The sequence below is a fragment of the Hippopotamus amphibius genome, chromosome 2 (assembly GCF_030028045.1).
Source record: "Hippopotamus amphibius kiboko isolate mHipAmp2 chromosome 2, mHipAmp2.hap2, whole genome shotgun sequence".
NCBI classification, from domain to species: Eukaryota; Metazoa; Chordata; class Mammalia; order Artiodactyla; family Hippopotamidae; genus Hippopotamus; species Hippopotamus amphibius.
In genome coordinates this window covers 33,944,485-34,079,836 of record NC_080187.1, presented here as the reverse complement: position 1 = coordinate 34,079,836, position 135,352 = coordinate 33,944,485, and the positions used below count along the sequence as shown (strand labels likewise).

The 135,352-nt window shown below is 40.4% G+C and overlaps 1 protein-coding gene across 5 annotated transcripts; it reads left to right on the top strand.

Annotated features, from left to right (window-relative positions):
* The first annotated feature begins 21,554 nt into the window (after window positions 1-21,554).
* TGFBR1 (transforming growth factor beta receptor 1) lies at window positions 21,555-83,667 on the top strand. Of its 5 annotated transcripts, none has more exons than XM_057720366.1 (9): window positions 21,555-21,622; window positions 50,438-50,683; window positions 55,232-55,474; window positions 60,179-60,409; window positions 64,392-64,559; window positions 66,250-66,406; window positions 75,193-75,317; window positions 76,322-76,452; window positions 79,383-83,667. In XM_057720366.1, exons 2-9 carry the CDS (start codon window positions 50,548-50,550, stop codon window positions 79,506-79,508), a joined length of 1,317 nt encoding a protein of 438 aa, XP_057576349.1. In that variant the 5' UTR covers window positions 21,555-21,622; window positions 50,438-50,547; the 3' UTR covers window positions 79,509-83,667. The 5 variants fall into 5 exon arrangements, with proteins under 5 accessions (XP_057576349.1, XP_057576350.1, XP_057576347.1 ...); XM_057720367.1 differs by lacking the exon at window positions 21,555-21,622 and adding an exon at window positions 23,016-23,033; XM_057720364.1 differs by lacking the exon at window positions 21,555-21,622 and adding an exon at window positions 23,480-23,681.
* The last annotated feature ends 51,685 nt before the right edge of the window (window positions 83,668-135,352 follow it).

The following is a 135,352-nucleotide window of genomic DNA, read 5'->3' as shown; positions in this document are numbered from 1 at the left end:
CTTTATCATATAGACCCTTAAGAACCTTGGGGGAAGTATATGAGTTAAGGTCCATCCAAAAGACAAAAAGCACTCTCAGTACTTGAAAAGGAATCTGATGCAGACAATTAGTTACATGAGTGATGGGAAAGATGAGAAAGTAAACAGGACACAGTAAGACTATCCAGATACTATCAAAAGAGGGGCAAATGGAGTGTGTGTTACCAGAGCTTAGCGATGAGCATCAAACAGCAGAAGTTGGACTGCACTGAGCCTGGAGTCATAAAGGGAGAAGAGCCCAGAGCCAGAAATTGCACTAGAGGTAAACAAGGTGGAAGAAAAATGCCTTGACTCATTCCTTCCTCCTGCTTTCCAATCCGTCACCTACCAAAGGTAGCCTGAAGCCACCTGAGCCAGTAGCTTGAGCGGCACGGCCAGCAGGGATCCGGCCCCCACCCCCAGCATGGGGCAGAGTTGGGAAAGAGTGAGAAACACACCTTGAGGGCAAACAGGCCCGGGACAGACACAGGAAGAGTCCACAACTTCCTGGTTATTAAAAGTCTACTTTAAGACGTCCGTCACAAACTCTGTTTCAGTCTCTTCTCCCTTTCCCCTGCTCTCATGCAGAGCATTCTGGAGCAGAGATCCTGACCTCTAGGAGTGAAGACGGGGAAGGAGTGTGATCAGGTTCTGAGGTACCTTCTCCCCTTCCTTCTCCAAGGCTCAGCCCTTCAGGCGTGTGTGGAGCGGGAGGAAGGAGAGGAAACAGGATGAGAGTTTCTTTACTCACCCGGCCTGGGCTGTTGTCCTTTCCAGGTGGGCTGTTCCTACTTCTCTGGCTTACCGCGGCCACGGACCCCTCTCTGTGGCAGGCACTCAAACGCTGCTGACGCCTCCGCAGGACCTTCCTACAGGAGGTAGGACCAACGACCTTCTTCAACGTCCACTCGGCCCAAATGGGACTCTCACGAGGGCAAGTGGAGAGGGTGGATAGCTCCCCTTCTGCCCAAAGTCCCATCTCGAAACAAGGTCAGCCTCCCTCTACCTTACTCAGCTACGTCCGAGGGCAAGTTAGAAAATGATAACCAACGTGGGAACAGCATGCCGACTCCCCTGCTCTCAGGGCCCCGCGCTGTGGTGGATGCTTTGCAGCCTCCCCAGTATTTGGCTTCGGGGGAGCGTCACCTCTCACCACAAACACTGCACCCCCCAAGGCGGATGATTCTGACTCGAACTCCCTTCCTCGTCTCCTTCCCATCATCTCATGGAGATTAGAAAGGAAGGGTGGGGGGTAGGGGCTGTCGGGCAGCGTTCTGTGAGCCCTCGGAAAGGAACCAGGTGTGGTGCTGGGCTGCTGTTTTGAGAAAGGGCTGTGCTCTGGTCCTCATCTCTGGGCTTTAGCTGGAATTCCCGGACGACAGGGAAAGTCCCAGGGAACATCCTGTTACCTTTAAACAATGGAAGGGAGCCAGGCTTGCAAAGACCTGCGAGAAGTGTCCCAGGAAGGAGGAACAGCAAATTTTGTAAAAGCCTTGAGATGCAAACTCGCTTGGTGTGTCTCAGGGACAGAAAGAACCTGGAAGGAGCTGGAGAGAGAGTAAATGGGAGAGAAGACAGAGCAAGACACGGGAGGCTGGGGAGGCAGCTGCAGACCACCTAGGCTCTCATAGACTAAGGTAAACGGTTTGGCTTTTATGCCTGGTTGTTCTGAGAAGCTACTGGAGGATTTTAAGTGAGAGAAGGATATGAACTGGTTTTATTTTTATTTTTTGAGGCAGTAGTATCATCATGACATTTATCCACTATCAGAAAATATAAAACCAGCACTGACTCTTTAGATACACAAGGAGAGTGTCACACACATACCTCCTGCAGCTAGCATTCATTTTATTATTGAGATAGATACAACCATCTAGATTTTTGCTGTCAACAGATCTGTTGGGTTTAAAAGTGTAAGAACCGATTTTTGTTTTGGGAGGATCATGGCAACCTGTATATGCTGAATGGACTGTGGGGGCAAAGGGATGAGGTAATAAACTGTTGCCTTGATTTAGCTGATTGGTGGTGATGTCCTGGGTTAGGGCTGAAGCAGTGGAGATGGCGAGAAGTGGGCAGACTGGGGATGAATTTAGGAGGAGTCTTGCTGGAAGGGCTCAGTATGACAGCATGACTCCTGGGATTTGAGCCTGGCCCATTGCCCGGATGGTGGCACTATTCCTGGCGTGGGGCGGAAGACAAGGGCAAGATTTGGTTTGGGTGGTTTGTTTTCTTCATTACCTTCGTTACCCACCCCAGGGTCTAGAAGAGTACCTGCCACTTAGGAGGGCCTCGGTAAATATGTGTTGAATAATCGAAAAAGCAATAGTTTGATCAAGTTCTATCAATAATTGAGAAGCCAATTGGCCATACTCATGCTCTTGCCACCTGTGATTAAATGGTACGTTGAACCACTCCATGTATGTTTGCACAATTCTATTTAAAAGAGAGAAGGGGAAACAATTCTAGTTAGTTGTCATTTGCTGAGTACCTACCTCCCATCCTTCTGCACAGGGGCAGCAGGAACTCATTTCTCTGGAAGAGGAGCAAATTCCTTCTGTCCTCCTATTGGTCCTACCTCTTGGGGGACTGGACTCCAGAGTGGAGAGAACTCTGCTTTTCATCACAGGCCTAGAAGAGGGTCCATTTTTCTGGGGACTCAGCCTCCTGGCCTGAGCTGACTTGAAGCTCCAAGTGATGACGAAGGTCCCCACAGGCCCTGGGCTGTGTTCCAGTCACTGCGGCTTCAGGATGAGATTCTCCTCTAACTCTAGCTCCCCCAGCGTGTCCCTCTTCCCAGCCACAGATTTCTGCTGTTGAAATACTTTAAGGAAAAAGATCATCAAGCTCTCTGCACCCTGGGAATCTTACTGCAAGGAGAAGGACCCCTCTTTTATCTGCCTGCTGTTCCCTTCTGCTTTCAAACAGCCCTGCTTCCATGGAAGCATCCTTTAGGGTAGCACATAGGCAACCCACTCTGACATCCTGACATCTTTTGACCTAGACGTCTCCTGACAGCTGGCAAAGATTTGCCAGGCTGCTTACCAGCACGTGGCCAGGAAGGCCAGCCTCTCCCCATCCTCCTGGCTCCTCTCCACCTTGCTTTGGCCAGTTCCACATTTTAGGGTCTATTACCTTATTACTTACAAGTCCCCCTTTGCAGGTACCAACTTCTGTATTATTCAGTCTTCTTTGGTTAAGAGTCAGAAATCAAAGTAAACCTAGCTTAATTAAAAAAGGAAGAGTTATTGGCTCTTGTAAAAGGTGGGCCTGGCACTGGGATCACTGTTGTTTTATCCAAATAAACAAATAATATTGTCAAGTCCTCTCCCTCCTACTCCCATCCTTTTGTCTCCATCATTCATCTTGACTTTTATCTGCATCTGGGCCTCATTTTCTCTTACTTGGGTTGGCTTCATCCTGACAAGGACAGGGCACAGGAGGCGCGACCACTGGAAGTTCCTAACATATTATTTAGCTCAGCTCCCCTCCCCCTACTTTACTGGCTGTAAGTCCCAGCTGACTGTCCCAGCTTTTATCAGTCTCCTCAATCAGTCCCGGAGGCTGGGGGGGTGGGGTTCTGTGATTGGTCAGGCTCAGGTTGCGTCATCATCTTTGTGGCCAGGGGTCAAGAATCAGTGATTGGCAGCCTCAGTAAAATTCTACTGCCTGGCTGCAGCAGGGGAAGAGCGGATCTCTAAAGGAGGAAGGTGAGTGTGCTGTCTCTTAAGAAAGGAGCAGGTAGACAGGGAAACACAACAAATCCCTCTTACAGGAAGTCAGATTTAATGCCAGGAACCAAAGAAAGAGTACACATTCAGATGCTGGTTTTGTTTTCTAAGTGAAATGAGAGAAATGACCTTTGTGGGCAGGAATTGTAATGAGGAAGTGAGCACAGGGGTCTTCCTCTGTGCAGAAATGTACTAAGGGGGAAGTTGTGAGAGGAGGCCTACCCTGCAGCCTGGCCTGCAGGAGGCTTGTGGAGGTGGAAGACATCGCAGGTGATGACTCAGTGCGGTGCATCACGCCTTCCTCAGTTCTGCTCTGCCCAATTCTCCAAAGCCAAATAAATAGGAAGTGTGGCAGACTGGATTCTTTTTAGCAGCAGTACACTCGGGTTTGTTTTCATTGGCATGAGGCCACTGGAAAGCAATTATTTTCTCTTGCCTCTTTGCTGCATCAGAGAAATGGAGCAATTTTAAAGAGATTTCAAAGAAACAATTTTGTAACTTACAAAATGGAATCACTTAGTAACCGCCCAAGTTGGCTGTGCTGATATATCATGACTGGTTCTCCTTTTTTTAAAAAAAAAAAGTTGTATGTATTTTAAAAGTACATGTTTTGATGTACATATACATAGTGAAATGATTACTACAGTCAGGCTAGTTCACATATCCATCTTTCCACGTAGTTACCACTTGCATGTATGTGTGTGTGATGAGGGCACCTGAGACTACTGTCTCAGCAAGTTTCCAGTATACAATACAGCATTATTAACTGTAGTCATCATGCTGCACTTTCGATTTCTAGAACATATTTATTATGTATAACTGAGACTTTGACCAACATTCCCCACCTCCTCACCCCTGGTAACCACATTCTACTCTCTGCTTCTATGAATTTGACGTTTTGGATTCCACATATGAGTGAGATCATTCAGTATTTGTCTTTCTGTGTCTGGCTTATCTCAGCCTAATGTCACCCAAGTCCATCTATGTTGTTGCGCATGGCAGATCTCCTACTTTTAAAGACGGAATTTTTATATGTATATAATTTCTTTATCCATTCATCCGTTGAAAGACACTGAGGATGATTCCACATCTTGGCTATTGTGAATCATGCTGCAATGAACACAGAAATGTAGACATCTCTTCAAGGTACTGATTTCATTTCCTTCACATATATACCCATAAGAGGGATTGCTAAATCATATGGGAGTTCTATTTTTTAATTTTTTGAGGACTCTCCATACTCTTTTCCATAATGACTGCACCACTTTGCATTCCCACCAGCGGTATATAGGGTTCCATTTTCTTTACACTCTCTCCAGTACTAGTTATCTCTTGTCTTTTTGGTAATAGCCGTTCCAACAGGTGTGAGGTTAGACTTCTCACTATTTTCTTCTCATAACTCTTTTTTTTTTCCACTATGGTTTTGATTTGCATTTCTCTGATGATTAGTGATGCTGAACATCTTTTCATGTACCTGTTGGCCATCTGTATATCTTCTTTGGAAAAATTTCTATTCAGGTCCTTTGCCCATTTTAAAAATTGTTTTTTGTTGTTGTTGTTGTTTTGTTTTTGTTTTTTGCTGTTGAGTTGTATGAGTTCCTTTTATATTGTGGATAGCAACCCCTTACCAGATAGACAGTTTGCAAATATTTTCTCCTATTGCATAGGTTGCCTTTTCATTTTGTTGATTGTTTCCTTTGCTGTGCAGAAGCTTTTTAGTTTGATGTTGTCCTACTTGGTTTTTTTTTGCTCGTGTTGCCTGAGCTTTTAGTTTCCTATCAAAAAAAAAAAAAAAAATTACTGCCAAGACCAATGTGTTAAGACTTGTTTTGATTGTATAGTTTCTATTAAAATCTTAGCATGCCAGAATCAGAAGGGATCTTAGAGATCATAGCCAGCCCTCTCACGTTACAGAGAAGGAAACTGAGGCCCAGAGAGGGGAAGGGAGTGATTTAAAGGACCCAATAAGTTAGAGGCAGAGTGAAGTGTAACACTGAGATCTTCTGAATCGTTGCACAAAGATCTTTCCATTAAGTTACTCAAGGATGCTTATAGAGGAGTGTCTGCTACAAATTTGCTTCTAAATGTCCTTGAAAGCAGTTGATGGGAAATTTCAGCCTGCTGCCTCAGATGAAATTGTTAAATGAATTCAATTCTTGCATGCCAAAAATATCTCTGCAAAGATGTGATTTTGTCCTGGTTTAAAAAACACAGGACACTTGAATTCAGCCATCAAGGATGTGCCCTCACCTCCCAATGGCCTTTTTGCCTCTGAATTCCTGTGGTCTGAAGGGAGTCTTCCCAAATCGACTGCTTGACCGTGCTTTTGTCATCTGGTATCCTCTGGGTTCCCCCATCTTGACTGTTGGGCTCTGCTGCTCAAGACTGGCCCCCGTCGAGCTGCGCCCCACTTTCACAGTGAGGCTGTGTGAGCCAATTGCTCCTCCAGACCCACTTTGCTCTGTGTCCTGCAACCTGATCCATCTGGAATACAGCAGTGGGTTCTCTTGCCCTTTGGTGTCCAGTTAGGTTAGGCCAGTTGGCTCGAGGTGGGAGGGAGGGAGGAGAGTGAGCTCGGGTAATTATTTGCCAGGTTCCCTGTTTATGGGATCTCCAGGTCTGGCTGCATCCCCCCATTGAAAAGCTCAGCTCCCGTCAAGCAGCTCCCTGCACAGGACTCTCTCTCCAGGGACCAATAGCTCTTCCTCCCCTTTTCAGGCCTGGGCCGGCAATAGCACCTTCTGTTACCCATGCCTCCATGAGCCCTGGGGGTTCTGCATTCTCCCTTGTGGTTTCTCCATACCCTTCCATCCCTTTGAAAATAATCCTTTTATTAAACCCCCCTCAAATGGCCCCATTTGAGTGTGCCAGCTGTCTAGCTGGGACTCTGAATGATAAACTACCTGATTCTAACCTAGGGTCTCAGTCTCTCCCAAGCTCTGGGACATGAGAGAGAATCTTTGGCGCTCTCAGTTCAGGTGTCAGTTTATCTGTAGGGTTCCTTGAACCTGAACTCCTAAGTCTTAATAACAAATTCTAACCTTATTCTGGAGAAGAAGCCTCCAGAACCTGAAGGTAGAAAGGAGATGGCAAGGAGCCAGAAGTTAGGCTGCAGAGCTGGGCTGGGCGTCTGGCTGGTGTTAGGTGTGTCATATAATAGAGGACAGGGTCTAGCAATCCTGAAAGAGTGCGTACTCTGGCAGCATCAGAAGCCCAAGTGTTCCTGTGCTTTCTGAGACTGAGAAGAGCTGGGGGGAGGGATTGGTGTCCATGTTCAGGCCAGAGCACTGGGGAGAAGCAGGGCCCAGTGTGATCATGGCGGCGGGGGTCTGCTGACTGGACCAAAAGAGCCCCCAGGGAAGGTGAAGCACAGCACTCTCCTCTCAGCTCTGACCCCTGCCCACCCCCACCCAACAGCCCACTAGTCCAAGTCCTGGGCCCTGGTGGAGCGCTTAAGCTCCTAGTCTCTGTTCTGACAATCACGAGCTATGCAGTGGTAGCCAATGTCATCTTTATTTGCAATTTTATTGTGCTAGACACAGAATATGTTAGATTGAGAATAATTTACAGTTACTTACAACCTGTTTCCTTTAGACTGCCACTTGAGCACAAAACTGTGTGGGGTAGCGCTTTCACAGAAGAAATAGACAGTTGCAAATATGCCCAAAGTGATAATATTCTCTCACATTTTTTACAGTGTTTCACAGTTTGTCAAAGATTTTCTCATGCATCACGTATCAATTGATTCTCACAATAAACCTATTTTATATGTGTATATGTATATATCTATCTGTCATCTGCCTACTATCTATCTATCTATCATCTATCTATCTTTCTGGCATCCATCTATCTATAAAATGTATCTGAAAAGCCTGAAGCTTCAAGAAATAAAATAACTTACCCAAGGTCATATGTCTAGCCAGAATGAATTGCTTTTTTATATTTCTCATGATCTCATTGTGGAATATATTCCTTGTAATTATGGCAGTCTGTGAGCTCATTCAGCATAGAGTTCATGGCTTATTATATTTTTTGTCATACATACCAATAGGTGTGTGTATGTGTATACACACAATGTGTCTACATGGTTAATGTTTAATAAATAATAAAACACCCAGCCATGTATCTACCACTTAGATTAGGAAATAAACTGTTGCCATAACTGTTGAAAGACCCTCTATGTCCCTTCCCTGTATCTTTCTCTCTCAATCTCAACCACTATTCTGAATTTTGTCTTTATCATATGAATGTATCCTGAAAAATATATTATTTACTTGTGTATGTCATTTAACTTTATATAAATGGGTACATGGCCTGTTTATCATCACTCCTCCCACACATCCTCCACGTACACAGACACTGCCCTGCGCACAGTAGGTGCTCAGGCTAGCCTGGCCCTAGCATGACCAGAAAGCATCTGTCTGCTCACTATGCTCTCCAAAGGATTTGAGAAGTCTGGTCAGAGGTTGGAGTTGGGTTCTGGGTGAGAAAAATAAGAGAACAAAACATCTCAGGGCACCCAGCTGTGTTGCATGCCCGTACTGCCACTCCAGGGGAGACCTTTGTAGTCCCAAATCTGATCTATTCAGAGGGGTAGTCCCAGTGGACTGTCTCACTACTTGAAGCTGGAGTCCCACTTTGGAGCTCAAAAGCATCTTCTCTCAAGGCTTTTTTCTGAGTCACAAGTGGCAAGCACCATCCCTATCCACTTCATGACCTTGCACCCTCTATCAACCCAACTTCCACCTCCTTACACATTTCCCTCTTAAATTCCTGGGGAATTTATGACACACTTTAATAACCATTTAAACAATGCAAGCAGTTTCTGCAAACCTTAAGAGTGGCATTTTTCAAAATGTGGGCCATGAACCATTAGTGAGTTGTGAAGTCAGTCTACTGGGCTCAGGCCAGAATTTTTAAAAATTGAAATAGAATTGAGAATTACCTGGTCAAGAAGCTAGGATTACAACATATCAGCATGTGTTTCCAGTAGCAAGGGGTTAATATTATCTTGTGAAAATCCGCAGTGGGATCACCTCGTGGTTTGGATGAGCTCTATGCGTTTAAGTGTCCATGACTGACCTTAACAATTACCACAATCCCAGTCAGTTGCCTCTATGATTGGTTCAGGAATGGGCAGTAATCCTGGGCCTTGACCAATTAGGATGTGTCACTCCCTGGCCACAAAGCGGGGACACATGTACCAGTTAATCCAAGGATCTGTCTCTTAGGGAATCCAACCAGATCCTTTGATGGGCCTGAAAATTTCACAAATAAATACTTTGGAGATGCCCAATCTGGTCTGAAACACAAAAGGGCTATTCACTGTCCACCCCACCCCCATCCCAGGCCAAAATTTGCTGGGGAGGGAGGAGAGACCAAGAGCAAATAAATAAGACACAGGGTAATTTCCAAGTTACATCATCAGTAACCTACTTATAAAAGTCATGGTTTTGCTGCCCTGAAGAGAGCTTTGTAGGCGACCACAGGTCTGTCTCAAGCTCTAGGTTGCCCTAAGGAGTAGTTTACATACTGGAAGGATCTGGGCACTTAGGAGACTGAATTCCTGGGAAAACAGGTTTGGGAATCAGCTGCATGTCCATGCCAGGGGTGGGAAGCAGGCAGGTGAGCATTTGAGGTTGTCCAGGAAGAGCTGTAAGTTGAGTCAAAGTGAGAAGGCGTGGGACAGACCCTGGGGGGCAGCAATAGTGATTGGGGATGGACAGAGAGAAGAGTGGTAAGAGAGAAGGCTGCCACCACCACACATGTACTGTTGCATTGTGGTGACACAAAGAGGAGCAAACTGTCCCTCCTGTTGTCTCTGGCAGCCTGCCAAGGCCTGGTCCACATTTGCCCACCAGATTCCCAAGGCTTTTGGGAGAGAGATCTAGGTAGTGGGAGAAGTGGAAGGAGGAGGCTACAGGATATATGTTAGAATGGATAGAGGACCTCTCAGAAGGAAGGAAAAGGATGGCGTGGTACAGGCCACATTGTGAGATTTCAATGGAATCCTTTTGGCACCATTAACATTTTTCTTTTCAGTAAAAACTTATATGACTTTTTTGTGTTTGGGGGAGGTCAGACTATTGTTTCTTTTGATGAAACATTGTGATGAGGGGACTAAGAGGTGGCCCAGCTCTATTGGAGCTATGACACTACGATAGGTATTAATTATGTGTAGCCATGTATACAATCATGTATACTATGCGCTCCTATGAAGGAAAAAAGATCTAGGCTAAGAGGAGGGGACCTACCTATGTTTGAGAAAGTAAAGAACAGTTGAGGGGAAAGATCTTATGCTGAAGTCCTGCCCCTCCAGGGGTACATGCCCTTCCTCCACTCAACTCTGCCCATGGGAACCAGGAGAGGGAAAGCAGTGCATCTAGGGGGCCTGACCCCCACACTGGCTTTTGGTTGAAATTGGGAGGAAGAAACCCACCTCTGAAATACTATGGAGTCATGCATAAAAGGAACTCTCCGAGTGTGGAGCAGAACCTTTCAGAAGCTGAGACACACAGAGTCTATAAATTTGGTGGATTTAGGGCATTTTCTTCTTTCATTTCCTTTAGCTTCACAGTTACATTCTTTTGGAAAGTACCATGCTGTCTCAACTATCTTACTGGAAATGAGGAAGGAGTTTGAGTTACATTCTGGAGTCTGAAAAGAGTCAAGGACTGTCCTCCGGAGGACTGGGTGTGAGAGCCCGAGGACACAGTTAGTGATGTTGGCATGGTCTGCCCACACCTGAGCAGTGCTCAGCCAATGCTCAGCTCCGAAATAACTCCTAAAAATGTGTCCTAGCCTTTGCTTCTGACTCACGTGAGATGCTTCCCAGAGCCTGGCTCCCGCAGCTATGTGCCTCGACCCTCAGCTCAGCTGTGGAGCCATGAAGACACTGGGGCCTCTCAAGAAGCAGCCTCTCCTTCCCTCTTTCGCAGAACTCCGAAGATGGCCAGAACCCTGGGAATGCCACATGGCCTGGTTCTGATGGGCTCACGCAAGAGAAATTGCACTTCTCTGGTGTGATTAGTCCACAGAATCTTCCTCCTAGCTCTTGTTTGGTCCAGCAAGTTTGATTCAGCTGACTGTTGGTGCTGACTGGGCACACAGCCTTGACATCTTGGGGCCAAAGTCCAGAGAGCATGTGGAGGAGTTAAAAACACAAGCGACCAGGAGAGCCTCCAAGCCAGGTGAAGTGGAACTGGTTTTGAGCTGGAGTCCTGAGATGTAGGATGTGGAGTGGCTGAGACTGGAGACTGGTGGGTGGGAGGAGGCTGCTAACTCTTCCTCTCGGGAGCACTCACATTTCCCCAAAAGCTGGGGGCAGAGGCCTGCAATCAATAGCTGTGGGGCTTTGCAGGGCATCCCTTCTGGTAATAGGAACAAGGTGATAATTCCTTCTGGAAATGACTCCTCCCCAACCACTGGTGCCTTATGGGTCTGGCAGGGTTGCCAAACCTAGTGGTGCATCCATCCTGATCTCCACCACAGGAGAGGGCAGGTGGCGGGGGCTGAGCCAGTTGCAATGCCCTGAGACCCTGGCTTCAGCGACTGGCACAAGGCAATGGTTCTCTACATAAGGCGGTACTGCACCCCACAGCCCTGGCCTTGGAGACGAAGGGGGGTGCAGTTTGGTTTTTCTTGTCACAATGGCTGGGGAGCACGTCTGGCATTTAGTGGCCAGGGATCCCAAACATCAGGAATGCCCGGGACAGTGCTCCATAACAAAGAATTGTCCTACTCAAAAAGCCAGCAGCTCCTCTGTTGAGAAACCCTGACCCAAACGATGCACACCTGACCCCAGCTGAGCCAATCAGAGTCTATCCCTGGGATTTTGTTTCAGAATGTCTGGCAGGAGAAGACAGTGGTCATCCCCTCTACCCCAATACATACAAGAGTATGTCTGAAGGAGAGAATGAAGACTAGACAGAGAAAACGCTGAGATGAGAGATGGAGAAAGTAAGAGCTTGAGGGCTAAGGACATCATCTGCCCTTGTCCTTTTCTGGTATGACAGCCGATTTTTTCTTTTTTTCTTTTTTGCTTAATGCTTTTGAGTTGGCTTTATCTCATAACCCAAAGAATCTCCACTACCAGAGGTTTTAGAAGGCAATGTTGCTCCTCCCTAGGCAAAGATGTAGGGGATCCAGATTTTAGAAAACAGCTTTAACTGTCTCTCTCATCTTCCCAAACATCCCTCCATACTTTCCATAAATAAGGAGACAGGTCCAGAGAAGGGTCACACAGCGAATGAGTGACAGGGACCAGACAATACGTCAAGTCCCCTGCCTCAGAGCTCGGAACAGAACAGCCTACTCTTGTTTAATGAGATCAAATCTAAGCTCCTACCGTTGGGGTGGGGGTGCGATAATGTTTTGAATGTGCCATTTGGCACTCAGGGGAATGCTGAGAGACGCCAAGGGGAGGTTCAGGTCCTCTGGGAACTTTCAGCCTGGTTGGGGCCACCATGGCTGCCTGGATCCCCTTGGTTTGGCTTAAAAAGTGGGATATTCAGATGGAACTGGAAACACAGGGCACCCAAACTAAAGGGCAGAGAATTTCAAGGTCCTAAGGCTCACCTTCCTTCATCCTAGTTTTTCCAGTTTGGATAACAGCTCTGTAGGTTCTGCCATTTCCTTTGCAAAAGACTTCAGGAGACAGTCGGCATCTCTCTTAGGCCTGGAGAATTTTTAGATGTTGCTTGTGGCCAGGACACTATAATTAGATGAATGGGATCCTTTGCCCTTCCCCTGTAGGTAGGAAGGAGTTCTGTAAAGCTGGTGCCTGCTGGCTTAGGTGGGTGGAGGCTGCCCTGGGGGCTGTGGGGCACCTGCTTGCCTGTAAGTGCAAACTTTGATCCCGACCTGTTGGGAGACCTGATCCTCTGGAATGTCCACTCTCTCCTCTGTCCCCCACCTTCCCACTCCCCGCCTCCCCACCCACTGCACAAGCTTAAAAGTCACTGTCAGATTTTTTTGGCACTAAAATAGTCTTCATTCTTATGGGTATTGAAGGGAATTCAAACAAAAGCTATTGGCAATACAGTACAAGAGAAATTCAGCTTCTGGCGTTATCTCCCCCCTCCAACTGCGAGAACATGCTCGCAGGCTGTCGCTCCTCCTCCCTCTTTCAAGCTGGTCTCCAAATGCTTGGGTTACTTTAGGAAATTTTTGTAAGTGTTTTTGAATATTTTGTTTTCACTTAAACTTTTGTTACAAATGCCCAACTTTAAACACACCAGAGACACAAAGATTTATCCTCTACTGCTTCTGCTCTGGAGGACTTTGTTGAGGAATTTCTTAATGTATGATTGGTTTTGTAAATGTCCCATCAATACTGAAAAACAGAAGTACTCTGCATTTTGCGCAAGTGAGCGTGCATGTGTGCGCATGTGCGTGTGTGTGTGTGTGTGAGAGTGAGAGAGAGCGAGTGCACGCGAACGTGAATGTATACTTAGCCTTGGTGGGTATGTTATCCTTGCTTGTTTTTTGACTGCTTGATCTGCCAAATAGAGTTGTATTAAGCTCTCCCCAGCACTGCTGTGTTTCTGTTGAATTCTCTCATGACATGCGGGTACTGTTTTTTGTTGTATACTTCTAAATGTGCAAGTGAATGTGTGTGTGTGTGTGTGTGTAAAATTAAACTTGTGCAGATCTACAAACAGGTCGCATGGCCACGTGCTCCATGTCTTCTGGCTTTTTTTTTTCTCTTTGTACTTTTTAAGAACACGTGATTAAAGGGAAATTTGATCCAAGGGTAGGGGTAGTGGCAACCTATTGAAAACTCTCAATTTGTTTTGACCACAGGGAATCTTCCTGGCTGATAAGGGGGAAAAGCTGGGCCCTCCCTGAGACAATGCAACTGGATAGGGCAGACCAACCTGGAGGAAGGGTATGCGACCTTAGTGAGTCACTGAGTTTAGTTAGGGCAGGCGGCAACCAAGGGAAGAGTGACACAGGACCGCGTGCAGGCAGTCAGCTCCAGAGATGCTAACAGGAGCAAGATATTTCCACAAAGAGAGAGCAGCAACGGGTACTTGAAAAGCAGAGGCAACCACATCAGGAGGTCCGCCTGCATGGAGCAAACACTCATCCACTGAGCTCGGTTTTGGCCAGAGATTCCAGTCTTGCAAAGGGGATGATAAAAAGGAGTCTGGGCCAGACAGAGGATGTGGACAACACAGGGGACGAGTGCAGCAGCCTAGACTTGGGAACAAGGCCAAACCTAGTTATCAGCCTGCTGGAGGCCAAGTCCCAGAGAGGGAGGCTGGGACTGCTTAATGTCCAGCCGTCTGAGGGCAGGACTGGTGGAAAAAGAGCCACAGTCTGCAGCTCGGGACTGAGAGAAGATAGCTCCAGCCTGCTAGCGCCCAGCCCTAACTCACAGGGGCCAGGAAATTGGCATCACTTTTTGGTTCTCTGATGAGGTAAGGAGGGTAGTCAAGACCAGAAATTGTATCTCTGGGGAAAGAGGGAAAGCAGTAAGGAGAGCTTAATGCACCTCTACCTGTCTTTGCAGATCAAGCAGTCAAAGATAAGCAAAGGTTAACTACTAGGATTACATATACACACACGCACACACTCACAAATTCACGTGAGCAAAAAAGAGTCCACTTCTGTTTCCAGTATCTGTGGAACAATTATTGAATTAGTCCAAATAAATAAATAAATTCTTCAAAGTAGAGAAAGTTTCCATAGGGCAATTTTTTGTGGGTAGTGTGTTTAAAATTAGACTTTCATAACAAAAGTCCAAGTGAAAACAAAACAATACAAAACAGAAAACACAACATTTTCTTAGAAGTAACCCAAGCATTTGGGGAAACCAGCTTGACAGAGGCAAGTAAGGAGAGACAGCCTGTGAGCATATTTTTAATGTTTGAGAAGCGGTAGAGACACTGCCAGAAACTGGGTTTTTCATGTACTGTATTGCAAAACAGCTTTTGTCTGAACCCGTTTGAGACCTATAACTGTTACGACTGTACTCCGTTCTAACAGGTAGCTGGATACCGATTTTTAAGATGTCTGCAGGATGTTGGGTAGTAGGAGTTCCATTCCTGGTAACTGGAGGATTGACCCTCCCAAGGAAAAAAATTTGAATGCAGAGGAAATATATCTTCCTAAATGCATGTATGAGCTGGCAAAAAAATAAGAGAGTCTCAGGCCAAAACCCTAAGTGAATACTAAGTGAAAGAAGGACCTCAGCTGGAACACTGCACTGGCTGTGGCTCTGAGGGCACTGAGTGAACCAGGTAGACTTGAGCTTCTGTTGTCAGGCCTCACAGAGGACAGGGAATCATTGTAGTACAGAGATCAGGGCCATCCAAGACCCCTGGATGCCTTGCCTGTATAGCTGAGACCCACAAATGCCCACATTCCCAGTTTGTGTAAACCCCACCAACCACCAGGGAGTTGCAAGATCCTAGGTGCTGAGTGAAAAAAGGAAGATTAATATCATTACTGAGCATCTGGGACCACAATCGGCCCCTCACGTAGTTTGAGGCCCAAGTTCATATTACCTGTGTGTTCTAAACTGTAAACAACAAACAAATCCCCCCAAAACTCAAGCCAATAATTTATAAGGTTATTGGTAGTGGTACAGGTGGCAAGAACTAGTGCAAACCCTCAATAGAGGAACCTACCTTTATCTCAGACCTTAAAGAATTTCCACAAATAAAATCTCAAGGAAATGCACAGCTTTCAATAAAAAGGAACGATCCTTACACAGAGGCACTGTAAATAAGAAACAACAGGCAGAAGAAATAGACCCACAAGAATTCAAATACTGGAAATAGCATACACAAAGAAAACCAGGAAATAACTATGATTGCTATATTGTTTTTTTAAAAAGAGCAAATTGAAAAACATATGTTGGAAACAAGGAACTATGAGGAAAGATCAAGCAGATTTGGAAAAAGCCCAAATATGACTTTTACAAATGAAAAATAAAATAATTAAAATGAAAACTTAATGGAAATGAACAATTAGAAAATGAAATTCAGAAATTAATTACAGGGGATTCCCTAGCAGTCCAGTGGTTAGGACTCCGTGCTTGCCCTGCTGAGGGCCTGGGTTCAATCCCTGGTCAGGGAAATAAGATCACACAAGCCGAGCGGCATGGCCCCCCGCCAAAATTAATTCCAGTTACAATAATGTAAAAATTTACCTAGAAATAAATATAACAAATGTTACAAAAGGCTCCTACCAATAAAAACTACAAAACATTGTTGAGAGAAATTAAAGACTTGAATAGATGAAGAAATATACCATGCTCACCAATTAGAATAATCAATATTATATAGATGTACCTTCTCCCAAAACTGATTTATAGATCTAATGCAATTCCAATAAAAACTCTAGCAGGCTTTTTTTGTAGATATTGACAAACCATCATTAAATTTACTCGGTACTGTAAAGGTCTTAGAATGGCAAAATAACATTGAAGAAGAGCAAAGTTGGAGGGCTAACTCTACATGATGTTAAGACTCACCATAAATTATAGGGATCAAAACAGTGATATTGGCATTAAGACAGACAAATAAACCAATATAAAAGAAAAGAGGGTCCAGAAACAAACCCACAATCAAGTGATTTTTGACAAAGTTACCAGGGTAGTTTTATGAGGAAAGAAAATTTTTTCAACAAGTCATGCATCAACTGAATGTCAGTATGGAAAATATGGAACCTTGATTCATATCTCACATCTTATACAAGATTTAATTCAAGATGGCTCAAAGACTTATATGTAAAAGCTAAAACTGTAAAGCATCTAGAAGAACATATAGGAGAATATCTTTGTGATTGAATGTAAGCAAATATTTTCTGGGCAGAACACAAAAAGAGCTAACTATAAAAGAAAAAAAATTTAAAACTACTGCTCTTTGAAGATAACATTAATAAAATAACAGTCAGAGCAAAACTATTTACCAAACACACATCTGACAAAGGACTCATATCCAGATTTTATAGATAAGTCCTATAAATTATTAATAAAAGACTTGGGCGAAAGACATGGACAGACATGTCACAAAAGATGATGTGCAAGTGAGTAACAAACACTGATACTCAACATTTCTTCTGAATCAAGGAGATAGAGAGTAGTGCTCTGAGAGCCTGCAGCTGCTAGAATTTGCAAGGCAGAGTTCAGGAGAGGAAGGAGCTATGTAAAATGTTTAGAAATCTGCATAGGGGTCTGTTTGAGTCTTTGAATATTCATCTATGCACACAGGGAATGAAACCCCAGAAAGTCAGCAATAACAACTTTGGAGGAAAGAAAAATTACTGAGAAGCTATAATGTTCTTAGATAATTCTGAGTTCAGACCAGGCCAGGAATCATTTGAATTCTCTCCAGCCAGAGTAAAGATACTTTATTGAATATATGGAACATGAAAAAGAGATCCCAGAAATGCTGTACCTTACAAGTGGGCAAAATTAGTCTTAGAATAATGGCTACTTTGGACTTGTCCTAAAGGAGTTTTAAAATAAGCCTCAAAAGGATCAAACTAATCTGCAAGTAACCTAGCTCACTGTCAGAAAAAATTCAAGATTCTTTAAAGGAATACAGCAAAATCAAGCATTCCACACCCTAAAATTTACAATGTCTGGCATCCAATTAAAAAACACACTAGAAATATGAAGCAGAAGGAAAATGTGAGCCCCAAATAGCAGTAAACAGAAACAGACCCAGAAACAACAGAGATCATGGAGTTATCTGACAAGTATGTACATTAAAACAGCTGGTATACCTATGCTTCATATGCTTAAGGATGTAAAGAAATATGTGGACATAATGAGAGGAGAAATAGAAGATTTTTAAAAGGGCCAAATGAAGCTTCTAGAGATGAAAAATTCAATAAAATAAAACATCCAGATATGGAGCAATAGGACTCTCGTCCATTGCTAGTGAGGATGCAGAATGATATAGCCACTTTGGAAGATAGTTTGGCAACTGCTTACAAAAGTAAACATACTTTTTATCATATGATCCAACAATCATGTTCCTTGGTATTTACCCAGAAAACATGTCCACACAAAACTGCACACAGGTGTTCATAGTAGTTTTATCCATAATTGCCAATACTTGGAAGTAACCAAGATGTCCTTCAGTAGGTGAAGGCATAAATAAGCTGTAGTAAATTTATACAATGGAATATTCTTCAGTGCCAGAAAGAAACTAACTATCAAGCTATGAAAAGATATCGAGGAAACTTAAATGCATATTACTAAGTGGAGGAAGCAGATATTAAAAGACTACACACTGTATGATTCTGACTACATGACCTTCTGGAAAAGGCAAAACTATGGAGACAGTAAAAAATCAGTAGTTTCCAAGTGATAGAGGGAGGGAGGATGAGTAGGCCAAGTACAGAGGATTTTTAGGTTAGTGAAACTACTCCATATGATACTATAATGGTGAATACATGTCATTATACACTTGTCAAAACATAAAATGCACAATACCAAGAGTGAATTCTAGTGTAAGCTATGGACTCTGGGTGATAATGATGTGTCAGTGTAGGTTCATTGATTGTAACTACTGTACCCCTCTGATGGGGGGTATTAATAGTGAGGGAGGTTGTGCATGGAGAGGGCAGGAAATATATGGGAACTCTATGTAATTTTTGCTCAGCTTTTCTGTGAACCTAAAAAATAAGTATTTTTTTTTCCATTGTCAGATTTTATTGGGCTAACGTAAGCTAACAAAGCAGAATAAAATTATACAGTTAATATTATATTTAAACCATCAAGTTATTACATGTAAGGCTATACCAAGAAAAAACACTGGCCTTCGGTGTCAACCAAACAAAATTAATCACACAGATGTTTAATATCTGATCATTTTTCCCTAAGAGTAAGTTTCTTTGTTTGGACCACATTTAACAAGATTCATCCTCTCAAACATAATGAGAATTTTAACAGCAGCTGAAAATCATCTTACATCCTTTTGTCAGTTCCCTGTAGTAGGTGTATGTAAATTCACCAAACTACTTCCAAAGAAAAACTGTATGTCTTCTGTGTTGGGGGAGATGCAACTTTCTCCCCCACTCCCTGCTCCTTGGGCTTTGAACTGCAGAGTCATACAGACTTGAGGTCAAACCACCATCCCCAGCACTTGTAACTGTATGAGTTGGGCCAAACTGCCTAAGGTTTTTTTTTTTTTTTCACTTTCACATGAGCTGTTACTTTATTTTTTTAACATACAATAAACTGCATATATTTAGAGTGTACAATTTGGTATCCCAATCTCCCAATTCATTCCCCCCAACCCTCCAAAAATAAGTATTCTTATTTATAATTTTTATTTCTTTATTAAATATAAAGTTTATTTAAAAAGCAGAGAGAAAAGAGAGATTACCTACAAAGGAGAAATCAGCTAATATCTGATTTCATAAAAACAACAATGGAAGCCAGAGACAGTGGGATGATGTCTTCAATTGCTGAGAGAAAACAATTATCACCCTAGACTTCTATATCCAGTGAAAACACTGTTGCATAATAAAGATTAAGTATAGACATTTCAATCAAACAAAAACTAAAATTGTTTGCCACTAGTCAACTCTCACTAAAGGGAATTCAAAAGAATATACTACAGGCAGAATGAAAGTGATTTGAGATGGAAAGTCTAGAGGTAAAAAGGATGAAGATCAGAAAAAGTGGTAAAAAGTGTTTTCAAAAATGACCACACTTATTCCTCTCTTGGTCTCCATACCCTTTGCAATGTGATTTTGCAGCTCCTTTTATCAAGAGATGGAGTCTATTTCCCCACCCTTTGAATCTGGGCTTGGCCCAATTCATGCCCAAACCAATGGGATGTGGCAGAAATTATGTTGTGCCAGTTGTAAACTTCTATTCACTATTTTGAACCCCTGAACTGTCATGTTAACAAGGTCCAACTAGCCTGCTAGGATGAAAAAACACACAAAAAAAGCCGATTGAGACTATTATAGATCTGTTCAGCACCAAGTTGATCTTCCACCTGACAGCAGATTCATATGTGAACTCAGCTGAGATCAGCTTAAATTGGCCTAGATCAGAAAAACTGTCCAACCTACCCACAGTCTTGTGAGAAATAATACATGGTTACTATTCTAAGCCACTAAGTTTTGAGGTGATTTGTTATTCATTTAGGAGTACAAAGAGCTAACAATAGATAATAATGGTATAAATCGATAATGTGGATTAAAAATTAAGACAGAAATAAAATACACAGCAATAGATAGATAGCATATGACTAGTGTTGAAGTGTTCCAGGGTTTAAAAAGAAGATGTTTATTTTTCTCATGTGATAAAAACTCCAGGGGTAAGCATTTCAGAGCTGGTGCAGTTACTTAAGGAATTTATCAAGGACCCAGACTGTCTCCATTTTTCTATTATTCCTAGTTATGGCAATCTTATGTTCATAAGATGACTGCTGTGCCTCCAGGCATTGCAACTGTGTTCCAGGCAGAAAGAGGGTGAGAATGTGATACGTCTGTCTCTTCTTTATGAGGAAAACAGTATCTTTCCCAGAAGCTCTACCTGGTAGACTTCTGATTATATATAATTGGCCAGAATTCTCTCACATGGCCATATCTAGGTGCCAGGAGCCTGGAAAATTTTTAGTTAGGTGAACTGCTTTGCCAAAGGAAATGAGGATTCTACGTTGCAAAGTGAATGTAGGAATGGATGTAGATTAGGCATCTAGCAGTCTCTGTTCTCTTCTTGAGAGGAAACATCTTACATGAGGGAATAATCCAAAATGAAAAGCAAAGCAAACAAAGTACTCAGCATAGAGATGGAGAGGTAGCATTGTGCAGGGGACAAGGCACTAGGGTGAGAGTCTCCTAGTCCTGGCTCTGAAGCTGACTTGCTGGAGGACTGGTCCTCATTTTCTTCCCCTTCACATCATGACATTGGAGTAAATACACTGTATACCTTTTTGAGAGCCTATAGAGACTGTGAAGGGAATTAACATTTATGACAGATTCTTCATGCGCAAGAGCACATTTAGACCTTACAAGAAATATACGAGTCAGTGTCATTATCTCATTTTACACCGCGGAATGTGAAACCTCAGAGAGAACAAGTAGGGTGCACAGATCTTAGTAAATGGCAGAGACAGAATTCCAACTAGTGCCTGCCGACCTGCAAAGCCAGAGGCTCCCTTCCATTGCTCACCCTTTTTCAAAACGTGAAATAAGCACATGCATTTTTATGTATTGAATTTTAAAGTCACACTTCCTAAACCAAGTGTCTTTTAAAGCGTGACCTGGTGACACCTGCAGCTGAAACCCTTGGGGTGTTTATTACACATGCAGAGTCCTGGACCTCCTTCAGATGAACTAGAGCAGAATCTCTAGGGCTGACACCAGGAATCTGCATTTTAAAAATCTCCTCTGGTAATTTGGAGACATTTTAAATTTGAGAACCATGATTATAAACTTGTATTGTTCCATTCTAATGTAGTTTATTTATGGATCTGTGGCTCATGGAAATTTCCTTCAAATATCAGGAAATAAAATTTAAAAATAGTCTGTTTCTCCTTCCTATTCCTCAGGAACTGGAAAATGTGAAGGACCTGGAAGTGTGTCATAGAAGATATTCCAACACTGATTAATTGAGGCTCTGTAAGGCAAAAGCATGGATTACTGTGAAAATGAATGCTGATTAGAATCAGCTGGAAGGGGATGGGCAAAGGAAATGATATTACTAAATATTTACTATGTTCCAGACACTGTTCAGACACATTACGTCATTCCGGGGGCCTAAGACATGTGATTCGATCCCTTTTATTTATAACTGAGGCAGGTACTGTTATATTTCTATTTTAGAGATGAAGAACTTGATGAGAGAAAAATCACTTGTCTGAGGTGAATCATTTGTTCATTAATTCATTCACACAGTATCTCTTGAGCGCTTTTCTTAAGCAAGATACTGAGAATGGAGCAGCAAAAAAGCAGTCTAGAGACCTCAGGTGTCACCAGGCCCTGACTTACCCAAGTCTCCACTGAAGAAACCGGAACTGAGAAAGCAGACTGGGGCTGGAAACTGGCAGAGACAGCTCTCTGGGCTTGGCCTGCCTGCTGCAGGGAGCAAAAAGAAAGCTTCCTGTTGGTGGTCTCAGGCGGCCTCGGAGAACAGGCTGTGATCTTGGTTCCAGCCGTCGCTGCCACCCTGGTTAGAGGTGCAGTGGGTGTATACCAGTCCCTTGCTTGCCACGAGGAGAGGAGGTGAGGGGCGAGGAGTCGGGAGAGAGGGCCCGGAAGCAGAGTTTGAAAGGGAAGAAGGGGAGCCTCCAAATCTTAACATATCCTCTCACTAACCTTTGGAGTCAGATATTATTTCCATTTTATAGGTGAAGAAATGGAGGCTCAGAAAGGTTAACTGACTTGCTCAAGTAAGTGTTCAAGCCAGCAGGCGAATAGTGCCGTCTGGGATCTCAGCTCCAACCCCCCCACCCTGCCCCTTTGCGGCTCCGGAGGGAAGTCTTCACAGGGTTGTAAAATGCTCACCAAGCAGCGCTAAAGTAATTTGCAAATCGATGCTAGAGGCTGGTTCTGATGCCTGCTACCAAGGTTTATTTAATTCCAAGATCAAATCACACAGAAAAGAAAATGTTCTCTCTAAAAGGTTCTGTGGAAGAATGTTCTCTGTTCTATGTAGCAGCCCCCGCGGCTGTGTTTGTGTCTGAAGAGAGGACTCGTCTGACGGGAAGAATTATAAATCTGGAGCTCATTTTGGCGTCCCAGAGGAAAGGTGGGTGGAGCGTCTCACAGTAAATTAGGAATTCAGAATGAAAACGTAGCCGAGTTTATTTGGGTTTCTAGTGACGCCTCGGAATTATTGTGCGGGCGTGTCAGAGGCAGCTCGGGGTGATGACGGCTCCTCCTCCGCCCCCGGGGTGCTGCGTGCTGAGAAGGAGGAATCTCTCTCCTTTGGGGATGGGGGTGAGAGCCTTCCCGTTCCCACCTGGATCGGGAAGGGAGAAGGGACAAGGAGTGTGGTTTGGAGTCCAACCTGGCTCAGCTCTAAGCTCCGGAGAGGGGAGGGAGGCGATTCGGGGGTGTGTCTGAGCTCGGAATCTGAGGTCTGAGGCTGGAATCCGAGGCCAAGGATTTGGAGACTTTCTTTAGAATTTTCTTTGGGAGGGGGTGTCTAGGTTTGGGGGTGGACGCTGACAGTGGGAGGAAACAGGAGACTGGGTTGTATCTGAAAGGCGCGGAGGTAGGCTCTTGTGGGAGGGGGTGCTGAAAGTTGAGGCGTGGAACTGGGGAAGGGAAGTTGAAGCCTGCCTGACAGTACTAAGGATCTGGGTGAGTGTGTGAGGGATTGAGGGTGCAGGGCTGTGAATGGGGGTCAGGTGCAGTACCAGAACTTAGGTGAGAAGAATAGGGGCTAGAAGAAAAGAGCGTCGAGCAGCCACAGCCTTTTTCCGAAAGCAACTCACAGTCAGACACACCCACCGTCCAGCCACCGACCCTCTGTGGCGGGAGGCAAGGCTGTGCCTGGGCTAGCGAGACCCTGCCCCCACCCGGCCTTCTCCGAGCTCCCAGCGGCTTCGACCAGGGCAGGGGTCTGATGGCCCGGCCCCCGGGGAGTCTGGGGGCGTGGCCAGGGGCCAGGAGCCCACAGCTCCGGATTGGCTGCCAAGAGGGTCCGTAGGCGGGGCTCCGAGTTGGGCCCCGCTCGGCCGTTCGCGGACGGCGGGGAGGCGGGGCCGGCGGGAGCCCGGCAGCCAATGGACGCGCAGCCCCGGAGCAGTTACAAAGGGCCGAAGCGAGGCCGCAGCGGCGGCGGGGAGGTGGGGCGAGGTAAGGCTTGCTGAGGCGAGGCGGCGGCCGGGCCTGGCCGGGCCACAGGCAGTGGCGGCGGGACCATGGAGGCGGCGGCCGCTGCTCCGCGTCCCCGGCTGCTCCTCTTTGTGCTGGCGGCGACGGCAGCGCTGCTCCCGGAGGCGACGGGTGAGCGGCGGCGCGGCGGGGCTGGCGGAAGGCTTTGGGGCGCGCGGGCCGGGCCCGGCCTCTGGCTCGCTCCTTCTCTTTCTCAAACATGGCGCGGGGCCGGGGGCGCAGGTGGCGGCGCCCGGGCCGGGGCCGGGCTTTCCTGGCCGGGCCGCCGCCACGCGAGCCGCGGGCCGGGAGCCGAGGCGAGGCGGGGGCGTGGGTCCGAGCGCGGGTGAATGTGCCCTGCAGCCCGTGGCCGCTCCGGCTGCCGGCTCTCCCGGGGGAGGTGGCGTCGGGCGAAGCCGTCTAGGGTCCGGGGCTGCCCTCTGAGGAGCAAGTGGGCGCCGGCCGACGGCCGGAGGGTGTGAGGCTGGCCAGGGCAGGCAGAGCTGGTACTGCTCCCCGGTCCCCGCGGGGCGCTGTGTGGCGTTGTCCCGGGCACCGCACCCGAGCGAGTAGGTGCTCCAGGCTGCGGGGGCCGGGGCGGGGTTGGGGGAGGCTTCCAGCGCGCGGTGTGAGCCTCCAGGGCCTCCCCGAGCAGTGAGGGGGGAGGGATGTGTGGCAGAGACCCCCGGGTCAGTAGGGCCGCCCTGGCCTTTGGCGCTGCTGGCCTGACCCCGCCGAGTGGGGCAGCTTCTCCAGCCAAGGGTGGCTTTGGAAGGGGAGCTGGTGCAGAGCTTTGTGTGAGGACAAGGAGGCACTAGGATGTGCGGAAGGTTTCTTTCGTGCATCTGGGGAAGTGTTGAAGTGAATCCACTAACCAGAAGATCGTTTTCGTAGTAGAAACTTGAACGTTTGCTCACCCTGCGGGGTTTGGAATGTTTGAATGGAAATGACTCTGAATTGATCAAACGCTTTTATTTCCTCGAAGGAACATCGCTAGAGATGTTCCATTCTTGAGTGACAGTAGTTTGAATCAGTCATCTGTGTAGCTGGTTTTCGAGGGAGTGTTTGCTACGTTTTCCAAAATATTAAATCAGGATGAGGTATGTGGTCATCACCTACCCCGTGGAAGGAGGAGTGAAAAACTTTGTTAGCATCCAAACTGTAGTACTAGAAACTGAAATATAGAGCCTTAGTGTAAGCAACTAAAATAAAGTGAAAGTACGTTTCTATTTTTGTAATTGAACACCAAATGTCTTAAAAACAAAAAACTCAAGACTTAGGGTGCCAGTTATTATTAATAGCTACTGTCTTTTAAGAGCTTACTATGATGTAGATGCGTAAAGTACACCAAAGTACATTATGTAATCCTCACAGCTAAACTCTTAGGGCCAGTGGCATTAGCCCCATTTTATAGGTGAAAAACTGAGGTGTGGAGAGGGTAGGTACTCAATTACTAAGAGTTAGAGTTAGGGTTTGCACTCTGGGTTCACTGTTCCCAAAACCTAAACACCTTAATATATACACCTAGCTGTCTAGTGTAGCCCATTTTTCTTTTTTAGTCCTCTAATGAGTAATTGATCTTTATTATTCACTTTAGATTTTTGTCCTCACAATTAGAAAGAAAGGTTGGCTTCTTTCTGACTCCTAGTACATTCTTTTTTTTTTTTTCCAGCCGTGCCATAAGCCATGCAGTATCTAAGTTCCCCAGCCAGAACTCATGCCCCCTGCAGTGGACACGCGGAGCCCTAACCACTCCTAGTACATTCTTGGAGTCCCTTCATACTGGGCCTACATTAGAGGAAACAATGGATTTTTGACATTGGCCTGAGAAGGGGGGCAAGATAAATGTGTGGACAGGTGGGAGAGTGAATATAGTTATGCGTCAAGCATAAGTAACATTTCCACACCACTATCAACTCAAATAGCATAGTTCACTCTTTTCCACATAGCTTAACACGCAAAGTGCTCATGTATTCAAGTTAACAGTATTATACTTAATACACGTACAGAGCATTGCTCAGTCCGTGCCCTAGAGGAGCTTACAGACAACACTGGTATGCATACAATACAAAGCCGATCCAGGAGCTGTTATCCTTAAGTCTAGACTACTTCAACTGGTCTGCCAGCTCTCCTTAGTTATGTTGATGTTTCCATTCATCCTTTCATACATTCTGAAGAGCTGCAAATGCTTTTTAAAATTTATAATTTGACTTACTTTTTAAGAGTTTGCAGTTATTCCTTATTGTCTGGGTATCAGTTTTGTATTTCTCTGCCCAGCTTCTGCTCTCTCCAACCTAGATTTCTCTAGGGAAATTGGTTCCTTGTCCTTGGTGCACAGTGTGGTACCATTTTGTCTACATATATATCCCGTGTGAGAATTCTGTTGCTTCCTTTTTGCCACTTTGTAACTTCTTCTTTGAAAACATGCCTAAAACTCGGTTCTTTACATTAATGCCTCTTGAATGTTTTGTCCTTTCTTCTTATGCAGCAATCAGTTTAGTCCTGCCTGTTATTGCTCAAATCCATTTGCTTTCCAGAGTTTCTCTCACCTAGGCTTTTCTGTAGGCTGCTGCAAGCTAATCTTCCTCGGCCATCCCCACAGAGGGTTTACAAGATTTCCCATTTGTATTCAGTGCTTAGAGCAGTACTGAGGCTTATAACTAGGGCCATCTCTGTGTATCCAACCAGGGGTCATGCATCCCACTACTGCAAACCCTTGATAGCAGCGTTTTCTGTTTTTCTACCCACGCCTGACTTTTCAGCCTTTTCCCTACGTATTTAACTTTGCTCCTTTTGGGAGTGTGAGAAGAGAAGTTCTCAGTCCTGACTTCCTATTCTGGTTTAGTTTGTAAACTCTTTATCTCCCTGAACTGTATAGAACTTACACTTTGTGTTGTCTATTTCTACCATCTTGCACTGTTGCTTAAAATACTCTTGAACATGTTACAAGTACCCAGAGGGCAAGGGTCATGCCATTTATTTTTTTTTTATGGTCTCAGAACCTAGCATTGTTTTATATTTTGTTCCACTTAAATGCTTGTTGTTTAAATGAATTCTGTTTGACTTGAGTATTCCTTTAGTGTTTATACTGTTATATGTAAGTACAGTTTATACAATATTGAGAGTTCTGTGTATAATCAGGAAAAGTCATGTGATGTGGTGAAAGAAGCAGTTGGTTATTAGATTTGGTTATTAGTCCCAACTTGTAGTTATTGCAGAAAATGGGGATGATACCTACTTTGCCTAGTTTATGAGATTGTGAAGATCAAATGAGAAAATTGTATTGGAGTTTGAGGTTGCTATTTCATATTGTTATTAATAGGAGGGCTGATGTTCAGTCAGCAATTCCAACTGGGCCAGGTGTGTTTTCATTGGTCAGACATCCTTTTTGATTGGTTGGTACCACAATGGTGCTAGCTGTTAATACTTTTAATATCATCCCTGCAGGGAGGCATCAGTATTCAAAGAGGGAAGTGAGTATTCTAGGCTTCCCAGACACTTTAGGACTTAAACTGACTTTGAAGGGTGGCTAGAATTCAGTTGGGTAGAGAGGGGAATTTGATGTGTTAATCTCTATTTGTAAGCTGTGTCCCCCAACTCCCCTAGCTCAGGAAGCAGAAACTTTTATTGTCTGGCTGGCAAGTTACTCTTTATAGAGTTAATTTCTTTATTCTGAAATGTGGGGTTTGGATTTATTAACCGCTATCATTTTTTCCCCAATTCTGAAAGCCCTCTAATATGTGACTGGAAACAGGTAGTCTAAGTGGGTTGAGTAAGGGAGAGTAATATAATGGGATGCCCACCAGGGCTGGGCATTCAAATGTTGAAAGTCATAAATCACTCAGTTTACAGATGGAAAAACATGACTTGAGAGGTTAGGTGAATTTCTCAGGGTTGGGCAGAACCAGAACAGGAACTCTGATTTTTCTGATTCTGGATCTTGTGTCCTGTATGGCACTTTAAAATGTGAAGGACTTAGAGGGGGGAGTAACAGAGTTAATGGAGTGACTTAACCTAAGTGAAGTTACCTTGAATTTCACAGAGCTTAAGAAAAGTGAGTTCTGAAAGTGGGAGATGGGGAATAATTATAGAGAGGGTCAGAGAAGACCTGAAGAGAAGGCCAGTATCTTTTTTATACTGCTGAAAAAAGGACTTGGTGTAGTGCTTATTGATTGAGAAAAGTAGGCTTATAGTAGTTTGGAAGAAATTTTGGTTTAATTGAAGTGGGATGTAATTGAAAGGCCTTGTAGCACATGGTTAGGTTTAGAATTTTATATGATCTACTTTGTTTTTGAAATTAAATGGAGAACTGACATGTTCAGAATAATCAAGAGGGAGAAAAATCTTGTTCCTGTGGGGAAGGCTGCTCCTGTGAAGACTTGCTGAAAGCTTCTCCTAGGCCTAATTGAAACAGTTGCCTGAACTCAATATTATTCTTGTAGTACCTGTTGTATTGTATCAGATATGTTCATGTCTAATGCAGTGGGTTTTGAAAATGCCAGTATCCTATGGATGGCCCTTTTGATGTGAGAACATGTCTTTTCAAACCACAGAATCCCCCGCACATGTCGAAAAACCTCATGCCTTTTGCTGTTTTTCTTGGTTGTAGCTTGCCTAATGCAGCTTTCTCTGAACAGATGGACTGTGGTTTGATATCATGTGATTGGGTCACATATTCGCATCCTGATTCTGGAATTTGATGGCAGATGCTGGCGTGTTTCTCAGAGGTTTTCATGCCTTGTCCCATACAACTGGCTCAAGAAAACTTTTGGAATCTTCTCAAAATTTATAGTCTGTCTTGACCCAGCCTAACTGGGATAATATTTAATGCCTTTCTTAATGTAATTTTCTCAATATCAAATCCAAGCAGTTTCCATTAAACATTAAGATTTGCTGCTACTCTGAATTACATCCAGGTTTAGCTGTACAGTTTTAGTCCAGATACTGCAAGTAGGTTTCTTATGGATACCCTTTTTTGATATGAACTTATGATTGACTGACTTGTAGGCTTTTTGCCTTAGACACTTTCTCAAACACTAGTGGAATAAGTCGGATTGGTCTTATGGGTCCAATTTTATAGATCAGATCTGGCCTTTTGTAAAGCTGCTCCCTCATTTTGGCAATCTGAGAGCAATATACATTATTGAGAATGATTTATAACTTAAAAAAAATTATGACTTGCAGGATATACACACAGGTTGCTTTGACATTTCTTGAGGGTCCTTGCATCATTTTATCAGTGTGAAAGGAATATATTTTAAGAATGTGCCAGGAATTCTACCTGCCTTGTCTCATTTAATTTGCATAATCAACCTTGGATGATAGTTGTGTAATAGTACAAAAGCTTCTTACTTTTGTACCAGTTAATTTCCAAAAGACTCTTTTTAAGTTCATTTGTTCCCAGGTCCAGTGACCAGTGCTCAGGAGATAACTGTAGATTTTGATGACATTGGTTTTAACTCAGGATTCTTTTCAGCTCTCTTAAACATTATCCAAAGATCTTAATATTTTGTCATTTATATATATAAATTTAATAAACCTATTTATTTGTTTATTTTATTGGCTGTGTTGGGTCTTGTTTGCTGCACATGGGCTCTCTCTAGTTGCAGCGAACGGGGGCTACTTTTCGTTTTGGTGCACAAGCTCCTCTCTTGTTGCAGAGCATGGGCTCTGGGTGCGTGGGCTTCAGTAGTTGTGGCACATGGGCTCAACAGTTGTGGCTTACGGCCTCTAGAGCACAGGCTCAATAGTTGTGACACACGGGCTTAGTTGCTCCGCAGCATGTGGTATCTTCCTGGGGCAGGGATCGAACCTGTGTCCCCTGCATTGGCAGGCAGATTCTTAACCATTGCGTCACCTAGGAAGTCCTTGTCATTTATATTTTAATCATAAATACATTTGTAAAAGGAAGACACCGCTTCAGATGGAACAGATAGTGACTAACAGTAGTCCAACCATGGAGACTCAAATGATTGTGCATTACCATTAACTCCATCTGCCTGGGCAGGCAGAGTTGTCAGAATTTTGCTCAGATTGGAACTTAGTTTGTATCTGTGAAGTTTGTAAATAGAAGAACTTCTGTGTTTCCATTTTACAGATCAGGAAACAGAGGTCATGATGTTAATGAATGGTGGAGCCTGTGTTTGAGCTTTCCAGAGTGTGTACTCTCCTGTATGTCATGCTGCTTTCATACACAGTAAATATCTTATAATGGTCACTTCGTTGGGAAGGTTTTCTCCTCCCTCCCTCCCTCCCTACCTTCCTTTCCCATAAGAATTTGCTTCAGCTTGTCTTTATTACAGTTTGCCTCTTTGTAACTGCAGGTTACTTAGATGCTTGCAGTCTTTCTTTGACATTATATTTTTAGGTAATTTGAATCTCTCCAATGAGTCTAATGATAGTTGATCACTCACTATTTGTGTTGATTTATTTATATTCATGGCAAACTCTTTGCTTCTCAAATTAACATAGGCACAGACCTGAAAATTTGAATCAGAGGAAAGAAAAAAGCTGTCATTGTCCAATGCTAACATTTTGGCTCATTCTACCCAGTATGCATTTTTTGTTTGTATAATATAATCATTCTTTAATCATTCTGTCTCTTTCAGTAGTTTATCAAAGTTAATAAATATGGTTTTAAGATGGCAGGGCTTTTGCTTGTAGAAGAAATAGCTCATTTAATCTTAGCAAATATTTAGTAATGGTCAACTCAGTGGGAAGTATAGAAAAAGAGGCAAGCTTGCTTTCAAGGAGTATGATACTGGGGAAATGTGATAAATACAGATTCAGTAATAGCAACCACAGGGACTACTTTGTAGAGTTGATAGGACTTGATCTTGTGCCTTGCAGGGTAGGTAGGGTTTAGAGAGGATGAGGGGCAGAGGGAAAGCACTCTTAGATAGGGGAGGATGATGTGAGTGAAGAAGGAGCATGCTAAGTTTCAAGAATTTTAAGGGGAGGAATGGAAGTTCATGATGTAAAAGGTGGGCTTAGAGAGTTATGAGCCTTGAGAATCAGGAAAAAGAATGTCTAACTGCACGACAGAGGAAATGGGGCAGGGTGGCTACCTAGGAGTTTTTAGAGTAGGTATGATGGATGGCCTTGGGAATGGAGTGAAAGGGTGGCTCTGTGACGTCTCAAAGAAATAGGAGGAGCTGGTAGTAGAGACTTTGCATGGCTGTTCTCTTGTCTGCAGGCTCTTCCCCCACGTATCTGCCTGGCTTCCTCCCTCACCTTTTCTTTGTCTTTGCTCACATGTCAACTTTTTCTCAAAGTGGCTTACCCTGACCCCCCTTTTTGTAATTGCCATTATCTTGCTTTGCTTTTTTAAAAAAAAAAAAACAAAAACACTACCTTCTGAAATACTGTATTTACTTACCATATTTTACTTATTTACTATGTTATTGTTTCCTTCTAACTACTAGGATATAAGCTTCATGAAAGTGGATATCTTTGTTTTGTTCATCAGTGTGTCTCGAGTGCAAAGAAAGTGCCTGGTGCATCGTAGGCACTCAGTAAATACTTGTTGAATGGCAGTAGCTCTTAACTGTAAGAAGGTGGAGTACAAAAATTAAGAAGGAGTCCATGAAATTAAAACAAGAATGACTACGTATTTTATATATAGATAATGCCTTTAACTAGTAAGGAATTTGGTGAGAGAAAGATTGAAGGGAGATGAATTCTGATTTGAGCATGTTGAGTTTGAGGTGAAAATAGGATAGACAAGTGAAATGGTTCAGTAGGCAGCAACAATATAAGACTGGAACATAGTTGGAATGGCAGGGGACCTTAGGCAGAGAAATGATTATTAGCATCTGCCTTCCATCTCATTCTTTTAGATTCTTGTGCCTCTCAAACCACCTTAAGTGGAGTATTTATTTTGACCCTGAATTCCTAGTTTGGATCTGGAGCCTTGCTCAGTTCACCATTATATTCTTCCCTCCTGGGTTGCAGATTCATGTTTTGTTACCCCCCCCACCTCCCCCTCCCCAAGCCACAGAAGTATATATTCAGAATTATTTGTGATCTTCTGGGTCTACTGAAATTCGCCTTCAGGCTAGGCTGTGCTGCTTTCTTTGTAGTAATATGATTGACTTCCTGGGAATCTGCCCTGGTTCCTGGCTGAGGTAAAAGAGTGGGCGTTTCTTGTTTGGGGCCTGCATTTATTCCACTGGCTTCAGGTCACTGTTGTGATGTTATAGGTGTTACCTTTACTGTCTCTTGGAGCTTCCTGCCGGCAATATTGTTAAATGCTTTTCATGCTGCTGTTTTTCTCCATGCACCAAACACTGGTGCAGTTGTACATATCTCTAGACCATCTTTATTTTTCTCTTTGGATTGATCTAACTTATTTGTTTTCCTTCCAATTTTGAAGTCATTTAAATCATGTGACTTGGTTGTGAGAAATTTAATAAAATTATGAGAGTAGGTATAAGAGCCCCCCCACATATTTGTCTGGAATTAGGTTCTAATCAGTGTATCTCTCTGGGACTCACTTTTCAAAGGAGGATAACACCTAAGTTAAATGATGATTGTGAAGATAATGTGTAGTAGTGTTTATAGAGTACCTAGCACACAGTCTGATACTGATAAATATTCAATAAATGAGACTTATTATACATAAGTGAAGGAATGTCTTTTGGAAGAGGAAATACATGTTTGTGTAATGAATAACTATGATTAATTGGTAGACTGAGAGGCAGATTTCACTTAGTATAAGAAGGGACTTTCTATCAATGGGAGCTGTCATAAAGTGGAACATTATAAGGTACTATGTTCCCGGTCACTGGAAATATTCAGGCAGAGGTGGGAGGCAGAGATAACCTCCTGTCCAAGAAGTTGTAGAAGACACTCCTTGCATTAGGTGAGAGGCTGGAATTAATTATCTCCAGGCTCTTTTTGTACCCCAGAATTCTGTATTTACAGGTGTAGTCCAGGCTTCCTTGCTCACTGTTTTTAACCAGTATACGAGCTCTCAACTTCCCTAGCATTCCATGGCTTCAAGATGAACACTGTTTTATAACTTTATCTTATTGTATGGGAAAAATTTATTCAGTGCTTGGCTTGTCCTCTGGCCATTTTCCATAAAAGGATTTAGGAAGCTTGAAATAAAAATATATGCAGTAAGACCAAAACTAGTAATCAGAAGGATAAGAACCAATAAGTAAAAGGGTGAAAGAAAGAGAAAAATTAGCCATAACTTTTACTTGAGAAAAGCTTTAGTAGTTGAGCACAATAACTAGCTTTCAGTTTTCTAGCAGTGAGGGCAATAAGGGAACCTGAGAGTGTTGTTGAGAACACATGAGGAAGCTGCCACCTTCCTTAATAAAATGAAGCCCCCTAACATGAAGATTGCAATGCAGGGAGAATCTCCAAGTGTTAAGAGTTCCTGGGCTTGGCAGCCCTAATTCTTGTTCTCAGCCTTCCTCTTTAACATGTTCCAGGATTCAGCTTAGTGCTGCTACTACCATTTTTCTTCTTAACTCTAAGGACATACTAGTTTTACCTTGATGCCAATGGAACAGCTGATGTAAGGCTGGAATGTTTAAATCAAGCTTTCCTAAAAGCTAGAGGATAATGGATAGAAAGCAACATAAAACTATTCATCCTGGTTTACAAAGACTTTGTCTTCAGGTCCTTATCTTTTGGCCTCTCTCCATTTGGCAGACAGAGTCTGAGTACTGCCACCAACTGAACAGAGCTAGGCATTTACCTCTTTTCCCACAGGCCCAAGACAGCAAGGTCCAGAGAGTGTCTTTGCTTGTGTTTCTTGTTTGATGAGCTGCCTCCTTTCTGGGTGATGAATTATGGGAATGATGACTTACTTTAGGAGAGACTGCACTTACCCAGAGAGTATGGCCCTATATCTCTTGGTTGTGTAGTATCCCCAATATTCATATAAATGATACCTATGTATATTACCACAAAGGACATTCTTTAGTTAGAGACATGCTTATTTCACTGGGGAAAACAAATTTCTCCCAGCTCTTGAGCAGAATTTATTATAGAAGTCTTTGTATAAGGGGTATTGGGGAAAAAGTGAAGAATTTGGGTTTATCACTCTCCATGACTTGAGTGGATTCACTTTCCTTGCTTATTCTGCAGTTGCTGAGTTACCTTAGGCTTGTTCCAGTGTTTCCCTTTTCTAACCAACAGGGCTGAACCTCCTTATTTTTGTTCACTTGCTTCAGGATAACCATCCACCTAGATTTCCTAGGTGTGAACCTCACTGATTACAAAATAGTGTATATTTATAGTTCTAGGACACCTTGTGCAGGCATCCTGTTACATTTCTACAATATAAGATCTTTATGCATGGAAATACAAATAGCTCCCATGGAAAAAAGCAAAAACAATTTTTTTTTTTACTGGAAATGAGGACTGACGTATATTTGGGAGCAATAAACATGGAGGAGATAGTTAAACCTGAAGAGAAATATAGAGATAAAAGCAGTAATGGTGGCTTTTCATTTATATAGTGTACACACACACACACACACACACACACACACAATATGTGTATGGGGCTTTTTTTTTTCCTGATGTATTCATTCCCAAACCAAACCATAATGTGCTCTAATTGAGTCTCTTTGTTTAGCACATGGCTGTTGATTTGAGTACTTTCTCCAATTGAAAAACTGACGTTTTAATTTTGTTATTCAGTGTACAACAGATTTAAATAAAAACACCAAGATTGTGTATTGTAGATTTCCTTCAACAATAATTATATGTAATTATTTTACCAAAATAAACAAGTTAAAGTAGTTTTAGCTATTTTATCTCATTTCACATTTGGAGAAAAATTACAGACCAGGGGCTAGAGTTTGCTCATTGTTTCTCAATGAGGAAAGCTAATTTCTGATTGCTAGTCCCAGCTGGTTCCACCAGAGCAGTGTACAGTTGATGCTAGTAAAGAGCACTGAGCATTTGGAGAGGAAGTGCAACTGGAAATAGGTCAGGCTGGCTGTGTGCTGCTAAAACAGGTGACAGTTTTCATAAGTGTGGTATCTCAGAAATTTTAAGGAACCTGTGAAGATTAAATGAGTTTGTGCTCCTAAACTTGGAGCATACTTGCTGGCACCTAGGAAACATGAAGTAAATGATGGTTATTAAGAAAATTGTTTTTCATAAAATCATAGAATGTTTAGACTAGAAAGGACCATGAAACCATGATTATCATTTTGTCTAACTTTATTTTATAAGTGAGGAAACTGGAGTTCAGACATTATGTGGTATTTCAGGATAAGCAGGATAATTCAGCTAATGACTGAACAGAAATCCAACCCCTCCTCACTTGCAGTTTTATTTAGCATCCCTTTTCTGACTCAAGCCTCCCTTAGGAAGAATGCTTTTTTAAAAATCGCCTAACTTTGTGGAAGATTTCTTTGAATACTATCAAATCAGACCCTTACAGGTGGATGCACAGATGGATAAATATTGATAAAATCAATATAGCAAAATAGTAGCAGTTATGAAATTTAAATGGTGGGTATAGTGGTGTTCACATTTCTGTCAGTTTTTCTGAATGTTTGAAAATGTTCATAATATAATGTTGGGGGGGAACTAAAAAAAATCTGTACTATCTCCTCACCCCAGATATGATTCTATTATTAATTTCTCTGAACACAGACAAACCAGCAGTACTTGCTACAGCCAAAGGAAATAAAACAACTGGGGGTCCAGAGCCCTCTGGCATGCACATTCTAGGCCTTTTCCTTGACATTCTCCAGGGATTGAGAACCACAGGTCTATTTCAAGTTTTTCTGTCCTTTTCTTTCTTTTTCTTTTCTCTATCTTTTTTTTTAATTGCAAATGATAGCTGTGCATTGCATATTTGAAATTTCCTACTCACCAACAAACAAACCAATTAACACAATTAGCACTATAGATGACTTTCCTGTAAACAAATGCTCTATTTTTTTTCTTTCTATTGTTTTGCTTTTAACCTTTCCATGGTGAATTTTACTTTTGTTCTTTTCCTTCTTATTTTTAATGCATTTATAATCTTGAGTATTTCTGTTCTTATATAATCTTTCTCCCCAAGGTCACAACTGTTTCTTACACCTTAGACCTTAAAAAAATACCAAAAACATGGCCACATAAATATTCTTTTAGCTTGGGGCCTTTCCACCCTTTCTCATATATCACTTAAGTTTTGTCAGATCCAGCCTACTCTTGCCTTATGGTGGGAGAAGGGAAAGGAGGGAGTTTCAATAAATTGGGTTTTAGGAGTCAGGCAGAAACCTTAGGGAATACTCTTCAGGGGTCAACAGACTCAGAATTAGCTGTGCATTGCAAACAGATGGTGTGCCCTAAGGAGATAGCTGCTCTAAGCAGTTGGGTCCTTGCATCTAATTTAGCTTAGAGATCCTGGAATTGGGAAAAAAGTCTCATGGAGCAAATGGGTATAATTGCCAATGAACCATTCTAAACCATAGCTAGGGCCTTGTAATTGTTGACTTATGAACAGACATCATAATTCTGTGCTGCCATATACATATGCTGTGTAATTCTGTACGACATAATTCTCTGCTGTATCTTCCATTCTCCAAAGGATAAGTAACCTCAAGCCTTAGCAGACTTTTATCTTTTAATAACCAACCCCCTACCAGAGGCCTTCCTCAGTAACCTGAATGCTGCTAGCAATCTGAAACCTATATTCCGAATGCTAAGTCTTGGGACGTCTAGATTTTGAGGCCTGAAAACTTTATTAGGTTGATTACAGTGCGTCGCCAGCTCCAGTTTTTATATGCACATAGTTTAGTCTTAAAAGGGTAAGCATTCCTATTGGAAGGAGTTCAGACAATACTAGCTGCTTGTGTCCTCATGCCCCAACGAAGGCCATGGATTCAAAGGTTAGAAATATTATAGCAATATAAATATTATAAAAGCTTCTCCATTTTGACTGGGCTTTTTTGTCCTTGCTTGTTTTAGTTCAGCTGTGTTTCTCTAGGAGACTGTAACTAGAATTGAACTGCTTTCTTTGACATTTTATTTAACAAGGGAGATGAACAGTTCAAACTAGGGAAGGCAAGAAAGTTATAGCCTGTGTAAGTTGTGGTTCACCAAGCCTCAGATTTCTGACAGTATCTATCATCCCTCTTTTGGCTAAATTCTGTTACTTTTTCCTTTGTTTTGCAAAGGGTAGGAATGACATAAAGCTAAATACCAAGAGACTCGATTAAGAGTAGAAAATGTGATTGCTTCTGTGGAGCAGAAAATAGGAAGGGTTGAGTATTGGAGAGTTACCTTTTTTTTTTTTTTTTTGTAACAGCCTTGTAGAACCATTTGACACCTTAAACTCTGTACATACACAACTTTGATCAAAATAAAATATAAGTTAAAAAATTAATGGTAAATATATGGAGTTGTAAGTCATGAATGCTTAGTAAATATGAACGATTGAATTCCTCTGTTAAAAAGACAGATTTTTAAATCGGATGAATACAAACACAGAGGCCTGCAATTTAGTAAAGTTTTTCAAGAGACACTTAAACATCGAAAGTTGAAATAGTGGAATAGAAAAAGGCAAATCTGACCAAAAAAAAGTAGATATGGTAAGATTAGTACCTGACAAAATTCAAGCTACAAAAGCATTAAAGGGAAGAAAGAGATGTATTTTATTTTGATAAGAGGTATCATCTCTCAAGACGTCATGAATCTTTATGCAACTAATAAAATATTATCAAATTATATAAGGCCAGAATTGTTAAAAATACAAGAAGACATTGATAAATTTACTGTTTGTAGATTAAGAAAGCAGTGTTTGAATAACATAATAATAATGTATTCAATTTTGTAATCATGAATAATATTCTTGCAAAGTAATTCTGCAGTTTTCCAGGAAATTGATGATTTGGAAGTCTACAAAGAAAACTCAAATTGAAAATTAACAACCAAAAAAAAAAACAAAACCCCAAAATAAATCATGTATCTACTTGGAAATGTAAAATTATTCTTCTAAATAATCCCCAGGTAAAGAAGAAGTTACAATTGTAAATTACAAGCCATTTACAAATGAACAAGAAATCAAACCTAGTGGGAGTTTTGCTAAAGTAGTACCCAAAGGAAAATTTGAAAGTAAGAAGACTGAACATCAAGCTAGAGACTAAGTAAATACAAAGAAAATAAGAATTTAGGAAAAAATTAAGAAAAATAGATTTGATACAGAAAACCCCAAATTGGTTCTTTGTAAACATTATTAAAATAAACAAATATTTGGTAAATCTAAAAAGGAAAAAGATATGAATAGAAAAATGGCAAAGGAGAATGATGTCTTTTTGTTGAACTGTAATGTATTTTAATGTAGCCCAGCTTCAGTTTTTTTTCCTCTTTAAGTTTAGTGCATTTTGAATCCTATTTGATTAATATTTCTGGATTCAATGTCTTGAAAATGTTTTTTCTGTGTTTTCATCTAAAAGGCTTCTTGTTTTACCTTTCACATTGAGGTGCCCCGTCCATTAGGAGTTGATTTCTGATTATGGTATGATATTTTTTTTTTCATTTAAAAAATATGTATGCCCAGTTGACCCAGCAGTATTTATTGGTAATGCCTTCCTTTTCCTAGTGCACTGTGTTGTCACCTTTACTATAAATCACGTAGTTATATATGTGAGGGTCTGTTTCTGGAATCTCTATTCTATTTCAGTGGTCTATTTGCCATTGTGCCAGTACCACACTGTCTTAGTATTATAATGTTACAGTGAGTCTTGATATCTAGTAGTGTAGGTCTTCCAAAAGCCTTGTTTTTCAAGATTGCTTTGGCTGTTCTTAGGATGTTTTTCCACATAAAGTTTAGAATCAGCTTGTCATTTCACACACACACACACACACGTACACACACAGAGCCCAATTTATAGGATTTTGATTTGATTTTGTTGAATGTACAGATTACTCTGCAGAATATTGACATTTTTACAGTATTGAACTATCCAATGAGAAGGCTGGCATGTTCCTCCATTTATAAATAAATGTTTTATATTTTTCATAATTTCTATCAAGTATTGTTTTGAAGCTTTCACTGTAAAGGTCTTACGTGTTTGTTAGATTTATTCCTAGATATGTGATTTTTGGGGATGCTTTTGTGAATGATATATTTTAGAATTTCTGTTTTCTATTTGTTGCTGGTTTTAAAAAAAGGTGATAACTTCTTTGTATAGTGACTTTTTTGTTTTATCTTGAATGGGTATTCAGTTTTATCCTTTTTTTGTTTTGTTTGTATGATCTATTTACATTTTCCTAAACTGCCTAACTCTTATTCCTGAGTCTACGTACAGTATCTTTGTATATCACCTCCCTGGAATGACCTCCTTTCCTTCTTTAGTCTTCCATAAGCCTAACTTGAGATGTCCTCTTTGAGACAAGTCTCCATTTTCTGTGCTTCCTCTGCATGTTGTCTACATTACCCTTTATCAGTTGCATGCTTGTTCTCCACATTACATTGTGAGCTCCTCGAGAGTAGGAGTCTCATCCTAAGCATCTCTGTCCTCCTAGAAGTGTGTTCTTTCTTCCTACACAGATGACATACAGTGTTCTTTTCTGGTAAAAGGTGTTCAGGCCTTATTCTCTGTTTCTAAAATTACTAACTACACAGGCCTTCACCTCATACCTTCAACTGTGGCTCCAGTAGTTCTTTTGGTGTTTGCTGGCCCAGATGTAACTCTTCTCTGCCCTTAATTCAAAGTCAAATTACCACTTCCTTATCTTACCACAGTTCTGTTTCATACTTCATTCCCCTGGCTCAGAATGATCTGCTACCTTCATTTAGGTTCATCACAATACCTTGGTATCTATGCAGCTAACTCACAATGTCTCCTACAGCCACTCTTGCTTTCCAAGGGAAAGGGTTGAATCCTTTGTCTTGTCCTATTTGGGTAAGATCACCCTAATTATCTAATAAGCTTTTTTTTTTTTCTTTTCTCTTTGTGCTTTTAGAATAAATCTAGATTATACTGATATAACTCTTAGGGCACGCCTGTTTCCTTATCTATAAAATAAAGGGTTAGGATTAGGTAATTATCAGTTGCCTTCCAGCATGAACATTTTACGGTTAATGGGTTATGATTCTTTATCATTTGGGGGTATTACATATAAATGTGTATACTGGATATGTCCTAACACTTTGTTAATTTGGGTTGGAACTGAAAACATACTTCCCTGTAGGTGCCTCTCACATGCTATGAGAGTGGAGTTCTTGGTTAATCCCATTAAAGCAGTCACATTGCTGAAAAACTCTGTATGGATATATGTGAATGGAGAAAGAAATAGCTACCATGAATGCTCAGTGCTGTATGTGCACATGTTCACATTATATTGTTAGTGTTGCCTCCTAGAGCTGTATAAAGGTTTGTTCTGATTCTCTGTCCAGCATCTAGAACAGGAACTGGCACATTGTAGGTGTTAAAAATACTTGTTGAATGAGTGTATAAATGAATTTTGAGCATTTTATTATGTGCCAAGCACTATACTAAATATTCTGTTATCTTATTTAACCCTCAAACCTTCTGAGATTGCTATTGTTATACATTTAGGAAACAGGCTCCAAAAGTTAAGCAACTTCCTCAGAGTTACTTAGAGGCTGATTGGCAGATATAGGATTCGAACTTGGGGTTTGTTTTTTGTTTTGTTTTTTTTTGTCTCTGAATTTCATGAAATTAACTACCATACTCTTGTAATACCCACTAGTCAACATAAAATCCAATAAGAAACTGTATAAAACTGTGTTTAGATTGGGGAAAATAAGAAATTCATTTTTTTTTTTTAGCATTTACCATCATAAATACAAGTTTGTCCATTTTTTTCAGGGGCTAGGGTGAGGTAGACTGTACACATCTGTTTTGTATATTAACATACCCCTCAACTTAGTGAAGTGGAACAAAACCAGGAAGATCACTTGATAGGAACGGAATTGTAACCACTTTGTATACAGCTTTAACAGTATGATCATTCCCCCGTCCTTAAACATGTCTATAAAGTATCAGCTTTAATGGCTATATAGTATTCCACTTACAACCCTATCATAATTTATTCTGTCGTTGCCCTGCTGTCACTCATATAAGATTGTTTTCAACCATAAAATGCTTTAACAAACATCTGTGTGCTTATATCTTTGCATCATCTACTGTTTCCTTAGACTAAATTCTAGGAAGTAGAATTAATTAATTAAAAGATACAGACTTTTTAAAGGCTCTTACTATATCTTTGCAAATTATTTTCCAGAAAGAACAGTTTGAAATTGGCATGAAGAGACTGTATTCCTTAGGGTTAAATATCCTGAGTTGGAGTTTTGAAGACATGATAGGGAAAAGGGCTGGAGCCCAGAGGGGCATATTAAACATTTTTTATAACTTTGAATAAATATAATACATTCACATTTTTCACAATTCAAAAAGCACAATGGGTTTATAGTGAAAAGTCTCCTTCTGCTCCTATCTTCTGGGTACCCAGTTCCCTTCCTTGGAAGTCAGTGTTACCTGTTTCTTTTATATCCTTCTAGGGAAATACTTTGCAATATTTACAAGCCAATATATGTATGCATTTTCCTCCCTCCCTTCCTTCTTCTTTCCTCCCTTTTTCTAGCACAAATGTTACTATATCAAATACACTGTTGTGCACTGTGAGGATTTTCACTTAACACATCTTCAGGGTCAGTCTACATTAGTACATAGAAAACATCATGTATTTTTTGCATGTGTGGCTGTATAATCTTCCATTTTATAGTGGTACCATTATTTTACCAGTTCTATTGATAGATGCATAGGAAAGATTACAAACAGTCTAGAATAAGTGATTAGGAAATTAATAACCTATTGTGTAAGTGTATGTAAGCCACTTTACACATGTACTAGTTTATCTATAGGCTATATTCCTTCTGGGTCAGAGGGTATATTCATTAGTAATTTTGAAAGTGTCAGATTGTCCTCTGTTTACATGATGAGAGAAGTTATTCCTGGCAATGGGATATTTTACATCAAGTGGACTTGAGAAGTACCCACATGGGCATTTTGGACATTTGAAAGGACAGCACTGAGAATTGGGGAAAGGACTTCAAAAATGAAGGTAGTAAGGGGTAAAAGAGAATATTTGCTTGCTTGGCCATTTTATTGAGGACCCTGCCAGCAGCAACCAGCCACATACTGAAGAGATATTCCTTGGATGGTTATTTAAGAAACAAGTACTGCATCTCTCTTGTGTGCCAGGATCTAGGGATGCAGAGGTGCTTAAAGCATTAAACTAGTCCCTGACCTGAAGAAATTCGTAGTTTAATGGAGGAAAAAGAATAAACAATTCTAAAATGAGGTGCACTGCTGTATATTGTACCTTGAAGATGTTAAGTTGAACTAGGTCAAAAAATGAAAAACATGGATATCTAATATTTGATTAACTTATAAGATGATAGAATCTTACTATTTAAAGGATTGTAGAGTTTTACACCAACTTTTCATTTAGTACAGAAGATCTCTACTTCACAAACTCTGACTATTGGTCATTAAGTCTCTGCTTAAATATCTACTGACAAGGAAGTCATAACCTTCTGAGCGGCCAATTCCATTGTAGAGAGAAGCTATAGTTAGGAAATGATTCTTTATGAAACCACATCCTGACCTCATGATTTGATTTAGTATTGGAGTAAGAGAAGTTGCTACGTCTGTGAAATGAGGTTGTCTTCACAGCTGTGGTATCTTTCAGATCAAACTTTGTTGAATTAATTCTTTGATTCTCTGACTCATTTACATGGCAGATTGATATTCAAGTAACGCTTACTGATTACTTGTTGTATTGGACATTTGTGGGATTTTGTGCCCAGTTCTCCCTTTGTCGCCCCCATCACCATGGCTACACTTAACAGTAAATGCTGTTGACTCTTTTTAAATCTGTTCTTAAACAGATTCCCCAAATCTGCTAAGCAATTATCCTGTACTTCTGTAGTTTATTTTGAACCTAAATGAAGGCCTTTGTAGTGATTGCCCCTATTAACCTCATCTTGCCATTTAGGAAGCCTTTCTTAGTGTGCTTTTCTCTGATATCAGTTAACATTATATCAGCTAATTCCATGGAGCTTTGGAGACTAGAAAATAGAGGTACTGTGGAAAACCAAGTGATTAAGAATTTCAAAGTGCCCCCATTCGTGTGTTGAATTATATAAATGATGCTTCTTAAGTGCTTTAATGGTAGCAGAAGTAAATGGAATTTATCTGAAGAAATGTTTGGAAAAATCAGATTTTTGTTTTGAAGCCCAGTGTTTAGGAGTGAAATATTATCCCATGCTAAAGGAGAACTTACTTTCACAAAGTATGGTGCTGTTATTTTGACAAGCTCACTTTGACATTATTGCTGCAGAGCAACCCAGAGGACGTGGAAGAACCAGAGTCCTCTGAGGAACAAAGCCCTTGGCAGTAGGCTAGGGGGAGTTGTGGACTGGGTTTTATTTAGCCTTGTTTATAGAGATACGCAACATATTTTAAAAAGGAGAACCTGTGTGCTTCCCTAGACTTGGAAGAGGAAGAAGAGGAGAGGATAGTCCTCTTTGAGATGGGAGTGGAGAGAAGAGAGGAAGGTGGGTTACTCAGAGAAGCTTGAGTAGAACAGTAGACTAGATGGAAATGTGTTGACAATAGTACTGGAAAGGATTTAACTTTGAACTTTTGCCTTCTTTGTCAGCAGTGGTGTGATCTTCTGCTTTTCGTCTAGCTAAGCAGACTGAACAAAAGGCATTGTGCGTGTTAGTTCCTTTACCTGCCTATTGGTGTGTATTTGTTATATTTGGAAATACTCTGTGCTGTAATTGAATAATTGTGCTATAATAAGGTAAGAGAAAGAAGGGTCATTATTACCAGCAATGTCAGAGTGATGAAAAGATTAGAACCTAGTATCTGGTGAGAGCAGTCTTCATCCCCCTTTTCCTTTTTAGCTGCTGATCTGTCTTATGTCTCAGCAAGGAAAAAAACCTCTGAATCCTTCCAGGGGCCTTTTTATCACAGATACCACTCTTGGAGGAATAATGCTGTTTTTGGTTTTGAATGTACTGACTTTGCACCAACAGATAAGTCAAGCAGAGTATGCCCTGGAAGGCAGTTAGAAAAGGAGTTTGGAGCACAAGTGCAAGGACGGGGAGTTTAGAGATAGATGTGAGCTGCAGCAAAGGGCTGAGTGTGCTGGTGGGTGCAGTGTCATGTGACTAAGACAGAAGGGGTTGTCAGTGTGTCTCATGTCCTAAAATATTTAGAAAAGAACAAACTCAATCAAAAGGGTATCATGGGCTTCCTAGGTGGCACGGTGGTTAAGAATCCGCCTGCCAACGCAGGCAACACGGGTTTGATCCCTGCTCCAGGAAGATCCCACATGCCGCAGAGCAACTAAGCCCGTGTGCCACAACTACTGAGCCTGTGCTCTAGAGCCCATGAGCCACAACTGTGGAGCCCATGTGCTGCAACTACTGAGGCCCACATGCCTAGAGCCCGTGCTCTGTAACAAGAGAAGCCACCACAATGAGAAGCCTGTGCACCACAACGAAGAGTAGCCCCCACTCCCCACAACTAGAGAAAGCCCGTGTGCAGCAACGACAACCCAACACAGCCAATAAATAAATAATAAATAAATCTATTAAAAAAAAAGGGGCATCACTAGTGAATTTCAAAATGTTTCAGTCTAGTTCTTGATGGGAGAAGATGGGTGATAGAAGGATAGAGAGACCAAATAACAAGGGTTGAAAAAGGAGAGAGTGTTAAAGGGTACGCCTAAAAAGAAGGGTAAGTTGTACAGACACCGTCACTCTAGGCCTGGGAAGACAAAGTTTCTGGTACTAATTTTTATTTCATCAACAAGGCTCATAGAAATGCCTGTTCCATAAACTATTCACAGGCTGTCTATCTCTCCATTGGCAGATAAAAGGGCTTGTGAATCAACCCTTGGTAGCCCTGGTATTAGGTAGAAGTAACAGTGCCTTGATGTGTGAACTCTGCAATGAAGCAATCATGGAAATTTCCTTTATAGATGGGCCCAAGAGCCAGAATCTCAACTTGGAATTTATCCCTCTAATATTAGAATATAGTGAAAATAACCCCACGGTTCCACTTTTTACTCATGCCATTTCCCTTGACAGCTAGATGTCTGGTGTCTGACATTCCTTCACATCACACCAACATCTTCAAATTCAATAATTTTATGATTTATTTTGCAATATTTGGACATTTCTACTGCTAGTAATTGTATTCCTAGCCTGGGACTGACAGTTTTCTGTGAACACTGTAAATTTTCATTGCAGTGCTGAATCACAGAGAAATCTTTGTGAAGACATTTTAATAGTGATCAAGCTTAAGTTAAATTTTAGTTGCAGGAGAGCTACCAGTGCAGATAGTTAAAGTGCTGATTAACTGAGTAATACTTTCCATGTATAGCCAAGTTTGCACATGCATAGGTGGTAACAAACTACATCATGTCTTACCTTTCTGTCTGGAGGCTGGAGTTTTGTGGTTTTTCGACCTTTGTTGTGACACGTGTGCAAATTTCCAAAACATTAAAGTGTGGGACAATGTGCATCTTAGAGTTGAGGAAGCTGTGGCTGCTAGTAGAGACTGAGGCACAGAAGCAAAAGGTGGCTGAGTTAGGAGAAAGGCATTAAACAGGGAGTTTAGTTCTCACCTTTGCAATCAAGCAGAAAAGTCTACAGGAAGGTGTACTATTGAAAGGTTTGAGTTACTTCACTTCATGGATACACTTCATGGATACCAGTATAGAAAAGAACCACATATACTTACTCATGTTCATGATAATTTACTGGGAATTCACATCCACCTAGGCTGGGTAGTATATTTTGTTATGTCATTTTGTACTCTTAATTTTGGTTTCTTCATTAATAAAATGATAGAACTGCATTAGAACTAGATAATCTTCAAGGTTTCATGTATTTCTCTCAGTCCAGGATTCCACAGTGGAATTTAGGCACTGCATTTGGGAAGAGGTATTTCTTTGGTGGCCTACAGATAAAAATCATGTTTGGAACAATGCTATATATTGTATGTAATAATTCTGTATGTTCACATAATAATTTATATTAGTTTCAGAATACATTAATGTGTAATATCTTATTTGACAGTCTCAATGAGATGATGAAATAGGTCAGGAAGGTATTATATTCATTTTGCTGGTGAAGTGAAACCATGTGGTTAGCATGTTGAATAGTTATTTAAATTTGATGATCATATTAACACTTGAGATACTAGATACCAGGATGAAATCTCGCCACTGAGGAAGAAAACCCTGTCAGAACAGCTGTCCCGCCTTCATCTATCTGGCAAATTTATATATTCTCCAGTTCTGACTTGAATATCCTGCAAAGCTTTTCTTTATATCTCTTATACCTCAGCATAGTTGAAGCACTTTGATCAGTCTGCTCAGGACTCTGGATTTGAATGAGCTGTTTAATGCCTTATTCATTCACCCTAGTGAACTGCTTAATTCCAGATACCTTACACCCCATAGCCTACATAGTACCTGGCATAGATACTAGAGATGCTCATTGCAGAATGCAATGAAAGAGTCCAGTCGATGGGCTGGTATTAAAAGGGTGCTGTGGAGGAGGGAGTGAAAGTTGGGCTCTGGGGTGGGAAGAAGATATCTTGAATACCTTTTTTTAGATAGAAATTTTGTCCTGTACATGCATGTAAAAATTAAAAAACAAAACGACACAATAACCGAGCTTAATAAAAGGGAAGTAGCTAGAGGTCGGATCTATTAATGAAATAAATTTGGATTTTTAAATAATGGGAATTAAAGCTCATGAATTCGTGGGAATTTTTAAATTTCTATTTTATTCTTTCTCTGAACTATATTGCTATATCATACACATTTAATAGCAATTTTATATTTAATTAAGACTGATTTAGAGTACCGCAGTAGAATTTTTAAATTCCCTCAAGAAATAAACCCTTACCTGGTTAAGCATTGTGTTATGTTTATATTTGTCTAGAGACCTGTTCTTATTGAAAGACTCTTGTTAAGAAAAGCCCTTTTTTAGCATTGACTTTCTCAAACTTGCCATGATGTAATGACCCCTTTTAGAAGAAAAATGCAAATGTATTTTTCATAGTCTTAGGCGACTTGTGTAGACATGAAAGTAGATAGAAAATCTTTGTTCTTGGCTCATTGATGGCTATAAATCAAGTCTGCAAATTAAAAATAAAGACAACTACCAACAAAATTCAAATTAATAGTTATTCAGTGTGACAGATGACATTTAGGGTTCACAGTAGAAAAAAATAGCCTTCTGATTCCATTTTAAATCTGTTTCTATATTTTAACTTCACTGATACTAAAAGCTGCAAGTGCTGATTCTCGTAAGTAATGATGTGCAAGGTGGTATTAATTTCTTCAAGGCTTTGTAATTTCAGGTTTATCAGACCTCACACCTAACCAAATACTTGCCAACTCACATTCCTCAAATACCAATTTTAATGAGATGTCAACTGTCATGTTCACTTGCAGATGAGGTTAACATTATGACATTATTGAAATCTTTGTTAAATAGCTCTCTAAAACAATTAATGCTGGAGGTAAGAATAGGAAAATGTCATGCATACTTACAGCCACTAATGCTAGTGAACTTTTGCAGATTGTACTACAAAGGCCCCATGTAGTGTGTATTGGCTTTTGAAAATACCATGAATATACCATGCCTGTATTACCATATGCTCTGATGATTCAAACTCCCTGTACTTTTCACTCTTTCAATTACAATTACTATGAAACCCTTGCTTGTAGAGTGTGCCATAAGGACATTTGGCCTGAAGGAGATCTTAACCCAGCTGAAGAAGCAGCAGTGAAAGCCTGCTTGACAGTACTTTAGACAGTGGTTACTCATGATCCAGAATGTTTTATCATCCATCTTAGATTATCTTTTAAATAAAAATATTTAAAAATTTTTTGTATACAATTTTAGACTCCCCTTCCTCTCCCAACATATTTGTGACCTCCTGTTTGGGAAACACTGCTTTGGGGAAAAAATTTTTTTTTCTTGACCGCATTGTGCAGCATGTGGGATCTTAGTTCCCTGACCAGGGATTGAACCCGTACCCCTCTCTGCAGTGGAAAGCTCCGAATCTTAACCACTGGCCTGCCAGGGAAGTCCCTGGCAAATATTTTTCTGATCACTGCCTAGGCGTCCAGGATTCAAAGATGGGAAAATAAAACAAATTTTAAAAATTTGGCCCTTCTTAATGTAATGAGAGCCACTTTAACAGCAAACTGTAAATAACTGATTTGTGCTAACCTAAAGGTATGCAAAGAGGGCTATGGGAAAAAATTGAAAGGAGTCACCCAGTTGTCTTATGGGTAGGGGGGAGGTTCAGAGCACATCATGGAAAAGATCTTGTTTGAATAGGGTCTTAAAAGATGAGATGGTGGGTTTCAACTAGGCAGAGAGATAGTATGTGTAAAGACCAAGGTCATGAAAGACTTGATTATCATAATGATGAGAAGTGTGTGGCCCTGGGTAGCATTTGTAATGTGAGCAGTAAGTTGGAACCCTAAAGTAGAAGTTTTAATTGTTAGACCCACTGTCTGCACTTATTTCATATACTCTAAGGGAGCCATGAAAATCTTAGAACAGGGAGAATATTCATAGCAGTATTTTTATATATAGCAATTACCACACTGTATTGTAATGTTCTTCTTCACTGGTCATTGGAGCTCTTCAAGGGCTATGACCATGAGTTATTAATCTTTGTATACTAAACTTTTGGTAGAGTAACTGATAAATGCTTAGAAAACATTGGTTGAATGACTAATCATGAGTAAAGAGGATTCAGGAGAGAATAATGACAATCTTCTGTGGTGGTGGTTTTAATTTTTGTGGGTGATAGACCACTTTGTGGTTCTGTTGAAAGCTATAAAGCTTTTCCTTGATAATGTAAATACATACAACATTTGGCCTACAGTTTCATGGGATTTGTGTATCCCTGAAGCCAGTCCATAGATTCCTGGTTCAGAATCCCACCTTAGGAAATTATACCCAGGGAACCTACAATCACCACCAAACCTCACCATGAATAAACTACTGTCTCTTTGAACAGTCTTTAAATGTTAGACTATGATTGTATCTCTTTCTTATACTTTTCTTGAATTCTCTTCATGCTTGGGAGGATTTAATTCAAAGAACTGAACTATGTATGGAGAAAGAAAAGAATTTTTATAATGATAAAGGTAAAACTTTGCTGGTCTATAAAGATAATAGACAAGCGTGCTAATTAAGCCAGCAACCAAGAAGCAGCTATTTGAGGTGATGCTGATGTTCCTTGAGTTTGGGTTTAGCAAGTGAGTTAGGGGTCCTCAAGACCATCCTCAGGTTTGATGATTTGCTGGAACTAATGGGACTCAGAAAAGCTGTTATACTCATGGTTTTTATTTATTACAGAGGAAAGATACATATATTAAAATCATTGGAAGGAAAAGGGAAGGCACACGGGGTGAAGCCTAGAAGAAACCAAGTACAAGCTCTCCCAGTGCAGTAGCACAGGTGCACTCCATAGCTTAGCAATGATATATGACAGCGCGTGAGAAGTGTTGCCAACCAGGGAAGCTCACTAGAGCCTTGGTGTCCAGGGTTTTCATTGGGGCTCAGTCACAAAGGCTTTTCAGCATTCTTATCAGGGAGAATATTTCAGGGTGTCTGAGGAACAGGAACTGGCCAAGGCCAGTCCTGAAAACAGGCCTTTCTTGGGGATGTGGAAGGTTTGAGCAACTTGGGCCTGCTGAGTGAACCCTTTCCTGCATACCAAGTTAGCTATTCAGAGTTACCTAGCTTTCTTCTGGCCTGCCTGTCTGCCTAGCCACTCTTTTTCTAGTTACAGTAGACCTCCCTGGTCTCATCACAGATGGCCATTCTGCAAACCTTGCCAACATGTAATTGGAAAGTTTGATTGGACTCAAGGACATATCTGTGCTTTGTGGTTTCATGAGATCATAGTGATCTGTCATTCATTCAGCATGTTTTGAATTTTGCTATGTACCAGGCTTAGTTCTAGATGTGGATTTACAGAAATCTGCACTCAAGGACCTTAGAATTTCATGAGGGAGAGGAAAAAATAACAATTCTTGTAAGCAGTGTATGCTTTGGGGAACACTTAACCTTGTTGGAGAGCTTAGTGAAGGGTTGTGTGTATATATGGGAAGGTGTTGGTAATAATTAGGAGAAGACTTCCCTTAAGGGAAGTCCCCTTATGGCTTATTCCTCAAGTTGAGCCATAAAGATCAGCTAGATAAAAGTGAGCATGGAGCTAGTGTTCCTCCAGTCATTTCTGTAGCCAGTTGCATGTGTGATTGGAGCATGTATGTATTGTTACCTGGCTCATGAGAAAGTACCTTAATTCTAGTTAGAAGATACATGTCCTATTTGGGGTTTGCACAGGAGAAAGGAATGTCTGGCTCAATATAAATCTATTTCCATTACTCCATTACCATAAACTTACCTTGACATTTCCAACCTACAGTGGTAGTATTTTTACACCTTGTTCCCCAGTGGGAGGAATATATGAATGCCTAGTTTTGGACTGATGAGAATAACTTTTATAAATTTCAGTGTACTTTGAAATGGGAGGACAAATGCTTGCCTTACATTGATGAAACTGCACATAACAGTTTTCTATACTTGGAAGCCAAAATGTTTTAGGAGAAAATGTGGGTCCAAATTTCAACATGTTTGGCTCCTATACATGTGTGCGTCTTAACAGAAGTTGGAACTTCTCAGACTAACAAAGAGTTTTGTTTTTTGAATAGTGCAAATAAATTGTATAATTATAATAGAATCAGGAATGTATTAGTACAGAGAATATGGGATAATTTAAAATTGTTAACCTTGAGAATTTTTTCTGATAGGATTCTTTTTTTTCCCCCAGCATTACAGTGTTTTTGCCACCTTTGTACAAAAGACAATTTTACTTGTGTCACAGATGGGCTCTGCTTTGTCTCTGTCACAGAGACCACAGACAAAGTTATACACAATAGCATGTGTATAGCTGAAATCGACCTAATTCCACGAGACAGGCCATTTGTATGTGCACCATCTTCAAAAACTGGGTCTGTTACAACAACGTATTGCTGTAATCAGGACCACTGCAATAAAATAGAACTCCCAACTGTTGGTAAGTTGTATAAGATTTTTTTTCTTGATACTACAAGAAAAGCTCTTAGACTATGATTTTAGAGCCGGAAGGGATCTTAGAAATTGTCTACTCCAGTTTATTCAGTTTAGAGGCAAAAAGTAACTTGTCTGTGGTAGTAGAGTTATAAGGGTAGTCAGGATTCTGACTTTTGGGTGTGTGTTGTTTGAAAAGGTAGTTCCAAGATAGACTTTTTCTGAGGTCTGCTATGCCTAAAAGCCTCTTTTAGAGAATCCTGATAAAGCCCACCACAGCATTATGTCCTCACAGTATCCCTACTTTGTCCTCAGAGTGAACTTTTTTCCTTGTATAATCTCCAGCCTTTTTAAACAATCATTAATGGGTGGGAATTGAGAGCAGCACTAAACAGTCCAGATGCCTTCATTTTGTAATTTCACCTTGCCTTATGATCGTTATGTATAAATTATTACATATGATTTCTAAATTTTTGGTCCTTCACCATAGTTTACACTTTAAAATGTCCTGGAAGAGCCAGGAATTTTAAAGCTTCACAAAGGCTTAGGATTAGATTAATTTTAAGGTTCTGGTTTAAGATGTCAGTCTGAGCTCGTGTATTTAACTCTTCTGTCACTTTCCCCAAATCCCAAATACCTACTATAATAATCAAAGGAATACAAACATGAGGGAAACCTATATTAATGGTAGGAGAATTAATGGAAGAAATGCCATCCACATGGCTATACTTGTGAGGAACTCTGCAGTTTATAGTGCAGATGATAACAGACTAGTGAAGAATTGACTAACTACAGGAAAAGAAGTAGGTGAAAGACCCTCTTGCAAAGTCCCACCAATACTGTAAGCATGAGGGGCTGGCGTGAGGCTAGACTACAGGGGCAAACTCTCAATTCTCCTTTAGGAAGTACCTGCTTTCAGTGCTCGGAGGGGCAGACCACAGTGCTCATTTTCCACTCAGAGCTGGTCTAGGCTAATTAGAGTAGGAAGTGCTGCAGTAGCCCAGGAGAAAAGGGCCAGTCCTGCCAGTTGTAGAAGGAAGGCAGTCCTCCACTTAGCTCAGGTGATAATAGCAAAGTAAAACCAAATCTTCAGCATGATAGAGAAAGTCCTTGTGGCAGAGTTCTGTTTCTAACTTTTATATAGGCATTTGCAATTCAAATATGACAAGGAGAATGATAGTTTCAGAATTTCCCATTTCCATTGTTTGAAATGGCTTGAAATATCAGAATGGAGACTCACAAAATCTTATGAAGAACTCACTTTATTTCTAATGCGAAAATACACAATTCCCTCATTCCCAGGTCCCTGATAATCAGACAGCAAAGAAATTTACCAAATGGAAATATTCCATGGTTCAAAAGAAGTGAACTGAACTGGATAAATGAGAGTAGATGTCATCCTATGAAACAGACTTACCGCATTGATAGGGAAGAACTTTCAGACAGTCCAAGGTCTGTTTGCAGTTGTTCACAATGAAATGAGAACATTTCACAGTTGTTAAAGATCACTTTCAGATGAAAAGCTCAGATGATGAATTATTTTTTAAAAATGCAGTATTGAAAGTGAACAGCAGACTGGATACTGTAACTTCATAGTCAAGTGTGAGACAAGCTTAGGGGAAGACAAATTTGTGAAATTTTGTTACAATTAGGAGAAAAAGACAGTTGGTGAGCAAATTAAGAGATATAGAGGACAGATCTAGGTGATCCAATATGCTTAGTATAAAACCAGAAAAAAGCAAAAGAGACAGAAGAGAGAAGAATACTATGTAAAATTAATGAAAAATATTTAACCAAATATATATAATAAAAAACTATGAATTTTCAAGAATAAAGAAAAATTGTGTATACATTAGCACAAGTGAACACTGGTTACCTATAAAAGGAAAAAAAAGTTCAGATTTTTTGCTTTTTTTTTTTTAAATACTGGAAGGCAGTGGAATATCATATATTGCTTGTCACCCAGAATTTTTTAGATGAGCAAGATTTTTCATATATAAAGGTAACAGCCATCTTTAGATAATTAAATATTCAGTGTATAAGGACCCATATACTCTTTCTGAAAGAAATTACTAGAATTAGGATTCGTTATAAGAAATCATTCCAAATAAAGATCTCAAGAATGATAAAGATGTGATGTGAAAGAAATGGTGGTGAGCCATGAACCAGCAAGTGTCAGAATGAATGCCAAAATAGTTGTAATTAATGTGTTTCTGAAACAATGCAAATTGCTAATTGTTAAGAGATTATGAAAAAGGATCTTGAATTAAAAGTCTAAGTGATTTAAGAACCAGAACAAGAAATTTTACAATTTATTTGGAAACGCAAAAGACCCTGAACAGCCAAAAGCAATCTTGAGAAGGAAAGATGGAGCTGGAGGAATCAGGCTCTCTGACTTCAAACTATACTACAAGGCTACAGTGATCAAGACAGTATAGTACTGGCACGAAAACAAAAATATAGATCAATGGAAAGAATAGAGAGCCCAGAGATAAACCCACACACATATGGGCACCTTATCTTTGACAAAGGAGGCAAGAATATGCAATGGAGAAAAGAGACAGCCTCTTCAATAAGTGATGCTGGGAAAATTGGACAGCTACATGTAAAAGCATGAAAGTAGAACACTTCCTAACACCATACACAAAAATAAACTCAAAATGGATTAAAGAGCTAAAAGTAAGGCCAGACACTATAGAACTCTTAGAGGAAAACATAGGCAGAACACTCTATGACATACATCAAAGCAAGATCTTTTTTGACCCACCTCCTAGAATAATGGAAATAAAATAAAAAACAAATGGGATCTAATGAAACTTAAAAGCTTTTGCACAGCAAAAAGAAACCATAAATAAGAAGACAGCCTTCATAATGGAAGAAAATATTTGCCAATGAAGCAACTGATAAAGGATTAATCTCTAAAATATACAAGCAACTCATGCAGCTCAATATCAAAAAAACAAATGACCCAATCCAAAAATGGGCAGCAGACCTAAATAGACATTTCTCCAAAGAAGACATGCGGATGGCCAACAAACACATGAAAACACATCGTTAATCATCAGAGAAATGCAAGTCAAAGCCACAATGAGGTTATCACCTCACACCAGTCAGAATGGTCATCATCAAAAAATCTAGAAACAACAAATGTTGGAGAGGGTATGGAGAAAAGGGAACTCTCCTGCACTGTTGGTGGGAATGCAAAGTGGTACATCCACTATGGAAAACAGTATGGAGTTTCCTTAAAAAACTGAAAATAGAACTACCATATGACCCAACAATCCCACTCCTGGGCATATACCCTGAGAAAAGCATAATCCAAAAAGAAACATGTACCAGAATGTTCACTGCAGCACTATTTACAATAGCCAGGACATGGAAGCAACCTAAATGCCCATCAACAGATGAATGGATAAAAGATGTGGCACATATAAACAATGGAATATTACTCAGCCATAAAAAGGAATGAAATCGAGTTATTTGTAGTGAGGTGGATGGACCTAGAGTCTGTCATACAGAGCAAAGTAAGCCAGAAAGAGAAAAACAAATACTGTATGCTAACTCATATATATGGAATCTAAAAAAATGGTACTCATGAACCCAGTGACAGGGCAAGAATAAAGATGCAGTTGTAGAGAACGGACTTGAGGACACGGGGTTGGGGTGAAGGGGAAGCTGGGACGAAGTGAGAGAATAGTATTGACATATATACACTACCAAATGTAAAACAGATAGTTAGGAAACTGCTGCATAAAACAGGGAGATCAGCTAGATGATGGGTGATGACTTAGAGGGGTGGGAGTCGCGGGAGGGAGGAGATATGGGGATATATGTATAAATACAGATGATTCACTTTGTTGTACAGCAAAGACTGGCACAACAATGTAAAGCAATTATATTCCAATAAAGAGCTTTAAAATGAAAAAAAAAAGTCTAAGTGATTTAAAATAAACTAGAAACATGCAAACTCTACTTTAAAAAAACCAGAGGATATATTCTTGCATGAAAAAGAATTGGTGGAGATACACACACACACATAACACGAAAAGGTGAGTGTGGGGGGGATGGTGAGGCTGTAGATAATTTTCTTTTAACTTTTGCTCATCTGTATTTATACTTTTTAATTTTTTTTCCTGCTATGAGCATATACTGGCCTTGGAATAAGAAAAGCCAAACTACTTTTTAAAAAAAAGGAAAAAGAAAACGATGACTTAAGAAATATTTTACGGGGAGTTGTTTCAGATTATTGGTTATTAGTGATCTGAGAGCAATAAGCTGAGAGGGTTGGTCCTACAGTGTTTGTGGTAGCTGGCCTTGTTATTTAGGGGATGGCTCAAGACTACAGGAAGACTAAGTGGATGTTGACAGAGCTGGTGATCATAAAAAGAGAGCCAATGGGAGAAGATTAAGTGCTTCACTTATCATGGGTTTGAGCTCTATGAGCTGCTGTAATGAGGCTGATGGTGGTAGTGGCCAACTGCAGGAAATGTGGAGGAATAGGAAATTGTGGATGCCGCCTACAGTGTTATTGTTGTTGATATTTATTTCACTTGAGGCCCTTTTCCAGGAAAGCCATCATCTGGCCTTGGTCCTGTTGAACTGGCAGCTGTCATTGCCGGACCAGTCTGCTTCGTCTGCATCTCACTCATGTTGATGGTGTATATCTGCCATAACCGCACTGTCATTCACCATCGAGTGCCAAATGAAGAGGATCCTTCATTAGATCGCCCTTTTATTTCAGAGGGCACTACGTTAAAAGATTTAATTTATGATATGACAACATCGGGTTCTGGATCAGGTAATGTGTTTGTTTTTTTCTTTTTCCTAAGATGTCTTTTTAAAATTAACTGTATTGTTTACTAGTAGGCTAAGCCAGTTGGCTCAGTATGTTAAAACTTGGGGTAGTGTGAATACTATTGCAGCTTTGAACCTAATAAAGGCCTTTAAGCTAGGTCTATATCTGACATTGCTGATTTAGTAAGGACAGATTAGAATTGACTGACTAATTTCAGCAGTAAAAGTAAGTCACCTTCACATTTGTGTAACTTTCAAAGGATTCTCACCTTCTCATGACTCCATGAGATGAAAAGAATAAAGACAGATATTCCCCTGTAGCTGAGGCTGAAGTTCAAAGAGGTTCAAATAATCTACAGTTACCCACTCTCTTCAGGATTGTTTAGCAGCTTTATTTTTTGTATTTGAAAGCTGGCATGACAAGACACAGTATGTTTGGAATTGTGAAGGTTATTTGCTTTTTTAACATGAAATTGCTGTTTTTGGCTCAGGCCTGGTTTTTTTGGTGTTGTCTTTTTATTAAACTAATGAATTTTTAGTCGTTTTCTCACTTTAGAAAAAAGTCTGATCACATTGTTACTTAATATAGCTTTAGGGATCCATGGCCCTTCTGGGATTTGCTTTTCTCAGTTCTGTTTGTTGATTTTTGTGGGATCAGAAATAAATTACTTCATTGCCTGAAGCAGATTTTGGCATAGAGATCAGTGCTCCATGTTTAAATCAAAAAGGGATTCATTTTTTACTGTTTCTTGCACGTGCTTTGGAAGGATACTAAGAGAAGACTCCTATCCTTTATAATACTGTAATTTGACACTTGGCTAGGAATTAAGAGATCTAGATTCCAGTGCAAGCTTAGTCATTGATTGGCTCTCTGATCTTGGTTAAACCATGTTGTCTCCTTGGGCTTCTGTTTCCTTATCAGACATATGGAACAGATACTATTGATAATAATACTTAAAATGGTTTCTTAGGACTTTTAAATGAGATGTACTATCCTTTAAAAAGTGTAAATTAACTTCAAATCAGGGCTTGATTCATGGTTAAAAAGATTTTAAAAATATATATAATGAAAATTTCATGAATTTTATAATCAAGTGATTTAAAGGAACTTTAATGCAGTAATTGTGACTGGGGGAAAAATATGACTGAAGCACAAAATCACATCTGATGATACAGAAAGTTCACATAATGATAGATGTCTTTATTTGAAGGGAATGAAGATATGTATATGTATATATGTTCATTCACATAAGTATGAAGAAACTGATTCCATGACCTAGTTTTCTTCTGTAGAATTTAGCCGTACGTATTCAGTAAGTGAGTTCTGTCCATGACTGCTAGGATACTACAGGCTTACACTGGAGCCCAGGTCTCCTAAGGCAGCCTTTAGGGATTCCTGAGACTGTTGTGAGGAGGGAAACAATGAGAGGTTGGATTAAGATGGAGCTGCCCTAGTACTGAAGATGTGACAATCTTTGGGCAGGTGTGGTGGAGGAGATTAAGGGCTTCTCTGGGGTTCCCCTTTGATTCTGAGTTAGTTCAGAGGGTTTCCAAAGAATATCTGGCTCATTCTAGAAGCTATCCTGGACCAAAAAATATAAGCAAGGGCCAGAGTCACAGAAAATTAGGGTGGCTTTAGATCATTTGGATTTAATCCCTTGGACCTGCTCTCTTGTTGCCAAACTTACACCCAGAGAAATCAAAGCAGCTCATGCCACTTGGCACAGTGGTATGTATCAGGCCTCAAGGGGAGCAAGCCCACCTAAAGGATTAAAATAAATTGCTGTCTAGACGGCAGTTGATTTCTAAATAAGAATATATTTACTTACCTTTTAAGATACAGACATGAAATAAAGAATGGAATTGTAGTAAAGAATGGAATTGTTCTTTTTCCATTTTATCTATATTTCTAGATCTGTCAGGCACCCAGCTCTATTGTCTGAAAGCTTCTCTTCCTCCTCTTATGCCTCCTTTTACCCTGCAAAAACTTGTCTGCATTGTTTGCCAGCTCTGTGGCTTTGGGTAGTTTAGCTGATGTCTCATGCCTATTTCATCTTTAAAATGAAAGTAATAAACCCTGCCCTGTGTACATCACTGGATTGTTGTGAGATTCAAATGAAATGAGATGTTTGTGTGAAAACACTTAAGCGCTTGGTAGATTGTAAAGGTAGATTGTAAAGTTATATCCAAATGACAGGTGTTACTCTTATTGAAAAGATATTTGGAAAAAAGAATCTGCCATACAGTATAGATTTGCTGCATTGTACAAAAAAGCTTAGTTTAAGGCCTTCTTCCCTGTCATAGTTTATTCTATGCTGAATGGATTCCAGATTTATCCAGACAGAAGCTGTCTTCTGTTGAATGATAGCAGAAGATGCCATCACTTTTCCTTCTATTTATTATAAAGCCCAAATGCCATTTCATGAATGGGACTCATGCCTCTGAGTAAGTCAGATGTCTAATATCCTTTTTAGTTCTTTCACTCATTAAGGAAAAGATAAAACTAAACATTTTATGTTATGAATTCAGATGTTTATTACTCAGTACTATGACCATAATTGAGGAAAGGCCTTATCTCTCTCTTTCAAAGACTGTACTTTTAACTTAGGAATTGAGGGGAGACAGTGGAGAGCTGGGTTCTGACACCTAGTTCTAAAGTTAAAGCTAACGTTATCCCTTTGCATTAATTTGAATCACAGGTTGTGCATGTGCCCGTATTTAAGCTGTCATTAGATTGCAAAGTGTATGTGAACATGCACTTGTGAAGATTTTTGAGCGTGTGAGGCTCTCAGGCCAGTGTTCATTATGTCTTGATCATGCTTATGACCTCTTTAATGTATGCATGTTGTTCAGGTCTTATTTCTATCATTCACTGCATGTGAGGGTGCTTGGACCCTGTTTTCCTGTTGAAGTTTTCTCTCAAGCAGTTCTAAAAGGTATAGAAGTAAAGCAGAGAATATAGATATCTAAATTAGCCCTATTTATTTTTGTCTTTGGAAGAAAACTATTTTTTAAAAAATGCTCAGATACTCATGTGGGTTATGGTAACCAAATACAGATAATATGATAAATCTAGATTTGATTTTTAATCCTAGTTCTGCATCTAGAATCCAGTGGTGAAGGGAAAGACAAAGACTTTCTTGACCTTACTATTTACATGAGTCCTGAGATGTGTCAGGCATTTTCAGACTTCCCATCTGCTAGTCCCCTTACTTCTTTATTCCCTGCCTTTCTAACTTCCAGATGAGCCTCCTGAAATGAAGTCTTAAACATACTTTGAATCTTTAAGTACATGGTGTGGCCCCGTTCAAAGGCTTTAAGAGAATTTAGTAAATTAGTATCTACTGTAAACAACATAATTAAGAATTGGTTATTCATAAAACAAAAGAGCTCCTTGATTTAAATAAGAATTTTTCACAGATTTATTTTTAACCAGCAGTCTCCTTATAAAAACACTTGTTTACAATTAGACTGCTAACTACTTTGTAGGAAGTGAGGTGGATGGATAGAGCAAGAGGAAGGAAAGCTCTATTTGAGAAACTTATGAAAAGAGACAACTTAAAGATTTAACATTCGGATTTATAAGCATTTCATACCAGAGAACCACAGAGAGTAATTTCATTTACTTCCATTGGTTTAATTTGATCTAGCAGGCAACTCAATATAGATTATAAGTGACACAAAGTTATGTGTATTAGACTGTATAAATAAAATACTGTAGAACATGATGTACACTGACATTTTAATTGTGTCAGTATAATTTAAGGTGACAGTTCTTAGTGCATGGGGATATGATAGTCCCAAATATAGTGTTACTTAAATTTTGTAGGTAGTTAGTAAATACTTTTATGTAAATGAAATAAATGTGGTAATATTTAAAACTATGTATTTTATAGTAAGGGAAGTTCAGTTGGTGAGAAAACTGCCAGTCTCATTACCAAAGTAAGTTATTTGGTATCATTCTTTAAGATATGAGTGTTGCCTAGGCAACCAGTTCCTAGCATATAAATTGGTAAACTGCTTGTCTTGAAATGGTTTTTGTGGTAATTTTTACTGTTTATTAAAAGTTAGGCCAGAATTTACTTCTGCGTTTCTTATGTTTACACACTTTTCTCCTCCCATTTGCAAAACTGTTACCAGACTCATCTTTCTGAAGTAAGATTTTAAAATTATTTCTTTCCATTCATGGCCCCTTTTTAGAAACGTTGAATAGTTCCTCTTTCATCCACAGCTCTCATTGGTCATCTTGAGCCTGGCATTCAATACTCTTCACATTCTGGTGCAGCTTCCCTTCTCCTCTGATGTCTTACTACATACATCCTTTGTCTGCTTATCTAAGCTGGTTCCCTAAACTTGTGTCATCCATTTCTTTCTTCTGCGTTTGCTTGCATGCTCCTCCTACTTAAACATCTTACCTCATTCTCCTCTTCTTTGGTCCTATCCGTTCTGTAAAGGACAGTCTAAATTCAGCTTCTTTTACAGCCTACCTTGACTCTAGGCAGGAGTTTCTGGATTCTTTTATTATTTTCCTTTTATCATGAATTATTGTTTTTGCAAATTTACTCTATTTCCTCAGTGAGATCATAAGTTTCTTAAAGGTAGAGCTTAAAGAGTTAAACCTTTCTGAGTCATACAACACCTATCGTGGTATTAGAAACACATACCAATATTGATGTTTGTGTTGAATACTATTTATTTTTATCTTTAGGTTTACCATTGCTTGTTCAGAGAACAATTGCAAGAACTATTGTGTTACAAGAAAGTATTGGCAAAGGTCGTTTTGGAGAAGTTTGGCGAGGAAAATGGAGAGGAGAAGAAGTTGCTGTTAAAATATTCTCCTCTAGAGAAGAACGTTCATGGTTCCGTGAGGCAGAGATTTATCAGACCGTCATGTTACGTCATGAAAACATCTTGGGATTTATAGCAGCAGACAATAAAGGTCAGTAACATTTGCTTCTCCTTTTAGTATAATAAAATATATTTATCCCTTTTCACAAATAAGACAACTAAGCATTATCATATTTGATGAGAAATAGATGTTTGTCATATAGATTAGACCCATTAAGTAAAACAGAATATATTAGAAGCCTTTAGAAACAAACTTCTTAAAGATTTTCTTGACTCTTGACATGTTCCTAAACCTCTATTGCTTTATAAAATGTAAAGAGCTATTAAAAAAAAAAAAAGCTATGTGCTTTTGTTAGTTTGGTTCTGGGAAGTTAGTTATTGAGTAGAGTTATAACAGAAAAAAAATTTATAAACTGGTTGCCCAGAGTTTTGAGATAGGCTAGAGCTCAGATGTGTTTTCTTTTAATCTCTTCCTAACTATTAGGGCATTCTAATATTTCCTAATGACCTTATTTACAGGGAGAGTACAAATAACTTCTCAGTGTATTCTGTGTTTAAACTGCTGAAGGCTAAATAGATTAATCTTTTAAGTAAACTCAGAGAAATGGTTTCTCCAAAACCACCTTGCCCTTGGTAACCATGTGGACCCTTCCTTGCCTGTGGTACACAGGTACTTGAGGCCAGGGGTCAGATCAGATACTGAAGCACGTGGGGAAGCCATGGCAGTGGACAGTCAGGATGAGAGGCGACTGTGAAAAAGTGACTTCAGACTGTACTTCATTTTGTTTCAGTTATTATAGTAGTGCCCACAATCCCTACCTTTATAGCTTTTGTCAGCGACTTGTATTACAACTCAACTCTCATCATACCTACCCTGAATCAAGTGTATTTCCCAGCATCCCTATTTTTAAAAAAAAAAATGCTATCATTATCTTTTTTAAAGGCCATAACCATAGTCATCTTTTTACTTCTCTCCCTTCACATTTTCTTCAGTAATATTTATTTCTTCAGAATATTAACAGTGTTTAATCTCAGTTGCTGTTCATGGGTGATTTTGATTTTCTTTTTGCTTGTATTTTCAAATTTATTTACAACAAACACTTATTACTTGTTTTTTAAACTTTGATTTATAGAAAATTTCCAGTATATAGAAAAGTAAGAGGATAGTATAATGAACCCCCATCACCCAGCTTCAACAATTATTAGCTCACTGCCAATCATATTTGAGCTGATTCCACCTACTCTGCCCCCTCTGAATTATTTGAAGCTAATCCCAGAAAACAGATCTTTCATCCATAAATATTTCAGATTATACCTTTAGATTATAGGGAATCTTTTATGAAACATAACCACACTACCATTGTCAATTCTAAAAATGCCTTCAAATATCTAGTCAGTTTCACATTTCTGCAGTTGTCTTTTTTTTTTTTTTTTTAACAGTTGGATATTCACTTTAGGATTCATTGCATTTGGTTGATATTTATCTTAAATCCCTTAAAATCACTAGGGTTTCCCTTTCTCTTCTTTTTTTTTTCTTGCAGTTTGCTGAAGAAACTGGATTGTTTGTCCTATAGTGCTTAACATATTCTAGATTTGAAAATTGAATTCTTAAAGTATCTCTGAACTTGCTCCTTGTATAATTTGAAAACTGGTAGTTAAAAGTAGAGACTGAATCTGATTATTTTATTGGTTTCCTGAAAATATTATATACTTTCTACATATTATATTCTTTCTGTTGCATCACATCAGGAGGCATATAAGTGTTATTATCAGCTTTTTGTGACTTAGGGGCGGTGATGGACATAAGCAGTGATTATCAATAGATACTACCAATTCAGTATTGATTTTAAAACAAAACAAACAAAAGCAGTGATCACAGTCTGACCAAGTCCTTAGTTTTCATTTTCTTCTGTCTTTGATACCATTTAGCCTCTCCCTCAACCCTTAAAACAATTTTTATTATATTCTGTGACTCTGGACTTTTTAATAGGTGTTTTTGTTTTCTGAAACTATTCTTAATAATTTATATGAAACCTCGAATTCTACAAATAGTAATTTCTCCCTCAGAGAACTTACTCTCATTTTTGATTTCAAACTCAGTGGTGGTGGTGACTTTCAAATCTGCATTTTGAGGTTCATTGAACCCTTAACCAGGCCCAGCATGTTCTAGGCTTGTTCCAAGTTGTAAACATGCTAACTGACACAAAATGCTCCCGCTGCTGTGCCCTGAATTATTCCCTTTAGCTCAAGCAGTAGCTAAGCTGGTGCTGTCATCTGGTGGTCACCATGGGAACTGGCAACCCTGTGGGCTCTTCCCTACCCCTCCTTTCTTCTTTGTCAGGGATTAATGAACTTTGCCTAGAACCTAGCTGCTCCACCCCCTATTTCCTTTCCTTTCTCTTTCCCCTACTGATTTAGTTAATTCCACCTCAGAAACCCTTTATGTGGGCATAGCCTCTAATACATCCTTCTTCCTTCCATCTCTTTTGTCCATTACCTCAGAAAATCTCCCATTCTTCCATCTTGCTGTGTGTTCCTTTTTTATTTCTTGTATTTGTGAGCTTTTCAGAATTCAGGTATGGTTAATAAGCATGCAGATAAATCTAGTGATGTACCTGTATCAAGAAAAGGAAAGGTACAAGTTTGAACAGAATCAGTTTATAAAGTTTATAAAGAAACAAGTTTATAAAGAACTAGTATCCATGAATATCTAAATCCTTTTGAAAACACACAGAAGTCCCCTCCAGAATCTTCTGAAAACATTTCATTCCTTAACCTCTTCTTTGCTTTCTTTCAAGTAACAACCTTCAAAATATAGAAGCTGTTTTATGTCAATTTTTTCTTTTGTTTTACAATTAATAGGGAAGTTCTTATGTGCCATGCGTTGTACTAAACACTTTTTAAAAAATCTATTGTCCTATTTTTAAAATCTTCTTAGTAGTCTTGCTAAGTAAGGTATTCTTGTTGTATAAAAGAAGAAACAAAGGCTCATTGGTTAAGAAACTTGTCTGAGGTCATGTAGTCAGTAAGAGCCAGGGCCTGGATTCCAACCCAGGTCAGAATGACTCCAAGTGTGCATCTTTTACTGAATTGTCCTGCCTCCTAGTATTGTTGTAATACTTTTTTTTTTTTTTTTTTTGCTTTCATAATATTGTGAAATATATGGTTTTCCAGCTACTTCTAGGTTAAAATAGGCTTTTGTGGGCCAGCCTAACCTAGAAGCCCAGCCAGACCTTTACCATGATTACCATGGGAAAATACATTTCCAGTCCACGTATCAGCTTACAAATGAACTTTTGAAAGAATACACATTCCTAACTGTTGAGGTTAAAAATCACCTTGTGTAAAACTGGATTCAGTCCCAGCCTTTTCTCCTCTTGACATTTTTAGTTCCTGTCTCAGCTTCCTCATGTGTTAGGGGATACCACTATTTTTATATTTTTCTAAGCTGGAAACCTTGGAATTATAATCATCTTATCTGGCTTCTTTATGAACTGTATACAGTCTGTCTGTCATTAAAGATTGCATTTCTCATTTAAGCTCACTTTCAGTTTGTCCAGTAATATTCCATTACCACTGTGGCCACATTAGGTTCCAGGTACTACTTGTCTTCTTCCCTCCCTCCTCCCTCATTGTTTCCCTCCCTCTGCCCTCGTTTCCCTCCCCCACTTCCAGAAACAGTCACTGAGCACCTAACCTGAACCAGGCATTCTTCTAGGCATTAAAGAGTTCCAGCCCTGCTACCATCTGCGTGGACTCAAGATCACCATCTTTGAACTGTGATTCCTTATCTCTGGAATGGGATTAGTTATCCTTGCCTTATCTCAAGAATAGGGGGCTTACTTTAAGGATATAAAGGATATATACATAAAAGTATAAGAAAATTGAAAATACAAGAAAGGTATAAGAAAACTGAAAATATAAGGAAATATGAAAGAAATATATACAAATATAAGGTGCCAACATATTACAGTTGTGTGATTCAGGATTGAGAGTAAAAAGGGATAACTTTTGAGTAAGTAAATCATAAATGTTCTACAGCCCATTTGAAATATTGTTATTCTACTTGGCAGACAATGGTACATGGACTCAGCTCTGGTTGGTGTCAGATTATCATGAGCATGGATCCCTTTTTGACTATTTGAACAGATACACAGTTACTGTGGAAGGAATGATAAAACTTGCTCTGTCCACAGCAAGTGGACTCGCCCATCTTCACATGGAGATAGTTGGTACACAAGGTAAATCAAAGCAGTCCTGTTATTTAAGCTTTAAACTCCCATGGATCTAAATGTCTGTTCAGAAAATTTTTGTAAGAACTCAGCCTAATTGCAGATGTATAAAATGAGTTTTTAGATGAGAATATTTTACCTTTCTGTTGAAAAGCTAAGGTGGAGTTAGGAATCTGGGAATTTTTTTTTAGAGATTCTTTAGTCATTGTAACAATGATGTTTTTTTAAGTTCTTAATAGTAGCATTTAGTTTTTCTTGTGATTTTTTGAGGATCTTGATTTTGAAATTTAATTTGTATAGTGTCAAATGAAATGTGAAAATGCTTTGTAAACATTAACATGCCTCATAAATGTTATCTGACTAATAATTATATTTGACCCTAGGATAAGGAGACTGCATGAGATAGTTTTACAGTTCAAAAACTGGATACTAAGTTTAGTTAGGAAATTTTTTATGCTATTATTTTTGTGCCATGTAAGATGCCAGTATATTCTCTGCTCTAATGATTATCCACTTGCTACCTGATGGCTCCCTGACTCCCAACTTTACTATACACATCACACATGCTGTTTTACTATCTCAGCCAGACCCATCTTTGTAAATTTTATTATTGTTGATTATAATGGCTTGAATTATAATTCACATACCATACAATTACTTATATGGTGTACAATTCAGTGGTTTTAGTATATTCACAGAGTTGTATAGGTATCACCACAGTCCATTTTAGAACATTTTTATCACCTGAAAAGAACCCTGTAGTTCTTAGTCACTCCTCACTTCCCCCCAAACTCTTTAGCCCTTAGGCAGCCTCTAATGTACTTTCTATCTCTGTAGATTTGTTTATTCTGGACATAGCATATAAATGGAATCATACAATATGTGGTATTTTGTGATTGGCTTCTTTATCTTAGTGTATTTTCAAGGTTCATCCGTGTTGCAGTATTTATCAGGAATTCATTCCTTTTTATGGCTGAGTAATATTTCATTGTATGGATATACCACATTTTGGGTATCCATTCATTGGTGATGGACATTTGGGAATTGTTTCTACTTTGGGCTATTATGAATAATGCTGCTGTGAACATTGGTGTACATGTCTTTGTGTGGACATATTTTTAGTTCTCTTGGATGTATACCTGGGAGTGGAGTTATTGGATCAGATAGGAAGTCTAATGATTTGTGAAACTGCCAGACTTTTATTTTTCCAAGTGCCTGTACTATTTTACATTCCCATCAGCAGCCTCTGAGGGTTCCAAGTTTTCCACATTCTAATTATTATTTTTTAATAGTACTTTTTCTAGTGGTTAGTATTAAGGTATTATACATTTAATGAGTATATTCCAGTTGATAGGCAAAGGAAGTGATCTAGATTCTTGGTTCTTGGATTGGAATATCAGTGACTAGGATTCCTATAAAAATTCATAGTGTGTCAACAAACAAATGTCTTTACCCCCAGAATCTTTGAGTGTTAGATGATGCTCAAAAAATATGTCTATTTTCTTTGAAGAAATGTAATTTCAGGAACGTTTTGTGTAATGTTTCACTTAAGGTGGTTTAGTAATGGCCCATGTATTGTGGTGATGGGGGTTGAAATGCTTTGACACTGGGATGGGAAGGAGAGGCTTTTGAACCTAAAGGTGAGATTTGTGATTGGTATTACCCTTTAAGCAACCATGTTTAATTTTTTTTTCTTTAGGAAAACCAGCCATTGCTCATAGAGATTTGAAATCAAAGAATATCTTGGTAAAGAAGAATGGAACTTGCTGTATTGCAGACTTGGGATTGGCAGTAAGACATGATTCGGCCACAGATACAATCGATATTGCTCCAAACCACAGAGTGGGAACAAAAAGGTATACTTACGGCTACACAGGGATTAATATGTTCTGAAATCGACTTCTTTTCCTTCCTCAACCTTGTACTTTATTAGATCGCTCACAGGTAGAAGATCTCAGTCTTGCCTGCTGTGAAACCAAGGTTACCTGACTTAAATAGGTAACTTCTGATGAAAGGTAGCCTTTCCAGAAAATATTACCATTAGTTACGATAGTTATCATAACAGTAGCTAATGTTTATGGGGTACTTACTATGTGCCAATCATTTTAATGGGTCTTTCATATATATTATATCATTTAATGCTCTTGTGCTATAGTTAGCCCAACTGTTTTCATATTTTTATTTCCTGAAAACATGGCTTTCTCTCTTCAAACTTTTGCATGTGCTGTATCCTAGGGCATACTTTCCCCTCCTATTTCCCTAACTTGTCCTCAGTCTTCCTTTCTCATAGAAATCCTTTTCTGGACTGTTAGATGTCCTTGCCAAAGGCCCTCATGGCATGCCAAACTTGGACCACTGAGGCACTTATTAGCACATTATAACTGTCCATTTATTTGTCTGTATATTGCATTGAATCATAAGCTGCTTGAGAGCAGCCTTGTATTCCTAACATCCATCACAGTGCCTAATACATAATAGGTCCTCAATAAATGTTTATTGAATCTATGAATACTCAAAGAACCTAAGTAGGTAGGTATCACTATCCTCAATTCACAGATGAGAAAATCGCCTTGTGGAGGTTAAATAATGTGGCTGACCAACCTCATGGATGGTAATCTAAAGAGCTTGGATTTGAACCTGGGCCTTCCTGACCCAAAAGGCTTTGCTCTGTGTATCACAGCATTTGCCACCACATATCTTCAAACTGCTACCTTAGACTTGAATAGAGCCAAGCTTTATTCTGTCTCAGTTGTATTTATGTATTCAACAGGGACTCTCAGTTCTCTTGACTCAGGGTTCCAGGCAGTGGTTGCCACAGGTCTCTATGAGTCCTATTCTGTAACCTTAGTGGGATTTTTGAAACCTCAGTAACATGCAATACGGGATCAATAGGAGGACTGGCATTCATTGTTATCTATTATTTTGTTCCCTAGAGTATGTCCTTGTCTTTTCTTTTATCCTGTTTTAGTGAGACTTCTAGATTAAAATATTTAGTCCCTGCATAGTACATAGCAAAGTAGGTGGTGTACATTAGGACACCTAGGATAGTCAGATGTTACATGTGGGTCACTGGAAACAAAGATCATAAGGCAGATAGCATAAAATTGTTCTTCCAACTTTTCATGGGATTTGCCTGACGTCATTAATTTGCAAACCAGTAGGGATATTTAACATTTTTCTTGAGTCTAATGTGATCTCAATTATGTGTGGAAGCTCAGGCTTCAGAGATCAGACTGGGGGAGAGGATGGGGGTGGGCTGTGTAGAAACAGTCTGAAGGAGCTGGAGTCTGGTGCAGCTGCACCTGAGGGTATACACAGAGAAAGCCTGGGTTGCCTTAGAGGTCAGGTGCCATTGTGTGGGTGGTGTGTGAGGGGAGGGTTGGGACCTACCATTATACCTTTTTTCCCTGAGTGAGCTCTCAGGCAGCAGGACACACCTACACAAACTCTTGGAGCAGTCACAACCTCCCCCCGCCCCCCAAGCTCCAGGAGCCATCTTGAGACACCAACTCTGCCCTCCCGGGCTCCTGGAGTGGTTGTGAGCTGCCTCTGCTCCCATAGCGTGCTCTGGGAGCACACGTGAGGCACCACCACTGCCAAGAACCCCAGGACCAGGCATCAGCCACCACATCTGCATACCCTCTATCAAGGGGATAACAGCTAGCACATGCTGAGGAAAGAGGCAACAGGTATCCATACTAAGAACAGCCCTCACACCAAAAATATTAAATCCACACAGACTACACAGGGACTCCCCCACATATAAATAGCCTTCTAAGATCACCGTAGATAATTGTTTCTCCTAAACTCACAGAATAAGAGAAATAAGTAAAATGAAGAAGCAGAGAAACAACTCCCAGCTAAAAGACCAAGAGAATTTCCCTGAAAGAGCAAACAATGAAACACCTCTTCAGTCTAGGAGACAATGATTTCAATAAGGAGATAGTGAAAATACTGAAGGAATTAAGAAAGGCTATTGACAAATGCAGAGTAAGCTGTAAAAAGGAACCAAGAAAAATTAGGAAAGTTACTTCCTGAGACAAAAACTGAAGTAAAGGCAACGAATAGCAAAATAAATAATTGAGAAGAATGAATAAATGACCTGGAGGATAGAATATGGAAATCACCCAATCAGGGTGGCAGACAGGAAGCCAGATGATAAAAAGAGACCTATGGGATAATATGCAGCATGCCAATCTACATATAATAGGGATCCCAGAAGGGGAAGAAAGAGAAAAGGGGATCAAAAATGTATTTGAAGAAATTATGGCTGAAAAGTTCCCAGATCTAAAGAAGGAAACAGATATCCAGGTACAGGAAGCACCGACAGTCCCAAACAAGGTAAACCAAAAGAGATGTACACCAAGACAGATGGCAAAAGTTAAAGAGAAGATTCTAAGGGCAGCAAGAGAAAAAACAGTTAATTATAAGGGATCCCCCATAAGGCTGTCAGCTGATTTCTCTACAGAAATGTTGCAGGCCAAAAGGGAGTGGCAAGATATATTCAAAGTCCTAAAAGGGAAAAATCTGCAACTTAGGATACTCTACCCAGAAAGATTATCATTTAGAATAGAAGGAGAGGTAAAGTATTTCTCGGACATGCAGAAAAGTATTATACAATACTAAACCTATCCTAAAGGAAATATTGAAAGGTCTTCTCTAAATAGAAAAGGAGTAAGAATCTATAAGGAAGAGAAAATCACAATTGGAAAGCAAAATACCTAAATAAGCCAGTACGCAGATTTAAAAAAAAAAAAAATTTCTGTGACTACAATGAACAGCAAAAGGGTGAACATGAAGCTGTAAAGGAGGATGTCAAATCATGAAATGTGGGGAAGGGGAGTAAAGAAAAGTGTAGATTTTTTTTTTCTTCATTTCCTAGATGTGTTTGAGCCTGTATGACAACCAGTCTAATTAAGGCAGGTAGATATAGTATGGGGTTAACATATTTGAAAAACAGGGCAACCACAAATCAAAAACGCAATAGGTTCACAGAAACCAAAAAGTAGAGAATATGAGTGTAATACAAAAGAAAATCATCAAAGCACAAAAGGAAAAACAAAAAGAAAGGGACAAAGAAGAAATAGAAAATCAATGGGAAAACAAGATTAAAATGGCAATAAATACATATTAATAATTATCTTAAATGTCAATGGACTAAATGCTCCAGTCAAAAGACACAGAGTTGCAAGCTTTTGCACAGTGAAGGAAACCATAAACAAAATGAAAAGACAACCACGGGATGGGAGAAAATATTTGCAAACTATGTGATGGACAAGGGATTAGTCTCCAAAATTTACAAACAGCTCATGTGGCTGAATATCAAAAAAATGCAGCAACCCAGTCAAAAAATAGGCAGAAGACCCAAGCAGACATTTCTCCAAAGAAGACACACAGATAGCCAAGAGGCACGTGGAAAGATGTTCAACATCACTAATTATTAGAGAAATGCAAATTAAAACTGCAATGAGGTATCACCTCACACCAGTCAAAATGGCCATTATCCAAAAAAATCTACAATAAATGCTAGAGAGGGTGTGAAGAAAAGGGAACCCTCCTACACTGTTGGTAGGAATGTGGTACAACCACTAAGGAAAACAGTATGAAGGTTCCTTAAATAATTAAAAATAGAACTACCATGTTATCCAGCAATGCCACTCCTGGGCATGTATCTGGAGAAAACCATAATTCGAAAAGATACATGCACCCCAATCTTCATTGCAGCACTATTTACAATAGCCAAGACATGGAAGCAATCTAAATGTCCATTGACAGATGAATGGATAAAGAAGATGTGGTGTATATATATACAATGAACATTACTACAGCCATTAAAAGGAATGAAATAATGCCATTTGCAGCAACATAGATGGACCTAGAGATTATCATACTAAGGGAAGTAAGTCAGAGAAAGACAATTATCATATGATATCACTTATATGTGCAATCTAAAAAATGATACAAATGAACTTATTTATAAAACAGAAACAGACTCACAGACTTAGATAACAAACTTATGGTTACCAAAGGGGAAAAGGTGGAGGGAGTGATAAATTAGGAGGTTGGGGTTAACAAATACACAATACTATATTTAAAATAATCAACAAGAACCTACTGTATAGCACAAGGAACTCTACTCAATACTCTGTGATAACCTATATGAGAAAAGAATCTGAAAAAGAATGGGTATATGTATATATTTGTAACTGAACCACTTTGCTGTACACCTGAAACTAACAACATTGTAAATCAACTATACAAGTATAAAATAGAAAATTAAATTAAAAAATAAAAATATACTAAAAAAAAAAGATCTCTCAATATCCTGTGGTAAACCACAATGGAAAAGGATATGAACAAGTATATATATATGTATGTATGTATGTGTAACTGAATCACTTTGCTGTACAGTAACACAACATTGTAAACCAACAATACTTCAATAAATTTTTTAAAATAGAAAAAAAAGAGTGGCAGGTTGGATTAAAAAAAACCAGAGCCTACGATATGCTGCCTACAAGAGACCCACTTTAGGGTAAAGGGCACACACAGATTGAAAGTGAGGGAGTGGAAAAAGATATTTTATGCAAAAGGAAATGAAAAGAAAGCAGTGTTTGCAGTACTCACATCAGACAAAACAGACTTTCAAACAAAGGCCATAAAGAAAGATAAAGAAGGACACTATATAATGATAAAAGGATAGATACAGGGAGAGGATTTTACACTCATCAACATATATGCACCTAATATAGGAGCACCTAAATACATAAAACAAATACTAACAGACATAAAGGGAGAAACTGATGGGAATACAATAATAGAAGACTTTAACACCCCACTGATATCAATGGACATATCTTCTAGACAGAAAATCAGTAAGGCAACAGAGATCCTAAATGATGCAATAGAACAGTTAGGCTTAACTGATATTTTCAGGACATTACATTAAAAACAAACAAAAAAACCCCCAGGATACACATTCTTTTCAAATGCACATGGAACATTCTCTGGGATTGACCACATACATACTAGGACATAAAACAAGCCTCAACAAATTTAAGAGAATAGAAATTATCTCAAACATCTTTTCTGACAGCAGCATGAAACTAGAACCACAGAAAAAGAAATGAGGAAAGAAAAGAAAGAGTACATGGATACGTAACAACATACTACTACGAAAACCAATGGATCAATGATTAAATCAGAGGAAATTAAAGAGTACCTTGAGACAAATGGCAGTGAAAACACAACCATACAAAATCCATGGGATGCATGAAAAACAAGAAAAATCTCAATAAACATCCTAACCTGCCACTTAAAAGAATTAGAAAAAGAAGAACAAACAAAACCTGAAGTCAGCAGAAGGAAGGAAATAATAAAGATCAGAGAGGAAATAAATAAAATAGAGAATTTTAAAAAAAACAATAGAAAGAATCAATATAACCAAGAGCTGGTTCTTTGAAAGGGTAAACAAAATTGACAAACCTCTGGCCAGGGTCACCAAGAAGAAAAGAGCGAGAACCCAAATAAGAAATGAGAAAGGAGACTTTACAACCGATACTGTAGAATACAAAGAACCATAAGGGAATGCTATGAACAATTACATGCCAACAAAATTCAACAACCTAGAAGAAATGGACAAGTTTCTAGAAACGTACAACCCACCAAAACTGAATCGAGAAGAAATAGATAATTTGAAAAGACCGATTACTAGAGGTGAAGTAGAATCTAATTTAAAAACTCCCTACAAACAAAAGTCCAGGACCAGATGGCTCCATAGGTGACTTCTACCAAACATACAAAGAAGAACTTTTATCAGTCCTTCTCAAACTCTTCCAAAAATACCAAAGGAAAAAAAAAAAAAAAAAAAAAACCAAAGAAGAGGGAACGCTCCCAAAGACATTCTGTGAAACCACCATCACCCTGATACCAAAACCAAAGACACCACCAAAAAAGAAAATTACAAGCCAATATCTTTGCTGAATATAGATGCAAAAATTCTCAACAAAATATTAGCAAACTGATTCCAACAACACACAAAAAAGATCATATACCACGACCAAGTGAGATTCATTGCAAGTTCACAAGGATGGTTCAGCATACACAAATCAGTGTGCTACACCACATAAACAAAAGACAAAAACCACATGATCATCTCAGTAGATGCAGAAAAAGCATTTGACAAAACTCAACATCAGTTCATGATTAAAAACTCTTAACAAAGTGGGTATAGAGGGAACATATCTCAACTTAATAAAAGCTATTTATGACAAACCCACAGCCAATATAATACTCAACAGTAAAAAGCTGAGAAGCCTTCCCACTAAAATCTGGAAGAAGACAAGGATGTCCACTCTTACCTCCTCTCTTCAACACAGTATTGGAAGTCCTAGCCACAGCAATGAGACAAGAAAAATAAAAGGTATCCAAATGGGAAGGGAAGAGGTAAAATTGTCATTATATGCAGATGACATGATTCTATGCACAGAAAATCCTAAAGACTCCACAAAAAAATTACTAGTACTGATAAATGAATTCAGCAAGGTAGCAGGATACAAGATTAACAAACAGAAACTAGTTGCATTTCTTTACACTAACAATGAAACATCAGAAAGGGAATGTTAAAAAAAACAAACAAAAACCTTTCAAAATCACACCCCCCAAAATAAAATACTTAGCAATAAACCTGACCAAGGAGGTGAGAGACTTGAGAACTCTCAAACATTAATAGAAGAAACTGAAGATGATCAAAGAATTGGAAAGATATCCCATGCAGTTGGATCGGAAGATTTAATATTGTTAAAATGGCCATACTACATAAAGCAATCTACAGATTTAATGTGATCCCTATCAAATTACCTGTGACATTTTTCACAGAACTAGAACAAATAATCCTAAAATTTATATGGAACCATAAAAGACCTAGAATTGCCAAAACAATCCTGAAGAAAAAAAACAAAGCAGGAAGCACAACCCTCCCCAATTTGTACTACAAAGCTACAGTAATCAAAACAGCACAGTATTAGCACAAAAACAGACACATGGATAATTGGGACAGAAGAGAGATCCCAGAGATAAACCCACACCCCTATGGTCAATTAATCTTCGACAAAGGAGGCAATATACAATGGGAAAAAGACAGCCTGTTCAGCAAGAGGTGTTGGGAAAGGTGGACAGCTGCATGTAAACTGATGGAGTTAGAACACACCCTTTCATCATACACAAAAACTCAAAATGGCTTAAAAACTTAAACATTAGACATGACACCAAAAACTCCTAGAAGAGGTCATAGGCAGAACATCCTCTGACACAAATCATATTAGTGTTTTCTTAGGTCAGTCTCTCGAAGCAGTAGAAATAAAAACAAATAAACAAATGGGACCTAGTTAAACTTACAAGCTTCTGCACAGCAAAGGAGACCATAAAAAAAAGGAAAAGACAACCTACAGAATGGGAAAAAATATTTGCAAATGATGTGAGTGACAAGGGCTTAATTTCCAAAATATGCAAACAGCTCAATACAACTCAACAACAGTAAAACAAACAACCCAATCAGAAAATGGTCAGAAGACCTAAATGGACATTTCTCCAAAGAAGAAATACAAATGGCTAATAGGCACATGAAAAGATGCTCAAAATCTCTAATTATTAGAGAAATGCAGATCAAAACTACAGTGAGGTACTACCTCACACTGGTCAAAATGGCCATCATTAAAAACTCTACAAATAACAAATTCTGGAGAGGATGTGGAGAGAAGGGAACCCTCCTACACTGTCGGTGGGGATGTACCTTGGTACAGCCATATGGAAAATAGTATGAAGAAAACTAAAAATAGAATTACCATACTAAAAATAGCAATCCCACTCCTGGGCATATATCCAGAAAAAAAACTCTAATCCAAAATGATACATGCACCCCTATGTTCATACCAGCACTATTTACAATAGCCAGGACATGGAAACAACCTAAATGTCCATCAACAGATGAATGGATAAAGATGTGGTTCATATATACAATGGAATACTACTCAGCTATAAAAAAGAACAAAATAATGCCATTTGCAGCAACATGGATGCAACTAGAGATTATCATACTAAGTGAATAAGTCAGAAAGAGAAAGACAAATACCATATGATATCACTTATATGTGGAATCTAAAATATGACACAGATGATCCTATCTAACGAACAGAAACAGATTCAGGGACAAAGAGAACAGACTCATGGTTGCCAAAGGGGCCGGGAGCGTGGGGGGTGGGAGAGGGATGGAGTGGGAGGTTGGGGTTAGCAGATATAAACTATTATATGTGGAATGGATAAACAGCAACCTGTATAAAACAGAAAGTATACTCAGTATCCTATGATAAACCATTATGGAAAAGAATATTTTTCAAAAAATGTGTGTGTGTATAACAATCACTTTGCTGTACAGCAGAAATTAACACAGTATTGTAAATCAACTATACTCCAATTAAAGAAAATATTTTTAATTTAAAAAGCAGCAGAACCATACTGAAAGGGAGAAAAGGTCAAAGTTAATATTGATTACTGCCCTCCCCTCCCAGGAGTAAAAGAAAGTTTATGAAACAGTTTAAAAGTAATATCACTATTCCATAAAATAAAATGCTGACTTCTTTTTTAGGTACATGGCCCCTGAAGTTCTAGATGATTCCATAAATATGAAACACTTTGAATCCTTCAAACGTGCTGACATCTATGCAATGGGACTAGTATTCTGGGAAATAGCTCGACGATGTTCCATTGGTGGTAAATTTCTCTCCCTTCCCTAACGTTTTGTCATGAACAAAAGTTGTTCAAGAATTGCCTTTTTTATTGAAATTGTCTACCTGGTGATCACTGAGAGTGCCAGAGAAAATAAAAGAGATAAATGACATGACATGTTTTACCCTAGTGTATAGCTTTATCTTAATACACAGCTTTATTCCAGTGTAGTCTTTTTCTATTTCCACTTGAATTTTGGAAAGCAACAGAAACCAACCCCTTGTTATCTTCGAATATAGATATTTAGAATGGATGACTGCTTGAGAGGCCACCCAGGAAGCTATTTCTAGCACTTACTTGAGTCAAACTGATTTTTTTCCCCCTGATATTGCAGTTATTTTCTCCATCTTGATAGCTGGGAATTTCATGTAAGGAATACAAATACAGTGCCACTGCATTACTTTTAAAAGTAAGTTTGTGCTAGACTGAGCACTTTCAATGTTTACCTAAGAAATAGTCTCTTATCCTTGAGGACCCAGGCTTACCTGAGACTAGTGCCTCAGGTTTTTGAGGCAGTAAGGGGTGGAGTAGCAACTAGGACAGATTATTGACAGATGCAAGTAAAGGAAGGGACTTGCACCTCAGGCCTGCCTTGCAGGATTCACACCTTAGTAATAGTGTATCCCCATACCAACTGAGAGGCTGTGCACTTGCAGAATAAAAGCTTTCATTTCTTGTGCATTTGAGTTCTAGGAGAAAATGTCAATCTGGTCATCACAGCTCATAGTTAACCATCATTAAAATAGCCTTAGCTGATCCCATGGTGATATTTAGTTTCAAGGTGTGGGCTCAGTACTGACTCAAGGAGGTAGATTGTTGATACAGATGTGGATAAGAGAGAGCAGGCTGTCAGCCCAGTCCCACTTACCTGATTTAATAATGGGACACTGTAATAGGCCTCTCAGCTGTTCCTCTTCTGTCTGGTCAAAGAATGTTCAGACATTATCTGTGTAAATCCTTCAAAATAGATTTTTTTCTTTACCAATTAGGAATTCATGAAGATTACCAGCTGCCTTATTATGATCTTGTACCTTCTGATCCATCAGTTGAAGAAATGAGAAAAGTTGTTTGTGAACAGAAGTTAAGGCCAAATATTCCAAACAGATGGCAGAGCTGTGAAGTGAGTATTTATTTTGGATACTACAGTTTTCTAAACTGCTTCTGGTTAGTAAGTGGAAATTTGCTACTTTCCTTTAAGGATAACAGACATAAGAATTCCCATTCCTTTATTTTTCATGGCTATTAAACCAATGAGTGAAAACAATAATTTGTCTTTCATGTTCAATTTTAAGTACATTGAAAAAACTGTGGAACATTTTTAGTGGCCATTAGTGTATCATAACAGTGTTTTAGATCTACCGGTGAAACAAGGCTCCTACATTTTTAATTAAAGCTTCCCTTCAATCAGGGCAGCCCAGAATAGTGGGATGAATGCTGGATGGAATTAGGAGGCCTATATTCTAGATCAGCCTGCCTACCATTTCAGAGTCTGACTTTGGGCAAACCACTTCAGTTCTTTGGACCTTAATATGCCTTTTTGTAAAATGAGAGATTTGGATGATTGTGAAGGTGGTTCAGATGATTTTACATGTTATTCATCTCACTGCCCATAGGACTATCAGCAGGAATTTGGGGGAAATGCTTTCCAGCAGTGTCTGAGCTTTTCATCCTCAGCTCCTACAAAAAGTTTTAGAAATGTTTTTGCAGTTGTATACTTAGAGAATTCATTTAAAAAATTTATTTAATCTACCCTTAAAAATATTAATCTACCCTAGCTGTTACTGTTACAATATTGGTGAAACAAAGCATTTCCCTCCAGATTTGATATTTTGTAGTTTAGGAAGAATAAAAAGCTGGTCACTTAAGTAGTTGATTTTACATCTTAAAATAATGTAGGCCTCAGTAGATACCTTTGACATCAAGAGATTTCCTTGGCTACCTCCAACAAAATCAAGTATCCGGGCCCAGATTAAATACATTGTGCACTCACAGAATCTGCATGTTGGACAAATGGAATTGGGTTAGATTTTGTCTTTTAAAAATTTGATCTTGATACTACAAAGTACAAACTGGAATTATTCATGCATTCATTCAGTAATTAGAGAAGACTTTTATTACACAGATGGCTTTTTAAGCATGAAGGAGAGTTAGCAGTTAACATTAAAGACGCACATGTGATTTGCAGTTACTGTCACAACATGCTGAAATAATGCCATCGCTGTCATTTTTGGGTTTTTTTCCCTCCATTTGGCTAGTTTTCTATATACCTATCACTAACGGTCTTTCACTTTTCTAGGGCTTTACAAATCTCCTCTCAGTAACTGAAACACGTCAAGAATTTGAAACTGACAGAATACCTATAGGAGCGTTTTCAGAACCCCCTTTCTGGTCTGGACTGGTTGTCCTCTAGGCCAGCTTTCATCTTGGGATATCCCTCTCCTTTCATCTGTGATTCCCTTTGCTTCTTTTATGGTGAATCCTCCTTCCTGGACCCATGTCTTCCTGTTTCTTGGTTTGCTTATTTTCCCCTTTCAGCTCTGCTCAAGATGTTATCTCATCAGTGAGACATTACTTCTCAACCTATTTAAAATAGCACTTTCCTTCCCTGGCATATTTTACCTCCTTTCCTAAACGATGTTTGTCCTTAGCACTTACCACTGGCAATCCATGTATTTTGCTTATTTATTAATTATATGCTTTAGCCCTCTAGAATATAAGCTGTATGAGAGCAGAAATTTTGTCTGTTAGTTCACTAACACCTTAGGATGGTATCTGGTAGATTATAGGCACTCTGTTGGATGAATTTATGTGTGTGCTGGGCCTTTGGTCATTTTAATCTGGAAACAAATGTTCATTTCTAGGACATTTTCCTCAAGTATTTCCTTGATGTGGTCTCTCCCATTTTCCTGTGTTCTTTTTCATCAGCTCTGGTTATGAATGTAGATGTCCTGAACAGGCATTCTAATTTTCTTATCTTCTCCCTCCTATTACCCATCTCTTTTTTTTCTCAACTTTCTGGGAGATGTATCAGCTTTTATCTTTTGGTTATTATTATTATTCAGGTTTATCTTCCAGCTCTGTAAAGTTTTTCCAAAACTTAGGAAAAACCAAAAAATTATTGATATGTTCAATATCAGTATTTTCTTGAAGACATTGATAAATTGTTGATATTGTCTTCTTTCTATACACCTTTTATTTTCTCCAAGGTGCTTTTTTCTGTTTGTGTCAGCTTCTGCATCACATATTACTTTCCTCACATGTTTGATCAAGCTCATACTCTTCATGTTTGAAAGGGGCACTGAAAGCTGATAGGAAGCTTTGTGCACATGAGTGGAGCTTATCATCATCAACTGTGATCTGAGTGTGATGTAAGTGGGTTGCTTCCTTGGAGAACCATTGATGTCAGTCTCTTCAGGCTTTTCCTCTTGGGCTGAAGACTCTTTCAGTCTCTTGCCTGGAGGAGTATGTAAAGTCACTGGCCATGTTTTTGGGAGAAAGTTTATGGTCTTAGCATTCAGTGTATTGTCAGTGTGGAACTTTGCCCTCATGTTCCCCAAAATAGAAATCTCTGTCCCACTGTCAGGTGCTAACATCTTGTCTTCCTCTGGGGTGGGGTGGTCACCCAGCTATGTGAGGTTGGGGAGGGGCAGGTATCTGGGGTTCCAGCTCCTTTGGCTGATCCTATTTTTAGCCTGAACTTCACCCCAGGGGTACTTGATACAGTTAATGCCTCAATTTTGGGGGGCATTTCATTGTGAGTCAGGTTCCTTCTTTGCTTTGCACAGCTCTGCTTTAGGATTCAGCCTTTTCAGGCTGCTAAGTAAATCACACCTGTCCTTCTGCTTTCCAGCTGCTAGCTGGAAAAGTACCAACCAGTACCCTGTTGATGGGAATTTAGGTCATTTCTACTCATTTGCTATTACAAATAATGCTGAAACAGAAATACTTGTATGTATGTCATTTAAAAAGAAAATTTACAGGTAAAGATTATTATCCAGATCAATGAAAAGTGGTGCATGCATTAATGATCTTTCTTGTCTTTTCCTGTAGGCCTTGAGAGTAATGGCTAAAATTATGAGAGAATGTTGGTATGCCAATGGAGCAGCTAGGCTTACAGCTTTGCGGATTAAGAAAACATTGTCACAACTCAGTCAGCAGGAAGGCATCAAAATGTAAATTCTGCGGCTTTGCCTGAACTCTACTTTTTCTTCAGATCTGCTCCTGGGTTTTAATTTGGGAGGTCAGTTGTTCTACCTCAGTGAGAGGGAACAGAAGGATATAGCTTCCTTTTGCAACAATAAGGTCAATTAAAAACTTCCCAGGATTTCTTTGGACCCAGGAAACGGCCATGTGGGGTCCTTTCTGTGCACTATGAACGCTTCTTTCCCAGGACAGTTACAAAATGTTGTGTAGTCTACCTTTATTTTTTATTAACACAAAACTTGTTTTTTTAAATGATTGCTGGTCTTAACTTTAGGTAACTGCTGTGCTGAAGATCATCTTTAAGGGTAAAGGAGCTGGATTGCTGAGTTATATGAAACATTTCTTATTTTTAAAGAAAGTGATTTACTCCTGGTTAGTACATTCTCAGAGGATTCTGAACCACTAAAGAGTTTCCTTGATTTAGACTTTGAATGTACTGTTCTATAATTTTCAGGATCTTAAAACTAACACTTATAAAACTCTTATCTTGAGTCTAAAAATGACCTCATATAGTAGTGAGGAACATAATTTATGCAATTGTATTTTGTATATTATTATTGTTCTTTCACATTCAGAACATTACATGCCTTCAAAATGGGATTGTACTATACCAGTAAGTGCCACTTCTGTGTCTTTTTAATGGAAATGAGTAGAATTGCTTAACGTCTCTCTGTGTGTTAAAACCTATAGTGTTTCAATTCAAAAGTTTATTTACCTGGATAATCCAGACCTTTTCTGTTTTGTTTTTTGGAAGAGTTTTTTCTGGTATGTCATTTGGTATTCTACTTTGAAATGCCTTTCTCCTACCAAAATGTGCTTAAACCACTAAAGAAATGAAGTGGCATTAATTGGTAAATTGTTATCACGGTCATGTTTGGATATTCTCACATCAAGCTTTTGCATTTTAATTGTGTTGTCTAAGTATACTTTAAAAAAATCAAGTGGCACTCTAGATGCTTATAATACTTTAATAATTTAAAATCTGTAGCATACAGACTAATTTTTCTAAAAGGGAAAATTTGTCTAGCTGCTTGTGAAAAGTTATGTGGCATTCTGTAAGCCATTTTTTTCTTTATCTGATCAAAGACAGTGTTATTTTTTTAAGAAATGAATTATGTTTAAAATTAGAAATACGGTTAATGTTAAATAATAGGCCTTTTTCTAGGAAGGTAAAGGTAGTTAATAATTTGAATAGATAACAGATGAGTAAGAGAATCACATTTGTTGTGTAGGAGTCAACGTTCCGTGGATTTTCTGTCTTTGTAGCTAAGGCTAGAGTTAGTGTGGTTTTGAGGTCTCACTACACTTTAGGAAGGCAGCTTTTGATTCAGTCTTTCCTTCTCTGTGCAGATATTGCAGCTGCCTAACTTAGATGGTTATGGAATGAATTCGGTGCACCCTTAATATTTGGGAAAGTGGTAGCTAAGGAATATTCCAAGGATAGGTTCTCCATTTACAGATGTTTTCGGTCAAATTAAATGTTTAAAGCAAATTTGTCATGGTCTCCTCACATTAAATTGAAACTAGCTTATAATAACCGGTTTTACTTCTAGTACTAAAAGTCTTTGCAAGATTTTTACGATTTTCAAAGTCCTCTCTCTCACTGTGATCTTAATCTGAGGGGGGAAAATCTATCCTAGCTGTGAGGCAAGACATTGACCTTGTAGTGCTATCAATTTCCTGATGAAAGGGTCAGAGTAACCTTTACAGTATTTTGGTCAATAAGAGCTAGTGGCCATTTATGCTGACTGAGCTGCATTCTGATAATGTCTTATCTCTTATACATAGAATAAATTTGAAAGACTATTTGGTCTTAAAGCCAAAGTAATTTTAGAATGAATGACATATTACATAGGAATTTAGTGTCAATTTCATGTGTTTAAAGACATCATGGGGAAAATATGTTTAGAGGTTAATATTTTGAGTCCAAATTTGAGTTTTTTCTGTAGTTACCATGATTTCATCAAAGCAAATGAGTGAGTTTGAGAGATTTGTTTTTATAATTGTGTTGTTTCCTGTTTAATACTCTCTAGCTCTATGATCAGGTACTTTTTTTTTTTATTTTTTGGCCATTTACAAGCCTATCAGATCTGCTTTATGAAATCCAGGGGACCAATGCATGTTAATCACTAAAACTATTTTTATATAATTTTAAGAACATACCAAAAGTTCTTGTCTGATTTAAAGTTGTGATACATGATTTCTCACTTTCATATAAGGTAGTCAACTTTTGCTGAAGGTATTCTTTATTAAGTCAAAAAATGAGTTACAATTTTACTGTTCTTGCCTAAATGGATAAAATGTACTTTTGATGAATCAGGGAATTTTTTAAAAGTTGGGATTTAGTTCTAAATTGGGTTTATATGTTATTCTAGCTAAGTGTTTTTTTTTTTGGCTAATGATGGTTTGATAAACCCCAATTGGCTAGTATTGAAAATGAAAGTAACTTAAAAGATTTATAGATCATGATTACTGTTGCTATAACTGCAGAAAATTTTGACTAGAGTGTTAATTTTATTATTTAAAAACACAAGCCTTTGTTTATACTGCCTATCTTCAGATGCTCACTTTTCAAGATACAACTTGGCTAAAATATACCTTCAGGCAAATTATCTGTCCACATCCACTTTGTCAGTAACCCCAGAGGAATGGGGATGGGGGGCCGGTATGACCTAGTGGGGTATGGACATCCCTGGTCCTTTCTTCATACCCTCAGCTCTCTCTCTCCCTAACTGCCTTGCTGCTGGTCCCTGACTCAGAGTGGGATGGCAGCAAGATTGTAGCTGTGGCAGTGGGAGTTGTGCCAGAAGCAGTGGCCAATTGTATCTTCCATAGAACAGGGTAAGGTCCAAAGAGCCTGCAGTTATGCTGTAATGATAGTGCTCAAGAAGTGCCTTGAGTCAGGATACAGTGCCATGGTCATCAAGAATTCCAAATTTCAGTTCTTACAAAATTTCAGTGGTCACTTGGCCATTTTGCAGCTTATGCATGAGTTACCTTTATTTCTCCCCCTCTACATTAAAGAACCGTCACATACAGAATACTCTGTAAAACAAGATGGCAATGCGCTAATTAAAATGCACAGCAAAATTAGTATCCCATTAGGCATGTCTTATCAAGACTTTATTTTTACCCCTGCACTGAAAGAGTGGTTGTAAGTGAACTGTTTCTTGACCATGGCTGTGTGCTGGCTCCAGATGGTGGAAAGTCCGAATAACGGTTCTGTCACAGCTTGGCAGAAAACGCCAATTCAGATGTTTTTGAGATTCTAAAGAATAGCTCATGACATGTACTGCAGCTTCTTGTGTCTGTTTTGGAATACTGGGATACCCATGGGCCCTCTAGAAATGCTGGACTTCTAGGACATTCTGAGGATTGTCAGTACATTTAAACTTTTCAACCCTATTATGCAGTCTTATTTGTAATTGTAAACTGTAAAAAATGGTTAATAACATTCAACCAGTTTCTTAAAGCTTAAAAAGAACTTCAGTGAATGTTTTTATTTTTAAACAAGATTTATGAATTGAATATCATGAACCGTGTTTTGATATCCCTTTTTCACATTGTGCCAATGGAATGGGGTGTTTGATATTTCTTTATATGTCAAGGAGATGCTTCAAAATGTCAATTGCTTTAAACTTAAATTACCTCTCAAGAGACCAAGGTACATTTACCTCATTGTATATATGATGTTTAATATTTGTCAGAGCATTCTCCAGGTTTGCAGTTTTATTTCTATAAAGTATGAGTATTATGTTGCTAAATTACTCAAATGGTACTGTATTGTTTATATTTGTACCCCAAACAACATCTATACTTTGTTTTTTGTATTTTATTGTATTTGTGCAAAATTCTTTTGGCTTTATCACTGTAATCTCTGCCCTTTAAGATGTGTACAGAAAATGACCATATAAATTTTCATTTAAGTTGGATGATTTTGAGAAACCTGTAAAGAGGAGAGAAAAACGAAAACTGCAGTTCCCCATAAGTTTTTAAAAATTGTATATTGTATTTGTAGTAATATTCTGAATGAACTGTAAATAGGTAGAAGAATAATGCTTATGTCAAGTCCTAACACTACAGTAGAAAAATGGAAGCAATGCAAATAAATTACTTTTTTTCCCAAGTGCTAGTGGCATAATTTAAAATAAAGTGTGTATACTGGAGTTAGCCACGCTGTTATGAAATACAGTTGCTGTGATGAAATACAGTTGCTGTAAGTAGAGACTACACTCTCTGAATGACTACCCTGTACAAGTTACAGTATTAGAACATGTTTGGGAAGTCCCCACCTGTCCAAAGGCGCACCTGTGTGTGTGGAGGCTTCTTTCCAGATGCTTGGGGGGTGCTGATCCATCAGTGGACAGGATGGGGCATGCCTACATGTGAATTGCTTTGCCTCTGGCTCAGCAGATTTGCTAAGTTTATCTCAAAGTGGTATTAAAGTTTTTCAATGATTTTCAAAGGAAATTTAGAGTATTTTCATCTTCTTTCCAAATTTTTCCTTCTTTTCCTAATTTAAGGATTTGTGAGAAATAATTTGTAGAAATAAGTTTTTTGTTTTCATTTGTTTGTTTTCTTTTTTTAAAGTAGATTTGAACAGTCAGTCTCCTGGGAGTGAGAACTTGGCTGATAAGCGAATTGAGGAAGTAGTGGTAGAGAGGGGAGACGTCACCTCCAAGCCCTCAACGGACTCTTGGAGAGGTTTTGCAGATTGGATTGTTCTTGCATGAAAGACTAGTCACTTGAATTCAGAGATCTAATTTAGGGATTTTCTTTTTCTTCATAATAAAGACATTTCACTAGGATATAGAGCTTTTGTTAGAAGTTAGAAGAAAGTGAGATTATTTTTAAAACATCATAGATTCAGAGAAAATAGAACTAGCTTTATCTCTTTACCATCTCTTCTGCCCTTGGGGTTTCCTAATTTGGAGAAAGTGATTTTACATATATGGCCTGATGGACAGATCTTGCAACTCTGTGCTTTTTTTGTTTCACAATTGAGGACTTAGAAAACATTGGGGCTATTCCAAAAAGTGAGTAGAAAAATTTGCTCTTATAAAAGCTAGAGCTTAGCCATGTATGACTTCTTAGAGTTAGAAAATATTCAGTTAAATAACACTAAATCATGGAAATAAAGGATTCTTAGTGTGAGTTAGAGAGAAATGGAAAAAAGAAGAAACTTAAGATGACTATTTTCTTTCCTACTATGAAAGGATAGAATTATAAGAAAGGGATATTGGCAACTTAAGTATTTCAAAGGAGGGAAAGGGAGAATAGACTGTCGAGAATTATAGGATTTGGATACAACTAACCCAGCTTTCAGAAATGAAGACCAAAAACAAAAACAAAAAAAGAAAAGAGGTGGCAAAATAAGACTAAAATGATTTTGTTCCCCATAGACCTACCTTGCCCGAAATGCTAAAAGAAACTCTTCAGAATGAAAATGATACCAGATAACTTGAATCCATAGAATGAAATGAAGAGTACTGGAAATGGGAAAGATAAAAGACCATATAGAGTTAAAAGACCACATAACAAATTACTACAAATGTACTGGTTTAAAATAACACCTACTTATGATGATGTCACATTTCTGAAGTCCAGGTACACTGTGGCTCAATCAGTTCTCTGCTGCATATCTCAGAGGTCAAAAAAAAAAAAAAATGCATTGGCTGTGTTGCATTCCTTTCTGGAGGCTTAGGATGAATTGATTTCCAAGCTTATTCAGGTTGTTGGCAGAATTCAGTTCCATGTGGTTATAGGACTGGCATCCCCATTTCCTTGGGGACTGTCAGCCAGGGGTTATTCTTGGCTTCTAGAACGCACTTACATTCATTGGTCCCCATCTCCATCTTCAGAGCCAGCAACAGCAGTCTGAATCCTTCTCACATTTCATCTCTCTAATCTCCCCTTCCCTCTGCTTCTCTTTTCCACATCTCTCTCTGATGGAATCTTCTAGTTTCTTCCTTGGCTTTTCAGGGATCATGTGATTACATTACCCTAGATTATCCAGAAAGGCCTGATCTCCCTATTTAGTATCCTTAATTTCATCTGCAAAATCCTTTCAGAGCAGTATCTTAACTGAATAAAGGATGGGAATCTTGAGATATTTGCCTACCACAATATGTATTTTCTCTTTAAGTGGCATGTTATTGTATGACACAAATAATGATAATACTGTATTGTTGGTTTTATAACATAGATACAATGTATATTACAATAATAGCACAAAGGAGTGGGTAGGAAATGGAGCTATACTGGAACAAAGATTATGTATTTTACTGGAATTACATTACTATCAATCTGAAGATTGTGGTTAATTAAAATACACATTGTAGTCCCTAGAGCAACCACTAAACACTCAAAATACAGTTTAAGAAAACATATCTAAATGGCATACTAAAAAAATATTTTAAACAAAAGAAGGCAGCAATAGAAGGAGACAGAAAAACATGAGACATTTGGAGAACAGTAAAATCACAGCCATAAATATAACTATACCAATGACTTCATTAAATATGATTGGACTAAACACTTGAATCAAAAGGTAGAAAATGTCATAATGGATAAAAATGCAAGACTTAACTATATGGTGTCTACAAGAGACACTTTGGATTAAAGACAAATAGCATAAAAGTATGGAAAAATATATATCATGCAAATAGTAACCACAAGAGAGCCAGAATGGATAATGTCAGACAAAGTGGGATTTGAAACAAATTACTAGAAATAGAAGATATTTCAAATGATAACAGGTCAGTATATCAGGGAGATATGTTACCCAACCAAACTTGGGTTCACTTGCCACATGCAGTAAAGCCAATCTAATGAGAGCAGGTTGTGGTGAAGGAAAGTACAGTGTTTATTTCAAGGTGCCCAATGTAGGGCCAAGCAAGAACAGGCAAGCTCATGCTTGAAAGACCTGAACTCCCCTATGGATTTTAAGGAAGGGTTTTAAAAGATGAAGTGAGGGAGAGGGTCAAAGGGTCAGTGATCAGCTCATGCACAATTCTTTTTTTTTTTTTTTTTTTGGGCACACGGGCTTAGTTGCTCCGCGGCATGTGGGATCTTCTTGGAGCAGGGATTGAACTCATGTCCTCTACATTGGCAGGCGGATTCCCAACCACTGCGCCACCTAGGAAGCCCGTGCACAATTCTGATTGGTTGGTGGTGAGGCAACAGGGTGATGTTTTGGGACTCTCAATCAACTTTCTGGTTCCAGATGATCTGGGGTCTACATGTTTGTGGTCAGCATTCAGTTAACTTCTTCCAACTGGTGGGGGTTTTAGTATCTGCAAAACAACTCATGGATATGGCTCAGGATATTATCTTTAGCCCTTGAGGGGAACTAAAAGTCTCTGACTTTGTTTTATGGATATATTATCTTGCTTGGCTGTTTTCCTTTGTTTCTGCATTCTCTCACTTCTGATTAAATTTGCTCTTTGGTACTTGGGGAAGGCCTTGGAGGCTAAAGCTTTTCTGCAAAGCAGGGGTGGGGAACATGTGGGTCTGTTCCTGGAAAGGGACTGCAGAGTCCTACTTGGTTTCAGATATAATAGCTATTAATGTATATGTACCTGAAACCAAATACATGGATAAAAAAATGACAGTACTGAAAGGAGAAATGGACAATTCAGCAATAACATTTGGAGATTAATATTGCATTCTCGATAACTGACAGAACAGCTTGACAAAAAGCAAAAAAGAGAATGTCATCACCCAACTTGTCCTGACTTGTAGACCAATTACCACAGCAGAACACACATTCTTTTCCAGTCTGCATGGAACATTCTCCAGGAAAGAGCACATGCTGTGCCATAAAACAAATCTCAATGAATTTGAAAGAACTGAAACCATAAAAAGTATATTCTCCAACCATGTTGAAACTAAGAAGTCACCAACAGACATTTTGCAAATCCCCAAACATTTGGAAATTTCTAAATGCCTGAGTCTTGAAGAAATCAAAGGAAGTTAGAAAAAATTAATGGAATAAAAAAACAACATATTGATATTTACGGTATGCAGCTAAAGCAGTACTGAGAGGGAAATTTAGTTTTAAATACCTATATTTGAAAAGGTATTTAAATTCCATGAAGATAGATGCAAAAGTCTTTTACATTATTAGTAAACTAAATCCAGCAACAAATAAAAAGTTTTATACACCAGGACCAAATAGGATATATCCTGGGGCTGCAAGCTTGATTTCACAGCCAAAAAGTTGTATACCATATTAATAAAATGATAAAACCCATATGGTCAACTAAACACACAAAGGAAAAAACATGACAGAATTCGATACCCACTCACGATAAAAACCCAAACAAGGAATATAAGGCACCTTCCTCAACCTAAGTGAAGAATTTTTTCAATCTTCGAAAATCCTACAGGTAGTAATGATGAAAGAGAGCTTTTCTGAAATCAGGAGCAACCAAGAATATCCACTTATTTTTATCCAGCATTGTAGTGGAGGACCTATCCAGCTCCTGATCTGCCCCCTACCCCTGCCAAAGATTAAAGGCATTCAAATTTGAAAAAGTAAAACTACTCACAAATGACATGATCTTGTATGATCCAAAGGAATCCACAAAAAGCTACTAGAACAAATTGCAAGGTTGTATGATACAAGATCAATATATAAAAATCAATTGGAATTCCCTGGTGGTGCAGTGGTTAAGAATCCACCTGCCAGTGCAGGGGACACAGGTTCTCTCTCTGGTCCAGGAAGATCCCACATGCCGCAGAGCAACTAAACCCATGTGCCACAATTACTGAGCCTGTGCTCTAGAGCCTGTGAACCACAACTACTGAGCCCACATGCCGCAACTTCTGAAGCCCGCACACCTAGAGCCTGTGCTCCACAATAAGAGAAACAACCGCAATGAGAAGCCTGTGAACCGCAATGAAAAGTAGCTACTCTTGCTGCAACTAGAGGGAGCCTGTGTGCAGCAACAAAGACCCAATGCAGCCAAAATAAGTAAAATTAAAAAATAGTTTAAAAAAAAATCAATTTAAATTCTCTATTAGCAATGAACAATCCTCTTAAAATTTAAAGCTTCCACTCACAACAGCATCAAGAATACAAGGATAAATTTCATTGAAAAATTATGAAAGTTGCTGAGAGAAATTAAAGATGTAAATAAATGGAGAAACATCCCATATTGGTGGACTAAAAGATTCAATACTCTTATAATGGTAATTCTCCCCAAGTTGTTCTCTAGCTTCAACTCAATCCCTATCAATATTCTAGCAGGCTTTTTTGCTGGTTTAGAAATTGACAGGCTGATCCTAAGACTTGCATGGAGATGCAAAGTATCTAAAATAGCCAGAATTATTTTGAAAAAGAACAAAATTGGAGGAATTACCCTACCCAATTTCAAATTTATAAAGCTACAATAACCAAGACAGTCTTTGTTGGCATCAGGATAGGCAGATAAAGCAATGAAACAGGATTACCAGTCTAGAGATACACCCTTACATATATGACAAATTGACTTGACGTGTGCCAAGACATTTCCATGTGAGAAAGATCAGTCTTCAATAAATGGTGCTGGGACAATTGGATACCAATATGAAAAAAAAAAAAAAGACAGGAAGAAAGTTATTTAGACCCTTAGCTTGTTAACAGACCTTAAGATAAAAGCAAAGACTGTACAACTTCTAGAAGAAACAGGAGAAAAACTTCATGACCCTGCATTAGGTGAAGACTTCAATGTGACACCAAAAGCAAAATTAAAAACATGTTGATAAACTGGACTTAAAATTAAAACCTTTTGGACTTAAAACAAAATTACTGTTGGATGAGCTCAAGGTGGTGGAGGAGTAGGACATGAAGCTTTCCTCCTCCCACAAAAACATTAAAAACACATCTACAAGTAGAATGATTCACAAAGAACATATACTGAACACTGGCAGAAGACCTCAGGCTTCCGAAAGGGCAAGAAAACCTCCACATAACTGGGTAGAACAAAAGGAAAAAGAAAAAGAAAGGAATCAGGAGGCTTGCACCCCAGGGAGGGAGCTGTAAAGGAGGAAAGGTTCCTGCACCCTGGGAAGTCCCCTCACTGGTGGGGGAGACCAGCCTGGGTGGAGGGGACCTAGGAGGAGAGCACAGCAACCAGTTTGAGAAAGGCAAAATGGGGATCTACCTGCACAGAAGGTCGGCACCACCACCCTGTGCTCCCCAGCATGAGACACTCATCTGTGGGTGTGGGTGGGGGCTGGGTGCTAAAGCTTAGGCTTCAGAGGTCAGACCCAGCGGGAGGACCAGGCTTGGCCACACAGAGACAGCCTGAAGAGGCTGGACTGCGGCAACTGAGGGTGTACTCAGAAGGAGCCTAGGCCTGCCAGTGAGGCAAGATGCCACAGCAGGGTGGCGTACAAGGAGTGGGGCAGGACCACTTCTTTCCCTGTGAGTGCTCTCAGGTAACAGGACACCACCCACAGAAGCTCTTGCGGTGGGAGCGAGTCACCACCACCATTGTGGGCTCCAGAGGCTGGCAAGGGCTGCTACTCCCACTATGAGACCCGAAAGCAGGTGCCAGGCCCTGCCTCCGCTCTCCCGGGAGTGTGCAGGCCGCAGCCACCCCTATGAGACCTGCAAGTAGGTGTCAAGTCCTGCACCCACTGCCCTGGGAATGTGTGGGCCGCAGCTGTCCCTATAAGACTTGCAAGCAAGCACCAAGCCCTGCCCCTGCCATCCCAGGAGCACACAAGTGCAACCACGCCTGCACACCCCATATCAGGGGGATAACGGCCAGCACACACTGATGAAAGAGGCATTAAGCATCCAAACTAAAAGCAGCCCCTCGATTCTGGACAAGATGGCAGAGTAGAAGGACTTGAGCTCACCTCCTCTCATAAAAACACCAAAATCACAACTAACCACTGAACAACCAAAAAAGATTGGAACCTACCAAAAGAAGATATTTTACATTCAAAGATGAAGAAGAAGCCACAATGAGACAGTAGGAGGGGCACTTCTGTGACATAATCAAATCCCATACCCACGAGGTGGGTGACCCACAGATTGGAAAATAAAAATAATTATATTGCATAGGTTCTCCCACAGGAGTGAGAGTTCTGACCCCATATCATGCTCCCTAGCCTGAGGGTCTGACATTGGGAGGAAGAACCCCTACAGCATTTGGCTTTGAAGGACAACAGGGCTTGAGTGCAGGAGTTTCAAACAACTGTGGGAAACAGTGACTATCCTCTTGGAGGGCACACACAAGGTCTCACATGCACTGGGGCCCAGGGCAAAGCAGTGACTCCACAGGAGCCTGGGCCAGACCTACCTGCAGGTCTTGGAGGGTGTCCTGGGGAGGTGAGAGTCAGCTGTGGCTCACTGGAGAGGGTGGCAAGGACACTGGTGGCAGAGGCCCCAGGAAATATTGATCAGTGTGTGCTCTCCAGGAGATCACCATTTTGGCACCAAGACCTGGCACTACCCAACAGCCTCCAGGCTCCAGCGCTGGAATGCCTCAGGCCAAACAACCAGCAGGACAGGAACACAGCCCCACCCATCAGCAGACAGGCTGCTTAAAGCCATACTGAGCTCAAAGCCACCTCTAGACATACCCCTTCACACAGCCCTGTTCACCAGAAGGACAAGACCCACCTCCATCCGTCAGTGGGCAGGCACCAGTCCCTCCAAGCTGGAAGACTGCACAAGACCCAGGACCGACCTCACCCACCAGGGGGCAGACACCAAAAGCAAGAGGAGCTATGATCCTGCAGCTGGCGGAAAGGAGACCACAAACACAGAAAGCTAGATAAAATTATATGGCAGAGAAACATATTCCAGAAGAAAGAACAAGATAAAAACCCACAAGAACAACTGAGAGAAGTGGAGATAATCTACCTGAAAAACAGTTTAATGATAGTAAAGTTGATACAAGGTCTCGGAAAAAGAATAGAGGCACAGACCAAGAAGATACAAGAAATGTTTAACAAAGAGCTAGAAGATTTAAAGAACAAACAGAAATGGACAATACAATGATAAAATGAAAAATATACTAGAAGGAATCAATACCAGAATAAATGAGGCAGAAGAATGAATAAGTGAGCTGGAAGACACAGTGGTAGAAATCACTGCTGTGGAACAGAATAAAGAAAAAAGGGTGAAAAGAAATGAAGACAGTCTCAGAGACCTCTGAGACATTAAACACACCAACATTCCCATTACAGGGGTCCCAGGAGAAGAGAGAGAGAAAGGGCCTGAGGAAACATTTGAAGAGATTATAAAAAAAACTTCCCTAAAATGAGAATGGAAACACTCAAGTCCAGAAAGTGCAGAGAGTGCCATACAAGATAAACCCAGGACTTCCCTTGTGGTCCAATGGTAAAGAATCCACCTTCCAATGCAGGGGATACGGGTTTGATCCCTGGTTGTGGAATTAAGTCCCGCATGTTGTGGGGCAACTAAGCCCATGTGCCACAATTACCGAGCCTGTGTGCCTCAACTAGAGAGCCCACATGCTGCAAACTACAGAGCCCACACATCCTGGAGCCTGAGTGCTACGACTAGAGAGAAAACTTGCACATCCCAACCAGAGAGAAGCCTGTGCACTGCAACAAAAGATCCTGCATGCCACAATGAAGATCCTGTGTGCCATAACTAAGACCCAACACAGCCAAAAAATTAAAAAAAAAAAAAAAGTTTCCTTAAAAAAAAAAAGGACTCCCCTGGTGGCACAGTGGTTAAGAATCCACTTGCCAATGCAGGGGACATGGGTTCGAGCCCTGGTCTGGGAAGATCCCACATACCATGAAGCAACTAAGCCCATGAGCCATAACTACTGAGCCCATGTGCCTAGAGCCTGTGCTCCACAACAAAAGAAGCCACCACAATGAGAAGCCCGCGCACCAAAATGAAGAGTAGCCACTGCTCTCTGCAAATAGAGAAAACCCATGTACAGCAATGAAGACCCAACACATCCAATAAATAAATAAGTTAATAAATTAAAAAGATAAACCCAAAAAGGAACATGCTAAGACACGTATTAATCAAACTCACAAAAATTAAAGACAAAGAAAAAATATTAAAAACAACAAGGGAAAAATTGACAAATAACATAAAAGGGAATCCCCATAAGGTTATCAGCTGATTTTTCAGCAGAAACTCTGCAGGCCAGAAGGAAGTGGCACAATATATTTGAAGTGATGAAAAGGAAAAACCTACAACCAAGAATACTCTACCCAGCAAGGCTCTCATTCAGATTCAACAGAGAAATCAAAAGCTTTCCAGACAAGCAAAAGCTAAAAGAATTCAGCACCACCAGACCAGCTTTATAACAAGTCCTAAAGGAACTTCTCTAGGTGCAAAAGAAAAGGCCACAACTAGAAATAAGAATAATGCAAATGGGAAAGCTCACCAGTAAAGGCAAACATACAGTAAAGGTAGGAAATTATCCAAACACAAATATGATATCAAAACCAGCAATTGTGAGAAGAGGAGAGTACAAATGCAGGATATTGAAAATGCATTGGAGATTAAGAGACCAACTACTTAAGACAATCCTGTATATATTAACAGTACATAGACTGCTATATCAAGACTTCATGGGAACCACAAACCAAAATTCTACAATGGATACACACACACAAAAGAAAAAGCAATCCAAACACAACACTAAAGATAGTCATCAAATCACAAGAGAAGGGGCAGAGTCAAGATGGCGGCATGGGAAGATGTGGAGATCACATCTCCACACAACTAGATCAGTTGCTGAAGGCTGGTGGGGGACCTGAGGCCCAAGGAGAGCAGAGGAAACCCAGAGCAACCGGGTAGGACCTGGGGGAAGTCAGCAGGGCAGAGACGTGAAAGCCGGATGGGACTGGCACCCCTGGGGTGAGGGGGGAGGTACCTTCCTGGAGAGACCCTTGGTATCTAGGGGGATCAGGAGACTGCATCTGGGTTTCTCCTGCCCAAGTGGCTGGGAAGCCTGCTGAGCTCCCAGGCCTTGGAGCCTACTAGGCTCCCCAGCGTGCTCTTCCACCCACCAAGGCCCCCTCCAGGCTGCCTGGGTCCTAGGGGTGTAGGAGGGAGGGAGGAGGGGCAAAGAGGTGGGGAGGTGGACTGGTGGCGGTGGGGGGAGGCTTTGAGATTGGGAGACAGGGAGACAAGAGGGCGTTTCACCTGCCCTCTTGGCCAGGGAAGCTGACTGGGCTCCTGGGCCTGGTCCTTCACTCTCCAGGCCCCCCTCCAGCATGTGGGTCCTAGGAGTGTGGTGGGTAGGGGGACGGGGGAAGAGTAAGAGAGGCAAACAGTGCGGGTGGGAAGGGATTTCTCAAGATCGGAAGAATAGGGGAGGCACCGCCGGGTATTTCTTCCAGGCGGGTCCTCCACCTTCCAAGGGCCCCTGTGGGCCATTCCCCTAGGAGGGAAGTGGTGGGGGGAGAAGAAGAGAGGCGGAATGGGGGAGGGACCCTCTGGGATCAGAGGATCGGGGGAGGAGCAGAAGGCATTTCCGCTGCCCACTGGCCCAGGAAACCTGGGCTCCTGGGCCTGGTCTCCAACTCTCCAGGGTCCCCTCCCAAACATGTTGGTCCTGGGGGCATAGGAGTGTGGTAGGGGAAGAGGAAGAGAGGCAGACCAGTGGTGGGACGTTCCAGGATCAGAGGACCAGGGGAGGTATGGAGACCCTTTCTCCTGCTCACCTGGGCCCAGCGGGCCTGCTGGGCTCCTGAGTCTGGTCCCTCGGTCTCTCCGGCTGAGTGGATCATACAGGTGTGGGAGGGAGGGAGGAGAGCGGAAGAGGAAGAGAGGCAGACAGTGGTGGGGGGTACCTTGCAGGACCAGAGGATCAGGGGAGATGATGCACAAAATCTCCCTACCCACTTGGCACCAGGAGGCCTGCTGTGCCCCCAGGCCTGGTCTTCAGTCCTCCAGGAGCCCCTCTAAGTCTCACTGGTCCTAGGGGTGTAGGAGGAGAGCAGGGGAGAAGAGGAGAGGCAGGCAGGGGAGGGGGCCTTCTGGGATTGGAGGACCAAGGGAGGCGGGGAAGGTATTTCCCCTGCCCAGTAGCCCTGGGAAGCCTGCTAGGCTCACAGATCTGGTCTTTCACACTCCAGGGCCCCCTCCAGCCACTTAGGACCTAGAAGAGTGGAGGGCGGGAGGGAAGAGGAAGAGAGGCGGACAGGGACCCTATGAGACTGGGAGATCTGGGGAAGTGCTGCAGGCGTTTCCCTAGCCCAGCTGGCCCTGAGAAGCCTGTTGGGCCTCAGAGTCTGGTCTCCTGCCATCCAGTGCCCCCTCCAGCTGTGAGGGTCCTAGGGGAATAGGAGGGAGGGGGTGGGAAAGAAGAGAACCAGGGGGGAGGGGTCCTATGAGAAGGAAGACTGGGAGGTGCCTAGCATTTCTTCCACCAACTCAGGCCCAGGGAGCCTTCTGGGTACCTGGACCTGGTCCTTTGCCCCCAGGACCACAGTCATTCCTGGGCCCCTCTGCCTCACTGAGCCTAAGCCCCATTCCCCACCACACCCAGGACCTTTTCTAAGAGTAGGCCCTGCCCACTGCCTAACCCCGCACCCCCACCCCCACTGCCCTTGTCTAAGCCCTGCCCCCACAGCCAAGGCCTTTTCTGGCTTTTTTTTTTTTTCCTTTTGTCTTTTTTTCTTTTTCCCCACCTCCTCACTTTGGCTATTGCAGTTGTTTTACCTTCCAGTTATTGCTCCATCTATTTTTTTAAAAAATTTTCTAACACATATGTTAGTTTCCTATTTTTATCATTTTTTTATTTTGCTCTTGTTCTGCTGTTAGCCTACTTTTTGTTTGTTTGTTTGTTTGTTTGCATTTTCCTGCTCCACACGGCTTGTGGGATGTTGATTCACAAGTCCAAGGTCAGGCCTGAGCTCCTGAGGTGGGAGCTCTGAGTCCAAAACATTGGACTAACAGGGAATCTCAGTCCCCAGGGAATATTCATCAGAGTGAGATCTCCCAGAGGTTCTCACCTCAACACCAAGACCAAGCTATACTCAAGAGCCTACAAACTCCAGTGCTTGAAACCTCAGGCCAAACACCCAGTGGGAAAGGAACACAATCCCACCCATCCAAAGGAGGGGGAAAAATGAGACGACTAACAAATATGTCGCAGATGAAGGAACAAAGTAAAAACACACAAGACCAAATAAATGAAGAAGAAATAGGCAACCCAACTGAAAAAGAATTCAGAGTAATGATAGTAAAGATGATCCAAAATCTTGATAACAAAATAGAGAAAATACAAGAAACAGTTAATAAAGACTTAGAAGAACTAAAGAACAAACAAACAGTAATGGACAACAAAATAAGTGAAATTAAATATAAGCTAGATGGTATAAATAGCAGAATAACTGAGGCAGAAGAACAAGTAAGTGAGCTGGAAGATAGAATGGGGGAAATAACTGCCACAGAGCAGGAAAAAGAAAAAAGAATGGAAAACAGTCTCAGAGACCTTGGTGACAACATTAAGCACACCAACATTTGAATCATGGGCATCCCAGAAGAAGAAGAAAAAACAGAAAGGGTCTGAGAAAATATTTGAAGAGGTTATAGTAGACAACTTCCCCAACACGAAAAAGGAAATAATAAAGTCCAAGAAGTGCAGAGAGTCCCACACAGAATAAACCCAAGGAGAAATACACCAAGACACATATTAATCAAACTAATGAAAATTAAGCACAAAGAAAAAATATTAAAAGCAGCAAGAGAAAAGCAACAAATAACATTTAAGGGAAAACCCATAAGGATAACAGCTGACCTTTCTGCAGAAACTCTGCAGGCCAGAAGGGAGTGGCAGGATATACTGAAAGAGAAAGAGAGAAACCTACAGCCAAGAATACTCTATCCAGCAAGAATCTCATTGAGATTCGACGGAGAAATCAAAAGCTTTACAGACAAGCAAAAGTTAACAGAATTCAGCACCACCAAACCAGCCTTACATCAATTGCTAAAGGAACTTTTCTAAGCAGGAAACACAAGAGAAGGAAAAGACCTACAAAAACAAACCCAAAACAATTAAGAAAGTGGTAATAGGAACATACACGTCAATAATCACCTTAAATGTAAATGGATTAAATGCTCCAACCAAAAGACACAGGCTGGCTGAATGGATACAAAAACAAGACTGTTATATATGCTGTGTACAAGAACCCACTTCAGACCAAGGGACACATATAGACTGAAAGTAAAGGGATGGAAAAAGATATTCCATGCAAATGGAAGTCAAAAGAAAGCTGGAGTAGCAATACTCATATCAGACAAATCAGACTTTAAAGACTATTACAAGAGACAAGGAAGGACACTACATAATGATCAAGGGATCCATCCAAGAAAAAGATATAACTATTGTAAATATGTATGCACCCAACATAGGAGCACCTGAATACATAAGGCAAATGCTAACAGTAAATAAAAGGGGAAATTGACAGTAACACAATAATAGGAGACATTAACATCCCACTTACATCAATGGTCAGATCATCCAAACAGAAAATAAATAAGATTTACCAAAAAAAAAAAAAAAAAAAAAAGTAAGATAAACCATTAGCCAGACTCTTCAGGAAAACAAGGGAGAAGACAAAAATCAACAAGATTTAAATGACACATTAGACCATCTCAACTTAATTGATATTTATAGAACATTCCATCCAAAAACTACAGAATATACTTTCTTCTCAAGTGCACACAGAACATTCTCCAGGATAGATCACATCTTGGGTAGTAAGTCAAGCTTTGGTAAATTCAAAAAAATTGAAATCACATCAAGCAACTTCTCTGACCACAATGCCATGAGACTAGATATCAATTACAGGAAAAAAACTATAAAAAATACAAACACTTGGAGGCTAAACAATATGCTATTAAACAACCAAAATATCACTGAAGAAATCAAAGAGGAAATCAAAAAATATCTAGAAACAAATGACAATGAAAACACAACAACCCAAAACCTATGGGATGCAGCAAAAGCAGTTCTAAGAGGGAAGTTTATAGCATTACAGTCCTACCTCAAGAAACAAGAAAAATATTGAATAAACAACCTAACCTTTCACCTAAAACAATTAGAGAAAGACAAACAAAAAAACTCCAAAGGGAGCAGAAGGAAAGAAATCATAAAGATCAGATCAGAAATAAATGAAAAAAAATGAGGGAAACAATAGCAAAGATCAATAAAACTAAAAGCTGGTTCTTTGAGAAGATTAACAAAACTGATAACCCATTAGCCAGACTCTTCAGGAAAAAAAGGGAGAAGATGCAAATCAACAGAATTAGAAATAAAAAAGAAGTAACAACAGACACCACAGAAATACAAAAGATCATGAAAGACTACTACAAACAACTATATGCGTATAAATTGGATAACCTGGAAGAAATGGATACATTCTTAGAAAAATACAATCTTCCAAGACTGAACCAGGAAGAAACAGAAAATATGAACAGACCAATCACAAGTACGGAAATTGAGACTGTGATTAAAAATCTCCCAACAAACAAAAGCCCAGGGCCAGATGCATTCACAGGTAAATTCTATGAAACATTTAGAGAAGAGCTAACACCTATCCTTCTCAAACTCTTCCAAAACATAGCAAAAGGAGGAACACTCCCAAACTCATTCTACGAGGCTACCATCACCCTGATACCAAAATCAGGTAAAGATGTCACAAAAAAAGAAAATTACAGACCAATATCACTGATGAATACAGATGCAAAAATCCTCAACAAAATACTAGCTAACAGAATCCAACAGCACATTAAAAAGATCATATACCATGATCAAGTGGGGTTTATCCCTGGAATGCAAGAATTCTTCAATATACGCAAATCAATCAACGTGATACATCTTATCAACAAACTGAAGGATAAAAAACATGATACTCTCAATAGACGCAAAAAAGCTTTTGATAAAATTCAACATCCATTTATGATAAAAGCTCTCCAGAAAATGGGCGTAGAAGGAAATTACCTCAACATAATAAAAGCCATATATGACAAATCAACAGATAACATCGTTCTAAATGGTGAAAAACTGAAAGCATTCCCTCTAAGAACAGGAACAAGACAAGGGTGCCCACTCTCACCATTATTATTCAACATAGTTTTGGAAGTCCTTGACACAGCAATCAGAGAAGAAAATGAAATAAAAGGACTCCAAATTGGAAAAGAAGTAAAATTGTCACACTTTGCAGATGACATGATATTATACATAGAAAACTCTAAAGAGTCTACCAGAAAAATGCTAGCACTAATGGATGAATTTAGTAAACTAGCAGGATACAAAATTCATGCACAGAAATCTCTTGCATTCCTATACACTAACAAAGAAAAAGCAGAAAGAGAAATTAAGGAAACTCTCCCACTTACCACTGCAATAAAAGAATAAATTACCTAGGAATAAACCTGCCTAAGGAGGCAAAAGACTTGTATGCAGAAAACTATAAGACACTGATGAAAGAAATCAAAGACAAAATAAAGAGATGGAGAGATATACCGTGTTCTTGGATTGGAAGAATCAACACTGTGAAAATGACTATGCTACCCAAAGCAATTTACAGGTTCAATGCAATCCCTATCAAATTACCAACGGCATTTTTCACAGAAGTAGAACAAGAATTCTAATGATTTGTATGGAAACACAAAAGACCCCGAATAGCCAAACAATCTTGAGAAGGAAAGATGGAGTTGGTGGAATTAGGCTTCCTGACTTCAAACTATACTGCAAGGCCACAGTGATCAAGACAGTATGGTACTGGCACAAAAATAGAAAGGAAGATCAATGGAACAGAATAGAGAACTCAGAGGTAAACCCAAGCACATATGGGCACCTTATCTTTGACAAAGGAGGCAAGAATATACAATGGAAAAAAGACAGCCTCTTCAATAAGTGGTGCTGGGAAAATTGGATAGCAACATGTAAAAGAATCAAATTAGAACATTTCCTAACACCATACACAAAAATAAACTCAAAATGGATTAAAGACCTACATGTAAGGCCAGACACTATAAAACTCCTAGAGGAAAACATAGGCAGAACACTCTATGACATCCATCAAAGCAAGATCCTTTTGGACCCACCTCCTAGAATCATGGAAATAAAATCAAGAATAAACAAATGGGACCTCATGAAACTTAAAAGCTTTTGCACAGTGAAAGAAACCATAAACAGGACAAGAAGACAACCCTCAGAATGGGAGAAAATACTTGCCAATGAAGCAACAGACAAAGGATTAATCTCCAAAATATACAAGCAGCTCATGCAGCTTAATACCAAAAAAGCAAACAATCCAATCCACAAATGGGCAGGAGACCTAAACAGACATTTTCCCAAAGAAGACATGCAGATGCCTGACAAACACATGAAAAGATGCTAAACATCACTAATCATTAGAGAAATGCAAGTCAAAGCCACAATGAGATATCACCTCACACTGGTCAGAATGGCCATCATCCAGAAATCTAGAAACAATAAATGTTGGAGAGGGTGTGGAGGAAAGGGAACTCTCCTGCACTGTTGGTGGCAATGTAAGTTGGTACAGCCACTATGGAAAACAGTTTGGAGGTTCCTGAAAAACTAAAAATGGAACTACCATATGACCCAGTAATCCCACAACTGGGCATATACCCTGAGAAAACCATAATCGAAAAAGAAACATGTACCAGAATGTTCATTGCAGCACTATTTACAATAGCCAGGACATGGAAACAACCTAAATGCCCATCAACAAATGAATGGATAAAGAAGAGGTGGCACATATATACAATGGAATATTACTCAGCCATAAAAAGGAATGAAATTGAGCTACATGTAATGAGGTGGATAGACCTAGAGACTGTCATACAGAGCGAAGCCAGAAAGAGAAAAACAAATACCATATGCTAACTCACATATATGAAATCTAAAAAAATCGTACTGATGAACCCAGTGACAGGGAGAGAATAAAGATGTAGATGTAGAGAATGCACTTGAGGACACGGGGTTGAGGGGGGGGCAAAGGGGAAGCTGGGACAAAGTGAGAGAGTAACATAGACATATATACACTACCAGCTGTAAAATAGATAGCTAGTGGGAAGTTGCTGTATAACAAAGGGAGATCAACTCGATGATGGGTGAGGCCTTAGAGGGCCAGGACAGGAAGGCAGGGAGGGAGTCACGGGAGGGAGGGAATATGGGGATATATGTATAAATACAGCTGATTCACTTTGGTGTACCTCAAAAACTGGTACAAGAGTGTAAAACAATTATATTCCAATAAAAAGCTTAAAAAAGAAAAAAACAAAAAAGAAAATCACAAGAGAGCAAAAGAAGAAGGGAAGGAAAAAGACCTACGAAAACAAATTCAAAACAATTAACAAAAGGGTAATAACATACATATCAATAATTACTTTAAATGTAAATAAATTAAGTACTCTAACCAAAAGACAGAGAGTGGCTGAATGGATACAAAAACAAGACCCATATATATATATGCTGTCTACAAGAGACCCTCTTCAGATCTAGGGACACATACAGACTGAAATTAAGGGGATGGAGAAAGGTATTCCATGCAAATGGAAATCAAAAGAAAGCTGGAATAGCAATACTCATCAGACAAAATAGACTTTAAAATAAAGACTGTTACTAGAGACTAAGAAGGACACTACATAATGATCAAGGGAGCAATCCAAGAAAAACATATAACAAAACATAAATACATATGAACCCAACATAGGAGCACCTCAATATTTAAGACAAATTCTAACATCATAAAAGGAGAAATTGACAGTGACAACAATAGTGGGGGACTTTAACATCCCACTTTCATCAATGGACAGATCATCCAGATAGAAAATCAATAAGGAAACGCAGGCTGTAAATGACACATTAGACCGTATGAACTTCAGTGATACTTATAGAACATTCCATCTGAAAGCAGCAGACTACACTTTCTCAAGTGTACATGGAACATTCCCCAGGATAGATCACACCTTGGGCCAGAAATCAAGCCTCAGTAAATTTAAGAAAATTGAAGTCATACCAAGCATCTTTCCAACCTCAGCACTATGAGATCAGAAACCAACTACAAGGGAAAAAAACAAAAACTAAAAACCACAAACACGTGGAGGCTAAACAATATGTTGCTAAACAACCAATGGACCAATGAAAAAATCAAAGAGGAAACCAAAAATAACAAGAGACAAATGACAGAGGAAACAAGACAATTCAAAACCTATGAGATGCAGCAAAAAGTTCTAAGAGGGAAGTTTATAGCAACAGAATCATACCTCAGGAAATAAGAAAAATTTCAAACAACTGAACTTCACACCTAAAGCAACTAGAGAAAGAAGAACAAACAAAACCCAAAGTTAGTAGAAGTAAATAAATCATAAAGATTAGAGCAGAAATAAATAAAATAGAGACAAAGAAAACAATAGAAAAGATCAATGAAACTAAAAGCTGGTTCTTTGAAAAAAAGTTCATAAACATTTAGCCAGACTCATCAAGAAAAAGAGAAGGCTCGAATCAACAAAATTAGAAATGAAAAAGGAGAAGTTAAAACTGACACCACAGAAATACAAAGGATCATAAGAGACTACTACAAACAGTTATATGCCAATAAAACAGACAATGTAGAATAATGGACAAATTCTTAGAAAGGTACAAACTTCCAAGACTGAACCAGGAAGAAATAGAAAATATGAACAGACCAATCACAAGTATTGAAACTAAAACAGTGATTTCAAATCTTCCAACCAAAAAAACTCCAGGACCAGATGGCTTCACAGGCAAATTCTATCAAACATTTAGAGAAGAGTTACACCCATCCTTCTGAAACTCCTCCAAAAACTTGCAAAGGAAGGAACATTCCCAAGCTCATTCTATGAAACCACCATCACCCTGATACCAAAACCAGACAAAGATACCACAAGAAAAGAAAATTAGAGGCCAGTATCGCTGATGAAAATAGATGCAATAATCCTCAACAAAATACTAGCAAACCAAACCCAACAATACATTTAAAAGATCATACACCATGATCAAGTGGGATTTACCCCAGGGATGCAAATATTTTCCAATATACACAAACCAGTGTGATACACCACATTAACAAACTGAAGAACAAAAACCACGCAATTATCTCAAGAGATGCAAAAAAGCTTTTGACAAAATTCAGCACCCATTTACGACAAAAATCCTGCAGAAAGCTGGCACAGAGGGAACTTACCTCAACATAATAAAGCCCAGATATGACAAACTCACAGATAACATCATTCTCAATGGTGAAAAGCTAAAAGCAGTCCCTCCAAGATCAGGAATAAGACAAGGATGTGCACTCTCGCCAGTTTTATTCAACACAGTTTTGGAAATCCTAGCCATTGCAGTCAGACAAGAAAAAGAAATAAAAGGAATCCAAGTTGGAAAAGAAGAAGTAAAACTGTCACTGTTTGTAGATGTCATGACACTATACATAGAAAATCCTAAATATGCTACCAGAAAACTACTAGAGCTCACTAATGAATTTTGTATAGTTGGAGGATACAAAGTTAATACACACAAATCTCTTGTATTCCTACACACCAATGATGAAAGATCAAAAAGAGAAATTAAAGAAATAATCCTATTTATCATGACATCAAAAAGAGTAAAATACCTAGGAATAAACCTACCTAAGGAGGCAAAAGACCTATACTCTGAAAACTATAAGATGCTGATGAAAGAATTCAAAGATGATACAAACATATGGAAAGATATACCATGTTCTTGGACTGGAAGAATTGATACTTTCAAAATGACCATAGTACCCAAGGCAATATACAGATTCAATGCAATCCCTATCAAGTTACCAACGGCATTTTTCACAGAACTGGAACAAAAACTTTTAAAATTTGTATGGGAACACAAAAGACCCCAAATAGCCAAAGCAGTCCTGAGAAAGAAAAACAGAGCTGGAGGAATCAGGCTTACTGACTTCAGAGTATACTACAAAGCTGCAATAGTCAAAACAGTATGTTACTGGCACAAAAACAGAAATATAGATCAATGGAACACAACAGGATGCCCAGAAATAAACCCACAAAGCTATGGTCAATCTATGACAAAGGAGCAAGAATATACAATGGAGAAAAGACAATCTCTTCAATAAGTGGTGATGCGAAAACTGAACATCTACATGTAAAAGAATGAAATTAGAACATTCTATAACATCATACACAAAAATATACCCAAAATGGATTAAAGACATAAATGTAAGACTGAACGTTATAAAACTCTTAAAGGAAAACATAGGCATAACAGTCTTTGACATAAACCACAGCAAAATCTTTTTTGATCCATCTCCTAGAGTAAAGAAAATAAAAACAAAAATAAACAAATGGGACCTAATGAAACTTGAAAGCTTTTGCACAGCAAAGGAAACCATAAACAAAATGAAAAGACAATCCACAGAATGGGAGAAAATATTTGCAAATGAAGTGACCAACAAGATCTTAATTTCTAACATATACAAACAGCTCATGCAGCTTTATATCAAAACAAACCAACAACCCAATTGAAAAATGCGCAGAAGACCTAAATAGACATTTCCCCAAAGAAGACATACAGATGGCCAAAAAGCAAATGATAAGGTGCTCAACGTCACTAATTATTAGAAAAATGCAAATCAAAACTACAATGAGGTATCACCTCATGTTAGTCAGAATGGCCATCATCAAAAAGTCTACACACAATAAATGCTGCAGAGGGTGTGGAGAAAAGGGAACTCTCCCTACCCTGTTAGTGGGAATGTAAATTGGTACAACCACTACGGAGAACAGTATGGAGGTTACTTAAAAAACTAAAAATAGAACTACCATATGATCCAGCAATCCTACTCCTCAGCATATATCTGGAGGAAACAATAATTCAAAAAGACACATGCACCCAATGTTCATTGCAGCACTATTTACAACAGCCAAGACATGGAAGCAACCTAAATGTCCATCAATAGATGAATGGATTAAGAAGATGTGGTACTTATACACAATGGAATATTACCATAAAAAAGAGCAAAATAATGCCATCTGCAGCAACATGGATGGACCTGGAGATTATCATACTAAGTGAAGTCAGTCAGAAAGACAAATATCATATGATATCACTCATGTGTAGAATCTAATTTTAAAAATATGATACAAATGAATTTATTTACAAAACAGAAACAGACTCACAGATTTTGAAATCAAACTTATGGTTACCAAAGGGGAAATGTGGTGGTGGTGGAGGTGGTGGTAGGAGATAAATTAGGAGGTTGGGATTAATATATACACATTACCATATATAAAATAGATAACCAACAGGACCTACTCAGTATTCTGTAATACCCTATATGGGAAAAGAATCTGAAAAACAATGAATATATGTGTATGTATAACTGAATCGCTTTGCTTTACACCTGAAATTAACACAACATTGTAAATCAACTATACTGCAATAAGATTTTTAAAAATTACTTTTAAAAGATGAACCAAAGATTGAGAGAAAAAATTTACAAAACAGGTATCTGATAAAAGACTTGTATTTAGAATACATAGAGAATTCTTATAACTCAAGACAAATGATCCAATTAAAAATGGTCAAAAAATTTTATAGACATTTTCCCAAAATATGTGAATGGCTAATAAGACTACTGATAAAATTAAAACCATAATAAGCAACTACTCCACACTAGAATGACTATAATATTTTTTTTACAAAGACAATACTAAGCATTGGTGACGATGAGAAACTAGGATCTTCATACATTGATGGAATGTAAAATGGTATGGTTCCTTTGGAAAACAGTTTCTTTTCTGAAGGACAGTTTCTTCAAAATTTAAATATAGATGGAGGAGGCAGGGATCAAGATGGAGTAAGAGAATGTAGAGCTCACCTTCATGAACACATCAAAAATACATCTACATGTGGGAAATTTTTCATGGAAAACTACCTGGAAACTGGCAGAAGAACTATACAACCAAGGCTTAAAGAAAGATTCCGAAGTAACTGGGTAGGCCAGGGAAAAGAGCACTGGGTTGAGACCTGTGCTTCCAAAAGGGGTCTAGGAGGAAAAGAATGACTGCACAGGCAGATTCTTGCCCTGGGGAGTGAGTGGATTGAGCCACAGACTAGACATCCCAGTCCTGGGGTCCTACATGGAGGAGACAAGCACCCTTGGCTGTGGAGAGAACCACTGGGACAGATAGAAAGGTTGGAGAAGCCTAGACTTCACTTGCTAGGAGTGCACAGATGCTGGCTTGCCAACAGACAGGGCAGAGAGAGGCCTGCCCTAGTGGTGCACCCTCACTTCATTCCCCAGTTTGAACTGGGCAAACACCCTGGCCCTACCCACTCCACACATAGCTTGGCACAGGATCTAGGGCAGCCAGGTCCTGAGAAAAGACTTTATCTAGTGACAGAGAGGTGGCCTGGAGTGTGGTCCAGGTGGGGTGTTGGTGGCCATTGTTGGCACTTACTCAGACAGTGCCAGGAAGCAGCGCTGACCTCCAGCAACAGTGCAGCCACTTTAATTCTTGCAATCACAATGCCCCAAGCCTCAGTCCCAGCCTAGTGAACACTCTGGCCTTGCCCACTCCATCCTACAACCTTGCACTAGATCTGGGACAACCACAACAGGAAAAGATTCAACCTTGGGCTGTGAGCGAGCAGAGCCTAAGATACCTACACAGGCAGCACATCAGACCTCTGTAAGCATAGAAATGTCACTTAATTCATTGCTCCCCTGTTTTGGGCCAAAAGCCCCCGTGTGGGGAAAAGGAAAAACACTTAAAGGGAACAGACCCTGCTTGAGTCTGACCCTCGGGGCTTCTACTCCAGCAACTTGAGAGCTGATCCCCACCCCTGGCATGGCTAAGGCAGACACTGAGCAGAGAGGAAGTCCCACCCACACTCAGTTCAGGATTTAGCTCCTCCAACACCAGCCACACCCTCTATCAATGTGATAGTGGCCAGCAGACCCTGAAGAAAGATGTGACTGGCATGCGCATTAAATCCAGCCCCCACACCAAAGACGTTAGACTCATGCCATCTACATAGGGATATTTCCACATAAAAACACCCCTCCAAGACCACAATAGAGAACTGTTTCACCTAAATTCATAGAGACATAAAATGAAAAGGCAGAGGAACTACTCCCAATTGAAAGAGCAAGAGAAAACCCCTGAAAAATAATGAAACAGAGATAATCAGTCTACCAGACATTAAGTTTAAAAAGTTAGTAATAAAAATGCTAACTGAATTAATAGTATTGATATAAACACTGGTCATTTTAACAAGGAATTAGAAACTATAAAGAGGACTTAGTCAATAATAGATTACTCAATTTATGAGATAAAAGCACTCAATGAATAGCTGACTCAATGACACAGAAGAATGCACAAGTGATCTGGAAGACAGAATAAAGAAAAATCACCCAATCATAACATTAGCAAAACAAATGAAAAAACATGAAAGCAACATACGAAATCTATGGGATAATATAAAATGTGCCAACTTATATGGTTCCAGAAGGTGAAGAGAGAGAGAGAGAAAAGGATAGAAAATGTATTTGAAGAAATTATGGCTGAAAACTTCCGAAACCTAAAGAAGGAAACAGATACCTAGGTACAGGAAGCAGAGAAGGTCCCAAACCAGATGAACCCAAACAGGCCCACACCAGTACATCATAATTAAAATGGCAAAAGTTAAAGAGAGGATTCTAAAGGAGCAAGACAAAAACAAAGAGTTAATTACAAGGGAACCCCCATAAGGCTATCAGCTGATTTCTCTGAGGAAATCTGCAGGCCAGAAGGGTGTGGCATGATCCAGTCAAAGTCCTGAAAGGGAAAAACCTGCAACCTAGGATATTCTATCCAAAAGATCACCATTTGGAAAGAGGGGGAGATAAAGAATTTTCTCAGACAAGCAAAAACTAAAAAGAATACAGCAATACTAAACATACTCTAAAAGAAATGTCTTCTCTAAATAGAAAAGCAAAAATCTATAGGAAAGGGAAAATACCAATAAGAAAGACCAATATATAGTAAGGATTGAAGATCACTTAAGCTAGTACATTGATTTAAAAACAAACAAACAAAAAACCTGTAAAAGCAACTATAACTACAATAAACAGTAAAGGGATAAGCATGAAGGTGTAAGATATGACATCAAAAACAATGCTGGGGAGGGGAGTAGACAATGTAGATCTTTTAGAATGTGTCTGAACTTAAATGACTATCAGTTTGAAGCAAGTAATATAATTATGGGTCAAAATACATGAACCTCATGGAAACTACAAAATCGAAAACCTACAAAAGATACACAGAGACCAAAAAGAAAGGAACTCAAGCATATTACAAAAGAAAATCAAACTGCAATGGCAAAAACAAAAAAGAAATGAACAAAGAACAACAACGAAAACAACTGGAAAACAAGGAATAAAATGGCCATAAGTACATACCTATCATTTAAGTGTCAATGGACTAAACACTCAGTCAAAAGACACAGGGTGGCTGACTGGATTAAAAAAACACCTTTCAATGTGCTGCCTACAAGAGACTCAATTCAGGGTGGAAGACAGACACAGACTAAAAGTGAGGGGATAGAAAAAGATATTTCATGCAAATGGAAACAACAAAAAAGCTGGGATAGCAATACTCATGTCAGACCAAATAGACTTTAAAACAAAGGCTATAGAAAAGATAAAGAAGGGCATTATATAATGATAAAGGGATCAACAATACAAGCAGAGGCTATTACACTTGTTAACATATATGCACCCAATACAGCAGCACCTAAACATGTAAAGCAAATACTAACAGACTAAAAGCAGAAACGAATACAGTAATAGTAGGAGAATTTAACACCCCACTGACATTAATGGACAGACCATCCAGACAAAAAGCAATAAGGCAACAGGGATCCTAAATGACACAATAGACCAGTTGAACTCAATGAACCAGATGAATGCATCCAAATAAAGATCACACATTCTTTTCAAGAGTGCATGGAACATTCTCTAGGATAGATCACATATTAGGTCACAAAAGAAGCCTCAATAAATTTAAGAGGATAGTAATTATATCAAGCATCTTTTCTGACCACCATGGCATGAAATTAGAAATCAACTACAGAAAGAAAGATAGGAAAAGAACAAACATGTGGAGACTAAACAACATGCTGCTAAAAGAACCAATGTGTCAATAATGAAATCAAAGAGGAAATCAGAAAATACCTCAAAACAAATGAAAATGAAAACACAACTTTCCAAAAATCTATGGGATGCAGCAAAAGCAGTTTTAAGAGGGAAGTTCATAGTGGTACAGGTCTTCCTCAAGAAACAAGAAAATTTTCAAACAATCTAACCTACCACCTAAAAGAACTAGAGAGGAAACAAAGCCCAAAGTCAGCAGAAGGAAAGATCAGAGAGGAAATAAAATAGAACATGAAAACCAAGAAAAGATGAAACCATGAACTAGTTTCAAAAGCTGAAGTTTGGTTTGCTTTTTTTTAAAGATAAACAAAATTGATAAACCTTTAGCTAGGCTCACCAAGAAAAGAGAAAACCCAAATAAAATAAGAAATTAAAGAGGAGAAATAACAACCAATACCACAGCAATTCAAAAAAAATCATAAGTATATATTATGAACAGTTATATGCCAACAAAATGGAACACCTAGAAGAAATGGACAAATTTCTAGAAACACATAGCCTGCCAAGACTGAGTCAAGAAGAAACAATTTGAATAGACTAATCACTGGAAGTGAAGTAAAATCTGCAATAAAAGCAAAATAAAACCAAAAATCCAAACAACAACAACAACAACAGCAGCAACAACAAAAAGCTCCCTGCAAACGAAAGCCAGGACTGGGCTGCCTCACTGGGGAATTTTACCAAACATATGGAGAACTTATACCTATCCTTCTCAAACTATTTCAAAAAATTGAGGAGGAGAGAATATTCCCAAATTCATACAAGGTCACCATTACCCTGATACCAAAACCAGACAAAGACACTACAAAAAACAATTACAGGCCAATATCCTTGATGAATATAGATGCAAAAATCCTCAAAATATTAATCTTAGCAAACTGACCAACAATACCTAAAAAGAATCATATACCATGTTCAAGTTGGATTTATTTCAGGGTCAAAAGCAGGATTCAACAATCACACACACACACAAATCTATGTGACACACTACATGAACAAAAGGATAAAAATCACATGATCATCTCAATAGATGCAGAAAAAGCATTTGACAAAATTCAACATCCATTCATGATAAAAACTCTCAAAGTGGGTATTGAGGGAACATCAACATAATAAAGGCCCTTTACAACAAACTGACATCAAAATTAATACTCAATGGTGAAAAGCTAAAAGCCTTCCTACTAAATTCAGGAACAAGACAAGGGTGCCCACTCTCACTACTTCTATTTAACGTAGTATTAGAAGTCCTAGCCACAGCAATCAGATGAGGAAAAAAAAGAAAAAAAAAAAATCAAACAGGAGGGAAGAGGTAAAACTGCCACTATTTGTAGATGACATACTTTATGTAGAGAACCTTAAAGTTTCCACACAAAACTACTAAAATATATGAATTCAGTAAGGTCACAAGATACATGGTTAAAATACAGAATTCTGTTGCATTTCTATACACTAATAATAAAATAAGAAAAAGTAAAACAATCCCATTTAAAAATTGCTTTAAAAAATACCAGCAATAAACTTAACCAAGGAGGTGAAAGACTCATACTCTGAAAACTATAAAACATTGATAAAGGAAACTGAGGATGATTCAAAGAAATGGAAAGATATCCTGTGTTCTTGGATTGGAAGACTATTAAAATGGCAACACTACACAAAGCAATCTACAGATTTAATGTAATCCCTATCAAAATACCCAGGATGTTTTTCACAGGACTAGAATAAACAATCCTAAAATTCATATGGAACCACAAAAGACCCCAAATTTCCAAAGCAATCCTAAGAAACAAAGAATAAAACTGGAAGCATAATCTCCCACAATTCAGACTATACTACAAAGTGACAGTAATCAAAACAGCACAGCGTTGGCACAAAAACAGGCACATAGATCCATGGAACAGAATAGAGATCCCAGAAATAAACCCACACACCTATGGTCAACTAATCTAAGACAAAGGAAGTAGAATATACAATGGAGAAAAGACACTCTTCAAGCAGTGGCACTGGGAAAACTGGACAGCTACATGTAAAACAATGAAATTAGAATACTCCCTCACACAACATACAAAAATAAACTCAAAATAGTTTAAAGACCTTAATGTAAGACCTGAAAGCATAAAACTCCTAGAAGAGAACATAAGCAAAACACTCTTTGACATAAATCATAGCAACATTTTCTTGGATCAGTCTAAGGCAAAATAAATAAAAGCAAAATCAAACAAATGGGACCTGATTAAAGCTTTTGCACAGCAAAGGAAACCATCAACAAAGTGAAAAGACAACCTATGGAATGGGAGAAAATATTTCCAAATGATGCAACTGACAAGGGGTTAATTTCCAAAATATACAAATAGCTCACACAACTCAATATCAAAAAACAATCCAATCAAAAAATGGGCAGAAGACTTGAATAGACATCTTTCCAAAGACATACAGATAGCTAACAAGCACATGAAAAGATGCCCAACATTACTAATTTGAGAAATGCAAATAAAAACCACAATGAGGTATCACCTCACCTTTGTCAGAATGGCTATCAAAAAGTCTACAAATAACAAATGTTGGGAGAGGATGTGTAGAAAAAAGCCTGGGCCCTGCTGTTAAAAATTTTGGAGGCAATTTCAATAAGCTGAGACATAGGCATTCCTAAAGCCCCTTCTGTCGTTTGCATTTTCCTCTGTCTGGGATGCTCTGACCAATAAAAGTCATAGTAACCACCTTTAAATTCTCTGGTGCTCAAAGACTGTATCTGTATATGCCTACAGACTTCAAAGATCTTTTCTAGAAATTCTGAAGGATCTTCATTTGGTTTCTGTTTTCCCTTCTGTGCTTTATTAAGGCTTCTTTGTTTTGGACCCCTCTTCACAATCCTGCAAGAATGCAGTCTCGATAATGTCCAAGTTTGGGCCTATCCCAGCATCACATCTCAATTAGGATCCACAGTTGGTTCCGCTGTGCTTGCAGCAGCCTGCATTGGGCTGCCAAGGGTCTCCGAACGGAGCCCATCTGCCTCCTCCCCAGCTTTATCCAGCACCATTCTACATTCTTCCGAAGTGAGGAGGGTGGTTAATACATTTTGAACATCGGCCCAGGTCGGGTTGTGGGTTGCAGTAAACTGATGGAAAAAAGTTTACCATTCTCTTTGGGTCATCTCTATAAGTTGGCATATTGTTCTTCCAATTAAATAAATCTGAAGATGAAAAAGGAGAAGGAACCTAGATCAATCCCATCCACTGCCCAGTTTCAGGAATCACACCTCCAGTGGGGACTTGCCTTAAGGGATTTTGCCCCACCTGACTTTGGGTAGCTCCCTGGCCAAATGAGTACCCTGGCAGGTATGAGAGGGGAAGACCAGCCCTATTTCCTCTTTCTCTACCCTCGGAGACCAGCAGGGGCGGGAGGGGTGGGGGAGGAGCCTGAGGCTGCAGCATCGCACCAGCGTCGTGGGGGCGGGGGATGGAGCAGTTCCAAGTGTTTGCATTAACAGCAAGTCCTCCTCCTTTTCTTTAGCATCAAGTGAAACGGGTTTCTTTGCCTTCCCTTCCTATTGGGCCACCATCTTGCATTTACTTGCACAGGTATATTCTGACACAATAACATAAAAGACTGTACAAGAGGTATTTCAACCCATTTTCCTTCCCATTTACAAAATAAATCTAGTTGCAAGATTTTATTGTAATTTAAGGATCCATTTTCGGGCCATTTTGCTCTGGAGTCTAAAGAATATTGTGGCTATACAGTGTTACAAAAAATACCACCTTTTTCTTTCTCTTGTGTGGATTCATAACTGAAAGTCACCTAATTTTGGAGAACGCAGGCTAGAGGGCTGCAAGAGGGAACTGGAATCAACATTTCCCATTTCGAAGGGGCTTTGCTTCCAGGTGGTTGCAGCAACCAAATCTCTCTACAGGTTCTCTCTGCTTGGTGTTTCTTGGGCACCAAGAAGCTCAATCCCCAATAGCCAATTCTTAAAATTAAGACAATCAGACCTAGACAGACATAGGCAAACAAAAGCAGAACAAACAAGACCAAAAAAAAAAAAAAAAAAAAAACCCAAAACCCCCCAAAACAACAACAAAAAACCAAATAAGTTCCTGGCCTTTAACGCAGGTACCTCAGCAGCTGTAACCTTTTATATTGTCTGCCCACATTCCACCAGGTGGGCCTCCAACCCTCGAGCCAGTCAGGATCGCACAAACAACCTGTGCACAGGTGCGTTTCTTTAACGAGGTTACCCCAAAGACGTCTTCCAACCCCCCAAAACTTTTTTCGCCGCAAAACAAAACTTAAGTGCCAAAGGTCAGTGGCACCTCACCTGGGAAACCCAAGGGACGGCCCCTGGAACTAATGGACAAGGCAACTGCCTGGACTCGAGCACGGGCCCACAGTACCGGCGAGCGGCCCACGAACCACAGACGAAAGCTCCGCTTGGACTTACCTCTTGGCTGGCTCGTCTTGCCGGACACACGGTAAGCCAAACGCTGAGATACTGAGGCTTATTCACAAGGCAGCCAAGCGAGGAGGTCGCAGGACAAATCTGAAATCTGCCCTCCTGAAGGCAAGGGGCTAGGGTATTCGTGGGATAACTAAGTAAGAAGCAGTGGGATCTGAGGCTGGGAGCAGTAATGTAATTCTGCGCAGGCGTAACTAGGCTACAGGCCTCTGCGCAGGCAAAAAGGTCACACTCGCGCATGCCCAGCTGAAGGGTTGGTGGTCCTATCCAGTCTCAGCGGGCTTAGCTTGAACTAGATGCAGCTGACGCCTAGTTCCTAGACAGTAACTCAGGCAAACATCTTACTGTTTGGGCTACCTGCCACTTGGAGAACATGCAAGTCTTTAAATGACCTAGATTAGAGAAGACAGGTGAAATGGATTTAACCCGTGGTTTCAGGCATCTGCCTTTACTTGCTAAATCTGGCAACCCTAATTAAAGAAGGAAATGAAATTCACAATGGAAACATCCACACAGAGAACTTTAGGTGAATGCTCATAGCAGCATTGTTCATCATAGCCCAAACTGGAAGCAGTCAAAATGTCTATCAGCTGATAAATTGATTTTATTTTTAAAAAGTGTTTTTGAAATAAAGTATATTTATTCAGTGGCTTACTATTCAGTGATCAAAAGGGATGGACTACTGGTACACGATGCAACATGCATGGACCACGGTGGCTAGTGAGAGAAGCATGACCAAAAGACTGCAGATGGGAACCAGGGGACTTTTTGCAATGAGGGGGATGTTGTAAAACTGAATTTTGGTCATGAATTCACTACTCGATAAATTCAATAAAAATCATTAATTATACACGTGGGTGAAGTGTATACTGTGTAAATTACACCCCAGTAAAGCTGTTTAAAAAAACCTCTCTTCTGCCACTCTTGCCCTCAGCATGCGTTATGTGCCGGTGCAGTGGAATCACCCTCCTGTTCCCTAGCAAGCCTTGCTTCTTGCCTCTTGCCCAGGCTCTGCTGGCTGCTGGGACCACGTGTGCCCTTTCCCCTGCCTTGTTAACTGAATCATCCCCAAGGCCCAGCTCAAATGTCATTTCCTCCACATTCACTCATGCTGCCTGCTGGTAGATCACTGATTCCCGGCAGTATTTCCAAGTCACTTGCCTCAAATTCTAATTGCATTTCATTCCTGATTTAACCCCCTTGGGGATTTTTAGGCCTCTTTCACTCTTTACCTTGAAGGAAGCAGATGGTTTTCACACTTTTCCCTTTCCAAGCACCTAACATCAGACCTAACAAAATAGGCTCGAGGATTATTCGGATGCTAATTCTGCTGGACCCTTGGCTTCTCGAGAACCTGAACCGAGTTTGATGTGCCCTGTCAGAAGCACATTACTGCTTCGCGGGGGCGGGGGGGCCTTCTCTGTGTCCCCACCACACTCTATTTGTGAAGCCATGTCATATGTACACACTCTGCCCTCTAAGCTCTTGTATAAATTTTGTGCCCTTGAGTGGTTCTGAGGTGTATCTCTGTCCACCAGATAGGAATATCTTGAGAAGGAGGACCATTCTCATCCATCTGAACCTCTTGCCTAGCCCACAGCAGGCCCCAAGAATACTTTGTTGAATGAATGAATGTCCAGTTAAAGGAATCCTAAAAGAATATAGCTGATCTGTCAGAATCCAGCTACGAAGCTGGATATTTACTTTATAAAAGCAAAGTTCTTCACCCTGGGGATCCCCAAATGGGGGGCCTGCGGGCTTTTTATAAAGACATTTCAGCCCCAGGGCCTCTCAGATCCTCTTAGAGAAGACCTTTCTCATTGTCCTTACTCACCACCCCATCAACCTCCGGATGGCCTCCCTCTTGCTCTTCTGTTTACGTATTCTATCAACGACTTCCATGGTCCTTTAATTATCAATACTTTCTATTTTTCTCATAGTTGAAGTCATTAAAACAAACAAAAAACACAGTGGGCTCTCCTTAGAACTCAGCACCTTTTAGTAAGATGGAAGTTTGGGTTTTTTTAATTTAAGTTGTTTAAAGTGAAAGAATATTTTTACATGCCCAATAAATATTTGCTGAGCAGGGACTATATAAAACAAGACCTGTACCTATTATTCACCTTCTAGTTCTTCTCTTGTACTGCCCTTCCAAATTAAAAAGCAACCAGAATTCTTATTTATAACATTCCCGACCTCAGTTCAGCTTATGAGTTTAGTGAACCAGATGATTTTGGAAGGCTTTCCAGTTCTAATAGTTTGTGATTCTAAAATAGGTTTTACTTTGTTTCTTTTTAAAACCAATAAGTGAATGAAGTCTGCTTTGATCTTATTGGGATGTTAATATTTTCAACCTTTACTTTAAAAAGGAACAGGAGTTTGGTTCATGAGACTGCAGAATCTGGATTTTTAAGGAATGTGTCCTAGGCGTGGGTAAGTGTGATATGGAAATCCAGCGCTTGCTAAGTACAAGTTGGATTTGGCAGGATGGCTCACCAGATATAGTCTCATTCCTCTTGGACTCTTTGGTTCCTTGGCTATGCCTGAGTCATTCCGTAAGTCAGGCTGTGGATCTGTGACTCAGGGTGTAAGGGAACTTGAACAGCATGTGACATATAATAGACACCCGATAAGTATTTGTTGGATGCCTCCTGCCAAGGCCCTGTGCTCTAACTTCTCTCAGACACACACACTCTTTTGCCACTTTCCAGGATAGAGGCTCCCTCTGCCTCTCTGGGTACCCATTTTCAGTGACCAGGGGTGTACGCCCTATTTCATGGGACAATATGTTATTTTCAGGAAGTTATACTTATTGAAAGGTCTTTCTGCTACTATCTCTCCTTTTCATTGGTCCCACACATCTAGCCTTTACCCCAGGAGAGCCGTGTCAGAAATTGAGACCATGTCCCTTGGGTCTTTGGGTCTTTGCGCAGATGAACAAACTCCACTTCTGAACTGCTGTCCATGCTTTCCCAAGAGTTTCTCTGTATGATCCTGATTTCCTACTTATATTGCTACTAATCCCTGCTCCTGGAGAAGATAAACCAGATTTCAGGTCTGTGCAGGTCTCAAAAGGTAATGATATAAAACAAAACAAAAAGCCTTCCAATGCAACCTATCTCCAAAAGTCTCAGTAGATGGCAGTGTTGTTCTTTCATCGATTTTTGTTTCTTTCATCCGTGTTTTTTGTTGTTTTTGTTTCGTTTTTATAAAATTTAGAACAGCTGAGATTTCTGTCTAGCTTTAGATTCTGGGTTCCACAAAATGTAGTTCTTTTTACTCAATCAGTTTTTTTTTTGTTGTTTGTTTTTGTTCAGGGCCTTAGCTTTTTAAACCCTAAGTCCCTTGGGCAGGCTAATAATTAAGTAAATCTTCAAACTAGTATTCTATTTAAATTTTTTTAATTACAAAAGTTGGACATGGTTGTAAAAATTCAAAAGACATAGAAATGTAGAAAGTAAAAGTGAATGAAAATTTTCCAGGTGTTTTACTATGCATATAAAATACATATATAATATGACATATATAATATGACATATATATGGGGTCATACTATGCATATTATCCTACAACTCACATTTAATTCTTTACATAGTGTGTGTTCCTCCACATAAAGACATACGATTTTCATTCTTCTCACTTTCATGGTTTATAACATTTACATTCTGTTCCGGAACTATAGTCAAGTCTTCTAGGCTTGAACTTCTGAATACTTAAACCCAATAAGAATAGCATTTACCATATTGTGGTTATGTAAATATTAATCACTGCAGAACAAAATGTGATCAGATCTATAGAGAAGGAAAGAAAATCACGTGTACTTAACACATACCATACAATTGTCAAGGTTCAAAGCTGTCATTTTTATTTTCCTCACTTTTACTCATCTATCACTGTTTTTTATTAGTTTGTTTGAATCTCATGTTTCTTGAAATCTCATTCTGCTATCTCTTTTGCTTTGCTCAAGTACATCCCTGAGTAATTCGTAAATTTTAGTACCTCTGTTATAAGCTTTCTCTGCAGAGCTGAAAATATCTTCCCCCACTCTGATTGCTGGTTTGGCCTGGAGTTTTTAGGTTCAAATTCACATTCCCTTGGAATTTTAAAGACAAGGTTTAAAAGTGTTTCTGATGGGAAGTCTGATGTTAGGCAGATTCTTATTCCTTTGCAGCTGATGGGTTTTTTTGCATTTTTTCCCCATCTGGAACCTTTTAAGACTTTTATCACTATTCTTGGGGTTCTGACATTTCTATGAGTGTCTAGGTATGGATCTTGTTTTTATTTATCCTGCTCCTACTTGGTAGGCTCTTTCAATCTGAGGATCTGTGTTTTCTCCTAGCTCAGAAAAATTTTCTATTATGTCTTTGATTCTGCTCCCCCCCACCCCCACCCCGCCCTTTTTTGTTGCTGTTCTTTCTCAAACTCATATTGAATGAATGGGTTTTGACCTCCTAGATCTTTCCTCTGTCTCTGGACTTTTCTTTCATTTTTCACTGCTTTGTGTTTTTCCTGTGTTCTAGGAGATGCCATTGACTTTCAGATAACTGGTCTGGTTTTTTTGTCTTGACCATTCTATTAGTCCTCTGGTGCTGGATTTTCTATACTTTTGACAATAATTTTATATTTCCAGAAATGATTTCTCGTTCTCTGATGCCTCCCTTTTTAATGGCACCTAGCTCTTGTTTTAGAGATGTAACATTCTGTCAAATATCTCCAATACAGGATGTTTTTCTTGAACATTCCCTACTATGTCAGCTTTTTTTCCAAGATGGCTCCTGTTTGTTCATCTTTGTTTAGCTCTTTCATGCTCTTGGTTTTCCTGAAATGTTTGGCGGCCCATTTATCCACTTTCATAAATAAAGAACTATATTAATCTGTCTAGATAGATGGTAAGGCCCACTTCCCCAGGAGGCCTCTCCGTTGAAGGAAGGGCTTGGCTACAGGCTCATCAGTGGTTGGGCCATGTCGTCAGCAGGCTTTACCTGGGGCTGCCCGAGCTCGCCAGTGTATGGAGAGCTTTAAAGAATGCACTGGAGCACTTCACCATGGTTTCCTCTTGGGCAGAAAAACACCTTCCTCCCCTTGACATACATGCCTGTTGTGGATGTCTGGAGCCATTTTAAGCTTTCTTCTGCTTCTCTTTTGAGTTTTGACACCCATATTAGGATCCCTTCATAGATAGATCACCCACAACTTTTTGGAGAATAATTTTGGGATCCTAGGGACCCAAGAGACAAAATTTCTACTCCTAGTTGCTTTTTATGGGTTGAGAGTATGTCAGAGGGTAGGGGGAACGAGAAACGTGGGCCCAAACTGGCCCCAGGTACTGTGTATGCAGTTCTTTGCTCAATTATTCTGACGAGGCCCTGTGTTTCTATTTCCTAGTTCTTGGCTCTCAGTTGGGAGTTTCTCTGGAAATCCTGTAAGAAGGGGAGTTCTTGGTCCTGGTGTTTGGGGCTATGGTTTACCTTTGTTCTTTCTCAGGCAGTCTGATCCCATCTGCTTTCCAGCTTCCTGAACTTCCTCAGGCTTTCTGATCTGCTGGCACCCTCTCTTATTTTCTAGCACTGATATGATTTAATTCTTTAAAAAATACCTTATTTTTATGGGCCCAGGGTATGGGGGAGTGGTTAATGCATGTACTCAATTTGTAACTTCCAACATAATAAGTTTTTCAAACTTGAGTTTTTCTTAATTTATGATGTTTAAAAGGTATAAGACAGATATATAAAAAGTGAAAATATCCCTTTCATCCTGTTCTAGATAAAGACTATTAATTGTCCCCTTATATCTATTCTCCCCTTCTTCCTTTAGAAATAAAACTGAAAATCTTAGCTGAGCTCATGATTGCTCGGCTAAGGAGGACACTTCCTGGGTGTGGCCAAGTGATTGAGTTCTGGCCAATGGTAGATGAGCAGAAGCAGCTGCTCAGTCTCCCTCTGCCTCCTCTAGAGGGCATGGATATGCCTTCTGCTTCTTTGATCTCCTCTTTCCCATTGGCTGAAATGCAGACACAGTGGGAGCCACCCTTGTCTATGCAGGGGAGGAGGATACTGTAGAGATGGCAGAGTAACGGATGCAAGGAGCCTGGGGAGTCCCTGACACTTCATCACCATTATACCAGTCCTGGTTTGCGAGAGAGAAATGAAATGTTATCTTGTTTAAGCCTTGTATTCTGGGGTCACTTCTTACAGCAGCCTATCCAATCTCCTAACTGAGACCATCCCTGGGCTATTCAGTTCTCCTCCCTGGAGGCAACCAATGTGAACATATTGCTGGATCCTTCCAGGGGTATTTCATGCATAAACTAACACATACATGCATAAATGCATGCATACATACATAAACATACCTACAGACATGTAGCCCCCTCTCCATTTTTACGTAAATGCTGCTGTACCAAACAGCTGTTCTTTAGAGAAGAGGCCAAGCTCCACTTGAGAAGGAGGATTGCTGGTGACAGCCCTCAGCTCAACTTTTCTTCTGTGCTGACAATTTGAGCTCCGACGCCAAATGTGCATATCCCTCCCCACCCAGTGAAATCAAAGCTCAACTCACTCTGCTTTGTGATGCTTTCTTACAAGCATGTCCCACAGAGGACTCATTATTCCTTTCTCCCTAAAAAGAAATATTTATTGAAATGTTGCAACCACAGAATAATGTGTGGAGTTCCAATAAATTCATTTTCCCCCCATCTTGTATCTTTCTGGGGGCCTTTGTATGATAAGGTTTGGTGCTCCAGGGGCGGCCCAGTGGTCCTACCCATTAGCCCAACCCTGGTGCTGCCTGTGGAAGCTCTGAATGCAGATGTCACAGCTGAAGGATAAAGCAGATTGTTGAGTGCTCCTTGAATGATCTGTCTGCTTTCTGCCTGTTTTCCCCTCCCCCACTGTCATGTCCCCATGCTAGATTCTAGTGCCCTGAATTGATATTGTGAGGGAAAGCACTGGAGACTGGACAGCATCTCCTCCGAACTTTCTACCCTTTCTAAAATGAAGAGAGAAGCCAGGAATCTACCTGCGTTGGTGGGGAAAGGGAAAAGATGTGTGTTGGGAGGGGGAGGGGTAGATGAGATCAGTCTCAGAGTAGAGAGGTGGTCAACAGGGGGCTGCTTCCTGTGTGGCCTTGGCCACCATGGTACTGTCAAATTTGTGTCTTCCTAATTTTCCTCACTCATTCTGCCTGTCTGAATCCTGTCCAGCTCATAAAAAAGAGCCAAACAGAGCTGAAGAATACAATAACGGAAATTAAAAAATACACTAGAAGGAATCCACAGTAGATTAGATGATACAGAGAAAGGGGTCTGCAAACTGGAAGACAGAGTAATGGAAATCACTTAAGCTGAGAAGAAAAAAGAAAAAAGAATTTTAAAAAATGAGGACAGTTTAAGAGACCTATGGGACAACATCAAGAGTACTAAAATTCACATTATAGGTATCTCAGAAGGAGAAGAGAGAGACAAAGGGGCAAACAACTTATCTGAAGTGATAATAGCTGAAAACTTCCCTAACATGGGAAAGGAAACAGACATCCAGGTCCAGGAAGCATAGACAGTCCCAAACAAGATCAACTGAAAGAGGACCACACCAAGACACATTGTAATTAAAATGGCAAAAATGAAAGATAGAGAATGTAAAAGCAGCAAGGGAAAAGCAACTTGTTACAAACAAGGGAACCCCAAAAGACTGTTGGCTAACTTTTCAGCAAAAAATTGTAGGCCAGAAGGGAGAGGCACAATATATTTAAAGTGCTGAAAGAAAAAACCTACAACCAAGAATACTCTACTCAGCAAAGCTATCATTTAGATTTGAAGGAGAGATAAAGAGTTTCACAGGCAAGCAACAGCTATAAGAGTTCAGAACCCATAAACTGGCTTTATAAGAAATGAATCCTGCCAAGATCAAAAGTCACATCCTCCACTCTGGGTAGGACTCCTCTTCAAGCTGGCAATGTCTGTCTGTCTCTTACACACATACACACACACACACACACACACACGTCTGTGTGTGTCTGAGTGCGCTAACAGAGTCTGTTTCTGATTTATTTCTCTGTTCACAGAGTCTATCACAGAGGTACTTAGGAGCTTAGGAGAGTCTCGTGGAACAAATATTCTTTTTAAAATTTTACGTTAAACAGATGATTGAACTTGGTGTACCCCCAAAAATATTAAAAAAAAATTTACATTATGTCTTGAATAGATAATACTCTTAAAAAATCCACAAATGATACAGCCACTATGGAAAACAGTATGAAGATTCCTCAGGAAATTAAAAACAGCACTATCATATGATCTAGCAATCTCACTTCTGGGTATATACCCAAAGGAGATGAAAAGAGGATACTGAAGAGATAGTTGCACTCCCATGTTTGTAGCAGCATTACTCACAACAGCCAAGATATGCAAACAACTCCCAAGTGTCCGTCAGAGGATGAATGGATGAAGAAGGTGTGATGTACACACACACACACCCCACAATGAAGTATTATTCAGCCATGAGAAAGAAGAAAATCCTGTTGCCGTTTGCAACAGCTTGGATGAAACTTGAGGGCATTATGCTAAGTGAGATAAGTCAGGCAGGAAAAGACAAATTCTGTATGATATATATTTCATATGTATATCAAGTATATGTGATCTAAAAAAGCCAGATTCATAGAATCACAGTAGAATGGTTGTTACCAGGGGCTGGGGGGTGGGGGAAATACTGGTCAAAGGGTATAACCTTCTGTTATGATTAACAAGTTTTGGGGACCTAATGTACAGCACGGTAGTTACAGTTAATAATATTGTGTTATATACTTGAAAGTTGCTAAGAGGGCAGTTCTTAAATGTTCCCACCGCAGTAGCTACGTGACAGGGTAGAGATGTTAGCTAATGCTATGGTGGCGTGAAGCATTTTTGCCAACATTATCTTTTTTTTCTTTTTAAAAATAATTTAATTTTTTAAAATTGAAGTATAGTTGATTTACAATGTTTCAGGTGTACAGCAAAGTGATTCAGCTATATATGTGTGTGTGTGTGTATTCTTTTTCAGATTCTTTTCCATAGGTTATTACAAGATGTTGAGTATAGTTCCCTGGTTATTCAGTAGGTCCTTGTCGTTTATCTTATTTCACATATAGCAGTGTATCTGTTAACCCCAGATTCTTAATTTATCCCTCCCCTTCCTTTCACCTTTGGTAACTGTGTTTGTTTTCCATGTCTGTGAGTCTACTTCTATAAATAAGTTAATTTGTATCATTTTTTTCAGATCCCACAGGTAAGTGATATCATATATGTGTCTCTGTCTGACTTACTTTGTTTAGTATGATAACCTCTAGGTCCATCCATGTTGCTGCAAATTGCCAACACATCTTCACGGAAAGCTGACTCTCAGAACAGACCAGTGGGAAGAGATTTGACTGGCCAGTTTCACAGGTGAGGAGCACACTACAGGCCTTGCTCATAAACTGGGATTTTTCTCGGCCCTCATCTCAGACGTTGAGGGGTTAAGCCTTTGCGGACCCTCGGGGGTTTCAGCCTGGACTCCCAAGCCATTAATCATTGAGGACCAGGGCTGCAGGAACAACACTTACTAGCAATTAACCTACAGTAAAGGGAGCATTGTTTCCCTCCCCTGCTCTCCCTCATCTGCACGCCCAATTACTCTAAATTAACATTTACCAAGCAAAGTGCCTGTTAATTGGAAGGGCAGTAGAAAGAAAGGCCACACACCTACCCAATCTAACTTAATAACCTCAAAAGGAGCCATTAATTAATGGGAAACGTTGCACATTCACATCTTGTTTAGATGGTCTGTTGTTAACCACGGGTTTGTTTCTGAGCTTGGCTCTGGGCACCCCACCTCCCCTCCAGCATCTCAGGTTAAAAAAAAAAAACAAACACTCATACGTGAAACTTCACTTTGAAGAATGTCTGCACTAACTGGGGTCCTTGGAAATTCCTGGAAACAATCTTCTTCTTGTCTAGATGGGGAAACTGAGGCGGAGAGAAAAGGAGAGACCTGCCCAGGGTCGCAGGTTCAGACTTCAGCTGGCTGCCTCCTTGGCGGGGCCTCTCCTGTCTCTTCCCAGGGCACTGGTGGTGGTCGGAGAGGCAGCATCCTCTCTGGTCCCCGGATGCCAGACAATCAGGTTTGTCAGCTATCATGCTGACTGAGGAAGGGAAGTGAGACTCTTCTCCGAGGAGGGGATGAGTAGGGTGGGGAGCAGGCGCAGTGTCTCCGGGCAGCCTGCTCGAAAACGCTTTTCAAGGCTCGCGCCCTGGCCCCTCCCCAGGTGTGCAGTTGGATGGAATGGCCCCTACATCCCCCAACCCAGTGATCCGATCCGAGGGTCCTGGCAGACCTTCTCCCTCACGCCCACCTGCTGTCAGTTCCCACATCCTGCCCACTGGAATCCAGTGCATCACTTAAACTCAGAGCTCTTCTCTTCCTGCACACACTCACGGTCTCCATTCCAGCTGGGCCTCCTCCTGACCTGGCAGTGCCCGAGGCCACCCCTCTCTCTCTCTCTTTCTTTTCCATTCTCCACAGCAACTGCTTCACAATTTCCTGACTTGCCTCAAGCCCCTCACCCATCCCTCCATGTCCTTATCAGATAACCTCACCTCCTTCCCCAAGAAAGTAGACACCGTGGGGGAGGGGGTTCTGCTTAGTTCCCATCCTTCCTGTTGGGACTCAGCCTGCCTTGCCTACAGGGCGGCCCTTTAGTTGCAGAGGTGTCCTGGGGCCCCCGCCGGGGCTCTGAGTCTGTGCCTCCCCAGGGACCTCTCTCCTCTCTCTCCTCTCCGTCGTGACCCTCTCACTCGCTCCTGGATGCTTCCCACATATTGGCAGACTCATGAGGACCATTCTGAAACAGCGCTGCTTCCCCCACCCCTCCCCCACCCCTCCCCCTCCAGCTGACGTCTCCCTCCCTCGTCCTTCTCTTCGGTGTTGAGCCATCTACACTCCTTGTATATTTTCCGTTTCCCACCCACTCTCAAATGCCCCACAGAAATGGTCTTTCCTAAACTCAGAATAAGCTCCTTGTTACTAAATCCAGGAGACACGTTTCTGGTTTATGTTTTTTCTTTTTTTAAAATATGAAACCCCCCCCCCTTCCCCCTGTTTTTAGAATTTTCTACTGTTGATGACTCCCTCCCTCCTTCTTGAAACACACTGTCCCTTGGCTTCCCTGGAAGCACTCTTCCTTTTCCAGGTATCTCTTTCTGTCTGTCCCCTCATCAAGCATTCTCCGTGGGCAGCCCCATCCCCTCTGGTGGCTTCTGTGACCAGCCAGGCGATGGGGATGGCGATGGTGATGATGGTGCTGCGGGCGGTGGTGACGACCATGACTCTTGAATTATGCTGAGTCCAGATCTGCTTCTGAGCATCAGCTCATCTCCAGCCACCTGGCAGACATCTCACTCTCACCATGTTCAAAATGAGCTCATTATCTTCCCTCTGTCTGCTTCTCCCCTAGGGCTTCCCATCTCATTGAAAGTGCCACATGCACATTGAAGTCATCCCTCCCCTGACCTCTCCTGTCTAATCAGTCAATCAATTAATCATGAAGCCCTATACATTCAGTCTCCAAGGGGCCTCTGTATTTCTACTGCCATTACTTGAGCTGTGACAAATTCCAGTCTTACCTCCCTACTGCTAGAGTGATCTTGCCAAACCCATATTTTACCAAGTCGCACCCTTCAGCAACTCAGCACTGCCCCCAGGTCAAGGGTCACTCTACCAGCAAGACTCTTCAAGACCACCAAATGGGACTGCATATTGGAAAAAACCCATGGATAAGGACAACAGTTCTCATCTTGGCCTCAACTTTTTCATTTTTAAAAATCAAACAAACAACCCTTCAACAATGTTGGTTCTTAGAACTTTGATATCCATTTCCTGATTTAAGGCATGAAACACTTCCATGAAGTAGGCACTATTGCCCCCATTTAACAGATAAGAATAACTGTCTCATAGAGTCTGAGGTCACAAAGTAATTAAGGCAGGATATGAACTCCTGCCTGAGACTTCTCACACTCTTTCCATGACCCCAGAGCTCAACAAGCCAAGGGAGCAGAGAAGGGATCTTCCAGTGACTCACAGACCACTCTGACCACGTCACAGATCTAAGAGATCTTGTAACGTTGCAGACATTGTTTCCTGTCTGCACTGTACCTGGGGCCTGAGCCCCCACCCTGAGTTCTGGGTCAGAGAGAACTGCTCCCATACCTAGTCTCACATGGGGTAAGGATGATGGACGAGCAGAGGATCAATAGCCATCTGTCCGGCTCCACGGACAAGCTAATCTTTTCAGTAAACATTTCATCAGCTCCTGCCAGGCTGCTTGCACCTGCTGACGGAGAGGCAGAATGGGGTTGGTGAGGGACCTCTGCTTTATCATTCAGCTCAGATGTCACGTTGGCAGGGGTCTCCTGGCCCCTGAGATCCAGCTAAGCTCCGCTAGGACTCTGGTGCCACGTGCTGGCAGCATCTGGATCGTTCCCAAGGTTTCTGTAAATTCCTGGGGACTAATGTGCTTTTCGTCCCCTCTAGCTCTTCCCCAAAGCAGCTTCCACAACCCAGCATCTCAATGAGTCTTTCCTAGCGCCCCGCCCCACACAGCTTTGTCCTCCCTTCATGGTGCACTTGCGACTGTTGCTGCTGCCGCTCTCAGCTGCACTAACAATAGCAAGAGCAAATGTCTGGTGAGCATCCCCTGCACGCGGGGCGCTGTGCTCGGCGTCCTGCGTGCGTTACGACAACCCTACCAGGTAAGGCTACTGTCCTTGTCCATCTGGCAGATGAGCAACAGCTCCGTGAGAGGCTGTGTGGGAGACGTTGTCTACCTCCAAAGTCCAACCATGTCACATTTGCGATTTGTGGAATTATCTGACTAACTTCTGGCTCCCCCCCCAGACCGTGAGCTCTGCAAAGATGGGGAGCATGTTTGATTGCTTCGCCACTATGTCCCCTGCACAATGATTTTTTTAAAAATGAGACAAGGTATTGTACATAAGTTTGTTTAGCCTTTATTGCTCCCACGCTAATGGAGATAAGCTGTTTTTAAATTTGTTTTTGTGGGGGAGTGGTGGGATTTTTTTGTTTCTGTTTTGTTTTGTTTTTGCCATGCAAATTCCCTCTTCTCCTTGGCGGCTTGAGGAAGACTGCTTCCTGCAAATACAGCAAGTCTGGGTGATCTCTCAGCACCACCTCCGCTGCTTCTTAAAACCAAACCGTGTCCAGAAAGCGTCCTCATGCTAGCTGATAACCCCTACCTTCCCGCTGAGTAAACAAGCTACTCTAGTTTTGCATGTCACGGGGTGTGCCTCATTTTCAGAATTATGTTTCCTGGACATCTGCAGCCTCTCCACCTCCTCATACGTTTCCCCTGTTCATTCTCCTGCTCTATTTCCACTGCTTTGGGCAGCCCTTCCATAATTTTAAGTTTTATTTGTCTCCAGGTTCAATAAAAACTGTTGCCATTGGGTGATTCACAGGAAGAGAAAGGGGATAAGTTAACATCGTGTCATGAGGTGCCTTTATGGGGATTGGGATGAAGCTCTCTGGGGGGCAGCCCGAGCTGCTTGTTGGCACATGGGCTGCAGGCTCCCTGGTACCAGATCTTTCGGGTCTTCATCTCGCTGGGAAAGAACTGAGCCAGACTTCTTGGTGTCTGATTCTAAAGTCCTTGCCCCTAAACATTACATTACATTACAAGGTCCCCATTAGCCAGGCTATTGGAAGAAAAAAAGAACACACTGATAAACCAAAATAAACAATTAAAATCACCCATCATGTTTCCACGTAGAGAAAACCACTAAGTATGTAATATGATGGTTAAAAGCACTCAGACTTTTTCTATACATATACATGCACACAAAAACATTATCATATTAGGCATGTGGTTCTGCAACCAGGTATTTTTACTTAGCACTATATGATAAGTGTATTTCCATATCAATCAACACAGATTTATTTCACTTTTAGTGGCTCTCTGATATTCCAGTGTATGCAGGGAGTGATTTATTTAACTAATCCTCTATTGATGTTCACTGTTTCTAATTTTTAACTTTTTGTGCAATGCTGCATTGAATATCCTTGTATACACATCCCTGTGTACTTACTTGAGGTTTTCCCCCTAAGTCAGGGTTTGTCAACAATGACACTGTTGATGTTTTGGACCAATAATTCTTACTCTTGGGGGACTGTTTTGTGCATTGTAGAATGTTGAGCAGCTTACCTGGCCTCTACCCACTAGATGCCAGTAGCAGTAGCACACCCCTTCCCCAACGTCCTCACAATCAATATCTCCAGATTGCTAAGTGTCCCCTGGGTGGCAAAATTGCTGCTGCTTGAGACCACTGACCTCAGAATAAGGTTCTTAAATCAAAAGCTTAAAGGTTATGTATATTTTAGGACTTTTGTTATCTATTGCCAAATCGCCTTCCAAAAGTTGCATGATTTATCCCTTTATAGTCCCACTAAGATTATATGAGAGTGCCCAAGTTACTATTCTATGGATATGAGCATTATATCCATAATTCAATAATTAAGACAAAAAGTTCTTTCATTGTATGATTTTTTTATTACTAAAGTTGAACATTAAAAACACCATGTTGATTGTGTTGATTGGCTATTGTATCTGTGGCAAACTATCTCTCCTTATGATTTACCATTTTTCTCTTTTGGAATTTTTTTTCTTATTTTTTCATGTGATCTTTTAATGTATTAAATAAAATGTACATCCCTTTTGTAGCCTACTGTTTGTCTTTTATGTTGATATTTGTGGTAGTATTTGTTATAAAATCCTTAGGAATCTCATAGCAGGGCCAGGGAAAGCATCCTTGAACATTTGCCTTTGGGAGTTCTGTGTCCCTGCCCCTGAACCTCCTACCTTGCTGGTCTTTGCCTGGTAGAGGATGCCGTTTGGGTCATGCTTTTTTGTATTAAAATCTGCTGAATGTTCCTTTTGTGTTTGAGTGAAAAGTTCTTGCTCTGAAAGCCCACTTGTCAGGAGGCAGCCTTGATCTGGGAAGACTGACCTGGGGCTTGACCATAATTAGTTCAGGTTAATTATTGCCAATCTGTAGATGTGCAGCCCAGGGGCCTCTCTTCCCCTAAGCCAGGGCCTCTGGAGGTTTCTTTTATGAGCTCCGAACCCTGAGGGAGGACTTCAAGTAATGAATTTTCCTGTAATCAGATTTGAGGGTTTGTTCCCTGAGCTATCCAGTCAATTGGAGAATTGAGCACTGACTGGTTTATTTGGCCAAAGGATGCTGAAAATGAAGCATGAGGCATCCAATAAGCAACCCAGTGAGTATACTGAAAAAATGACTTGACATTTCAGAGACACCCACCTCTTCTATTTCATGAAGTTTTGGGAGGGAACAGATTAATTTACAAGGAGAGGCTATCATCTGGGAGCTATTCAGGAAAGAAAGGGGTAGTTTTGTGTATCAGGGAGTGAGAGTCTGATTATCCTCCAGTGAAACCTTGTGATTTTCACCTTAAACTTCTTCCCTATGGGAGTAACATGGTTTGTACATGTGTATAAGTATTTAATTTGTTCAATATTTATTCAGCATTCGTTCGCTTGTTCATTCATCCATTCGATCATGAGGAGGAACTGGGGATGTAGAACTCATGATATAGGGCTCCTGCCCATTTGAAGACACATACCGCCTGTATTACTGGGCAAAAATAGGTGCTTTGCAAGGGTTTGTGTTATGGACATCTGGATTTACAATGTGAATACCTGCAGAAATCAGTTGGCAAAGTTAGTGAGGCTAGTTGAGAGATCAGGAAAAAGATGAGAGTGGGCTGAACTGAAGGGAAACGGTGATAAGTACCCGCCGGTCAGCCCACAGGCATTCAGTGGATGCTAGTTCCTTCTCCCGGGACAGCCTCCTATTTGAAGCTCTCAGAAATGCAACAGCCTCACTAGGTCTGAACTTGGAAAAAAGCTCCTTGCAAACGGGCTTCCCAGTCAAAGCACAGGAGAGGAGAAGTTCAGACCTTTGCGTTGCTTTGAGGCCTTGTGGTTAGAAGCAGAAGGGAACTGCAGCGATCTCCTCTTGTCCTGTGGCAGGTACCTAAATGGCCAAATGCAGGCCCCAGGCTGGGTGGGACCTCTGACAGAGGGGAGCATCCCAGATCTGAGCTCCAAGGGGCCTGGAGCTGGGAGGTGGCCAGGTGGGAGTGAGGGCAGCGGCGGCAGAGAGGACCCTTCTGCTCTCTGACTCCTCACTGCAGTGAATCATGTTTATCCTTCTGACTCTTGATTACGTTAATTTTGTGTTTTTCTTTATAATTGCATGATTTTTCTTTCTTTTAGCACGGCTCATGGGTGATATAAAGGGAATTCTTGAGGTGAAGTTTCCACTCAACCCACTTCTCAGGAGTTGTTTACTAGTTTCAGAGAGGAATGTAGGCTATAAAACGTTAGGAAAAAGACTGTTTTAAAGACAAATATTTCAAAAGTGAGGTTCATTCTGGAGGGATGTGACGCTCTCAAAGCTGTCATTCTGAATTAATTCTATTCCGTAGTTAATTCCAATAAAGGAGAGAAGAGAGAGGCAGCCAAAGGCGCAGGCATGGCTGTGCAGGAAATGGTGCCAGGCTCAAGAGACATAACCGCCCTATGCCAAAGATGCGGTATGAACGCACACACACACAAACATGCAGGAGGTGCAGCAAGGGCATGGAGGGACATGGTCAGGATGGTAGCCCAGCGTGGCTGAGATATGTGGGAAAGGACCAAAAGTTTGCTGGTTCTGCTCCATGTGAGTTCAAAATTGCATTTCACTGCTGGCAACAGTGACCTGAGATACAGCGGCTTAAATGAAACAGGAGTGTGCTTTTTCCTCTTGGGCAGTGCAGGGTGGCTCTGGCGGCCTCACCATGCCACCACAACCTTCTATCTTTCTGCTCTGCCATCCTTCATAAGTGGATTCCCTCTGCAAGTTCACCTCATGGCCCAAGGTGGCTGCCGGCGCCCTACTGGGAAGAAGAAGGAAGTGGGGAAGAGCACAAAGGGTGCCTTCCAATTGTGTCAGCCCCCTCTAAAGTAATTCCCCAGAACCCCGCCCCGCCCACCCCGTGACTTCTGCATGCTTTTGACGGACTATTTCATCTGCAAAGGAAGTCAAGACATGTGGTTTTATAGCATGGCATGTGGCTGCATTCAATCAGGGGGATTCTGTTACCAAGGGAGAGGAGAGAATAGCCAGTGACCAGGCGAGTAGCAGTTTGTGATATGAGCTCAAGGAAGACAATGAACAAGGAAGGCAAAGCGTCCCCTCCCCCGCCCACCCTGGGATGCGTGGTGCGCTGCAACTAGGTGAGAGCGCCCCAGACTCGAAGCTCTGATGTGCTTCCGTCTTTTCCTGAAACGTAAGAGAAAAGCAGACCCAGCAAAGTCGAGGAGATAGAACAGAATTTAAAAGGATTTCAAGTTCCAGCCCCCTGGATAAGTTGTAACACATGTCAGTGAAAGGACTGAGAAGTCCTGGAGAATCTGATGGGGGAGGGGCTTGAACGGCATCACATTTTCTGCTCCACAAGGTGCTGCTGGATGTTACATGAAGAAATGGCTCCTGGGTCAAAAAGTTTGGGAATCTCTTGGGAACCAAGTGAAGCTGTTTATTTCATTGCAGAAAATGTTGGAGTCATTAATATGCTCACTCACCTTGTGATTTTTTATTTTTCTTTCTAAAAGGGAGCATTCCCAAGCTTGTGGGGGATGGACGTCACTTCTTGCAGAGCGTCCCACAGGATGTGTCCAGAGTGAGCATTTGGGAAATAGTGGTGTGGGCAGAGGCTGCCTCCTTATCTGCTGGGCTCTAGCTTTCTCAAAGCACTGGTCATGGACTTTCTGCATCAGAACCAGCTTAGCCCCATTTCAGACCCACCGAATCACAACCTTCGGGCTGTGGCCTGGAAATCTGCCTTTCCAAGCTTTCTGGGTAATTCTCATACTCACTGAAGTTTGAGATCCACTAGACGACAGAGCTGAGCCTTCACTTTACAAAGAGTATGACTTGATGAATTTACATCCAGGTAGCTCCTCCCGGCCCCCTCAAAACTCATTTCTCTCATCACCATTTGGTATCTGGCTAATTTTCTCAGCTCTGTTCAGAGTAGCTTGCATTTATCTTTATTGCCAGTCTCTTTATTGATTTAGGTCCTTCTCTGCAATTCGTCAAGCTTGGATTGTATTTTAATCTTGTCCTCCAAAGTAGCTAAGATCCCTTCCAGCTTTGTATCATGCAGAGATCTGATTAGCTGGGTCTCGATTCCATCCTTCAAGTCATTAATGAAAATATTAAATGGTCCTGGGTTGGTATGAAGGTCTTCAGGGTTCTCGGTAGATATATGGCTTCCATACCTGCCGCTGGCCTCTGCCTGGTGCACTTATAGGTTGGAGATCACACCCAATATTTCAGTTGTAGGTTGTCGTTTTCTCATGTACACATCCATGCATGTAGTGCAAATCTATGTAGAAAAAAATCCCATTAATTAATTCAATAAATATTAGACTAGCAAATGCTGTTAAGGCCTCCTCTGCTTTTCCTCTCACATCAGTGGCATGTTGACCACAGGGTGAAGACGCTTATACCAAATATGTGCATTAGGAAGATCAATTTTTATGTGAAAAGCAGCTCAGCTCCAACTTTGAGGTACCCCATTCCAGGCTGAGCCAACCTCATGACCAGCAGCTTCTACATAATAATGCAGTAAGAGCTCATGTTCCTGAGCATTTCCTAAGTGCCAGGCACTGTTCTCATCTCTTTACATGTGTTCATATATTTAATGCTCACAACACCCCCATGGTGTGAGTGCTGTTCTCATCACCCTTTTCTAGATGGGCTGTCTGAGGCACGTAACGCACATATGGTGCCTGAGCTGGGAAGCATCAGAGCAAGATCTCAAGCTCAGGCAGTCTGGCTCCAGTGCCCAGACTCTGGGTCACTATCCTGTACTGTTGCAGCAGTGACTGAACGAATGACCTGGTAGGACATGCCCACCCAGCTCTCAGAGCCCAGAAATGATATGGGCTTTGACCGTGGTGCTAACAGCTCTTCCTCAGTTCTCATTTAATGTCTGAAACCTCTGTCAATCAATATTATTTGCTCCTATTGTCTAAATGAGAAAAAAGAAGCACCAGGATAACTCCCCCAGAATTAACCCCAGGTCCCATCTACTTGCTTCTCCCGGGGCTTGCCCCGGAGATGTGCCTTGGAGAAGCAGAGACTGCAAAAACGGGTGAAGAAATAAGTGTTGCAGGTCAGATGTTCAGTCCACTCCATTCTCCCTAGAAAACTCTTTCTGTGGCCTCATCTTCAAACCTGTAGCAAAGCACTGACAGGTGTGGCACCTTCAAAGCCTGCCTTGCTCCAGCATGGCCTCATTCTCCTGCTGGGCTCCACGGTGGGCCTGGGAGATGATGGCTGGGCTGAATTTTCTCTCTTTCAACAAACTCAGTGACTCACCCTGTGGCTCCAGGCTGGGTCTGGCTTATTCCAGGAGCTGAACAAGACCAGCCCCTGCCTTCAGAAATATAAGAGTTGAGCAGACATCAGCCAAAGTCCTGCTGGCTCTGACGCGTGGAGGTGTGGGCTGGTTAGCTGGCATGCAGCTGTCCCAGCTTCCGGCAAGCGGGAGGAAGTGAGCGAGGTTTCCCGGAAGATCCGGGCCTTGAAGCTGGATCTCAGTGACAGCCGAGTGGTGGCCTGTTGGGGGAGGGGGGATTCTAAGGGGGAACCGACACGCATGTGTTGCCCTCACGAGCACTGGAGCAACTCTGGTGGCTGGTGACCTAGGCAAATACCTGCCAAAGCAACCGACAGAAGTCACATTTTCACCTCAGTCCCTCGGCCTTGAGCCTGGCACGTGACAGTTCTTTCGTGAGTTGACATGCATCTCATTAGTCAGTCAAGCTGAGGCAGCAAAGGCCAGGGACCCCAGAATAAAAAAAACTGCCACTGCCACTTTTCCCTCGGCCAGTGAGAGGAGGCTGGGACGGACATTGGCCCGTCTTTGTTCTCGGAGTTACGACTATGGAGCTCTTTGTCCATCAGCCAGCAGAGGGCGATGGTTGTCCACACATCGGATATTCCTGTGGCGAAGCGGGGCGGGGGTGCAACACCTGCCTGGGAGATCTGGGGGAGATAATACCGACTCCCCCCACCCTCCGAGCTTTTAAAAACCTTTGGTGGGGGGTAGTCTGATCTTAGGGAGCAGTCTAGTTTAAGAATGCCTCCTGAGGTACAAAAACACTTGATCTGGGAGAACTGGATTCAGACCGCAGCTCTGATGCTCAGAGGCTAACCCCCCCCGCATGTTGCCTCATCTGTAAATCGCGGAAAGCCCTGCTTGTGGAGCCTGTCTTACCAAGCGGTCACGAGGTATGAATGAAACAGGAGGTTAAGGAGCTCTGAAGGATGTGGCTTGTGAAGGTGAGAGAGTCTGATCAAAGCTGCCCTGTGCATGGCCAGCATCCTTCCTGGCACGGACAGGGAGGTGGAGCCCAAGGAGCCCACAGCATGCAAGACCTCAAGGGCAAGGGAGTCAGGGCAGCTGGCAGAGGCTTGGTCACAGTTCACGGCTTCTGTCCCACACTGACTCGCTGTGTGACCTAAGGCAAGACTCACCATCTGTACAGTGGTCAGGAGATGGGCTCTCTCTGTGCCCTTCCAGCTCTGCCTTTCCAGCAGCTTCCAGCCTTTGGTGCTCCCTGAGCTGTTATGACGTGGGAGGCAGTGGCAGGGAGAGAAAGATCACTGATGTGGGGAGCAGGAGGGGAGGGGGTGAAGAGTAGCCCCGATACACAGGGAACCTTGAGACTTTCCTCTCTTTCTTGGGGCCTTGATCTTCTCACCTGTGGAATTGGCAGATTGGACTAGTTGATCTCTAACCATTGTCTCCCCCAACCCTGTCTCAATAAATACTCATAGAATCCATATGGATACTAAAATCCCTGATTCTGATTCCATTAGAAAGACAAGCAAGCAAACAGACACTTTGCCCTTGGACTGGTCCTGACCTCTATAGTACCCCCAAAGTATCCCAGCTGAGAGGCAGCTGGAGAACATTACTGTGTGCACCTGTGACCTGCCCCCCACTATCGCCAGAGGGAAAATGACAGAACACCTAGTCCAACTAGATGATGGGCTCACTGGCCCTCCTGATGCTCTGGGGCCTGGATGCTAAGCTCCACCTTCGTGCTGTTGCCGTGGCTGCCCCTTGTCCAGTCTCTGGTGGCCTCATCTCCAGCAGAATGAGGCTCTGTCAGCTCCATGCTGGCATCTGGTCCTTTTGTGGCTCCAGTGGCCCATGGAACATTGTTATGTTGTGTGGCCCATATTTTTTCAGTTTTATCTTCTAATGCTTTCCATTGATTTTTAAATTCCAGTGTGAATTGAAAGCAAACTGAAGTTTATGGAGTGTAAGAAAAGAGAATTCATCTAAAAACTTCCCACTTGGAACTGGGATTATCTTCCCCTCTCCTCCCAATATCTCCATTTATATCCTCTCCCTCCTCTTTGCTCCATACAGTTACAGTTCTTTGCAGTTTCAAACAAGCCTTCCTTTGCTGCTGTGCTTACACCAGGATACAATCTGGCTCCCCTCTTCCCTAGCTGTGACACCAGCATTAACCCTCTCCAAGCTCCTTTCTAAAATGAAGACTGGATCTCATCACTCTCTTGCCTAAAGATATGGGTGGCTCCTCTTTGCCTTCAGGTAGGTCCAGCATCACTGTCCTTAGGCTGCTACCACTTAGAATAATAGCAAAGACTAACATTCATTGCACTTTCACTCTGTGTCAGGCTCCTCGCTAAGTGCTGTATGTATGCTATTCTATTTCATCCTCATAATCATCTTAAGAAGTGGGTCATATTATTATCCGCTTTTTGCAGATGGGAAAATTGAGACACTGAGAAGTGACCCAGGCCCAATGTTACCTAGTTAGGAAGGGATGGTGCTGGGATTTGAATCCTGTTTTCAAAGACTGCCCCTTATCACAGTACAATCCCACCTCATCCTTTTGAGAAGCTTTCTGAGATTACTCCTGAAGGACAGAATTCAAAATTCCTTCATCTTTGCCTCCGGGTTTTCTTATTATGGTCCCCCTTGAAAGACACTTTGCTGTGTGCCTCTCCGCTCTGTTACTAGATGGGGAACAACTCAAGCATAAG

Excerpts from the sequence above, each read along its gene's own strand:
- TGFBR1 (XM_057720364.1), top strand. The coding sequence starts at position 23,597 with ATGGAGGCGGCGGCCGCTGCTCCGCGTCCCCGGCTGCTCCTCTTTGTG. Across the intron at positions 60,410-64,391 it reads TATAGCAGCAGACAATAAAG|ACAATGGTACATGGACTCAG; the intron begins GTCAGTAACATT and ends TCTACTTGGCAG. Across the intron at positions 75,318-76,321 it reads TCGACGATGTTCCATTGGTG|GAATTCATGAAGATTACCAG; the intron begins GTAAATTTCTCT and ends TTTACCAATTAG.